A 130,537-nucleotide genomic window follows, 5' to 3' on the forward strand; every position below is an offset into this window, starting at 1 on the left:
TCACACAGATACTTGATCAGTTAGAGACCTAGTGAATTTGGAGGCCAGGTCAACACCTTGTGCTGTTCTTCATGTTTTTTTTAGTTATACCTAAACCATTTTTATGTGTGTGCCTGTGTCAGGCTGCATCCTGCTGGGGATGGCTGCTGCCATCAAGGAGTGTCATTGCTATGGGGTGGGGCTGTCTGGTCTGGTCTAGGTGAGTGCTACATGTCTAAGTAACATCCACACGAATGCCAGGTCCAAAAGTTTCCAAGCAGAACATTGCTTGAAGTCCTTTTGGAGTGGCCCAGTCAGGAGCTCAGACACTAGCACACTTGTTTGCTTTTTCAGTTGAGAGAGCAAAAAGCAATTGTTTGTTTTCAGACAAGACATTCAGATAGTGATTTCTCTGCAGACCTTGGGACCCCCTCATATTGTTGCTAGGTGTCTTTAGAAAGCACGTGACGACACTCTATAGAAACAGGATGGTGCACCGCAGCAGCTGCACCACAGAGATGCTGGAAAACTGTAAAAAATATCAGCGGCGGCCAGCTTTGATTCTAAAACTTTGCATTCAGGCAGAAGAAAGACATAAACCAAACATTGCTTTATTCCTTTTCCGCTTGTGTTTCTAAAGGCGCCTCCAGAAGGACCGTCACTCACAAATGAAAGTACAATACCTCCTTTACGCACCCTCATCCCCTCCGACAGAGCGTCTCTCCTCCTTATGGTGAAAGTGCACCCTATTGAAATGATGTTGGCAAATGAGCGAGAACAAGAATGGCACAAGGAACCTTGAGATTGCCTGTTAACCTAAATTACACTGAGGCACGTCAGAAACACAAAAGACTGCCAGACTGCGTTGACGTATGTGGGGCATTACAGCGCGAATGTAAGCACTCATAAATACAGCGAACACGGTTCCTAAGCAGCGACATAGAGACAGTATAATGGTTCCTCCATCTTGTTCTCTCCATCACCTTCAGACTCCTTTCTACCAATTCCAGTCCTTGTTACTGTCATCCGTTAACAGCCCAACACGCTCTTATCTGCATCTCATCCAGATGGAAAGGCTTTTAACTTGTCTCCTCGTTTTCTCAAACTTGGGCGGCTGCTTTCTTCCCGGACACGATTGGAAATTTGTCACCTTTTTGCTTACGGTGAAACGACTCCACGACGCGACCAAAACCATCAGTGAATTTATCCTGGCAACCACAGCAAGAGCATCTTAGTCGTCTGTACCGCTACACCTGACTGATTTTCTTTATTAATTTATCTGACAACAGTCCACAAATCATCAATGTTTAAAAAGTCAGTTTTAAAATTGAGCTTGGGAACCTCCAGCTGCTGTCAGAACGGCACGAGGGAAGAAAATGTCTCTCTCTATGCAGATGACATGACTCCTTTTTCTTTTTTCTTTTTTGTGACTACCAGAATATGCTTTAATGCTTTATCTAGAATTTATGACAAAAAAAATAAATAAATAAGGTACCTGTGGAAAACAGACAAGCAACAACACAAGAAGGAAAAACACAGAACAGGCCCTACAGCAACAGGCGGCCATCACACCCTCTTTTAGGGAGTCCAGAAAAATGCACTGTTGTAGAAACATGTAAGACTACTCTATGTAGTTTACCCAGAAATCTGTCAGTTGTATTTACTCACTATTTAGATTTACATTTTGCATTTACAACACATCAACAGTGACGTACTGTCTCCATCCAGTACTGGGTTTCTCCTGGTTGGTAGATGTCAGGGCTGCTGGTTTCATGGCTGGGGTCTGTCTGGGCCTGATCTGGGTCTGACTTGTGCTTCTTTACAAAGAAGTCTGCAATATCTCCCTTTCCTTTTCATTGTTATCTGTCCTTACACAAAATAAGACAGCCTGGTTAGACCCCAGTATTGTGTTAGGTCGAATCTTAAACTGTTTGTCTCCATTCTTGTGCTTTAACTTAATTTAAAATCAACTACCAGCCTAGCTACTATAAACTTAAACTAGATCATGTAGGTTAGTCAGTCACGTGAAGTAACTTGGCTAATACTATACTTTTAGACCTTTACAATAACAAACAAGTTTCCTGGAATTTGATATAATCTCTGGGCTCTAGTATGAAATTCTTATGAACCCCCGCCCACACACACACACACACACACACAGTGTAACTATTGGCATCAAATCTCTTCTCTAAATGCACAGTCATGTTGCGAGTAGTTTAAAACAACGACTCATTTGGAAATCACTTACCTCAAAATTACTTGGAAGACGCTGCGTTTCTCATTCACATTCCATTCAGTCGCATCACGCATCAAAGGGGCGTGCAGTGACCTGTCAATCAACTGGAGTGGTACTGGAGCCTGAGGTGTCCAGTCAGGTTCCAGAGGTGGTCAGCGCATCCCCCGCCCTATTCTGCCTCTGATTGTCTCATTAGTCCTCGTGCCTAAAGTTAACCAGGTTAATCAGTGAAGGCCCTGGCAGCGAATACTAGCTGCATCAGGGGGGATTTAGAAGTGGGTATACGTCATGCTGACTGAAAAATAAGTAGGAATACGCCGAATCCCTGCGTATACCCTGGACTACACCAGTGTGTATAGCTAGCTAATGATTGGCACACAATATCTGTAAAGAATATCCTCTTTTGACTGATGACCTTTGCTCGTAACTCAACATCACTGATGCGTTCTTGTCCATGAGACTCTTGAATAAGTAATCTTCGGTCTAAGTGAGACTAGCGGTTGAATAAAGGTTGACTGAAAGAAATGCACCTTTGTTAAGTCAAGTAACTACACTGCGAAGTCTCGAGCTGGAGGCAACGGACAAGTGTTGAGGGGTATTGTTTGTTGTGGTCTTTTGATGGGATTTACTGACAATAAGACCATGACCTCGGCTGATCCTTGAAAGGCCGTCAGCACTACAAGTTAATGACGTTCTTTCTTTGACCGGTGGCAGAGACACGGGGCATTAATAAAGTCGTAACTAACTTTGACCACGCCGGCGTCCTCAGAATGACACAGATGTCCACAGAGGGCCAAAATAATGATAAAAAAAAAGCTCTCACACCAGTCTGGCTGCCCGTTGGTACAGTCCGTCTGGACACCAGGTGTGAAAACTGTCTCGTACATGCTTCTTTTCATGCGCTTTCATCCATATTTTTCACTCTTTCCCTTTGCTCTTTCGCCACTTTTCACCCCTCGAAAAAAATAAATCTCACACTAAGCTATTGATGGTTGCAACAATAAGTTTATATAAACTACAGTGAAATAATGAGGGGTTATTTGAGAGAAAAGGCAGCAGCTGGCTCTAGCAGCAGCTCTAAATCGTCTGTGATAAAAAAAAAAAAAAAATAGTTCTTTAGTAGATTTTTGCATGTTTTGTGCTAGAAACCCTGATGTGTTATTCCTCTGTAAAAAGCAAATAGACCTCGGGGTATGACAGAAGCTTCCTGGCGTGATTTGGAGACAGGCGGGTGAAAAGAGGCGAAATGTGAAAAACAAACATGTGCCACTTCTCCACGTTTTCTCGGATGCAGTCGTCACCCTGAGATCAGTCTGAGGGGAGAGGGACAAAGGAAAGGACCGGAGGTATAATCTGCTGCTGACCCGGTAAGACAAGATGATCTGAACTTCTTCAGTTATGTTGTTGATTGAAAACGTTTCAAAAGCTTTACATTTTATTCCTTCTTCTTGTTGAGGAAATTACAATGTTCTGCACATTTCTCTTGCAGACACTGTGGAAAGTAATTGCTTTTCTACGTCAGGCCTTTTGTGTTCAAGCATGCACGCTGTGTCCGTGTCAGTGCTGCTCTGTTCTCTTCTGCTGAGCTTCCTGCCTCCTACAGGTACGTCAGCAGCTCACCCATGAATTAACTTTATTTACTTGAATGACGGACAAGGTGGGAAATAAGGTCTCTGTCCTTCTGTGTCCGTCTCTCTTCTTCGACCGGAGCAGAGGGGAGCGAGGCGGTCGGCAGCAGGGAGGAGAGGCAGAAACGAAGCTTGCCCTACTGGGGCATGTGGTCGTCAGACTTTTACGGATGGCTGGAGGAGCTGCGCGCCCAGGCGGCGGATAGCGGGATACAGGACCTGGCTCGCACCTTTTGGGCTCACTTCCCCATCGGCAACGGGCTGGGCTACGACAGTCCTGAGCCTGACCCCCAGCTTGAGGAGTGAGGGAGAGGAGATGTAGGGTGGAGATGGGAGATTTTAAAGTCACCTGCGTCTAATGTATGTTTAGATGGTTAATGTTCTCAGTGGTAGTTTGGTGACTTATAGATATTATAAGTTTTGTAAGCCTTTACCTTTGTACGTTATCTTATTGATCTTATTAAAACCCATATTTTATGTTTCATGTATGCATAAATTATAGATAAACAATTATTTGTTGCGTTTTTTCTGCAGTACTATCCAATAACTCAATTCTAAACTACCTTGTTTTTTTTTGTTTTTTTGTTTTAAATAAAAAGACTTAAGAGTGATGCATAAAAACACCAATGGTTTTTAACAATTTGCAACTAAGAATGTCACATTACAACATGTGGTTAAACTCACAATACACAATGTGCTGATTAAAGATTAAAACTGTGTTTTTAAACCATTTGGACTGTGACAGAAAAATAGGGGCTGAACTACTTTACCAATGTAAGACGTTGGTTACACAGTGATGCATTAGACTAAGAATATAATAATATCAGTCATTATTTTTACTTCTGACAGTTTAACTAGATTTTGCTGATAATGCTTTTGCACGATAATATTTGTTGGGCCACCTTTAGCTTTGATTACAGCACGCATTCCCTGTGGCATTGTTTCAATAAGCTTCTGCAATGTCACCAGATTCATTTCCATCCAGTGTTGCATTCATTTTTCACCAAGATCTCGATTGATGATGGGAGAGTCTGACCACTGCGCAAAGCCTCCTCCAGCACATCCCAAAGATTCTCAATAGGGTTAAGGTCTGGACTCTGTGGTGGCCAATCCATGTGTGAAAATGATGTCTCATGCTCCCTGAACCACTCTTTCACAGTTTGAGCCCAATGAATCCTGGCATTGTCATCTTGGAATATGCCCGTGAACATCAGGGAAGAAAAAATCCATTGATGGGATAACCTGGTCATTCAGTATATTCAGGTAGTCAGCTGACCTCATTCTTTGGGCAACATAATGTTGCTGAACCTAGACCTGAGCAACTGCAGCAACCCCAGATCATAGCACTGCCCCCACAGGCTTGTACAGTAGACACTAGACATGATGGGTGCATCACTTCATCTGCCTCTCTTCTTACCCTGATGCCCCCATCACTCTGGAACAGGGTAAATCTGGACTCATCAGACCACATGACCTTCTTCCATTGCTCCAGAGTCCAATCTTTATGCTCCCTAACAAACTGAAGCATTTTTTTCCGGTTAGCCTCACTGATTAGTGGTTTTCTTAAGGCTACACAGCTTCAGAGTTCCCTTTGAATTGTACTTGAGGAAATTTTTCCATTTCCAACGCAACGTTAGAATTATGTCAAAACTGCAGTTCAGATCCAAACTGCAGATCTTATGTACTGTAGTTTGATTTTAACTTTGGCATTTGTCTTCTGGGTTCGTGAGCTTTGACAGACATCGGGGAGTGTCCGCTGCAGGTCACAACATCAAGGCTGTAGAAGTCAAGTGTGAGGAGACGCGTGAAGGGAATATGAAAGCACAGACAAAGAGGGCAGAAGGGACAGGAAATTGCGTTTCAGGACAAAGTTCACCGTCCTTATTATTTTCCGACTGAGTATTTCCTGGTCAACAAACGCGCACAGTGGCATATACAAGAGGATTCAATTTCTGCTTTATCCGTGTCCAGAGCTGTCCTGACGCACTGATGCTCATTTCATGGTTTTGTAGGCAAATTCAAAGAAAGCTTTGTACCTAAATAGGAGTCACTGTGCCCACACATCCCAGCGCGCCGCAGTTCTTTCCGGCTCAGTGTGTGGTACATTTGGATTGGAAGGATGAAACCGAACGGCAGAGAAAAGTTTGAAATTCTTTCTTCTGTCAGAGACGCTCTCTCTCTGGGCTCGTGTCTTTCCCTCCTCCTTTTCATTCTCAATCAAATCTGCTCCATGAGCGAGCATTACAAATGGCAGCTGAGGGGAAACATGAGTAATAAGTGGCTGTGAATGGGTTTTTAGACTTAGTTTTTCATTTAGTACTTTTCCATCAATTGTCATTTGACTGTCCTTGTTCCCAAGGACAGTGGATGCTTGAAAAGACTCATTGTGAGCAGAAGTCAGTAAATCAGCATCCTTGCTCAATGAAGAAATCATATCTATTGACGTGCCTTCACTGAGAGCAGAGGCTTGTGCTTTTCACCGAGGTTCATGGCATCCAGTCACTCGCTCAATTGACGTCAGAATGATCTTATTTATTTATTTTTTCTGTGATCAGGGCGGGTGTGCAGCTGATGTCTGCTCGTGTGTGTTGGAGCACAGCAGCTGCCAAAATCTTGACCCGGCCCTGTGAAGTCTCTCCTGGCATCACCTGAATGATAAGCTAAGAGAAAGTTTCTAAAGATATTCATCCTCACGCTGCTTCAAATATTTTCTTTTCACTTCCACGTCTTTCCTCTTCCTGTCTTTTGTTCGGTCGCTCCCCTCTCCTTTTTCATTATAAAAAGCATCAAAATTGTTAGCCGGCTTCTGGTTTCCTGCATTCCAGCTTCACCTGAGAGAAACAGTCTGCAGCTCCAAACCAAACACTGCACCTCTCCCACAAACACACGCTCAGTCATTACGTTACAAATTCAAGCCAAGTCACACAATAATTGTGGAATTAACCTCCTATAAACAGACTTTTTTTTACCGTCATTAAAGTGACACTATGGAACTTTTGAAATGTACAAATGAAAGGTTCATTAGAAATAAACTGATCCCTTACTCTATATAATACACCCAGCTGCATATAACTACAGTCTGGTGTGGTATGACCAGTAGATTTCGGTGGTTAGTGTTTGCTAATACGATGCACAAACTAAATTTTTGGCTTGTGTGCTGGAAAGACATTTTTCTTTCAACTGGCATTTACACGTCTTGGATTAAACCTAGTTTAATTAAACCGAACACATACAAGAGATGTTTGTTTTACAGCATTTCTAAGGATGATTAAAAGATCTAGACAAGCGTGCATCATGTAAGTTGAAATGAAGCACAATAAATGTACCTCCATGGCCAAACAGTGTTTAACTAAAAACCCCTAGAGGTTCACTTAGCTAGAGATTTAAAGGGGAACTACCTTTTTTTTACAACCTGGACCTTAATTGATGGCATTTATTTCTGGCATAAAATAGATTGTTTACTCACCCATATAACTTTGGTGTCATCTGCAGTCGTCCGGACGATATTTAGATCCGCATATCCGTATAGTGGGAGTGACTGGGGCACCGAAACGCAGCCTCTAAATAACGCATTATCTGCTACGAAAGTCGTTCATTTCACGAATATTTTGTTATGATACGCTAGTGCTATTCCCCGTTGAGTCCGAAGTTACCTGTTATCATCATCCGGGGTCATTAGATTGACTTACTAACCTCTGACCTGGATGATGTCATCTCTGAGCGTCATGTGCACGCCGCGCGGCTTGTTTACCTGTAATTTGCTACTGCTAGTTTTTTGCAACATGGCTGAATATTTTTCCGATTCTGAGGTTGTGGATGACGACTTTGTTTATGATGGACGTCCTTACCGCTTTGAGTGAGGGTATAAAGATGAGGAGCTTGTTGAAAGGAGGATTCGGAGGCAGAGAGAGGAACAGCTGGCCAAAGAACAACAAACCCCTGCTCGTCTGCGAATAGATAACAGGCAGATAATGCATTATTTAGAGGATGCGCTGCGGTGCCCCAGTCACTCCCACTATATGGATATACGCTGAACTAATTATCGTCCAAACAACTCCAAATGACACCAAAGTTATATGGGTGAGTAAACAATCGTATTTTATGCCATAAATAAGGTTCAGGTTGTAAAAAACAGTAGTTCCCCTTTAAGGTGCCCAATAATGCGAGTGAATGGTAAAGTCGTGTGTTGGCGTTAGCTTTGCTCCCCGGATGGAATCCAGGTGTTTCTTGTTTACAATAGCAGCGCACGCATACGAATGATTTAAATTACTCATTCATGATTTTATTATTATATTACACGATTCCATGTGAATCATATTGCTATAGGGGCCCAACTATTTCACGGCAGGCGCAGCCTCATGATGGAAAGACGCATTGTGTGCATTGAGTGAAAGAACAGCTCTCAAGCTGTAATCAGACCTTTTCAAATAGGTGTGCTCTGGACAGGTACTCCTCAAGGCTGCAGAAAAAGAATGTGCTGGAAATTCAATTACCTGGTCATAAATTCTAAAAAAAAAAAAAAAAAAAAGACACCTACATCCCATCCTTCCGGTGGAAATCTATGAATTTATGAATAAGCCAATACTTTTCACATCAAAACGCTGAGTGGCGTTGAAAGACTAAAAGGCCAGTCTCAACACGCAGTGTGTGCACTGCAGGCTTCAGATTTCCATAATACGCTAGCGTAGGCTTGCCTCTGCACCTGGATAGGCTCCCAGGCCAGCTGTGATTTAACACATCCTGCTATAGGCCTATGTCTTAAAATAAGATTTCAGGTGAGAGAGAGAGAAAGAGAAAGTTTCCACTTTAGACTGATGAATTAACGGAGGGGGAAAAATAAATTCGGTCGGACTGAAATCCCTTCAGATTCATGCGGCATTCGGCTGATTTCACAAGCAGCATCACGCTACATTATCATCCGAAATTATCCTTTTTCACTTTCATGAGTTTCACCCCCTCTCAGCCCTCTCTCACCATGTCCTTCATACAGTCCCTAGACTAAATGATTGATGCTATAAACAAGGTCACTGACGTACTCTTTTCAATTTTAATTTTAAGTAGCTCAGCATACTTCCTGGATTTCTCCTGAAGTATTTAAGTGTGTGTGAAATCTCACCAACAACCTGCATAAAAATCCATCCTATTTCGCACAATTTCGCTCAACACACGTATAAAAATATTTGTTCTTAAGAAACACATTTTACCGCAGCTACTGCTTCAGATAATGCAAACCGCAGCCTTTCAACAGAATAAATCTTCACCACCTACAGCATTCTGCTAAACTGGAACTCAGCTTTAACCCCATTCCCCCTGCTGCTCATAGTATGCATGCACTTGAGATGGAAAAGTACCTGGGACACACATGAAAATTCATTTAAGAGCAGAAAAGCTCCAGTTGCAGTCTGGTTTCTGTAGGCAGGGAGAGGTAAAAAAGACATTCCATTGCCACAGGCCAGTTTCCACTTGGAAAGCCTGGGTTACCGCCCACTCTTCCCTCTGGTTGTGTAGCAGTTTCTGCACAGTTGTCGTCTTTAAGGAGCTCGGGAAAGACTCTGATAAGGTACAAGATGGCATGTCGGCAGCTGTATTTGAGGTCAATAGGACTGGTGGTAGTGCTGGTCCTTTTAGCCCTAAGCGGTAAGCTCAATTTCATATTTTTCTTTGACCTTTCATCTACTTTACTTTAGTTCGACATTTACAACGTCACATCTTATCTGCACATAATTGTGTCCATCCTCATCAGGTCTTGTACTAGGTTTTTGTTGTCGGTGTGAACAGCACTAGTAGTTCAAAAGATGAATAACTGCAAATAAGAATGCGTGAGAGACGATGGCTGTTCTCGGAAACTATTTCAATATAATGAAAAAAAACAGTTATTTTTCACAGTCTCCTTTTAGACACAAACCTTGACGAACATTTACAGAGGCAACTGATACTGAATGAAAACAGAAAGTTTTATGAGCTTTTCCCTTTTCTCTTTAAGTAGAATAGTTTTAAAAGCATAGCAAGTACTGTACTTGAACCTTTTTATTTTACCATTCCCTAGATTGAATGAAAAATCAACATACAAAGACTTTAAAGTCACTTTAAATGAAAAAATAATCTCAGGGATAAACATCGTGTCTGCATCTATTATTGTCAGTTACATTCTGAATCAACTTCAGTTAAAAGTCTGAATGCCATCACCGCAACATGAAAGCCACATAATTTGAATTCTTCTGCACTAAATTATAACTTCATTCCAAGGTTGTTCTGTAGAAAAGGGAAAACATAAACTGTGTATTGGATTATTTTTGCTACACTGCATCATAGCAAACTGCGGAGAATGTTTTTAAATCCAGCGGTGATCCACATGGCTCTACTTTAGGACCACTGTTTTTTAATCAGACACACAGTTTCACCGTTGTGCAGAGGATACCCTAATGTACACCGGCCAGGACTAACATTATGACCACCTGCCTAATATTGTGTAGGTCTCCCTCGAGTCTGTGTCTGGGTGCTACATGTCTAAGAAACATCCACATGAATGCCAGGGCCGAAAGTTTCCCAACAGAACACTGTATTGTCACAAGATGGTCGATGTTATTCATTTCTCCTGTCAGTGGTCAGATTTCTATGCCATCCAGTGGCATGAAATAACAAATAATTGCTGTATTTATAGTAATTAATAGTCTTTCTGCGCAGCTTCTTTTTATTTTAAAAAAATAGCATCCATGCTAGCAGCTCTGTGAAGCTCGTGCCTTTGCCTAAATACTAACATTAGCATGCCCGCATGTTAGTTTTCTGATGTTTAGTAGATTTAATTAACAATATTTTTAACATCCAACTTTAGCATGATTACATTTTCTAGGTGAAAGGTGTAATTGTGGACAATGGTTATGCCAGTAACAAACAAAGTCAGCCGATCAATCAGTCGATCACCAAAGCCAGAAACAAACATTTGTCTTCCTCAGAGAGAGGATATCTTTGTCATGGCATTTTCATAGCCACTGAGTTGCTTTTACTGCTATTATGAAGCGCATAAAGAATGTACTTATTAATGCACATATGGAGCTGGGAAAAAAAGAATGAGACTTGCAAAATGGAGAAGAATGACGCGCACTGTACAAAGTGAGGAGGCAAACATATGCAACCAATTTCCTCTGTTCCTTTCCATCTCTAACCACACAGTGAAAATGTTTTGTGCTGAAGCTTAACAAAGTCTATCCTCATATGGAGGAGATTTCTTTGCACTTTTATAGAATTCTAATAGAAATAGAGGCAGACCTTTGACGTAGCTGAGGTGCGTGAGACTTAGGTGCTCTGAGAGAACACTGCTCTGAGTCAGCTACAAGTATGAAAGGTCATATGACTAAACTACTTCGGAGCAGTAAAGTAAGAGATATCTTGGGAGTGCGCTTTGTACATGAACATTCTGTGTTCACGGTGCAGCACCCCTGCTCCAGTGTGACAGAGGAGCCGCAGGAGGAAGTCACAGTAGTAAATACATTTACATGCAAACTGGCCAGAGGCTAGTCTCCCCGGCCGAGAGCTGGCGAATTATCCTTTAACCATGGTTAACGCTTCACTTTGAGATTTTCATCAATAATCAAAACTGAGCATAAACTCATCCTCGAGAAGTGAAGCGTGTAAAACTAGAGAAGTTAATCAGGAAAAAAAAAGCTGGAGTGCAAACAGCATAATGAGGAACACATGCGTTTTTGAAGTAGTCTAGAGGTTTGATGAAATCTTCAAGTATAGGACTGGTCTAAAAATGCGTGGTTGATATACAACTTCAACCGTATGAATGAACAAAATACCCTCTATTTAAACTGATTATAAACCATGTGTGTGGCCGTTATATAAAGGAGTTACACCGATCAGCCACAACATTAAAACCACCGACAGGAGAAGTGAATAACATTGATCATGTTGTGACAATTCATTGTTCTGCTGGGAAACTTTTGGACCTGGCATTCATGTGGATGTTACTTAGACATGTACCACCCACCTAGACCAGACTGGGCACCCCCACCCCATAGCAATGACACTCCTTGATGGCAGCAGCCATCCCCAGCAGGATGCACACACAAAAACGGTTTAGGGACAACTCAAAAGAACTTGAAAAACGGCACAAGGTGTTGACCTGGCCTCCAAATTCACTAGATCCCAAACTGATCAAGTATCTGTGGGATGATCCACAGAGGACCCTCCCCTCAACCAATAGGACTCAAAGGTCCCCACTAACAACATTCTGTTGCCAGACACCACAGGACACCCTCAGAAGACTCATGTCCATTTTCTGATGAGTCACAACTGTTTTGGAGGCACAAAGGAGGCCTACAGAAGGTGGTCACCTCATTATGTCTCTGCTGACTTTCCTATACAGATGTATCCAGTGACGGCAGCTTGCACAAGATCTTAAGGAAAAGAGAAGGTAACATATTTACGGCCACATTTAACAGTGATCAGTTGCTGCTGGTTATAAAATAAACTGCAATCATTAGTGTTTCTTAAAAGTTAAACTTTTTGCCTCATTGTGCTTCCACCCAGCGGCTGAAGCTGGTACTACACCATCCAAGTCCTCTGTTGCGGTGCCTCCTTCCAAGGCTCAAGAGTTCCTGGCGAAGCTGAGGAGAACCAAGAGGAACCTGTGGGATCGCAGTAGACCAGACGTGCAGCAGTGGATCATGCAGTTCATGTACATGGGATATGATGAGCAGGTCAGTTCCTGGAGGGAGATGGACAAACACTGACTGTCTGCTAATGTGACAGAGATACTATAAGTCAGCGTGAAGATTTATCAGCTTCCTCAAAAGAAGAAAAATAAACCACACAAACTGTACAGGAACACAAAAGTCCAACAGCAGACTGAACGGTGTTCAGATTTTGAGCCAGTAAAAATTAGATTTCACATCTCCCTCGCGGTGAGGTTTACTTTTGTTATCTTTAAAGACACATATAGTCATTTAGTGTTGCTGGCTCACGCTGTTAGATCCGTCTTTACTTCCAAGGCTTAAGAGATCTTGGCAAAGCTAGGCAGAACCAAGAACAACATTTGGGACTGCAGCAGATAGCAGCATACGCTCCTGGACGACTGTCAGATAAACCTGATCAAACCACACCATGCAGTTCTGATTAAACCGACGGACTTTTTGAGTCATGAATCTGTCTCCAAAACCTTGATTTCTGCTCTTTTAGTTACTTTTTATTGAGAACAACTGGATATCCAGAGGCATTAAAATCTGACAGAAAGAGAAAGCACATTCAGAAAAAGCATAAATAAAAAAACTTGTACACAAAGAAATATGGCTATTTATATATATGTTTCAGATGTGTGGAGGACAAAGATGTGGAGTAGTCTGATGCGTAAAAGATGCTACTCAAAAGGCACATTTATGCTGTAAATGCTGTTATAGGACTGAATGAATAAGTACAGTTGTGGAACTGAATGCATGACAACATGAATTTCCTCTTTCATACAAATACGCTAGCAGAGCTAGATTCAGCTTTTTTTTTTTCCAGGTCAGTGACTGTCAGGTAGAATTCACAAGGGACAGTAAAGGATGGAAGGAACATATAGCGAGACCAAAAAAAAAAAAAAAAAAAAGCAGGAGTAGAGTGCACAAAATAACCTGCTACAGCCACTATTTTTGACAGCTGACAGCAAGTGTTTCAGCCAACTACAGCAGTATTCCTGCAACATCCTTCACGCATGACAACCCGTGTATGTGCCATTTTCTGTTGCTTCCTAAAAAGGCCAAAGCTGTCAAAGCATTGGCCTTTTCAACGTCTGCCTTTCGCGAATGTCTTATTGGCACAGCTGCGCATGCCGGCGGTGTCAGCAGACATCTCATCAGCCCGCCTTGCGAGTCCACAAGCTTGAGATTTGTGTCGAGTAACGAGTCATGTCTGTGGCGTGTTGTGTTGTTCCTCACCAGAGGCTGGAGACTGACCTGGCGTACTGGATGGATCACGCTCGCGCCAACGACCAGGGGCGTCAGCATCACTACGATGAAAACGCCCCCATCGCCCCGCGCGACGCCTCTTCTTACAGACACGGAGCTAATGTCAACTACGACTACTACTAGCTGTAGTCACACGCAAACACACACACACGTGCACGTTCAGGCTGTGCTTCTATCACTTCAGAAGACTTCACATTGAGTTACATTCATTTCCTGTAGACGTACCTTCATCTTAAACTAAACGTACCCTAACCTAAAATCAGATCTTCATACACAAACATAATAGCTTACATTACACTTGCGTTTTGTCACCAAAGGGAAGGTGGGTCTCCAAAATGCGACCGCGTAAACAGATTTATATCCCCCATACAAGTTTAAACACACACCGCTTCTACGAAGAGTCAAATAGTTTGTTGGCCTGAGTCAGAGGACACCTCCTGTGATAGTCCACCACAGGTACTCTTTTTATTTTTTAAACTTTCTTTTAACTAGTCATCCTTACATTACGGTGAAAAACAGACATAACACAAAAACTGCCCCCCTCCCCGAACAACCACAGCTAAGGCTTTCAGGCTGGTTGTATGAAATCGTGTTAAAAGGTTTGGCTCTGCTTTTGGTTGAAAATAAACACGTCTGTACTTCATTTGTCGCCTGCTTTTTTTTTTTTCCTGCAGAAAAATCATCTTAACTATCTATACCATACACAAAATATTGGAAATATTTTATTAAAATAGCATCTTCACCTCAAATCGATAATGCACATCCTGACACGAGACACCGCAACGTCTCGAAAAACCACATACTGATGTCGTAACAGTCTTTCTAGAAGATTTTGTCCACTGAGAAGAATACAAATCATCCAGTGGGGGAAACCAACTCAGGTGGCTCATCTCTAGAGACAAAAAGTTCGTGAAACGGATTAAATAATAACAAAGCACAGATGCACAGTCAGGCTGATTCTCACGGCTGCGATTTAAATAGCAAAAAAAAAAGCACAAATTCACAAAAAAGGTAGGCCGGCCTCTCTTGATTCAGGCTTGTCCATCAGTCACACGAGCTCCGGCAAGGACGCTTTTACCCACGATGCAGCTGCAGCTCCAACACAAAGGCAACGCCGTCTTTTTAGAGAGAGTTTTAGGACGAAGAGTCCCGGCCTCTCATCGAAGAAGGCGCCATGTCCGCGGGGTGCATTACTCAGCAGTGTGTTTCGAAGAGTGGCTCTTTAAGGACTCTTTCTGTTTCGTAGAATAATGTGCGGGGTGGAGACCCTGCTTCAGTTGTGTCTGGGTCTTCCTTTCTTCATACGGGCGGCTTTTGGTTTGGGGATGTATTGGTTGTTGGCCTGGTGCTCCAGTTCTCTACTGAAGTACTGAATAGTTTTGTTCAAGCCTTCCTCCAGGGGCACCTGCCAACACAAGGGACAACAACCACTGTATAAATACGTCAAAAAAATAAAGACACCAGCTATAATGTAAAGGTTGATATTGAATAAATGTGAGATTAGGTATTATTTACTTATCATTCTGTGGGATATATTATTGGATCTATCTATCTATCTATCTATCTATCTATCTGTCCATCTGTCCATCTGTCCGTCTGTCCGTCTGTCTGTCTGTCTGACTATCTATCTATCTATCTAGCTTTGTGATAGTCCAGGGTATACCCCGCCCAATGACAGCTGGGGAGCTGTCCTGCGACCCTCCAGAGGGACAAGTGGTTACAGAAAATGAACAAATGAGTGAATGAATATCTATCTATCTATCTATCTATCTATCTGTCTATCTATCTATCTATCTATGCAGCAAAATACAATAAAATATCAAAAACTCTTTCTGCCATAAGTAGCCCACATCATTAATGAGTCTAAGGAATAACACTTTACCTCTAACTATTGGATTACTGAAAGTGCGTCACAGTATTTATGTAAGAAGTCCAAGGTGTACAAATACAATCAACATGAGAGCCTTGAGCTCCTTATGGAAGGGCTTAATGACTCGTCTGCATCAGGGCGAGAGGTCGCCTAAATGAACGAATTCCTTTGATTATTAATGGACACGCACTGTTCTGCTCCTTCGTCGCATATAATGTAAATGGCAACCCACTCCGGAGGTGTTCCTTGGCGTAATATGCAATGGCTTTAAAGCAGCCCCAGAGGTGTTACACTGAATACTTATGCCATTTTTGCATTAATTATTTAAGCTCAAACGCGTATAAAAAGAACCAGACATCAGCTAAGATGTGATGAATAATTCACCGCTCGGACGTCAGCAAGTTTACGAAAATGTGCCATAATGTGAGATCTTTCGCACTTTTAAAAGCGTAGTTCAAATTAAAAGCTTATGAGCACATGCGTTAATTAGACATGGCAGATACTGTAATAGGTTATAGAGGAGCATATGGTGTATAAGCAACTGTAGCAGAGCGAAGACTGGGACATCATAGTTTGAACACTGAGACTTAAAAAAAATAAAATTTGCTGTAAATTGGCCTAGTCAGTAACTATCTTTATCACAATCTTTAATAACCAAATACAATCAGTTATAAACTGTGGGGGGAAAAAAACAAATGTCTGTATGATGTAGTATATTTGGGCCCAATTTAGTTCCTATAATTTTAAAAGTAATTTGTTGTAATAAACTAGAAAAAACAACATCTGACTAAAATGTGACACTCTGTGGTAACTAAGGCCCATTAAAAAAAAGTTGCAATATTTTTTTCATCCACATCTGTATAAAAATAGCAGCCTGACCTTGCAAGATAACATTTATATTAAATCTTAAGTCTCTGAGACTCTGACACCAAGTACAATAACATTCATCACGCACAAGTTACTTTCACAGTCAACAGTTGTCAACAAGAGCCTCTGAGTAACCTTAGCGACCGAACATTCAATATGTTTACGAGGCACGTGAACATTTTTGCATCAAACGTACCACCGGCTCCCAGCCGAGCATCATCTTGGCTTTTCGGATGTCGGGTCTTCTCCTCTGTGGGTCGTCCTGGGCCTCGGGAAGGAACTGAATCTGGCTTCGGCTCACTGTGTGTGTGTTCAGGAACAGATACAAGTGTACGGAGAGAGAGACAGACAGAGAGAGAAGGACAGACTGTTATTATTGTCCTTAGTCTTCCTTTGTTGCGTTGGATTTGTGTGGATTTGGTCGGCAGCTCTAGCAGATTTACAACAGGAGGTTGATGTGCATCCTTTCAACCAAGTAAGTATGTAATACGGTTATGGAGATTCCAGAGCGAGATCGCCAGTGTCACTGGGTTTCTTGTGTTTTTTGTTGCATGTTTCTGATGCTCATAGAGACTTATTTCAAAGAGAAAACAGATCAAGATCTCCCATCAAAGTTCCCTTATTGGTCAAGCAAAGCCATTTGTGTTTTCTGTATAAGTGAATCAAAGGATGTAAATGCGATGCATTCCTGTAGACAGTGTAGTGACTCTTATTATGTCTTTAAAGCCTATGAATCCTTTGTGTGACTACTTTCTCTACCAAGACATTGATCACACAGATAAACATCGCCTTAAAGAACCCCAGTGCAGCAATGTTTGAAGATGTATAGAAAAACTTTATGCATTATACTCATGTCACACATTATTATTTTTGTGTGGCATGACTTTACTACGTGTACATCGGACCAGACAAAACTGATAATGAGACAAATAAAATGGGAGATCGACACAGCGGTGCAGGTAAAAAAAAAAAAAAAACAGTGAGTGTGAAAAAATATGTTTGATTTTGATGTTATGTAACTGGAGGAAAAAAAAGAGGGAGGGTGGAGAAAGAGGGAGCGAGCACACACGCATCATTCTAACGCAATTCAGTGCAGTCCTGAGGTTTATCAGCTGTTTGCACATGGATGAAATGTGCAGCGAAATATCTGCAAGTGGAACAAGAAATAACCATGGAAACGAGATTAACCACACGAGACGGCCGGGGTCGTGAGTTTGTTCTGATGCACTGTGTGTGTTAATGCCTTACCGACGAGGCTTTTGATGAGACGGGCGAACTCCAATATTGTGTGTTCTTCTGGGTTTCCCTGCAAACACATTTCATTAACTTTCTTTGCCAATTACGCATAAAACGACTCAGCAGCTGCCTGTGCGGAATTTATTTTCCATTTCAATTTGTGAGACGCAGTCGGGTAGGACGTACTCACCAGATTGACAGGACTGCTGATGTTACTGTTCATCAACAAGACAAGACCGTTCACCAGATCACTGGGAAATCGATCAGAAACAAAAACACTCGTAAATGACTTTGACTTGGTTGTTGTAAAAGTAGCTCGCAAGCAAAAAAAATAAGTGTTCACCCCTGTTCTAAAGCATAAAGTCTGCAAAGAAGTTTAAAGGATTTCTTTATTTTTTTTGGTCATGCATACATTGTCATGTCAGAGGGGCTTTACATGACTCTGCAAGTCAACTAAGAGTTTAAATCCATTCTAGCAGCTTTGTGAGACGGTGCTTACAGCAGACACAGTGGTGCTCTGAGGTAAAGGCTTATGCTAACACACCAGACGTTTGATAATAAGTACTAAACACTTAATCTATCCGTAGATCTATGTCACTAGCATGGTTAAAAAATAATATATATATATATATATAAGTACATAACTTCATCTTGGTTACAAACTTCATAAATTACTGGTATACTGTATAAATATAATCTCGTGGACAAATCAAAATAGAGACAATCCCATTTGTCTCACACGGATACACACACAGAATCCATTAGTACAATTCTGTCAGTCTACATTAGACAGGCAACTGCAAACAGAGATAAGCCTGACCCCTCCACCTACCGCAGGTCGGGGAATGGTAGATGCGGCTTTAATATAAATTCTAATCTCCAAGGCGAGAATGGCCCAATTTCCACATCAGTTAGCTGTGCTTTCCTCCCTCAAATTTGCATTAATGCATTTACAGTATACGTGACATACGGAGACGTGTATTTCCATACCATTTACATCAATGAGCGGAGACCAGACAAGATGTTAGAAACACCTCTCAGTGTAACGCAACGCAACATCGCCATAAACATGAAGATGAAGTTGAAGTACCTCATTAAAACAGAACACTATAACATTATACAGCGATCAGGCATAACATTATGGGTCCTATGGGTCCTATGGGTTGAGAGGAGGGGCCTCTGTGGATCAGGCTTGTTCCAACGCATCCCACAGATCCCTGATCAGTTTGGGATCTAGGGAATTTGGCGGCCAGGTCAACACCTTGTGCTGTTTTTTACGTTTTTTCAGGTTCTTCCTAAACCGTTTGTGCGCGTGTGTCTGTGTCAAGGCTGCTGCCATCAAGGAGTGTCATTGTTATATGGTTGATCGGTGTAATCATGATTACGCATTCATCACAAGTATTTTGTGCTGGTACCTTTAACCCTACAAGGTGAGCTACAAGTAGGCTGGACTGGGCTTTTATCCGACAAAAGAACGTCCAGCTGTTTTTGCTGTTATTGTCGTCAAAGAACTTTTGATGGAAACACGCGTGCATTTCCATTATATTTTCCCAATTGTTTGGAAGTGCTGTTACATTTTGCACAATGTGAAGAAAAATTGACTGGTGCCCAACCGACCATCCAGCTGTGCTGAATCCGCAAAATACTGACGAACAGTAGTTTCACCTTGTTTGTCAAAAGGCACCAAATACAAGCTGCCATACCACCACACTAAAAAGAAACACTTCTCAAGTCACACTTTTCTGCTGCATCGTGTTTTCCGCACCGTTTTACCCCATTATATTATTTTTTTACTACTCATTTTCAATTGTGTGTACAGCAAATGATTTGTGTTCCAGATTACTATCTAAGTGATACATCAGCGGTTTCAATAAAGCAAGCGTTTTAATTTTATCAGTATTTGCAGTTTTGTTTTTTAACCTTAGACACGTTTTTTTTATATATATCAGTTTACCAGGTGATCTTAAATAAAGGGGAACCCACATAAAGAGGCTGTTACACATTATTAAACAGTTCTCAGGCCATAAAGGCAGGCAGAAAGATAAAAGTGTGAAGTTGTGTAATATCTTGCAAGAGGCATGAAAACCACTAATATTTCACAAGAACTGAAGAGACATCATTAAACTGGGAAAAGATTTGTGAGCAATTCAGGGCAGAGACAAATTCGATCAGATAAAGGCTTATTAAGAAAAGTTTCCAGACAAATTAATAGAAGAGACTACTGTGAAACACATTTGAAACTGCTGGTGTCTCTGGGGCTCCAAGAATCTCTCCACAGTCTGCGGCAGTTCTGACCAAAGTTCACAAAGAGTGTGGGGTTCGCACCGGATGAGAAATACATGACTGCACTAATTTTCAAACTGTTTTGGTTTGCTCAGCAGTGCGTATAACGCCACACTGGATGGCCCAGAAGAAAAGGGAACTTGGAAGGTTGGTAAGTGACCTCCACCTTCTAACGAGACTGCATAGCTGGTAAGGTGTGATGATCCGAGTCGGACCCCGTTGTTGCCAAAATGACCAAGATATGTGGAGATCCTGATTAAAGACTTTCTGCCTTGGTATTAAAAGATTTGGGTCTCTCAGAATTAAACTACTGTGAGGCAGTACAATGCGACCTCCCGTGATGAACAAAACATCACCGACTCCTCCGCTTCTCTGGGAATATATGGAAAGGAAGTCTCATGCTGTTGCCTCCGTCATACCCTGACCTCGATGACCTTAAAAGGAAGATATGTGAATGTGGGTGGGAGAGCACTTTCAAGCAGCAGCTCCGGGAGGCAATCATGTCATCCTCAAAAAAAAAAAAGTTGTTAAAAATAATCTCCACCTGCATCCTCAACATGCTCGCTGTCACAAACCGGGCCAAACTCACACATATAACCAACAATGGGCAAAGAAGAAGGACTCGCTTTAATGCACCCGTAGTCACAGCAGCACTTAAAAGGGTGAACCGCTGAGGAGCCACGTTTTTCATTTTATGATGATACCCGTCTATAACTGTTATATGTAGTCATGGTGTACGTCACGTATCCCTTATTTTCATGTCAGAGATGAGTAGAGGGGATGTCTGTCATTTTTTATGTACCGCTTTCCTGTAAATGTGTTTCTCTGCTTGCTACTATCAATATATTTTGATTGTAATAGCATCCTCATTGTAATATAACTATATTACAATCCCTAATCGTGCTGATCATTTAGGAAAAAGTGAACACCGCTAGAATTTCAACAAAAGCAGTTGTTTTTTCTCTCTACTTTACACAGCGGGACTAAGATACCTCATATCTATGACAGAAACTACAGTATCTTAGGCTAAGATTCAACAATTAAGGTTCCATATTGCCCCTGGCAGCACTTCAATGTTACTTCATTAACAAAACTGCCAAAGTATAATCATAGTATCAGAGACCTTAAAGGGGAACTACTGTTTTTTACAACCTGGACCTTATTTCTGGCATAAAATACAATCATTTACTCACCCATATAAATTTTGTGTCATTTGCACTCGTTCAGGAGCTAATTAGATCAGCGTATATCCATATAGCGGGAGTGACTGGGGCACCAAGACGTAGTCTCTAAATAATGCATGATGTCATCTCTGAGCGTCGCGTGCACCCGCGACGGTCGGCTTGTTTACCTGTAATTTGCTACTGCTAGTTTTTTGCAACATGGTTGAATATTTTTCTGATTTTGAGGTTGTGGACGAACCATGGCAGTAGCAAATTACAGGTAAACAAGCTGACCATCGCTGGTGCGTGTGGCGCTCAGAGATGACATCATCCAGGTCAGAAGACATCATCTGGGGTCTGTAGACTGACTTAACAGGTAACTCTGGACTCAATGGGGTATAGCACTAGTGTATCATAACAAAATATTAGCGAAAAGAACGAGTTTCGCGGCAGATAATGCGTTATTTAGAGGCTGCGTCTCGGTGCCCCAGTCACTCCCACTATATGGATATACACTGATCTAATTACCTCCAGAATGAGTGCAAATTACACAAAATTTATACGGGTGATTAAATGATCGTATTTTATGCCCGAAATAAGGTCCAGGTTGTAAAAAACAGTAGTTTCCCTTTAATGCTGCACAACTAAGTGCAGATGTGCAGGTCTTATGCGATGAGCAAATAATATATACTGGTGAAACGTGGACACTTGAGTCTCAACGTAAGGAGACACGATGCTTTTCATATGCGCTGCCTTCTCTGTATGTCTTATAAAGAGAACCCAAGTGATCCAACGGCCTCAAGGAAGTTCAGATAACTTCTACTAACAGAAAACACACCAAGTTTATTAGGCACCTCAAGCTAAAACCGATGCATAGTAACAGGCCTGTGATGTGTTGGTGTTCATTAATCTGTTACTCCTTCTAGTTCATTTAATATTCATTCGATCATTTATAAATTATGGTGCAATTCTTTATTAATTTTTATCATATTGGTTCATTTTAATCACTACCTTTCATTTATTTAAAAGAAGACTGAAAGCTTGTGGTCATTCCAATTACTACACCAGATTACTTTAATAACTGTCGTAATTAATACTTACATAAACATATTATATACGTATAGTAAATTTGTTTTCACTTTGATAATCAAGTGTTTGTTTCAGTTGATCAGCTGAAACAAAAAAACGATGCCAATTACGCCAAAATGAAAAATGTAATGCATGAATGAATACTGTTCGTGGGCACTGCATGCTGTCTAATTCCATTTAAGTCATTACAACTGAAGAAGAAGAAGACGTAGAAGACTTCTGAACATGATCCTACGAGAATATGGAGCTATGGCTTTAGAAGGGAAGCTTTATACCTGTGGTTTGTAGTGACTACAAAGGACATTTAAGTGAGTTTAATCAGTTCATTTGAGACTTAAGTTAGAATTTTAGTTAGAAAAGAAAGACTTTAGTTCACATAAAGACTGTTTGGGTTTAGACAACATTAAGCCATTGAGGGCGGCAGGTAAAAGCTTTCATGAGATGAGATAGGAGAGCATCAAATGCTCTGTCTCTGATGTCTCCTCAAACTGATGAAATTAATCTCATTTACACATACACGCAGACTGATAAAACTCTTTGAACATCCAGCATGCTCATATTTCTAACATACTTGGCCTCAGAACACGGTTAATGGAAAGAAAAACCTCAATATCTCATCTTGGCTATAATACTAATTTAATCCATTAAAACACACGAATTAAAGCATGCACTGATTCTACAAGGAGCCTATGTCGTAGCGTACATAGTGGGCTTATGCTGGTGTGTCTGCATCACGTCAACCAATTCCTTCTTAATGATCTGGTTTCCAAGCCACTGTATAGAGACAACCAAATTCCTTGTTAATGATCCTGCGCAGCTAACAATGACAAGTGAATCTGAGCAGATTATGCTGGAATTAGGCCTAATTAATGCTGGACAACAGCTTCTGAAATGACTACAACATGGAGAAAAAAAACAAAAAAACAACATGGACCAAACAAATCAACAGAAGATTTGGTTCTTGTTGATTATTTGCTCAAACCCCAACATGACCTGGTCCCTTTAGCTGTCAATAACGCATCGGAAGACATACGGCCTTAACACTGCAAGTGCAATATAATGGCATGATATGAACTGTTATCGATTACATAATGTAAGTCATGATTTTGTATTGATCACCATCACCATGTGGAATCATTAAAGGTGCATCTCATCTTAATTTCATGGTGAATGTTCAGTTATATCTTGTTGCATAAATGGTGGTAGACAACTAGTGTTTACTGCAGCAAAACTATATACTGGGCACTGAAATAATGCATTTCAGAGGCAGAATAAAATGGGTTTGACAGAGCTTACCTTACATACTGAAAGGCTCGTGTTTGGGAACCGGTACCATACACCTAGGAGAAAAAAAGCAACTGATTATTCTTTCTGCAAGATAAAATCTAAACAATATCAGACTCATCAGAGAATGGACATGGGCCTTCTGAGGGTGTCCTGTGGTGTCTGGCAACAGGATGTTGTTAGTGAGGGCCTTTGGGTTCTATGGGTCTAGGGGAGGGGCCTCTGTGGATCATCCCACAGATACTTGATGAGTTTGGGAGTCAGGTCAACACCTTGTACTGTTTTTCATGTTTCTTGAGTTGTTCCTAAATCGTTTTTGTTTATGTGCCTGTGTCAGGCTGCATCCTGCTGGGGATGACTGTTGCCATCAAGGAGTGTCATTGCTATGGGGTGGGAGTGTCTGGTCTGGTCTAGGTGGGTGCTACATGTCTAAGTAACAACCACATGACGCCAGGTCCACAAGTTTCCCAGTAGAACATTGTATTGTCACAAGATGGTCAATGTTATTCACTTCTCCTGTCAGTGGTTTTAATGTTGTGGCTGATCGGTGTATATCAAGCAGTCATATAATGCCTTGGGTTAAGACCAAATAATCTTATCCTCAATCAAATACTATTTAAGCGTGTTTAAAATATGTATGTGTGACCTTCAGTTAAACGTGTGTTTTCCTGTAGAGGGGGTTTTTCATACTATCTAATGTACAGTGTAACAGAAACAAATCTCATCAGTCTTCATCACACTGGCTCATCCACTAAATACATACAGTGAGAGCTTCTCCTTGCAGAGCCTGGAGGATGAAGTTACTGACAACCCGTCCATCGTTCATGTGCATTCGGGAGCCAAACGTGTTGAAGATTCTTGCCACTCTCACCTCTACTCCTTCCTGTAAGTACAGAAGAAAGAGGGTGAGTCATTTAAAAATTCCATCCATTCTGTGGCCATCTTCCATCATACCGTTGCTATACTTTAAAGTATTCTCTTCACATCTTTTTGTAAAAAAAATCTAGCAGTTCATACACCATTTTGATTACTCTTTGATTAGGATTTAGGCGAATGTAACATTATTCCTATAAAAACATTTGCAGCGTGAATCCTTAAATTAACTTGTACAAGCATAGAAATCAGTTGGTGCCTGAATATTGATGCAATATTCTTGCAATAGTTTTACTCTCAAACTCGCATCCCACAAATCCTATCTTAGAATTGGACATTTGTTTCTTCAACTCAGCAAAACAGACACACAAGTGGCAAGCTGAGCCATTTACATTAAACCAGATTATTTTTCTTTCTCCTGTTTCTGAGCCGAACTATTGGCCACATTAACAAATTAATTTCCCTGACCCAATGACTATATTTCAGTAGCTTATTATACACTCTGAACTGGAAGCTGTCCTTGCGCTACAGCTATACAGTCTCCATTCATTACGTTTAGATTTATGCAGCGTTTTGCTTCACAGCTTCTCAAAACACTGATCTTCAACTTTCAGTCTCTCTGGTTTAACTTTTTTTGCAAACTTTTTTTGGTTTAAGTCTCCAAGTCCCTACAGACATGTACAGTATGTATGTTAACTTTGCCAAAAAAAAAAAAAAAACCTTATTTGATTTCTGGGACACATTATAACAAACTACATCTTTGCAAATTGTAGCCTTTAATTTTGTGTTATGGCATGGCCATTAACTCTTGACAGTATTTTCTCTTGATGGGAAGCAGAATCAACTGTATTACAGTACGCAGGAGTTTATCGGAAGCAAATAAATGTGACCCCTGTTGCCAAAGAAGCAATAAGATAATACCCGGTACATACACACTCAATCTCACTTGTCAATACAAAATAGGCCAACTACATCATATATAATATATATATATATGAAGTATACTCTCAACTGATCCCAACGATGCAGAAAACTCTCCCCTTTCAAAACCCTGACCTTAAGTCAGTCTCATGCATCAATACATACTACTTCAGATGCCATGTGGTCATGAATAAAAACATGAAAATTATGCAGATTGTTCTCTTGAAAATGTGGAACATGAAATTCAATGGACATAACCCACAAATGTATTCAGTATGGTGAAAAAGCAAGGACACAATGAGGACAATATGATGAAGAGGTCTCGGAAGGAGTGTGCGTGCATGCACTGGCTTGTTAACAGTGGCATGCACAGGTATACTAAAGCAAACGCACACTTACAGTATAACCGTGGCTTTTTCTTCGGTCAGTATAAACTCATGTCCTCAACTAACAGGTTAATATAAACAATATGAAACAGGAAGACTGTATACAGTATTATTATTAGTGATCGGCTTGTGAGCCTCATGCATCAAACTTTACTCTGCAGCTCATGTGACGGAAAAAAGTGATAATGCAGCCATATGTATAATTCTCAAAATACTCAATACAACTACATTAATTATACATATGGAACAACAAACATGGCCACCTGGCAAAATTGCTGTTAGACTTCTAAATATTTAATTAAAACAAATTATAAGTATACACACTTTCCTGCATTAATAGCACGTACATTTGGACTTTTTGTCTGTAACCAATCACTGATTGTTCAGTAATTCCAGAGCCTCATGCAAGCTCACACATAGCGCACAAACAATATGAATCGATCAGCCTCTCGCCTCACAAAGATGGCACGGGATAGAAAATTGGGTGACTCTTTTAATTCTGCCTCTCTGATCTGGCGCTTTGTGTTAAATAAGCAACCTAACCCACTCCCCCCGTTTAAACTGTATTCAAACCACGTAGCCAAAATTGCAGTATTTATGTCGTTTCACACTAAAAGTGTCTCTCCTCTTGATGATGTTCTGTCGGAATGGCTCTCATGGAAAGATATAGCCTTTGGGTATATTCAAAACATGTTTATCTAAAAATAAATAGTCCTGTTGGCCGAAAATTCACCCTCTTGAATAATGAGAAAAAAAAAAAAAAGTACATCTGAATGTGACCACAAGAGGAAAATTGGGCTTTTAAGCATTTTTAAAAAAAAATTTCTTAGAACATGTATCGCATTTGTAAATATACATCATACCATATAAGATACTTGGTCTTTATGCCAAGCTGCAGATTAGGCATGCAATACTGGGTCGGTAGAAAGGCCATAAGTACAGCCCTGTTCAGACTGATAAATGTCCTGAGTGTTCAAAACTGTGATTGGATTTTAAACGCTTTCTAGTGACGCATGTGGAGGCGGATTTTAATGCCAGGTGTGAAACACATGTACTTAAAGGTGGATACTTGTTATGGGATCACTCAGGGCGAACGTTAACACCAGGTCAGAAGACGGCCTACAAACATGATTGAGAGCATTTCAACGTAATACCAACTGAAAAATAATTAATGCCACAAATGAATGAGAACTGAAGCAGGAGACTATAATACTGGACTCTAACAACTCTAAAAATTACACTAACACTTCTTTGAGTACCAATAGGTAGAAAAGTGCTATATAAAAACAAAGCCATTTCACATTTACCAGAGCCGACAGAGTGGAGAAGAGAGTTTCAAAGCTGCATCTGCTATTTCAATTTGTCACATACACATTTAATCTAACTTTCATATTTCATGCTGCTCATTATATTTTCAGGTTCAATCTTCAGGTTGTGAACATTGATTAGTCTGTCACTCCAACCTGACATGTTTCTGCCCTCAACGGATTTCAGTAATGAATATTTTCATTTTTTTCCCACTTTCAAAAGTTCAAGGCTAAACCATATCAATTTCATAAGAGACTTACTCAAACCTGATACATGCATTTGACAAAATGACATCAAATTCAGAAGTCTCATAAATATATCCTAAAAATTGTCTCAAGTGAAGTATGAAATAGCCACATTCAGAGCCTTGATAAATTTAAAGTCAATGCAAAGTTCATTTATATAGCCCAATGCCACAAATTACAAAGGTGATGTACTTAGACCAATCAGCCACAACATTAAAACCACTGACAGGAGAAATAAGTAACATTGACCATCTTGTGACAACACAATGTTCTGCTGGGAAACTATTGGACCTGGCGTTCATGTGGTTGTTACTTAGACATGTACCACCCACCTAGACCTGACCAGGCACCCCCACCCCATAGCAATGACACTCCTTGATGGCATCAGCCATCCCCGGGAGGATGCAGCCTGACACAGACACATATACACAAAAACGGTTTAGGAACAACTCAAAAAAAGGTGAAGAACAGCACAAGGTGTTGACCTGGCCTCCAAATTCACTAGATCCCAGACTGATCCAAGTATCTGTGGGATGCACTGGAACAAGCCTGATCCACAGGTGCCCCTCCCCTCATAGGACCCAAAGGCCCTCATTAACAACATTGTGTTACCAGACACCACAGGACACCCTCAGAAGGCCCATGTCTATTCTCTGATGAGTCACAACTGTTTTGGAGGCACAAGGGAGACCTACACAGTATAGTCATAATGTTATGCCTGATCGGTGTATGTACTCTTATTCAACAATGGGATCAAAACGGATGACACAGATATAGGAGTTTGTGGCATCTAGCAAACCAAATACTCAAAAGTCCTCGTTTGATTTACAAGGTCAGACGTTTTGGAACGACATGCAGTAACTAAATAATAATTCATTAATTTATAAAGCATCAAGCAACATACAGTACATGCAATGTCAAGACAGTTAAAACAGATCTCAGAAACAGAATTACAATGCGAGCTTGGCAGCAACCATGCACAGCACTCTCTCTAGTAGTTAACTTCACCATGACAACAGTGTCAAGGAAAGGGAAATAAGCCACATTAAAACCACTTTCATCTGGGGACAGGATCACCGTGAATAATCTCTCACTACACTTTATATTCAATGTGAGTCGCATTTTAAAACAGAGAACGTTACACTTCATGACATACTGTAACCATGACGAGAGGGATGGGCTGGGTCTGGAATGACTTGCCTGGTCCTGGTGAGGAGAAACTACAGAATCCCTCACTGCGGGGTAAAAACATGAGAGGCCCATCTCTAGAGCCAGTGGTTTGCCCAACGTACTCTGCAAGAACCGAGAAATTTGTTCTCTCTCCCAGGACTGCGAGAAGAGAACGTCATTCTTTTCTCGCGACCATCGTTTGGGAGTTCTCGCAGCTTGTTCTCGACACATCATCTGGGCAGAACTTCTTTCTCGTGTGGTGTCAAACAGCTATTCTGTGACTGGTCAGAAAATGGAAGTGGGTGTGGTTAATGCGGAAAAGTAGGAAAATGTTATCATTCTCGCCCTTTTCCGGTTGTGCAACGGATGGTTTTGAGGATCAGCTACGTTCAGTCTTTTTAATCCATGTCCTGGGCAATTGCAAATACTAACAAGTCTTCCTCCTCCTCAAATCCTTCAAATATGATGTTCTCCTGCTCCTTCATCAACTCGAAAACTGCCTTCGTCACTGCTGCCTATCAGATTCCCACAATGCTTAGTGCGTGTGACATATGCAGCAGTGGGAGGGCCCTATGAGGAATTCACTTGAGTTTCTCGTGAAGTATAAATGACAAGGCCAGAACCAACTTTGTTCTTGTTCTTGCTCACGTCAAGAAAAAGAACAAATTTCTCTGTTCTTGCATAAGTAACAAGCTTTTGTAGACACGCTCCCTATCAAGATATGAACGGCCCATTCTAAGCTAACAAAATAATTCGTAGCTACAGTCGGTCCAGAACCAAACCTGCAACACTTGTCGCGGTATCGGCTGAAACATTACTATTTGTTTACTAACGTTAGCGAGCATCGTCTATCTGCACTGGTCTGGTGATGTCCTTGGTGTCAAATGAAGCATCTCTTTAAGCTATTCAATGCGGATTAAAATGCTTAATAAAATCTGATGGGCCACACATCCTTGAAAGCATCTAAATAACACATGCAAATACTGAGTTAGGCTTCTGGCAGGTGACCTCCATCTGCAGAAAGCAGAGAAAGCCTTTTGTTCCTCCTTTATGCCTAGAGAGCCATTAACCGAACTAGCTCACAAAAACACTCATAAAGACACATTCACACAGAAAACGTATTGTTCTCCCAACAACACATGCAACTTATTCACCAAATCGGAAAAGGTAATCAATACACATTCATAGGAAAGAGAAAGCGTATTGTTCCTTCTCTATGTGTGGCAGGTGAACCCAAGATGGACTATTCACAATTGTAGACCATGAATACTCTTATAAAGACACATTCTTCTGACAGATTCTCCTTCCTGGTGATTTATGTTCCCTTCCTATTAGATGAGGATCTTCAAAGTATGGTCAGATTTTAAGTAATGCTTAATCTGTTTCCGACACTTCAGCAACAAAACCAGCGGCACTGAAAAGAACAGCATCACTAAGTAGAAGGGCCATCGGTCTCAGTAAAGAAAAAAATCCTAATGATGCTAATCATCATTCATGTCAAATGACAATCAGAGACCCATGGATATATATTTTAGGGGTTTTCTAATAGTTCTTTTCAGACTGAGAAGCATGTGACGCATATTTTTCCACCCACTACTTTGCCAAACACTCATCACTTTTAAATGTTAATGACATTTGATTACATGACTGGGCAATAGATAAAATGGGTGATATTCTTGTCCAGCTACACAAATGACTGACAGCTACATTTTGAAAGGCGGCTATTTCCAAGAATTCTCCCGGTGAACGCGAAAGAAAAAAAACAAAAAGACAACCTGAGGGGGAGCTGGAGATGAGGCAGATAAATAAATATCACCTGCCTGAAGGAAAGGCAAGAGAAGTCAATCATATCTGATCATCAAAGGCTGCCGTCATTCAAGTCATTATGAAACAGTCTGAACAGAATTGTAATCGTCAAGAGCTTTACTGAATTTTTCATCATAAAACTCAAACCAGACTCAAAACCAGACAAGGTAATTTCCCATACGTGGGATCAATAAACATGTCTTATGTCTTAAAACAAGATTCACTCACATGTCTTCACTTACGCCAAAGCATCCTCTCAAAAACAGTTAGCCAGGGGAATTATTAAGGGAACTATTTTTAAAAACAGGTACAGACCTGGTGAAATAGGGCAAGGTTATAAATTCTATTTCAGCATCATACACAGGATCAGACAAAACTTTATGACCACCTTCCTAATACTATATAGGTCTCCTTTGTGCCTCAAAAACAGTTGTGACTCATCAGAGACAGGACATGGGCCTTCTGAGGGTGTCCTGTGGTGTCTGGCAACAGAATGTTGTTAGTGGGGGTCTTTGGGTCCTATGGGTTGAGGGGAGGGGCCTGTGTGGATCATCCCACAGATACTTGATCAGTTTGGGATCTAGGGAATTTGGAGGCCAGGTCAACACTTTGTGCCGTTTTTGTGTGTGTGCCTGTGTCAGGCTGCATCCTGCTGGGGATGGCTGCTGCCATCAAGGAGTGTCATTGCTATGGGGTGGGGGTGCCTGGTCTGGTCTAGGTGGGTGCTACATGTCTAAGTAACATCCGCACAAATGCCAGGTCCAAAAGTTTCCCAGCAGAACATTGTATCGTCACAAGATGGTCAATGTTATTAACTTCTAATGTTGTGCCTTATCCATGTATACACTATGATGAAAATAATAAAATGGTTTCATTTCCAGGTAGTACTTCTGATCTTCACTGTTGAGAGAGTGAAGAGTTTTCCCATAATGAATAGATCTTGCTTCTGGCATCCAGAAACACATTATAAATAATTCAACCTGTGACCATGAGATTTAAATTTAGCTAAAATATATACATACATTTTTAAATTGTAATTATTTATTCACTGTTTTAATCAACATGGGGAAAGAAAAATATTTTAAATGTGCACACTAGAGAGACAGTGATGATACCTGTTTCATGTAGGCGTAACACATGGTCTCTGCTACGCGCTTGCCTTCATCATAGCATGCCCGAGGACCAATTGGGTTCACATGCCCCCAGTACTCTTCATTTTGAGGGTGTACTTCTGGATCTGAAATAAATAAATAAATAAAATGTTGGCAACATATCAGGCACAAGTATAATACACAAAAGGGTCACTGGCCTGCAACCCCTTGTGACCTACTGTCATTAGTTTCCAGGGCAACGCTCTCTTTTGACACTCTTGAATCACTTAAGTGTTTGACTGACACAATATTTCAGTCCGAGACTAGGCTTGAATATAGATAATGAGTATGCACTAAGAGAAATCTCTTAGCCATAATTACCACGCTGATTAGCAATACTTACAGGTTCATGTAATGAGAGGAAGTGCAAGGTTCAATAGCAAATGGTAAATACTGGGGGTTTAGTTCTTGCTCAAGGACACTTCGACACGTGGCAGATTCCTGACATCGAACCGCTAACAACCCGCTCTACCTACTGAGCCCCAGGTGCACTATATAGTGCCATATATGGAGTTATGTTTTTCACTTTAGATGATTAGGGGTTAATCAAGCCATCTTATCTTGTCTATCCTGACAGTTATGGCATGTGCATGGAATCAATCACACATTTCTAGTGTATCCTCCTCTGTAGGTTCTCACTGAACTATACTTATCTAAAAGAGAATACAAAGGATATACGAGATCATATAGGTTATTAGTAAATTTCCACTACAATATCTAATAGTTTTTTTTTCTCACATATTGTGTGGCTACAGATTCAGTCCACAAAATCAACCTGATAAAGTCACTGAAAAGCAGAAGCAACATCAGTTCAGTCCACTAGTTTTAAGCACACATAAAGTTAAGAGGGAGGCATCTTTCTTACCTCCATAAACCTCGGAAGTAGAAGCAAGAAGAAGTCTCGCGCCCACACGTTTGGCCAGGCCTACGAAGACAAGCAACATAATGAAAACAGTCTTCCTATGTGAGAAACAAAAGGGATCAAAGGCCTTAAACCAGATTAAACTGACAGACTGGAAAGAAGAAGAGAACATAAAGTCCACCGCTGCAAAGGTTGCACAATCTACAAAAGAAAAAAAATGGCTTGTAATAAATACACACGACATGGTCAAAATATTCATGCCAATAATCAGCTGAAAGATTAATGAGTTTAAGTTTGAAGAAAGCTTAGTTAGGCTTCTTAAAAAAAAGGGATACAGTTTCATTTGGTCTTAAAGAATCCAGACAACATAACAAGATGTGAGGTTTCGACTCCATTTCATTTTCATTTTCATTTATTTGGCACATAAAATACAATAAAAACACAACAACAATACAAAATACATTAACAATACGTAATTGAAGAAGGTAAGAGCATAAAGGCATGCCAGGGAAACCCCAAAAACCCTCAAGGGGCTTGTATAGGAGGATTCCCCAAAAGAACATTTAAATTTTAATTAAAGAAAAGCAATCAAACATAAAACAGACGACAAACCAATAACTAAGAGAAAAAGGAGAAAAAAAAGATGAGAAAAAAGAAAAAAAAAATTGTATAAAATAATGGTGATGATTATTCATAGAGAAGTAAGTTTTTGAATGACCTTGGAGAAAGTTTAGTCATGTGAAGAGGAAGTGAATTCCATATCCTGGGACCTCTGGATGCTATACTAAATTGTGATGATGCGGTACGTGATTGGGGGGGGGGGCGAAGCTCGAAAGCTGTTCGGGTAGGATAATTATGGAATTGATTATTAACTATAAAAATGTGTTATTTCATCTTTCTGCTCAAGTATCAGAGACTCCTCTTAACACCAGTTTATTTACAGTATTTTGGCGTTGGAGTGAATAAAAAAAGGAAGTCATTATAGACAAATTGTAGCAGTAAAATAGTAATTACTCACCCAGCATGTTGAGAGTGCCTATGGTGTTGGTCTTGAGTGTTTTGATGGGATTGTACATGTAGTTGGGGGGAGAGGCTGGAGACGCCAGGTGATAGATCTGGTCAACTATATAGGAGAGGGAGAGGAGACACTATAAATGATCTCAGTAGATTCATGACACATTTACAGGAAAAAAAAACAACATAATGAGTCTATGTTGTCCTATATTCCCTGTTTGCAATCCTTTTGAACCAGGTTACAGTCATGTTTCAAGTCTATATAGTGGAAAATCACATGAAGTCTCATCTCAAGACTTGCAAATTAGAAAGCATGATTTTATTTCCCCCCAAGGAAATGCTCAGTATGGAAACAGCAACACGTATGGTTTTAATTGATGCGAGACATTTAACATTCAGTCGCAAGTGTAAATCAAAGCATCTGTACGTGTCAAACATCTCAACGAGAAAACTGAAAGGTCCCACTGTGCAAAAGGCCAGATGATGCGTTTCTGTCAGCGTTCAATATGCTGTGCTTATATACATCGTTATTCGTCTACTCGTAGACTTCGTACCCGCGGTGGAATCTAAGAAAGCTCAGCAGAGTATGTTTGACAGATGGTATACCAAAGCAAATAAACAAAAGATCAGAAATACACTGCTTGGATTGGCCAGGGAAATCCAGGAGCTCAAGTGTCCTCGGGCAACTGTTAGAGCACACTGGGTATATATACCATAATATGCCCTTACTCAAAGAAGTGAAGATAAACACACATACTGTCCTGTCAAAGAAGAGTTTCTAAACTAAACCCTGCATCAGTGTCTACCATCCTGACAGGCTCCTATGAATCTTGGCAACTCTGACGTCTGCGGCTGCTGCCTGATCAAATTAGAGCCAAGTTAGGCAGTGATGCTGTAAAGACCAATTAAACGTTACGTAACCCATCTATTAACAGCACAAGTTTTTAAAAACGGCTGTTCTGTTATTACAAGGTTAGCACCAAGATAATCACTGCCACTTACTGTCCCCTTCTCTACTGATGCTACACCTGCGTTATTTGCTTTTCGGATGGTGACATTGACTCAGTGCCTAGCATATGGCTTGTATTCATTTGACCTAGAGCTACATCGAAGTGCCACAATGTTTATGTTAATCCACCTATCGCCAGACATTGGGAGCTTTCATAATTGCAGCATACTCCTGAGAGCAGATGCCAATAATGGCTATTGTGGCAATGCTGCTTTGCAGTGCACCTGTGAGTTGTAAGTAGCAGCTCCTATAGAGCTAAGCAACATAGCTTTCCATTAATGTTATGCTCCAAGTCGATATAAGCAACCTTTTGTAGACAAACACTACCGGTGCATTTTCAATTACGATCAGTAGGATACAGCAAATAAAATATATTTCCTAATACGTCCACCCTGCCTAAATCTTGCCTTCTGTGATGAATAATATTGTTAGTATGGGATCCTTTTAAATAAGGATTAAAATAATGATCTGAAGCAGCCCTAAGTTGAGCTGTCACAGAATTTATGTGTGTGCACCATCTGCATTAAAAGACAAAATAAGCGATATTCTTATGTAACACTGTGTAAAAACAGGGGCTTCATCACAAAGGTGATACATATATTAGATACAACTGCTTTATGCTTAGAGGAGAATGAGTTGATGACTGATCTGGCAAACACTAATCAGAAGCAGAGAGGTAAAATTAGCTTTTCAAAGGAGAGTCACAGCTAGAGATGATTATTTCCTTAGAAAATACACAGTAGACTCATTGTAAAATAATTATGAGGATGAAAAGTGCTGTGAATTATACACCTTGATAAATTTACTTTTCTAAAATCACAGTATTACTGTAGCACGTTATAATAAATACAAATGATTATACTAATTGTGAGTCATAATAGTAATAATAATAATAATAATAATAAAATACATAATAAGATAATTTTATGTTAGAACGATAAAGAGATATACACTAGTACAATGTGTGCTAATAGTTATTTTTTGAACAAAGCTAAATATGGAATATTTTGTCATTATAGTGTAAGTATTATAATCAAAAGTATGTGCAACTCTACTCCTGACATCTAGTCTTTCACTCACCTTCAATATAGAGAGGCTCCACCACATCGTGATTGATGAGTTCAAAGTTTTCATGACCGAGCCAGTGCTCCACATTCCTCTTTCTCCCCGTAAAGAAGTTGTCGACCACAGTCACCTCATGGCCATCCATCATCAGTTTGTCAGTCAGATGGGAACCCACAAAACCAGCCCCACCAGTAATCTAAAGGAAGAAAACACATATATGGCATCACCAGTAAAAGGATTTTTGTTTTAGCACTATTGTTTAAGATGTACAGGGACAAACAAACAGGAATTCTGAACGGTTGATGCTGTTGATGAGGAGGACAGAAAGTGAAAACCCCTGTGCCACAGTGCAATAAGCTCAAGATCAGTGCAGCATAAATTAGTCCACCCTTCATTAGTGAGACTCATTTTTTATTAATTAACCTATCCGCTTTCATTTTTTATGACTGATTTGACACTCCTGGAAATAGAGGATACCAGCGCAGAGTGATTTTCTACCATTATGATTCTTTTCAGCTGCTGTTGAGGAGTTTTGTTTGGTGTTTTCGGAAAAGTTCTGGGAAAATTCCTCTCCTGACGAGCTTCATGAGACCAGGAGTGAACTTTTCATGATATGGACCCAACTGTGTGATTCTGATTTGTTATTTGTATGATGAAAGTACTTAAGCTTAGCCACGTAATTTAAGCCACGTCAGTTTAAGTGCGACATTTTAGTCTTGTTTTTTGTTAGCTTTATTATTTATTAACTCCGATATGTAAGCATTTTGACGCTACAGCCGCCATCATCTTACAGTTACCATGGTTACTGACGTTATACCAACCTTTTGCAAGGTTAATGGAAAAGGGACTGTCGAGATTCACAAAATAATTTTCTAGGACAATTCTAGGACATTTTCAGTGACATAGACAGATGGGGATCACGACCCAAACTAACTAGTTCCTTTGTGAGGAAATCTCCTTTAAATCATTCGTTCCGCAGACGTCAAGTTCTTCAAGGTGTTTGGAACAACACATCTGCCCAGCACTTTGAAAAACTGTGAATAGAGAAGAACTGATGCAGTTTTAAAGGATTTTGTTTGATCACAGCAAATACTGATCTCAGTTCTTTGATAAATAAAATTGGACACATCATTTTTGAACGCATCCTCGGTTCACTTTTAAGGCCTAGACGATGTGGCTGTGCACTGTGAGGAAAACCGTTGACTTAATTTAAAGTGTTTTGATTTTCTTTCATTGATTATTCCATTTCTGCAACAAATATAAGCAGCTTAATGATTAAACATGCAAACAGAATTAGCCAGAATTAGCTGCTGAGTTTCGGTTTACACATTGGTAATTATGGGAAAGTTAATTTATCAGAATCAGAATCAAGCTTTATTGGCCAAGTATGTGTGCACATAGAAGGAATGTGACTCCGGTAACTTTTGCTCTCTTGTACAAAATCACAGAACTTGAATAAGCGTAAAAAAAATGAATCTCATTCTGTACACATAAAATAAAATAACTGAAAAATACAGGATAACAACAGATATGCACAACGATCCAGGAGTTTGTACAGCGAGTGTAAACCATGAATGCATTGTTATTGCTGTTGTTCATGTACAATAGACACAAACAACTGATTCTCACTCTTTTTATTCACTCAGCTTTGTGGAAGAGTGACTGATAAGACATCCTAATTAAAGCCATCTATCTTAAAACCTAACAATTACACTTGTCAAACCTGGATTCTATGAACAAGTAGATTCCATTTTCATCATTTGTGAAAACACATAATCTGCGATTTAACAGCCTTTTTCAGACTAGAGCCATATCAGACCAGGTCTAGATTACAGTTCCAAGTCTTTCATAGGGAGGTCTTAAGAGCTTCAGTCCTAGTATGTACCACACAGGCAGTATACATCTTAAGATCTATACCAGTTAGGCACTTCCCATTAATCAGCTTGGGTCTTTTGTGCTTTGCCTGACATAATTCAAGGCTATGGCCTCACATCATTGAGACTGTTCTTCACATACCAAAATTCTCTTCCGATCCTTTTCCGACAGGAATTTCACTGGTGGGTATTTCTGAGAAAAACTGAGAAAGAGAAGACAGACATCTGGATGAACATCTGGAGGACACAAGCAAATGAGAAGAACACTCCAAGACGCAATAAGCTTGGTAAGTACAATGGCGTAACATCTGGTGAACAGGCTTGTCACACCTGCGTCCCAGGCATGCAATAAGGGGCTTACATAGACGCAATCATCTCAGCAAGTACCACCGTTCTCTGCCTCATCAGTATTCAAAGTATCACACGGGAACATAATGGTCCACATGTACAAGGATTACTGCACCAACAGCAGCCACCACTGAAAAACCAATATTATCTCAATTCCTGGATCGCCTGCTATGCTGACGCCTCCTTATCACAAGCGAGACAGGGATTCTGATGACATTTAATTGCTGTGTTTTCTTGCATCCCAAACTTGTGCTAAAAGGAGGAAAACTGTGGTTATCCTCCTGGTTTCTTTGCTGGTCTTTAATATAGCACTCATCCATGTGTAAAGTATAGCTCATGTTATTTAGATGCTGTGGTCACACTCGAGATGTTCTAGTTGGCTTTCAATAGTTTTAGAGTAAAAAAGTACAAATAAATAATAAAGGCATTCATGATGTTGGTCGTTAAATCTAATTATTATTCCATTTAATTCAGCCCCAACCTGGTATTGTAATGTGACAAGAGATACATATAAAAAGAAGGATACACACCTTTGTTCCAGATCACGGATCTTTTCTCTGAGAGGAGCCACAGCCTAAAGTGAGAAGAGAAAGAGAGACGTGTGAGTCACTGCTTAGGACATGTTTACTTGATCCTACAATGCCTATGAGAGGCTAAATATGCACTATACTACTTACATCACACAAGTCCATTAAACATGTATGGATTTTGCACAGGTTATACACCCCCAACCACTGTTACTTCATGAACCAAGTCATTATAAAATTGTCCTTGTAAGAAAACATATTTGTGTGCAGAGAAACCTGGATAAAAAAAAAAAAAAAAAGTAGCCTTCTGAGTAATTTCCTAATCTCAACAGGTAAACAAATTAACAGCTCCAAACAGCATCTCTCGTCCCTATCATGATGTGGTGTCATCATTATACTTTATAGGGATTTCAAAGCAACAACATAACCTGCTTGTATGATTGCCAGAAATATGCGGAATTTCACAGGCTAGGCCAACCCTTTAAACTCTAAGGTCAACCTGATAACAAAGTGTAATTATTTCCGTGAGCAACTGCAATCTGTGATAAGCACATATTTTAATTCAGTATTATAATTTGTGCTATGTAGCTGACTTTTCAACTGTGTGGGTATGTGTGCATGCATGGGTTCTCTGCTTTATGAAAAACTGTGTTCCTATCATGTTTCATGTTCATTGCTGGATGCAGCCAATCAAGAAAAAAGTTTAAAACGTTTTATGGGACACAGATAACAGTTAAAATTGCCCCCAAATAAAAAAAAAAAGTTTTAATTTATTGCGTTATCATAGCACTTTTTATGGTGTTTTTATTACCAGGTAAATGGGTCAGGTATTCTAGTGTTAGTCACGCTTGTTGCTCAGATTACAATCATTGGCATCTATCCCACTGGAAAGCTCTTGGCCTTAAATGAAAACCGTTTCAGATGATATTCAAAGCAATCAAAATGGAAATAGTTTGATAAATCTACATGATCTGATGGTTCTGAACTATACAACTACTGTCCCGGCCTTCTGTGACAGGACCATCAAAAAAACATATGTCACATTCGCTGAAGAGGGAAACTGAATTCATAATTAATGCATTTGAAACTATTTATATCACCCATCAGTATGACATGCTGTATTCAAAAGCCAGACTCAGCTCTACATTAATTTCATCAACGGCAGATTGTCGTGATCATTCAAAGCCCAATTATTTTAAATATATTCAGTTCAATATAGTGCTTTAACTATAACTTTGACTTAAACTAACAGGATTTAAGTAACCCAAATGTCCTGTTGATTGTAGACCCTACGCTTCTGTGCTCCACTTTCTACTGAACCACTTGTGCATACTGTATATTTAATACAGCTTTCATTTCCGGGGAAACACCCTTCAGGTGGTGTCACTTAATAACTATTGTTCTACTCTATATCCAGAAGGATCAAAGTCCTAGAATTACAAGTCAGCTCACAACTACGTGGCTTTCTGAATAATACCCTTCAGCAGTCGGGCTTTAGATATGCTCATAGCACAATAACTGCTGTTGAGGGTGGAATTGTTAACTCACTTGATAAAAAAAGTAACCATAAGCTTCATCTTTCTGGACCTGTCCAATGCTTTTGATGCTGTCGATCACAACATCTTGTTAAATAAATTGTTTTCTGTGGGTTTATGCTCACAGCTGATTCAAATCATGTCTGTTTCACAGAGCTCCAGCTGTTTCTACCAGTGGTTTATAAAACAGTTCATAAATGTGACCTTCAAGGATTTTTATCACGTTATTAACTTTGAACATGAGTAACACAGTTTCTGATCCAGCACTGTAATTATGTCTTTTATGCTGATGGTATTGTTTTGTTTCTCAATATCCCAAAGGCAAACCTGGCTATGAGAATATGATATCTGAGAACACAGAGCTTCAGTGTGTAACGTTTGAGTTTGAATCTAGCTGGCTTGTCCACAAAAACACATCTTTCACTATTTTTTTTTTCAAAATGGATTGTTGTTCAATGTGCTCCAAGCCAATAAAACGAACCAATTTATTTTGCTCAAAGTGTGAAAATCGAGTCTGAACACAAAAAACCCCAAAACTTTTTCTTTTCTTTTTCATTTTTAGGACTGAACGTGTTTGGCTAGTTTAAAACTCTAGGTTATGCTGCTATGGCATGTATAGTAGAGGTTCTCGACCAATATAAATCCATGGTATATCCTGACATGCATAGCAAATGTATAATATAGGAGTCAGATACGTCAATGAATAAGAGTAAGAGTGCCACAGCAGAGTGCCTTGGCTCTTTGAAAGATAAGCGATTACACGGCTTTCGGTGATGCACTCACTTCATCAATTCTCTGCTCAATCTTCATTTCTCCGTGTTCCTGTATTGCTCTATGAGAAGAGAAACACAAAGACAATCAGAGGAGGAAGTGAGATGATGTCAAGCATAATCACAAGAGAAAAGAGCTACTAATTTTAAGCATTTCTTTCCAGTAGGTACCAACACGTGTTCACCCCCACACATCCCTGAACCTTGATGAAGGTTCATGGATGAAATAAGCAAACTGCAGCAACTGCTTTGACTTGTTCAGCTAATTAAATGGCAGAATTCATCACAATGGTGATAAAGCAGTAAAAGCAATAGACCCGCTCAGTGGTTTGTAGCAACCGCCAAAATGGCATAATCCAACCGCATATATTAAAAGGATGGCTATCTTTTTATGAAGGTTTAAACGGTTGCCAGATTTATAGTGTTTCATTTCAATACTACACATCCAATCAGCTCAGTCAATGCATGAATTCAAAAGGCATTCCAAAGCAAAAAAACTAATAATTAAAGATGTTTAATCATGGAACAACTTTAGCTAAATTTATTTAAATCCCAAGTCTTGACATGGCATCCTCACGTCTTACATTACTAAAATAAATGACACATTTGTCTTGACAAGACAAATCATCTTTCATCTTTAAACAGGGGCGACAAAATGCTGCTTTCATTTCAATCTCAAACACAATGCGGCCGGCACTGAGAGAGAAGCTGTATTAAGCTGATCTCCTGTTTACATAAAAACAGCCTCACTACAATCAAAATAGCTTGCTCTTCTCAGAATACCGCATCAGGAGTAGTTTACCTTTCGAGATTTCATATGACTGTAAATCTGTACGGCCATTACAATAAAAAAATAAATAAATAAAAAGAGAGGTAGGACTTTGTCATGACAGGGAATAATGGCGTGCAGGCGTGCTGTAATGCAAACCAGAGAAAACTGGATAATCTAGTAGATAAAACAACACACCATCAAGGAACATTGTGGTTCAATGTTGATTAAGATCAAGATCTCACAATGTAGTAAACAACATCATTAGACTCCCCACTCCTCCACCAAGTCAGAATTTATAAATGTCAGTGATCTCCATACCAGCACTTGGGGACTCCTCTGAATTCTGATTAGAGAGTTAAGTGCACTGATGGTGAATCCTTCAAGAGAGGACGGATGGATGAATATGAATAGTGACTTTTTTCCACCTATCTATCTTCACACACATGCAAACTGTTTCTCTGTATTTGTATAATTTTCTAAAGAGTGGAACAATAATAAAATGTATTTTCACGTTTGCAAAACAGCTTTGCAATCAACCGACAGCTTTTCACCCTCAGGCTGTGTAACTTGTTCAACAAGCATTCCTTTTATTTGCCCTCCCATTTAACTTGCTTTGTGATGAGCTGGATCCCAGAGTGAAGGGAAAGTGGCCAAGAACTGCTAAAAATAAGTGGGAACTTTCAGTGCTATCGGAAAATCGCTTCGGAAGACGACCTCATGGATGAGAGAGCAAAGAGAGTGCAAAAGTATGAAATGAAGTGGCTTCTTTTAGGAATCAACACAAAAAAATATTTTGTTTACACATTTTGTGCACATGTTGTCCAATTGTTTTGACGTGATTCAAATATCCTTGACTAGATCTTTAAGCCTACAAGGATTTAGATTTATGTGTGACAGGAATCAGGAAACAAAATCAAATCAAATACATATGTGATTATTACAGGACAATGTTTTTTTTTTAGTTGCCAGACTATGGCAAATACTTATTTCAAACATTTAAGCAGAAGAAAAATGTGTTACCGTACCTCATGTTCGTATATGTTCCCCAAACAGCTGGAAGAGAGAAGGAGAAAACTTGTCATAAAAATGGCATTATAAGCATTATAAAAGGAAATAATATACAGAAACACAGAGAGTAGTGTCACAGTCAAGTGGATTGAAAATCACTGAGCAGGTATTTGCCCGTTTTCACATGAATTACCACAATAATCCCACCAGGTTAATATCTTATCTTAAAAACCTGGGTATTTCCTCTGACCTTCAAAGTGTAACCGTCAGATCAGTAAAGTCGTTTAATCACAAAACATCTACGTTCTTGTTGGGTCTTTTAATGCCTTTCTACTCTAATATATATTTTTTCTAACAACCCACATTCCATTCACACAAATTTAACGACAGTTCAAAAAGATAAAATAGCAATCTGGATAAACTCCTCACAAAAATCACAAGATTTATGTAAATTGTAAGATTGAAACTTTTCTGACAAGTCATATTAAAATAACCTGATTGCAACGTTTGATTCGGTTAATTAAGCAGTTATGTAAATGACAAATTAAAGTATCTTAACACAGTGATGGAAAAAAAACAAAAAAACACATAAAGCTCATATTGTCACAACGGCCTAACGCAAGACAAGATATAAAAGCAATACAGTTATTATATTACAAAAAACATTGTCCACAGGGACCCTGGCTGCTGTTTGAGAACTTATATAGAGTTTCAGAGCAAACTCTATATGAACGTCACTCAATACGAGAAATATATCAGCTGAATGAGGAGCCATGGAACTACAATGTGCTAAGCAATAGGCGAAACTGGCCTAATGTATATTACACAGAGAGGCAAGGCCAGCGTACAATACCTGGACGCGCATAACCTCATAAAACTTCAAAACTTTACACGGAGAGAAAGTTGAGACAGTGAAAAGGATAAAGCAGGAGACAGTGTAGAGTGCGTGATGCAGTCCGACTCATAACTTGTTTAGATTCTAGAATCCAGTGGATAATGCATTAGAATGGCTTCGTTCCAGAATGTGTAACCGGAAATTCAGCCTGTAGAGGTGGAAAATTTGCTGAAGGATTAGGCTTGGTACAAATATTGACAATAAGTTCATCTTCTCTGTCTGTCATTACATGGCGTGACAGAACTTTCAGTACAGTAATCACCTGAAGGCAGTATCTGCTGATAGCTCACCACGATGTGTCTGTAAGGAGTGCTTCATCAGCAGGTTTTACCCATAACGGTTCAATTCAATTTTATTTATATAGCGTCAATAACGATACAAATTGTCTGAAGACGCTTTACAAGATCCGGCCTGACACCCCCGGAGCAAGCCTGAAGGCGACGGACGGTGGCAAGGAAAAACTCCCTTTTAACAGGAAGAAACCTTGAGCAGAATCCAGCTCATATGGAGGGACCCATCTGTCTAAGGCCAGCCGGGTACAGACAGAAAAGTGAGAGAAGAGAACAGCAGGAGAAACAAGATAAACATATATCTGTCATAGATACATAGATCTGACTAAAGTGTACATGTAGAATCTGATGATGATGATACAAACACAACATATAGCTGACGATGCTACATGACAGTTTGAGAATAGAAGAGGAATCATAGGCAGGTTGGAGAATTGTTCATTCAGGTAGGAGTGGATAACTGCAGGAGGCCATGAACGGTATGCCCAGAGCAATCAAGTGGTTTGCTGTTAATGGCTCTCCAAGATATGGCCTAGTAAACTATCAAGAATTCAAAAAAATAAATAAATAAATAAATAAATAAATAAATAAAATAAAGGCAAGAAATGACTGACCACATGCTACGTAATGCTTAGTCTTAGGACTGTGACATACCGAGCCAACTGTCAGCCACTTGTTTGGGCGTTGGGATGTTGGTAAGTGTTTGTGGCGCACATAGACCGATATCTGCCTATATCACTGCAATATCGATGACACTCTGTCGGTAGTGCTTTGATGTCGGTTTAGTGTATCTAGATAGAACTATATATCATATTTCATTCTTGAATCTGTCTCAAGTGCACTTGTCGTTAAGCCCATTCCAGGAAAAGAGCTATCCAGCTCTGTGGGCTAAATTAAGAATTCTGTATAGTAGTATGATCACTTAAGATAGAGATATCATTCGTACAGGCTCGTAAAAACACAAAAGTTTAAAAATTAAGTGACGAACAACAAAGCGTATTTTTTTTACAAAGCTTATTATAGAATTATTTTGCATATTAGGCTTTTCATGTGTCCACTCTAGCTTTGAAACAAACTTTCCAGTCAATAAAGGGAGAGTGTTTCAGACTAAATAACTACATGATGACAATAATAGCTACAAAGATTACTCCCAACAGGATTTCTGGATGCACCTCAGAATGACACCAGGAGCTTTTATGATAATTGGAAACTGAAATGAAAACTAACTCCCCTGTTGTTTTTCATCAAAACCAATAATCCATGCACTGCATATATATATTTATACAGCTTTTTATTCTATTCTAGTCATGTGGACACTTCACCTTTTTGTTTTTGTTTATTTTATAACACAATTGACAAACCGGCCACATAAAGTAATTTGTTGTTCTGATAATGCTGCTTTTTATTAACAACTCTGGCTTTTTCACATGAATGGGTTTAGCTGAACAGATTAATCAAAAGTTAACAGTAGATATTTATGTTTGCCAGCCAGGATGGCTGTGATAAACATGTATTTTATTGCTGCTATATCTGTTCTTTTTATCTCTTAGTGTCTGGAAGTAGAGAAAAATGTCCGTCACATTTTCACAAAGGCAAAAGTGGCACGCTTAAAATAGTTTTTGTGGTCAAAAAAACAGCCTGCAACCAAATTACATTCAACATAGGAAATACAGCAGCTGAATTCAGAGAAGATTTGGCATCTTTACCTGGTATCATTTAAACAATTAATAAAGGTTTACAATACTTCCAGGCAGACACACCTTTGCAAAGTACACAGTGGGTTCTTGTGTGACAGTTGCTGTTTAAACTATTTACACAAGCCCATATGTTTTGAGTGCCACGGCTGAAAATAAACTGTGGCATGAATCGTATTAGTCCAACAAATCACACCCATTCAAACACACAGATCAATGTACTTACAGGCAATATAGGCGATCAAAGCGAAGGCAATAAGTAGCTTCATCATTCTTCTGTTTAAACCTGATATCAGCCAGATGGCCCGCTTCATCATCCGCTCAATGCAACAGGACCAGGAAATCACTCGTTCAAGTCCAGCTATAGCATTGTGAGATACAACTGCTGTCCTCGGTGGAATCTCGATCCTGCTGATTTCTGGGTTTATTGTGCTAGCTGATAACAACTCGGCTCCTCCAATACGCATAAAGTATAACAGCTAGACAGAACAGGGAAGCTAGCTGCTGCTGCTGCTGCTGCTGCTACGTCAATACCGAGCAGGAGCAGTTTACGTGGCTAGCAGCGAACACACAGGTAGCAAACACTATCAGGTGACAAACCTACTCTGAGTGTCAACATCCACAACTACACCTGAGCTTATTTAAGACTGACATGTATCCCCGGGACTAAGACAACACTCGTATTGGCAGCAACACATTGTTATTTCTTTCGCAGACGGATATGCTAACGATACATTTAGAAGCTGCGGTAACTAGTGACACTAGTGAATCCCAATGGTTAGCCGTTAGCTCCGCATTAGCTAGCTAGCAAGCTAAGCGTATTTTGTCTAGCGTTCAGAGCTCCCGATAAATTAACAACAGACACTACTCCTGCCTCGCGTTTAAATTAAAATAAGTAGCAGAAAAAAAACACACACAGGCGCCTACTTTAACGGAACATTAGTGTAAACATGTCGGAGTTTGCTCCTCTCGGTAGGGGCCGTGGGGTAGCGGATGAGCGATTAATCGTCGTTCGATTTAGCAGCCTGACTTTCCCTGTAGACTGGATGACGTCCGTCGGACTTTACGTTCTTCTAATAATAAACGCTTTGTGTTATTATAACCTTAAAAGACCGTTGTCTTTGGTGGTAATAGTAGTATTATCACTGCATTATCATGTGTGACAGTTTTTTTTAATCACGACGGCTTAGCATTGAAGCTCCAGAAACATTTAATTTCAATACACACACAATGGCTCATTCATTCCATCACTCTCCACAGTGAAGAGAACCTTGTTGCATGTTTTGTTGATTTTTCCAAAATTTTTTCAGCCACTCTGACCTGTCTGGCGCTTTCTGTGGTGAGATGTACACTTGCTTACCAGTACACAAATACTTCTTGCACAATATGTACTCACTTGCCTGTTTAATAGGTATACTGGTGAAAAAACACAAATCAAATGCATGCCCAGCATCAAATCATGGCTTCATGAAGGTTATGGTGTTCAGGATCTGTTCAACTGAATTGAACTGAATTGAATTGAATATAACCGAGAGAGCTGATGATTTAACTGTGTATATAACTCTTTATATCAGACATATTTATCTACATATACAAACGACATATCGCGTGCCCATGTCATATTTTGTACTCTTGCATATTGTATATATTGTATACAGTATTTTCATGTCTATAACCTATTTGTCCTATATTTTTAGATCATTATACACTGTATAGGATGTTTATACATTTTATATCACTCCATATTTTTTATATCCTCATTTCTTCCTCTTTATACATTATATTTTTACCTTTTTGTTGACTTGTGATTCCCCTGTCTGTGTAATGATGATACTGGAAACCTGGATCTATCTATCAATAGTAGATATACTGTATACTTATTTATCCGGCTCACATTTACACATGAACGTTATGTTGCATACAGCCCTGTCTACATCACCTATTTAAATCCCTTTCTTTCTCTATCTTTTCCTCCTTATTATACCTTCCTTAAGTACAATGTGTAACCAGAGTCAAATTCCTGGATACATGGAAAAACAAAGCTAATACCAACTCTATTTTTTTCAATATTTAGTACAGAACCAATATATTAGAATGCATTCATTTTCACTTGTGTATCTAATGTTTTTACAAGTGAGTGTATTTCCTTGGCTAAATATTCTACTGCATGTCCCTATGTACGATGTCTGTATTGCAAAACTATACATGTTTTGGATGATTGTTGGACCAGAAATAGTCAGTGATGAATACTGCATTGACTTGTATTTCCTATCACACTGCTTAATTTCATAGATATAGTTATAGACTGACTAAACGTAATAGGGAAGTTTATAAGTCACTTACACGATGATTTGTGGATAAAACATACACGTGATTGTATTGCATAAACAAATTCACAGGTTATACCTCTAGGATGTGAATATAAAGGACAGCAAAGATTTCTTTTTTTGTGATTAGAAGGACATTCATCCAAAATACGTGGGTAAAATTCAATCAAGTTAGGTAAATAGTTGAGCTTGCTTCATTGGCGTGGGGTGGTATTCTGGTGTGGCTGTTGCCTTCAGATCTGTAATTGATCTTTAAAGGTATTATATTATCTGCACGTATCCTCTGAACATGCAGTGCGGGCAAACTCAAACAGACCTCATCAAAATACTTCTTACACACGGACCTCTGACTGAACGATAAACCAGCATGAGAAGGTTACCAAATTGATTTTTCTTTCCATAACTGCTCATATGGTCCAAACTGATAGTTGGTTTTTAATAGATCACGCTTAGTCTCCCTGATGATTATCCTCTATTTGTTGTGGTGATTGACTATCTATCTTGGCACTCCAATGACCAAGCAGAGGGGTGGGGGATTTAAAATTGCATTTATAAGCACCGGTGTCCTTTTCATCAATAGGCAGTACATTTCAAAGTAATTCCAAGGCAATATTAAATGTTTGTGTGGAGCTTGAGGCTTCGAGTTTACTGCTACCACTGAATATAGATAATCAACTCTATAGAGAATGAGATTTAACATTTTCGGACTTCCCTGCCCGATGGTTTGACCGTAGCCAGTTTTATGTGCAGTATTCAAAAGGGAAATGTATATTTCTTTTAAGTCAGGTACAGTTGTTGTGCACATATAATCTAAAGTACAATGTAAGTCCAATAATAAATAACTGTAAAAACAGACAACATACTGTATTTAGTAACGATTCCATGTCAATACATTTGACAGTGGCTTGGCCAACAAAGACACCTCTGTAGCCCTACAATTTACTGATCGACCTGATGGAAACAAGAGAGTTAACAATCAGTCAATTTTACCAATTCACTCTCTTGCGAATTGGTCAAGATTATCTTTTACATGTAAACAAATATCCTCGTGACAGCACCAGTCTGTGTGTCACTTTTGGTCCAGTGATAACCAGAATTGTTATCTGAATGTCTGATTCTATTAAACATCTTATGTCTGTATCTAGTTCATATCAGCAGCTACTTAGGAGATTTCTCCAAGCAACACCCTGAAGCTGACAATTGTGGTTTAAGTGAAATGTCTTGACACTTGTTGAGTTGTGAAATTTTGCACAGACATCCGTGTGCTCTCCAGGCTGAATTGTGACAACTGATCCCCTGACTTTTCTTCTCGAGATCAGCATAAAGGTAATTCTCACTTCACCTGTCAGCAGTCATAATGTTGTGCCTGATCAGTGTATTTTAATAAAAAGTGTGTTTTGTCATGCAGTGTACATAAGGGCAGACCCATTTCGACCATCTCACTTCATTTCCTGGTTGTGCTTCAAGATTGGACAGAATATTAGCGCACTGCTGGGATAATTTGTTTGTTCGGGTCTTGAATGGCACAGCTCATTGATCATTTTTCTCTTAGTAAGCAGCTGCCCACTGAGCAGAAAGCACAATTATCTCGGGGGAACAAACTCGATGATGACACACATCTTCCATCCAGCTTACAGTTGGCTTTAAAACCATGAAATGTGCTCACAAAAGACAATCCAGTGTCGAACAAAAGGCAGCAGAACTAAATTAGATTTAAGCGTCAGAGGTTAGATAATCAAAGCACAATTATCTTAAAGGATTTTTAAGTAGACCTTTTTTACAGCATATCAAGAAAGACTATTTCAAATCAGAACATCTGTGGAGCTGACTGGAATAAAATTCTGTCACGTCTCGTGAATATTAAATTCCTTAAAAAAACAAATTGCCATTATTGAACATCTTCTGATTATCAGAGGGAGCAATCTGCTGGATGCTAATTAAAGGGAAAGTACTGTTTTTTACAACCTGGACCTTATTTCTGGCATAAAATACGATCGTTTACTCACCCATATAACTTTTGTGTAATTTGTAGTCGCTCGGGAGATATTTAGATCTGCGTATATCCATATAGTGGGAGTGACTGGGGCACCGAAACGCAGCCTCTAAATAACGCATTATCTGCTGCGAAACTTATAATTCTCTAGTGCTATTCCCCGTTGAGTCCGGAGTTACCTGTTATTATATAGTTTTTTGCATCATGGCTGAATATTTTTACGATTCTAAGGTTGTGGATGAATCATAGCAGTAGCAAATTACAAGTAAACAAGCCGACAGTTGCGGGTGCACGCGGCGCTCAGAGAAAACATCATCCAGGTCAGAAGACATCATCCGGGGTCTGTAGGTCAATTTACAGACCCCAGATGATGATAACAGATAACTCCAGACTCAACGGGGAATAGCACTAGCGTACAATAACAAAATATTGGTGAAATGAACAAGTTTCGCAGCAGATAATGCGTTATTTAGAGGCTACGTTTCGGTGCCCCAGTCACTCCCACTACATGGATATACGCTGATCTAATTATCTCCCGAATGAGTACAAATTACACAAAAGTTATATGGGTGAGTAAACGACCGTATTTTATGCCAGAAATGAGGTCCAGGTTGTAAAAAACAGTAGTTCCCCTTTAAATGTCAGAAGATGGACAAGTTTTCATTTTAATGAGACATTAATAGGGAATGTTAAACCTAAATTTCTTTTCTTTCTCTTTTTTTTTTTTGAAAAAACATAGTTAATGTAGTTATATCAGATGATGATACAATCCCTCAGAGATGATTTTCAGAACAGTTTATCTGTCACAGGAGGTGTTTGGTAATGGACCGTCTGACAGCTGTCACCTAGTGGGGATTGGCATCAAAGCAGAAGAGCATCTGTCTTGTCACGTGTGGCCCTGCTGCATCATCAAAAAATTTAAATCTATTTCGTTACCACAGGGAGGAAGGTCAAAATGACTTCACCAAGTACAATTCTTTTGTAATGAATGTTTCTTAACAACAAAAAAATAAAAATAAATGATCAGCTTTGTGCAGAAACCAAATAGCAAACAAGACCAAAATATGGTCTTCACCAGTGCAAAACATTAAAAACATCATCTTCTACCAAATTGTCCAGTTTCACAAATAACATGAACGTATTGCCTCACAGAGCTCATAAAAAATAAGATATATAAAGTGTGCAATGTAAGAAACTGAGGTTTATGTGTGTGTCATTAGGAAAATCTTTTTTTGCTCCAAGCTGTGCCGGAATATTCTTCTAATATTATGCATTATTATTTTATAACTTTCCTTTATCTGGCAGTGAGAGTAATTACACAAACACTGTCAACAGATGCGCCTGTCTTAAGTCTTAAGTTCTTTCTCTTGTCTCGGTGCTCTCCATCAGAAGCTTTTCTTGCAGCCTGCGATGGTGATGATTTCCTAAAACCTCAGTTAGCATTCGTCATGGTCTTTTTTCCAACATGAGCGCTGCCATACTAACAGCTGCCGTGGGCAAACAGGTCTTTACTGACATGAGTCACACTGTCTATCGCACACTAGGGTGGGTGTGTCACCACAGACATCAGATATAATACTCCGGTACACCCAAAGATACACGAAGATCTGTTTTATTCAGATAATCTTACTCAGCACTGCGTGAACTCGTTCGATAAAGGGTGTGAATGTAACAGACGTTCAGAACTGAAGAAGCCACTTTAATGAGAGCTAAAACATCTTTAAGAAAAGGTTTAGTTATTTTTTTTTAAGAAAAGCACGACCTGGTTGATAAAAAGCTGCCATAAAAGCCATTCCCCTGCGGTTGTGTCTGAGGGCAGACGTCTTTTCTGCCTTTAGTAATCGAGCGCAGACGGAGCATTGCATATGAGGTTTGTTTGGTAGAAAACTACTTTTTCACAGAAGAATTTTATCGCACCATGGAGCTAGACAGCCTTACATTTTACAAGGTCCTATTTACTTGGATTTAAACTAACCTTGTATTTCCATATCCCAATACACCTGTGAAAAAACAACAACACTACAACTTTTGATAAAAACCAGCGAAACTTCAGCTCATCTTGGAGGTCACGTATTTTTGCTGGAGGGCCGTAACTTGCTCATGGGCCATTATTTGCACAGCAAGAGGAAAAAAAAGGAAACTTTTCCAAAAAATTGTCACTCTCAGAGGTGTTACATCTCATACTGTGGCTTTACCTTTGAATGCTGCGAGAAAGGTGCATGAATATTTATCTAAATGCCTCAGGCTCTGTGACTGCAGCATAGGCCATGTTTCATCGCTGCACTATTTTATGCTTACCTGGCAGTCTTCATGGCAACATGTTTAACTTATGCGTTAAAGTTCCCACACAGTCCAATAAAAAAGATGCTGGCTGTTAAGGGATCCATTGAAATCGTGCCCTGCCTTAAACCTGCCGTACACGTGTGCTTTGAATTAGTTTCTTCAAAAGAGAAAATGTTGAGCAAAGATAATTCACTCCTCCTAAGTTATGGGGATGAAGCTGGCATGCAGTTATCAGCGGCTCACACATTTCTCAGCACAGTTTGTTCAACAAACCTCAGGTCATGTTTGCTTTTTATTGCACAGAGATGTTGTTTAGTCCAACTGGTGAGTGAGAGGATGAGCGAGCGAGCTGAATGGAGAAATATTAGTATGTTAAATCTGTCATTTGGCATTTAAGAACAAAAGATTGAAGGCTTGCACACTTATTTATGCTGCATGGTGCTTAATATGAGATGGCTGCAGTCAAATATAAATGAAAATAAATAATTAAAAATATATATTGTGACCCTCTTTGGTTATGCCCAAATTAAAGGGGTCAAAAAGAAAACGGACATTTTGACATTAAATGGTTGTTGTGCAACTGACACACACACACAAGGGGAGAAAGAGAGAGAGAGAGAGAGAGAGAGAGAGAGAGAGAGAGAGAGAGAGAGACGCACCTCCCCCGTGGCCCCTAACACCCCACTGCCTCCTGACGTACGAGTCGCATCGCCTTTAAAAGACGCTGGAGCAAAGCGCACCTCGCACTACACCCTTCACCTCGCAGGAGTCTCCACTGTGAGCGGGTACTAAAACCTGAAAGTGGAGACTTGAAGAAGAAAAGACTCCCCCAAACATAAATGAGTGGATAGAAAGGGGTTGAGTCGTGTGTTAATTCAGGATTAATCACGTTAGTTCGGCCAAACTGAAGGCATTCATGAACCCGGTGCGCTTTCTGAATGCGTCTGAATGAACACGGAGTAGGCGTCGCGTCAAGGTAACAGGTGGCACGTTGTAGGTGCGATGTTTCCTTTCGTGTCAGTTTTCTAGGTAAGAGTTTGCAGCTGTGTGCGCTCAACGCCAGTGGAGGAATGTGCGTTCTGAACATGAAGCGCGCAGGTGCCAAAGAAAACACAGCCCGGAGTAAGACTTAGAAGAGGGAGCGCTGCTTTAACCATAAACTTTCCAGGTGAGCGATGTGACCGGCCCTGTCCATCCACACGGTTCCAGAGCGGGTATAAAATCAGATGAACGGACCGCAGGATGTGTTCTGGTCAGGCTGGTCTGAATTACAGCTTCAACCTGAGCGATGGCCAGGAGCTGCTGGACGCGCCGTCCGGCTCGGCGAAACTGTCCCCGACGGGCTTTGTAGTGCTGTCCGTGGTGCTGGGCTTCATCATGACTTTTGGCTTCCTCAACAACTTCGTCGTCTTGCTTCTGTTTTACAAATTCAAGAAGCTGCGGACTCCGGTGAACATGCTGCTGCTGAACATCAGCGTCAGTGACATGCTGGTGTGCTTGTTCGGAACTACTCTCAGCTTTGCTTCCAGCATTCGTGGAAAGTGGCTGCTGGGGCGCAGCGGCTGCAACTGGTACGGCTTCATCAACTCCTGCTTTGGTAAGCTGTAGCCGCTTGTCTGACCCTTGGCAAGTCCCTGGGTGTGACAGTATGACCCTGTCATGAATCTAAAAACGAATTATCCATTAATCTCCATCTGTCTATCTATCATTTCGAACCTATAACAACTATTTTAAGGTTGTATGTGTGCCATGATTCTTACATGATTGTGTGTAGTTTTCCATGGGAAATTCAGTTGCCTGTTATTTTATTCTACAATTTGTTTAAAATAAATACAATCCGAGATAAGACAGATCTCTGTCCAAACTACAGTTGTATGCATTGATTGACTGTGGAGGCGAGGTGGGGATTGCATATATTAACATTATATTGCTTTGTAACTGGGATCATGGGGAATGAGTCACTCTTCACATCATCTGCTTCCAGTCAATCACAAGTCTGAAACGATTATTCGTACAGACGATGGTTTCCAGCTGCTCTGTTGTTGGAGGAATGCAGTGCGTGCGAGAGAAAGTATTGCAACAGAACTTTCTTTCCTCAAAATCAGTACACATAGTTTAGATGCTTCAGCCTATAAGCCTATTGATGTTGTGTAGTGTTGTAGTGCTCGTTCGAGGCCTGTGCCCGGGAACAAGACAGACAGCTGAAAGGAGTTGTACGCTGTAACCTCCAGTAGAATAATAAGTGTTAACACAGATCTGCGTACACCCTGTATTCTTTTCCCATTTGCCACTCGCAGTGCGTGGTGCTTTGTCTCTGCTGTGAACCCGCCTGCAGGTGCTGAATTAAACGCACAGAAAGACCGGAGTGTTCTGATTTCTTAATTGTTTTACAGTTGAAAAAATCTACTCCTTACTGCACGTCCTGTGGTGGACAAACTCCAATTGTGTCTCCGCACCAGATTATTGGCAGACAGATGTATTCAGTATCTGCGGTGACATCAGTCCATGTATTGGTCAAGCTCTGCTCCGCCCTCTGACCTTTCCTCTCTAAACAGAACATTTCCTACGTTCAGATTTGTTTATTACTGCATCAGTGCCTGTGACCTCTCTCAGGCCTTTAAAAAAGAAACGGCATGATATTTTTATCCTTTATTTATATTAATAGATGGCCGGCCTGAGCAAAACTGTGTGTTGCCAGGAACCAAGATCCCATCTTTCAGATATATTTGTTTTCCTTATCACTCAAAGTAAACAAATACTCATTTGTCTCTTGAGTCAAGCTAGTTCATGTCAGTGGTTCCGCTGTTCGATTTATTCAGCTGACGTTGGTGTGAAAGTGCCTTAATAGCATAACCTTTCTTTTATAAAAGGGCAGGAAATCACAAAAGGCTCAGTGTTTGTTACCGACTCAATGGCTGCCACTGAGCCGACACACAACCTTGGCCTTAGTTTGGCTCTTGTTGTCTTTGTGCCTTTATGTCTCTTGATAGCCAATCACCACACATTCAGACTGTGGTTAAAGGACTATTGAGAATAAATAATATGGATCCTTCCCAATGCCAGATCAATCATCAGTATGTCTTTCTGTCCTCACGCACAGTCTACAAACCGTCACTGTCTGCACACTAACTCCTCCCTGCTGTTTCCAAATCCTCCGTGATTGTCGCATCCCAGTGTCGGCGTAAGCTTGTGTCAACGTTTTGTTACACTTCACCAAAAAAAAAAAGGAATTCTGATGTATCACAACTTCTATTTTAACCAGAGGGAGGGGGGAAAAAAAGGATCCAAGCCGTTCTGAAATCAGCAGGGTGTTTTGAGTTTGTTCTCCCCGGGGCTTCTGCGCTGTGCTGATTGCATTCAGTTTTTACATATATATAAAAATTGACTCAGCCTAGTGCTGAGTGTTGGAGCTCAGTGTGATACTGGTGTCAGCACACTTTCCAGTTTGCCGGAAAAGCTGGCACGATCCCCGCGAATTAACCTGATTCTATACGTCAATCTTCATCTTTCAACACCTTATTGTGTGCATCTGAGTTTAAGTGACAATAATTTGCATATTGCATATTGTGATATACTATGATTAAGTAAATAATTTCTATTTTTTAAATGACAGCAACATTTGCGTATGAATACCACAGTGTTCCTACCCTTTCTTGACACATTATTGCTGCGGGTCATATTATCATATAATCTTTTAATCATCTTCCACACTACACTGTACTCCTATGCTTGAATGTAACAAATGCAGTTTGTAACCCTCTTTGTATGGCATGTGCACAAACACTCAGCATCGAGGACACTTCTCCAGCATATCTGTTTCCCCCCAGCAGTCACTGTCAAAGGAACATTAGCTTCACGGCCAGTTTCACATGTCCAGTTCTGCATGGTTGTGCTTTTATGTGCGCCAGGAACGGCAGAACGCTTTGTTGTCAGGGCAAACAACGTCACGCGTGACTTTGGTGGTTAATTTCTTTCATGCATGTGCCTTTCGCCACCCCCACCCCGTTATCTGTCCTTCAGTGGCGATAGCACGAATGAAAGTGCGCGGTGCAGGATCACTCCGAGATGTGAAACTTCATTAACCGATCCAGTCGTGACTTCCTTTTGTCTCGTTTGCCTGTTTCTTCTACCAAAAGCCAACACAATGCTGCCCGCCGACTTCGTGCCTCTGTATTCAAAGGTGAAAATATTTCCTTAATTTAGTTTGCTGTGAAATTTGGGACACGTTTTTGTGTCCTCAGAGAAAAGTGGAATTCTCAACAATCAAGTTATTTCTTTGGTATTTTTTAATTAATGATGAAATTCCTGAAGATGTGTTCGGCGGTAATTAGTAAGTGCTGTTATTGTGAACAAGTTTGAGCTTGACAGCACCGATCAGCCATAACATTATGTCCTGATATTGTATAGGTCTCCCTTGTGCCTCCAAAACAGTTGTGACTCATCAGAGAATGGACATGGGCCTTCTGGGGGTGTCCCACAGATACTTGATCAGTTTGGGATCTAGTGAATTTGGAGGCCAGGTCAATAGTTTTTTTTTTTTTTGTGTGTGTGTGTGGCTGTGTCAGACTGCATCCTGTTGTCATTGCTTTTGGGTGGCGGTGCCTGGTCTGGTCTAGGTGGGTGCTACATGTCTAAGTAACATCCACACGAATGTCAGGTCCAAACGTTTCCCAGCTGAACACTGTATTGTAACAAGATGGTCAATGTTATTTACTTCTCCTGTCAGTGGTTTTAATGTTGTGGCTGATTGGTGTATAATTAAGCGCAGCTCACAAAAGCGTCTCTTCACAGTCAGATGTGCTACATCGGTTGTTCGAATCACAGCATTTAAAGTGTCACTAACTACCGCAGTATCTTGGGATTAGTTTCACTAAAAATTGGACTGTTTTAATCCAACTTTGCAGGGCGTGCTAAGGAAGCAGAATGAAATAATTGTACCTCATGTGAATTGAATTGAAATAACTGTACCTCATGTGGTCATTATTTTTCCTAAGTACGGATTATGTTGAACACAAGCGGTACAGGGAGTACAGCTGCAATGCAATTTTATGAAAAGCAAAAACAAAACAGTACTTTGTAAGTTAATAACATTCATAAAAACATAATGCCACACCTGAACACAGCCTCACGTGGTTGTGTATTGGGCTGTCTCGTCCCAGTGGTTGTCAAACTTGGGGTTGAGTCCCCCTGGGGGCGCACAGAGACACTGCAGGGGGGGCGTATGGAAAAATACATGGAGTGAAAGTTTAGTAAAAGCAAACAAACAAGAGTTTGCCGATGCTGTTGTGTTCATGAAAGTTTGCCTTTTTTATCAGTTGCTTCCCCGGCACTATTAATGACTGAGAGGAGTTGTTTGTTAGAGAGCATGGAGGTGGGGGTGTGGCAGAAAAACTCCAAGATGCACTGACTTAGTTGAAGTGAGAGTGACACTAAAATAACAGCTAGCGTTGGAGGGTGGCAGCCCATCCATTACTGTCTATTTGAGTTTTTCATCTGATGTTGTGGGCCGGACAGAGAAGAACATCTGATCACAAAAATATTTACCGGGAACTTTACCGTGACACGTGATAATTAAATGAATGGCTGATGAGTGCAAGTGTGCTTTTTAGTTTTTATTACGCTGCCAGAAAGAAAAACAGTTTCACAGTAAAACAGTCTGACTGCAGCGCCAATGAGTCATTCGGAGAGATTAACACAAAATGTTCCACTGCATGTAAGTGAAATGTAGATTTAAAAGAATTACTTGGATGTATTTTCATATTAAAAAAAAATGTTTTTATGGGCTTCAATAGCCACTACGATTCAAAATTGAACATCTTAAATGGGGAAAGCCATCAGAAGAGCTTTTAGCTGTGCCACGTGTCAAAAAGCCTGCCTCCTCTAATTGGATTGTACAATCCAAGATGTTCACCCTTTATTTTTTCCCCTAGGTTAAAATACAGAATAAATCCATGTTAATGTCCGATTGCAGTCACGTAAGCTAATCTCCTGATTAGTGATGCCTGTCAGTTGTAATGATTCTCACAATTGTGTAATATTATTAGTGTAGTATCTCATTCCCAGCTGGTAACTAATGCGATGAATTAAGCATTTGTTCCACGAGCTTGAAACACGTCAGGATATTAAAAATGTTGTTATGGCACGACAAATACAGAATCCTATCTGATGCTACTGTACATCGTTATTTTTAATGAGACGACAGCTGTTCATTTCTGTACTCTGCTAATGGTAGACCTCAGGGGGAAGCAGTGATAGAATTTGAAACCGAGTGGCAGCAGGAAGATTTTTTTCCCACCATGCTTTGTCTGATTCTGTGGTTTCTTTGAAAGATCGCTATTTTGTTCCGTGCAAGTACAGATGAACGGTTTTGACCTTTTAATATTTTAATAATGCTATAAACTATACAGTTTCATTGCAATCTGCATCTTTAATGTTTCATATTAACGTACCGCTAATCATAGTCTATCACAGCCCTTGGTTAATGCATTTCGTGCATAAGGGAGTATTGCAGCAGCACGTTTGTGTTAGTACTGGTCTTAAACAAAGACATAGAGTCTATTCTACACAATACTCTGAGTTCTTGTTTCTCTTGAGATATACACCGGTCGGGCATAACATTATGACCACCTTCCTAATATTGTTTAGGTCTCTCTTGTGCCTCCAGAACAGCTGTGACTCATCAGGAGAACGGACATGGGCCTTCTGAGGGTGTCCTGTGGCGTCTGGCAACAGAATGTTGTTAGTGGGGGTCTTTGGGTCCTGTGGGTTGAAGGGGAGATACTTGATCAGTTTGGGATCTAGTGAATTTGGAGGCCAGGTCAACACCTTGTGCTGTTCTTCATTTTTTTTGAGTTGTTCCTAAACTGTTTTTGTGTGTGTGTCTGTGTCAGGCTGCATTCTGCTGGGGATGGCTGCTGCATCAAGGAGTGTCATTGCTATGGGGTGGGGGTGCCTGGTCTGGTCTAGGTGGGTGCTACATGTCTAAGTAACATCCACACCAATGAATGCCAGGTCCAAAAGTTTCCCAGCAGAACATTGAATTGTCACAAGATGGTCAATGCTATTTACTTCTCCTGGTTTTAATGTTGTGGCTGATCTGTGTATATATAGTTACTGTCCCATTCTTCATTCAGGGTTTGTGATGAACATTAACAATTGAAAAATGAAGGAACAGAAAAGGATTAAAGTTTTCATGTCATCACTGCAGCTGTATGATCACAGATTTGTGAGGATTAAAATATGATATTGTGCACTAACAACATCCCATACATTAAATATAGATTTCAACTGTTGACAACAATGTGACACATTTGTTCAATTATTAGGAACTCCTCTATTATTAGTTGCAACGATTGACATATCAGAGTGTAACTATGATTTGCAGGTTGACACGAATGCTGATTATAAGTTGGAAACTTGTAATTACAGCATCTCTGAAATGACACGAACATAAAGTGGATGTCAGAACTGGGTCGAGAGAACCAAAAGTAGTTCTATGACTATATTTAACATCTGTGACGGTTCGTCCAACCGGTGGTTGGACCCCAAAGCAGGAGATAAAACCGCGGGTAAAAGTCAATCAAGAGGAGTTTATTCACAAACTCGGTAAGTTCCAAGTCAACAAAACAACAATACAAAAGGGCAAACAAAAGTCGCTGGAAACTCCAGGAGTACCGACAAAAGAACTGAAAAAACGGCTGCCGGGGCAGGATTCTGGCTCTCCCTGGGAGGCACTGGATGGAAGGAACAAGAAAACACGAGAGGTAAGTCCCAAGTAGCAAAAGATTCTCTAGGCACGACGGAAACCGAAGAGCTAGCACCAACCATGACATGTGGAATTATCTGGCACTGGAGGGAAGCCACAGCCCGCCTTTTAAGGAGTGTAGATTGCAGAGTGAATGCGGCTGTGTCATGAGCTCCTGCCAGAATCCTGCCCAGGTGAGCCTAATGAGGGGGGGAGAGAAAGAGAGAGCAGGAAAAGAACAAAACACCAGCACTGGAAACCCAGGACCATAACAGTACCCCCCCCTCAATGGGCGCCACCTGGCGTCCTACCTGGCTTGTCCGGATATTTGAGATAGAAATCAGAGAGCAACTGGAGGTCGAGGATAAGAGATCTGGAAACCCAGGAGCGTTCCTCAGGGCCGAACCCCTCCCAGTCAACGAGGTACTGATAGCCTCGGCCCCGCCTGCGGACATCCAGGATCTCCTTGACCGTAAATGCGGGTTGACCATCAATGATGCGGGGAGGTGGGGGGGAGTCAGTTGGGGGATGGAGAGGGCTCTCCACCACTGGCTTCAGAAGGGAGACATGGAAAACAGGGTGAACCCTGAGGGCTGCCGGCAGCTTTAATCGGACGGCACTGGGGTTAACGATTCTGTCGATGGGATAGGGGCCAATGTAGCGAGGAGCAAGCTTCCTAGAATCCACCTGAAGTGGAAGATCGCGGGCCGACAACCAGACCTTCTGTCCCACTTGGTAATCTGGAGCTGGAACCCGGTGTCGGTCGGCTATGCGACGATTCCTCGCAGTGGTACGTTCCAGAGCGGCCCGCGTCTCCCGCCAAACTCGTCGGGCTCGGCGGAACTGAGCCTGGACAGAGGGCACTGCCACTTCAGCCTCCTGGCTAGGAAACAGCGGGGGTTGGAACCCATGGGTGACCATGAAGGGGGACAAACCTGTGGCAGAGCTAATCAGGGAGTTGTGGGCGTATTCAACCCACGGCAGGTGAGTGGACCAGGAAGCCGGGAGACGTGATGCCACGCAGCGCAGTGAAGCCTCCATATCCTGATTCGCCCGTTCTGCTTGTCCGTTGGACTGGGGGTGATAACCGGATGTGAGACTGCAGGTGGTCCCCAAGGACTGACAAAAGGCCTTCCAGACTCGGGAGGAGAACTGTGGACCCCGGTCAGACACGATGTCCTCAGGGATGCCGTGGAGGCGGAACACATGTTGCACTAACAGATTAGCGGTTTCTAAGGCCGATGGGAGTTTAGGAAGGGGAACCAGATGCACGGCCTTAGAGAACCGATCTACAATGGTCAAAATAGTTGTGTTCCCGTCAGATGGAGGAAGACCCGTGACAAAGTCCACTGCTATGCATGACCAAGGGCGGCGGGGAACAGGCAGAGGTCGCAGGAGGCCGGCCGGGGGGCGATGTGAGGCTTTGTTGCGGGCACAGACAGAACAGGCGGCAACAAACTCCCTAATATCTGCAGACATGGATGGCCACCAGAATCGTTGTTGGACCAAAGAGATCGACCGATGAGCCCCAGGGTGGCAGGCGAGTTTGGAAGAGTGACCCCACTGGAGTACGGACGGCCTTACTGCCGGAGGAACAAACAGGCGTCCGGGTGGGCAACCCTCCGGGGTAGGATGTTGTTTAAGGGCATCCCGAACTTCTTGCTCCACCTGCCATCGAATGGCACCCACAACACAGGAGGAGGGCAGGATGGTGTTTGTGGTCACCTCTTCTTCCTCAGGAGGCGTGAACTGGCGAGACAGGGCATCAGGTTTCAGGTTCTTGGGTCCAGGTCGATAAGTCAGTGTAAAATTGAATCGCCCCAGGAACAGAGCCCACCGAGCCTGGCGGGAGTTGAGCCGGCGAGCCGAGCGGAGGTAGGACAAGTTTTTATGATCTGTCCAGACAATAAAGGGGTGAGCGGCGCCCTCCAACCAGTGCCGCCATTCCTGGAGAGCCAAGACCACTGCCAGCAACTCACGGTTCCCCACATCATAATTCCTCTCAGCTGGAGAGAGTCGACGGGAGAAGAATGCGCAGGGGTGAAGTTTGTTGTCCGCAGGGAGGCGCTGGGAGAGGACGGCCCCCACTCCTGAGTCAGAAGCATCGACCTCCACGATGAATTGCATCTCTGGATCCGGGTGGACAAGCACAGGGGCATTAATGAACATTTTCTTCAAGTGATCAAAAGCCGACTGGGCATCGGAACTCCATGCAAAAGGGGCCTTAACAGAGGTTAGCTGAGTAAGGGGGGCAGCTACCTTACTGTAGTTTCTAATGAATCGCCGGTAAAAATTGGCAAAACCAAGGAAGCGTTGCAGCTGCTTACGAGACTCGGGAGTAGGCCACTCTGCCACTGCCTTAACCTTCACTGGGTCTGGGTGAAGCTGCCCCTTCTCAATAACATACCCCAAGAAGGTCGTTTTGGTGACATGAAATTCACATTTGTCTGCCTTCACAAACAATCTGTTCTCGAGCAGCCGCTGGAGCACCTCCCGGACGTGTTCGATATGTTCCCTGGGGTTGCGAGAGAACACCAAAATATCATCTAAATACACAAAAACACGTTTATTTAACAAATCACGTAAGACATCATTTACAAGTGCCTGGAAGACAGCAGGAGCGTTAGTGAGTCCAAAAGGCATAACTAAATACTCAAAGTGTCCAAGGGGAGTGTTGAAAGCTGTCTTCCACTCATCTCCCTCACGGATTCTCACGAGGTGATATGCGTTTCTTAGGTCTAATTTAGTGAAGATGGTGGTGTTGTGTAGTGGCTCAAAAGCAGAGTTCATAAGTGGGAGCGGGTACTTGTTCTTTATTGTGATGTCATTCAAACCTGCGTAGTCAATACAGGGGCGGAGCGATTTGTCCTTCTTTTCAACAAAAAAAAAACCTGCACCCACCGGAGAGGAAGAGGGCCGAATAAGACCGGCGTCCAGGGATTCCGTGATATACTTCTCCATAGCCTCCTTCTCAGGTTTGCTGAGGTTGTACAGTCGCTTGGATGGGAGAGGTGATCCTGGAAGGAGGTCTATGGAGCAGTCGTAAGGGCGGTGAGGAGGGAGAGAGAGGGCCTGGTCCTTACTGAAAACCTCCTGGAGGTCGTGATATTCCTGGGGTACGTTGACCAAGCTAATGTGTTCCGGTGTGGTGGGGTTCCTGGAGTCTGGACCGGGGATAGCTGACCGGAGGCAGTGGGCGTGGCAGTGGTGACTCCACCTCCGTATCGTCGATGTTCCCCAGTCCACATGAGGGTTATGAGTCTTCAGCCAGGGTAACCCCACCACCACCTGGGTCACAGGAGAGGAGATAACATACAGTTCAATATGTTCTTGATGATTACCAGAGATCAAGAGTTTCAGAGGTTCTGTTTTGTGTGTGATCAGTGTCAATTGTTGGCCATCTATGGCTAAAACCTCCTTGGGCGAGTCCAATTCCCTCAGGGGTAGATTGTGTTGCTGAACCAGGCCTGAATCAATGAAACTTTCGTCGGCCCCACTGTCCACCAGCACATGGACTGGAATGGCAAGATGGGGCCGGAGCAACATACCTTTGAGATAAGAGCGGGAGCCAGTTCTGGCCGAAGTAGCCGTGGACCGGACCACCTGGGTTCTCTGGCGCGGGGAGGAGTTTCCGGAGTTCTGAAGTTCTGGGCACTTGGCCAATATGTGTCCCTTGTCGCCGCAATATATGCAAAGACCTTGTCTCAGGCGTCGCTGCCGCTCCGCCAGAGTCAAGCGGGCGCGCCCCAGCTGCATTGGTTCCCCTGGAGGTCCCATCGCTGTGGGTTGAGGCCGGCCATCGGGTTCCGTGTAGTCAGTGGCAGGGAATGGCAGCCCCTTATCTCGTTGGCGGTGAGGAGCAGGGTCGAATAGTTGTAATCCGTCACTGGCTCTTTCCCTGCGCCTTTCCCTAAGCCGATTGTCTAAACTGATGGCTAGCCGAATCAGTTCCTCCAGGGAGGTAGAATTGTCCCTTACTGCTAGCTCGTCTCTTAATTGGTTGTTCAGGCTTCTGCGAAAAATGGCCCGAAGAGCACCATCATCCCATCCACACTCCGCCGCCAGAATGCGGAAGGTGATGGCGAACTGGGCCACTGGTTGGTCACCCTGCCTGAGCTCCAGTAGCTGCCCCTCAGCTTCTCTGCCTCTGACTGGGTGATCGAAAATCTGTCTCATTTCTCTGGTAAATAGCATGTAATTCGAGTACAATTCGGGTCGCTGGTTGGAGACAGCCATGGCCCATGTAGCTGCCTGACCGGACATAAGGCTCATAACATAAGCTACTTTAGCTGAGTCTGTGACATAGGTTGTGGTCTGTTGGCTGAAAACAAGTGAGCATTGGTGAAGAAATTGTGCACATGCCCCTAACTGACCCTCATACCTGGTGGGTGTGGGAATGAATGGTTCTCGAGGAAGGGGCGCCAATGCTGGATTAGCCTCGGCTGGAGTGGGCGGTTGAGGAGGAGTTGCTGGGGCTGCTGAAGTGGTGAGCCGGGCAACGATGGTCTCTAGTCGCTTGTCGAGCTGAGTCATACCCATGGTGAGAGAGTCGAGACGGTCTGAAAGTGAGCGTAAAGCGGAATCATGCTGTCCCACCATCGCTCCCTGTTTGGAAAGGACGTCAAACACGCGGTTAGTCTCCGCGGGGTCCATTGTTGGGCCAGATAATTCTGTGACGGTTCGTCCAACCGGTGGTTGGACCCCAAAGCAGGAGATAAAACCGCGGGTAAAAGTCAATCAAGAGGAGTTTATTCACAAACTCGGTAAGTTCCAAGTCAACAAAACAACAATACAAAAGGGCAAACAAAAGTCGCTGGAAACTCCAGGAGTACCGACAAAAGAACTGAAAAAACGGCTGCCGGGGCAGGATTCTGGCTCTCCCTGGGAGGCACTGGATGGAAGGAACAAGAAAACACGAGAGGTAAGTCCCAAGTAGCAAAAGATTCTCTAGGCACGACGGAAACCGAAGAGCTAGCACCAACCATGACATGTGGAATTATCTGGCACTGGAGGGAAGCCACAGCCCGCCTTTTAAGGAGTGTAGATTGCAGAGTGAATGCGGCTGTGTCATGAGCTCCTGCCAGAATCCTGCCCAGGTGAGCCTAATGAGGGGGGGAGAGAAAGAGAGAGCAGGAAAAGAACAAAACACCAGCACTGGAAACCCAGGACCATAACAACATCATCACGAAGTACTGCAAGCCAGACTGAGAATATGAGATTGCTGCACCGTGAAGGCCAAGTTTCCACTCGATGTTCAGAGTAACAGCGAAGGGCACATTTCACTTCGTATGTTGCTTTTAGCCACCTGTCTCGCGACTTTCTGTGTTTTCTTCTCAAGAGGTCTAAGACTGTACGCCCTCTAATTCCCCATTCCTTAAATACCAGATGGTAACATGAAGTATTTTGAACGATGGCGTGTCGCAAAATGACTTCTCTGCACTCTATATCCAGCACAAATGGAGAAAATGAGAAACATCAGGAGCTCCAGAGAGAGAGAGAGAGAGAGAGAGAGAGAGAAAGAGAAAGAGAGGATGTTACAGGAGCTGATGTGTCACACGCAGGTGCATGCACAGGCTATTTCAGAGAGAATTGATGCTCTCTATAAAATGTATAGTAACCGCGGTAAACAACCTGTTCCGGTTCATTTATAATGCAGGAACACAGCATAGTCCCTGGAAAAAGGGACCCTATGGAGGCTGAATCTCTGTGTGTGTGCTAAATGAGCGACATGCTGCAAGCTCCAGTCACAAAGAAGGCAGAGGCAACTGAACTGAAGCAAAACAGACTGAACACACATAAGAAGGCAGTGACAGTGATGGAAAACTGAACTGAAACTGACTAATAATTACAGGAAAACAGACATTTTTTAGATTGGGGAAAAGAATTACGTATTTACTGGAATGAAGGGCCTCTTTTACACCTATCAGCCACAACATTAAAACCACTGACAGGAGAAGTGAATAACATTGGCCATCTGAAACTTCTGGATCTGGCATTCGTGTGGATGTTACTTAGACATGCACCTAGACCAGACCAGGCACCCCCACCCTATAGCAATGACACTCCTTGATGGCAGCAGCCATCACCAGCAGGATGCAGCCTGACAAAGACCCACACACACAAAAACGATTTAGGAACAACTCAAAAAAAACATGAAGAACAGCACAAGATGTTGACCTGGCCTCCAAATTCACTAGATCCCAAACTGACCAGGTATCTGAGGGTGATCCACGGAGGCCCCTCCCCTCAACCCATAGGACCCAAAGAGCCCCACTGACAACATTGTGTTACCAGACACCACAGGACACCCTCAGAAGGCCCATGTCCATTCTCTGATGTATCAGAACTGTTTTGGAGGCACAAGTGAGACCTACACAATATTAGGAAGGTGGTCATAATGTTATGCACAATTCTTAAATAGCTAATGATCAGAAGATATATTTTATCTGGCACATCGTCACATTATCACGGCTTATCGAGACATTAACCTGGAGCCACCTTTAATGCTAACAGCTATGCTTTTATTACTAACTATCAGTTGACGCGCTGGGATTAATGCAGCCCGTGATGCTGTCGGCATGTGTTACAACAGTGTTCAAGGTTTTCACACATACAAACAGTGCGCTGTTTTATCTGGAGACTCAGTGACTTTAAATGCACTTAGTGTGGTCTGATGAATAATTACCTAATTCAGGGAAGCTCTGCGCAGACAGAGACATGGCTTGCATTGAGGCAGTAAGTGTGTCTCTTTGTAGATTTCTGAATGTGAACTGACGCCGCAAGTCATAGAGAATCAGGTGAATTGAACAGCAGAAGACTTTCCCCTCATCTGACGCGAAACTGACGATGCTCTGTACACACCGCAGGCACACGGTCACCTTCAGACTGCGCAGGTATTGTTGCCACTGAAGCAACAACCGGCTTTGCTTTCATCCCTTTGATTGATGATTTGAATCTTTGGCCAGTGCTGGATGGCAGCATCGCAGGAAAAGAATCTATACTTGCTAGTTTCTTGTAGGGGTTCAAACCAAAACCAATCCAAAGGGAGAGGGGGCTTCTTTTGATGTACAGGATTAGAGGGTCAGCCACAAATGTTGACGCACAAAGGAGCTTATATATTTGGCGCTGATGAGCCAAATTTGATTCATTACTCAGTGAACAATAATTAAGTGAAGTATGTAAAGGGTATGACACGCTTCAAACGATTTGCCTTAAACTGAGGTCTCAGATGAGGGTTGTTTGTTTAGTCATCCGCTGTGGTTATCCATCAATGTCTCAGTCCCGATTTACTGCAGGTTTTGCTTTAGATTAGACACCCCGAGACACTTTGACTGAGATTCCCTGTCACAGATCTGTCAGTTTCGGCGAGCTCACTTTCCGAGGCAAAGTAGCTGAAAAACCTCAAAGTAAGCTGGAGTTTTAGTATTCAACCGCATCACGTTTAGCCTTCTCATCCACAAAGCACATTATGTTAATCTGACTCTCTGTGAATGCCCCGGGCTTTTCAGTCTCGGGGTTCTGTGAAACGTCTTGAGACAGTTGAGATTGTTATTGACACTATGTAATTAAATTGAATTGAGTCGGACACAACAAACAGTGAGGCATCCTGAAACGTCTTATTGCAGGTTCTGGCGTGTTTGCACCCAATTACAGTTCGTGTGGTCTTTTAATCCCGGAGCTGACTGTCTATAAGGCCTCTTGATTGCTGTGGATTTTTTTTTTTTTTTTTTTTGGCAGGCTGTTCGTGCTAAAGATCTGGCAAGCGCAGCCAAAATAAATGCTTCACATTATTCACTGTTATTACAACACGGACGTCAGGCTCAGCGATGTGACTAACTGATTCTGGCTGGCTTTGGGGATCTCTGATCTTTTTTTTTTTGTTAATTAAATGTTTTAATAATGAGCGTGACATTTGTGGTTAAGACCGAAATGTATTGGTTCAAACATCCGTGGCCCTCATGGAATTATCCGTAATCACGACGGAGATCCCCTGACATTTTCTGTCAGGTCCAAGATTAAGTTTTTAATTTACTATTTCTGACCATGCACCTGCAGAACTAATATTTCTGACCATGCACCTGCAGAACTAATATCAAGCAGAGTGTAGCAGATAGTGTGGCTGTATGTTTTTCGTGTCTTATTCTTCACTGCTCCTCATCTCTGTCTTTCTCAGGTATCGTGTCGCTGATCTCTCTGGTGATCCTCTCCTACGACCGCTACAGCACCCTGACTGTCTACAACAAGCGCGGCCCAGACTACCGCAAGCCTCTTCTGGCGGTCGGAGGCTCTTGGCTGTATTCCTTGTTCTGGACAGTGCCCCCACTATTGGGCTGGAGCAGCTATGGGATAGAGGGGGCAGGGACAAGCTGCTCCGTCTCCTGGACGGTTAACACTGCCCAGTCGCATGCCTATATCATCTGCCTCTTCACCTTCTGCCTGGGTCTTCCTGTCCTGGTGATGATTTACTGCTATGGCAGGCTGCTTTGGGCGGTCAAACAGGTAGAGTTTAATGCATTAAGTGTGTGTAAATGTATGTGGTACATTGCTGGCAAATGCTCATGGGAAATCTTCGAATTTCTCAAAGAGATCCGAAGAGATTGTGGTTTGTTCGTTTCACGCCTGTTTCAAGTGTGCACGCCCAATAAAAGAGCGCCACGGACTAATCTCTGATATGAGTGAATGTCGATGTCTAGAAGAGTTGCACCAGCTGTCGCCAGTATGTGTCACACACGTCTCACACTTTAACAAAGCTGCTCTAGAAAAGGGACGCTTGGTGTCTGCATCCCTCTTCATATGACCTTCATATGAACAGATCTCATTTAAACCAGCAATCTTTCAAATCCCTTATCTAACTGTACACATACTTGAAGGACAGCAGAACGGCAACAAAACAACCATTATGTGCAACCGAAGGTAAAATATCAAATTTATTGATAGCTTCTTCTGTGTACATTAATTACACGGTTGATGATTTCCAAAACTGAAATGACATGGCACAGTGTATCTCTGTCTATCTGTCTTAAAAACAAGTACAGTCTCCCCGTCCTCTGCACAGAAATAGGTCAGTTTTACTTCTGAATCGTGCTGGGCGGAGCAGGTCATGGATGTCTCTCTCACCACAGTGAAAGAAGGTCACAAGACTGAAGCAAGTAACCCAGATATGCAGTTTGTTCCATCCATTTGGTTTAAAGGGGAACTACTGTTTTTTACAACCTGGACCTTTTTTCTGGCATAAAATGCGATCGTTTACTCACCCATATAATTTTTGTGTAATTTGCAGTCGTTTGGGAGATACTTAGATCTGAAACGAAACGCAACCTCTAAATGACGCATTATCTGCCACGAAACTTGTTCATTTCGCCAATATTTTGTTATAATACGCTACTGCTAGTTTTTTTGCAACAATATTTTTCCGATTCTGAGGTTGTGGACGAACCATAGCAGTAGAAAATTACAGTTAAACAAGCCGACCGCCGTGTGTGCGCGCGCCGCTCAGATATGACATCATCCAGGTCAGAAGACATAGATTGACCTACAGATCCCAGATGAAGATAACAGGTAACTCTGGACTCAACGGGGAATAGCACTAGCGTATGATAACAAAATATTGGTGTTTCATTTCACCAATATTTTGTTATCGTTCGCTAGTGCTATTCCCCGTTGAGTCCGGAGTTACCTGTTATCATCATCCGGGGTCTGTAGATTGACCTACAGACCCCGGATGATGTCTTCTGACCTGGATGATGTCATCTCTGAGCGCCATGCGCAACCGCAACGGTCGGCTTGTTTACCTGTAATTTGCTACTGCTATGATTCATCCACAGCCTCGGAACTGGAAAAATATTCAGCCATGTTGGCAAAAAAACTAGCATACGATAACAAAATATTGGTGAAATGAATGAGTGTTGCGGCAAATAATGTGTTATTTAGAGGCTGCGTTTCGGTGCCCCAGTCACTCCCACTATATGGATATACGCAGATCTAAATATCTCCTGACTGACTACAAATTACACAAAAGTTATATGGGTGAGTAAACTATCGTATTGTATGCCAGAAATAAGGTCCAGGTTGTAAAAAACAGTAGTTCACCTTTAACTGCACATCGGATTCTATTAAGGTGCGACCGAAAAACTTTTTCAAGCCTGTCCCATTTAGATTTTAGATTTTAGCAGTACCACATGGGAGAGCTGAAAAGGCTTCCCGTCAGTCCTGTTTAAAGGCCGGCTCCACAATCATCTCAGACAGACACGGGAGAAGCTGACAGACGACATGATGTGATGACGTGACATCAATGAAGTTTTCAGTTCGGCTACAGTGAAGTTTGAGTGAAGAACTTCCTGGTTGAATACATCAGCGCTAAATGTCATATTTGGTTGACAGCCTATAAATCAAGGAGAGCTGCATCACAGAGAATCTAAAGCTGGAGCTTCTTCACTCATCTCACACACAAGGATACAGGGCAGCCACAAGATAAAATGTCATATTTGAATACGCTCAAACGTTTACGAATCTGCTGATGAGTTAGCGTATCTGCGTTTCTCTTTTTATTTATCCTTTAAAAAGCAACACACTCTTTTCCCTTGGGTTGATGCAAAAGCAATATATGGTCTGTTTGTTAAGGCAGAACAAAGGAAATGGGTTTTTACTCCACTAACTACTCATTTCTTATTTGTTGAAAATGATCTGAAATGCAAATTAACAGGGCTGCAAAAAGAGCAATGCTAGGACCCTGAGGCTGCTGTCCCAGCACAATTTGTGCCACTCGGTGGAAACCAGCGTGGAAATGCTATGGAGGGGGTTGTTGCTCATGTCAGGCACCAATAAAGGAGGCAGGAAATTATGGCTTATTAACACTTGAATACAAAGCAGTAGCATGTGATTTTCTTAGTCTTCAAAATAACTGCACAGAACACAAATTAAGGGATTTCTATCGCTGTAAACGAATGCATGCCTCAAGGACAAACAAAGAGCTGAGCCACTGGATGTCACTTTACCCATCACCATGGCGCACATTTCCATGGTGATGGGGCCTTGTTGGGTTTCATGGAGCAACTTTAAATGTCAAGGTATCTTCCCTTCTAGCCATTTGGACAGTTTCTTCCCGCGAGCAAAGGAGGATTGCAGGGCGAGGGATTATCACAGCATTACTCCACAGACAAAGCCCAAGCCACTTAGCTTTCTTCTCGCTTTTTTCGGTTTAGTTTTAATCCAAGACCTCAGCCAGTCCCCCCTGTGTATTGTTATCAATAAGCGGCTTTTACAAAGTGCCCGGCTATAATTCGCTCTGTGTGGATTCTATTCGGGGAACTGGTTTCTGTTCAGTTTCATTACTTTTGTTCAGTCCCTCTTTGAATCATTTGTTCAGTCCGTAAAGATTTGCTGTCACTGGCCTTCAGTACAGCAACCCCTGCACTGTCAGGAGAACATTTTCCAGCCTAATAAGTTCACGTCACATCGGATCAAAGAGCGTATTTGATTTTGTGCAGTTTTGCCATCTATTAAAGCATGTGCCTGCGTGCTGGTGGCTATGAGGAGTCTCACCATATCTCTATGACATCCTTGCCATGGAGGTTGGAGGTTGGTAATGTTGTGTGGCACTGACTCCTTTTCTCATTTCTCAGTTTGTGCATCCTCGATTTCACTCTTTGCCTCATCTCTTGGTTGCTCCCAAGAGGGGGAGACTGGGGGAAGAGACCCAGGAGAGAAGAGCAGAGGCAACAGGCATTTGGGGAAAATGTCACATCAAATATGGCTTGTGGCACAGCTGCGTTATCTGTTCACTGTTTTGCAAAAGCTCCAAGCTCTTTTTTTTTATTCTGTCAATAGAGCATTTAAAAGTTAATAACAATTTATATTTTCACTCGTTTTTGAATTATTTCACTTATCGTGACTGCTGAAAATATTTCTGCGAAAACTTCCTCTCCCCTTGACATGTATTGTGGGATTTGACATCTTTTTTAAAAAGGTTCACGGCAGTCAATTTGTTTCTGGGCGGATGAAAAAAAAAAAAGAGGAGACAAAGTGGCACAAAAAAGAGAAATGATTGGTTCCCCCTTTTGTTGGCGAACCTTGAAGCAGCTACAAACTATGGGCGAGTGGGTGAAGACGAGGATAGTTAGCGGCTCGATAAATAACTAGTGGATAGCTGGGGCTGAGGTTTGAAGTTTAGCCAGGACGGCGATAAGGGTTTGCTGAGCATATGGCACTCTGAGGGGAGGGATCCAGAGAGCAGGGGACAGAGCTCAGCAGGAGGGAGCCGGTTGCTGGTGCTGACGCGCGAGGCCGGTTTGGAGTGGGGTCCAAGGGGGATGAGCAACGCTTAGTTCCAAGACTAGGAAGCAGGGGCAGCGAGATTGGGAGCACAGGGCTGGGACAGGACAGTGCGGAAGGACAGGCTGGTAATTTGGCTCGAAGCATAGTTTCACTGACTGGCAGCACTAAACTAGAGTTGAAGTGGAAGGGCTTTTGAAGAATCTATGAAGAAATCTGACTGCAGCTGGGGGGCCTCTGCTCTGACTCCAGCACACCTGTCGGCACTCTTGCAATTCAGCACAGAGACACACAAGGAGAGCCAAGAAGTGGGTGGGGGGGCGACAAGTGGGGAGATGAGCGAATGGGACGTACTGGTAGTGTTGAGTGGGGGGAGTTACAGAGACAGATGTGAGCAATAATCCAGAATGAAGTGGAAACATATTGTCCGCTGTGCCTTTCTTGCCATACCTCTTGGTACTATTTATTTATTTTAATTCTCCAAAAAGAATAGAGCTGGAAGAAAAACCGCAACACATATTTTTTAATTCACATGATGAGGATGAGATTCTCATTTGACGCAACGTTTGATCTCATTCTCTTTTGTGGCTAACATGTCACCGCCGTGCCCCTCCAAAAACAAAAAGATGTTCAGATTCTTTGCTAATTTCAGACCTCCCGCAGCATATTCGTGTTTGATTAAAAAAATAAAATAAAAATCAACCGGAAAAGAAATCAGAGAGAAATCTGAAAGGCCTCTGGAGAGGAAAATTGATGTGCGTCATACTCAAACACTAGACAGTCACACACTGTGAGCGTCGTGCGGACCATGAAACGACCAGCTGACTTAGGAAATGAGGAAAAAAAGGAAGAAGGAGATGGATTATTACAACTGCTAATCAAAACTAAACAACCACAGTAAGATGAAGAATATATTTAACGTGACAGGGTCTGTAATCTAACCAGTCCGAGATGACTTACGTGATTTAATAGGCGGACAAACACTGTATTTAATACTTTAATTCACCACATTCAGTATATAGGAGGCACAGGAGCATTGTTTTCACCAGTCTGGCCTTGCCTACTAAAGCTTTCACTCAGCTTTTCACGCAGCTGACCATGCAGTGTTTTCAGTACAAGGTTCTTTCTCTTCTGTTAACCGCTAGTGCTTCAGGTTTCCACTTTGTTGCACAAACACAGCTTGACTCAACTAATGACAGGATGTAGGAGCGGTGGCAAAGATTAAAGCGACTATAATAATTGCAAAACAATGTTTTTTCGACAAATCAAAATGCCGACTGTGGCAAAATGTTTTGTCACTCATCGGCTTACATACCATCGACTGCGAAACTTGGCTGTAATGTTCGTTGGCCTGTTCAATGAGAAACTCCAAGGGATTTATAGAAGAGGGTTATACCATTTGATTCAGCTGAAAGGGCTCAACTATAAGGATTCTGCAGGGAAAACAAATCCCCAGCAGCACTCGTGCATAAACATTAGAGATTAGGAAAGTCAACAGTACCAGAAGCTCACCACCAACAGAGAAAGCTGGAGCAGCGATCCGGATCTGCATCATATCGGAGATTTATAGGCATCGGCCTCTTTCTATTATTATAAAAGAGACACTTGTAAAAATGCTGCCACACAAACTACATTATAGCAGTATAATCCAATAAGGTTTTAGAGCTGCAAACTCAGGTGATGTGAATGTACATACAATATATCAATGGAACGGACGCAGTGCTTAGGGTTGAACCAGAGATCCAAGAGAAAGGGTGACACTTTATTTTCAACTTCCTTCTTCAATAGGAGTACATCTGACATCTCCTGCATGAGTAACTGGCTCAGGCCCAGTTTAATCCTCTGGAGGCTTTTAAGATTAACAACTATGCGCCTTTAGATTTCGGAAGTCTCAGATAAGTCTGTGAGAAAGTACTGGACTTCTGAGGATCTGCGCTGGGAAAAACTTTGCCCACTTCACGTTACCTCTTCTCGATTTACCCACATAACTTAAATTAAGATGAATGAAAGAGAGGCTGACATTAAAGCAGAGCCGTGTGTGTGTGGAGCCATCCGAAGAGTGGCGTTATAGGAGAACTTTAATTGGATTACAGTTGAAAGTTACAGCTTGATGAAATCAGATGAAATTGTGTACACAGTGAAAGTTGATCTTTGTTTACTGGTGTTATGACCTCCTTAGAGTGGTTCTCAGCAAAGTGATCTAACACAACTCCTCCAGAACAAACAGCAAGACAAACGTTCATCTTATTTTTTTACTTTTTATCGCAGTTCTGGGGCACAAACCCACAGCCAGACTACCGTATTACTTAAAGGGACAGCGCTATTTTTCTAAAAGTGCCTTTTTCTTCTTAGAGTAACAAAAACAAAGATGGATAGACCCCTGCTTTAAACTGTAACTTATAAAGAAAAATGATGCAGCTTCAACAGTAAACATAAACAAGATGGGCCGGTCAAAATAAATGTACAATGAGAAGCCACTCAGGGCAGCCCACAAAGGGCCATGGGAGCTGGTGTCTCCTTTAGCCTTCAGTAGCAATAAGTTCATGAGCTTCTTTACAAATAAAATTGTAGGCATTAGAGAAAACTTTCAAGGCATCCTTCCAACAGCTGTAGGCGTTAGAAACGTCTGTAGCACCTAATCAATATCTGGAATCCTTCTCCCCAGTAGATCTTCTTGAGCTCTCTTCAACAATTACAGGATCTAAACCATCAACCTGTCTTCTAGAGCCCATCCCAACTAAATTGCTCAAGGACGTTTTTCCATTAATTAACACCTCCATATTAAACCAGATAAGTGTATCTTTATTAACAGGATATGTGCCTCACTCTTTTAAGATTGCTGTAATTAAACCCTTACTTAAGAAAGCCACTCTAGATCCAGATGTTTTAGCCAACTATAGACCAATTTCCAACCTTCATTTTATTTCTAAAATTCTAGAAAAAGTTGTTGCTAATCAGTTGTGTGACCATTTAAACAGGAATGTTTTGTTTGAAGAGTTTCAGTCAGGTTTTAGAGATCATCACAGTACAGAAACGACTCTGGTTAAAGTTACCAACGATCTCCTCATGGCTTCAGACAGTGGACTTGTCTCTATACTTGTTCTGCTAGATCTTAGTGCTGCATTTGACACCATTGATCACAATATTTTACTACAGAGGCTTGAAAGTGTGATCAAGATTAAAGGAACTGCATTAGACTGGTTTGAATCCTATCTGTCTGACAGATTCCAGTTTGTCCATGTCAACAATGATTCTTCTACTTATATAAAAGTAAGTTATGGAGTTCCTCAGGGTTCTGTGCTAGGACCAATACTCTTTACGTAGCTGCTTCCATTGCTATGCAGATGACACCCAGCTATATTTATCCATGAGACAAGATTAAACTAATCACCTGGGTAAACTCCAAGCATGCCTTAAAGACATAAAGGCTTGGATGACCTGTAATTTCTTACTCTTAAACTCAGACAAAACAAAAGTTATTGTATTTGGCCCTAAACACCTCAGAGATTCATTATCTAATCACCTGGCTTCTTTGGATGGCATTACCTTGGCCTTCAGTACTACTGTGAAAAACCTTTGCGTTATATTCGACGAGGATATGTCCTTTAATTCGCACATAAAGCAAGTAACCAGGACTGCCTTCTTTCACCTGCGTAATATCGGCAAAATTAGGAACATCCTGTCTCAGAGTGATACTGAAAAACTAGTTCATGCATTTGCGTCATCCAGGCTGGATTACTGTAATTCATTACTGTCTGGCTGTCCAAATAGCTCTTTAAAAAGTCTTGATTGATCAGTTGATTCAAAATGCCGCAGTTATGTCCCCCCATATGAGCTGGGTTCTGCTCAAGGTTTCTTCCTGTTAAAAGGGAGTTTTTGCATCCTTCAGACCGGATGTTGTAAAGCGTCTTGAGACGATTTGTATTGTTATTTTCTGATTTCTGATTTAATTTTCTGTAACCGCTTATCCTCTGGAGGGTTACGGGGGGGGCTGGAGCCTATCCCGGCTGTCATCAGGGGTACACCCTGGACAGGTCTCCAGTCTATCGCAGGGCTAACACAGAGAGACAGACAACCATTCACACTCACACCTACGGCCAATTTAGAATCACCTATTAACCTAACAAGCATGTCTTTGGACAGCGGGAGGAAGCCGGAGTACCCGGAGAGAACATGCCAAACTAAACCCTAATCAGAAATAAGAAAGAAAGACAACTGAACCCATTCAATGAGCTAAATCGATAAAACAAAAGCTAAATAACAGTGGCTCCTGCTGCAGTGGCTGTGAAAAGAAGATGTGAGATAGGGAGACATGGTTCCTCCCCCTTTTTATCAGATCCTTCCAATTACCGCGGATCAGCTTCACCTGAGGGAGAGAACACAAGACACCACATTTAACCAGTCTTGGCCAGCAGACTGGAAAACCTGAGCCTGTAACAATTGTTGAATTTTGAGTTTTTAAGCATTAATATTTTGGCCTTGTTCACAATGAGCATATTCTTGACATTCTTGAACCTTGGGGCAAGGTAGAATGTCTTTATCACTGGAACCTGAGTGGTTTTGGGTCTTTGTGTGCACCGCACAACGATGGACGATGAACACAAAGATGAAGCAGTCAGCAGAGACAACAACACATTTTATTTAATCAAATGCCAAGATCTTGCACTGACTGAAGGTTTCGCCAATACACCAAGGACCCGTTGTTAACAACACACTATATATTAATCATTTTGTATGCAGCAGATTTCAAATAAATTGTGTTCAGTTGCGAGAATGACGACTTAATACACCCATAAATTATTCCCCGTCTTCTTACCTGGATGATGAAACATTGTCACGTCGGTGTGGGATATGGGAGCACAGTAGCAGAGTGTGGGTATTGATTTATATTTTTCTCAATCATAACATGTTTTTAAATTGATTTTCTATCGTCTGGACAGATGATGGGTCTTCCGTTGTATAAAACTATGAATAGTTTCCATTTTCTATTTGGAAAATGCCTTTTAAGTCCCTCTTTTATCACTTTTTTAAGTGTGTGTTGCACAACAGGGCAATAATAGAGCTGCCTGAAGTGCTTGTCCCACAATGCGCTTCATGGATAGCTTAGAGAGAAATCTATGAGTCGTTTCCAAGGCCTCTGGACTCCGCATGAAACCACCTGATGCCTGAAAATCTCATAGCGAATCAAAACCGTCTTTCCGAGCTTTGCAAGAAAACTTTAAACATAAAACCCCCAAGCTGATTATTTGTTTTTTGTCCTCATCAATCCTCTCTCCTCCCGTTATCCACAGGTCGGTAAAATCCGAAAGACTGCAGCCCGAAAGAGAGAGTACCACATACTGTTTATGGTCCTGACCACAGCAGCGTGCTACTTGTTGTGCTGGATGCCTTACGGCGTGGTGGCCATGATGGCAACGTTCGGCCCGCCCAACATCATTAGCCCCGTGGCCAGCGTGGTTCCCTCACTGCTGGCCAAGAGCAGCACCGTCATCAACCCCCTCATCTACATACTCATGAACAAACAGGTGAGTCCTTTTTGCAGTCACAACGAAACTCAAGGCCCTTTGACATGTACAACGCCTTTATTTACACAGTAAAAAAGGACAAATTACAACAGCTGAAATCATACAAATGCTCTATTTAAATATCAATTCAAGTGTAAGAAGAAGAGAATTCACTGACAAATTAAAAATCAAGAACACCCTAAGGCTGCTGGGAGTGAAACTGATTCTTCACTCTTATTACTATTAGTCAAAGATGCTTCTCTTTCTCTTCGTCCCTTTATGGGATTACCGCAAGAAGCTGAAAAGGGGAAATGTAGAAAAAAAAGAGGCTGAACAATCCTTCAGAGGCAATGTGGTGCAGAAATTCCCACAATAATGAATAAAACCCAGACATGAAAAACTGGCCTCAAGAGAAAAGAGCAGTGAGGGGAAAATGTAATCATCAATGTCTCCAAACATGTCTCTCAAGCTCACTACTACGCCAAACTGTAAAGTTCATGCCAAGATTTCAGTACAATGCCCTGTACTTATTACAAGCAATAAATTCTGTTGTCTTGAAGAAGATAGAAAATTCTATTAAAGATGACCTTAAGCATCCCCGAGAGAAGCAATAGCACCTTAGAAGTCCTGCTATTACTCCGAGTCCTCATCTCGCATTTATTCAATGAAACCGAGACATAATTAAAAATGGAATATGGCACGATATTAAGATGCAAAGATGAAGTAGCCGGAAGGCATTGCACTTAATCAAGTGCTTCCAGCGAACTGCTGATAGCTGCGCCGCAGCTAGATGTGATCCACTAGCATGCATTAGAAACATCACTTGAGAAAAAGAAAAACTTGTGGCACAATCGCCTCTCACAACAGTTAATGACAATGGTGACTACTTGCAGCACAGTACAGCACAGACAGTTTAAGACTTAGCCCTGATCCTTATTTGCATGCTCTGTGCACTGGAAAGTAATCAGAAATATACATGTACGATATGTTCAGGGCTTTTTGCACCTTCAGTGTGCTACAATCACAAGCACTAGAACATGTTATCGTTTATCTCAACAGAGAACCGTAAAACCTACAGCAGAGCTAAAAAAACCCTGCATGATTCAAAATGAATGCGGGAATCTCCGTAAGCATCAAAAACCTTAAATCCTCTGTCACAGTCGCTGACTTTACTGGGTACCTTGCTCTAAGAATTGTCAAATAACTGGGGCTGGGTATTAAGCTCTGCATTTTTATTTTTTTTTTTGCATCGTAAACAAAATGTGTCCAAAGCACGATACGCGTGGTTATGCTGCACATGCATGTGAGGTGAGACCATTTATTGATCAATATAAACACAACATTTCTATCTTCAATATCACACGAGTTAAAATGCTTCCATGGCAATATTTGTTTTACAGAATTTTGCATCAATGTGATGAAGAACCTTTGCGTATAATTCACTGAATTAGTCATCGGGTTATTTAATCTAATATACTTACATGCTTTCTCAATTGGAATTTCCAGAAAAACACAATTTACATTTTACCAATGTTGCAGTATAAAACACCAGTACTGAAAACTGGCACCAAAAAAAAAAAAGGTCAAAATATGGAGAGAAGCTTGTGTCTTTCTCTTTTTTTCCCAGGTATGATTGTTCAATTTTTTATTTTTTTACCTGTGTGTTTAAACCAATACTACAAATCCTGATAATACCCAGCCCGAGTCAAATCCCAGCATCATCTACATACTACTATACTATTACTACTATTACTACTACTACAACAGAGCCATCAAACTATTCAGTATCATTCCTGTAATGTTTTCACTTCTTTACCAAAACACAACCAATGGCACAAGCACATTTTGTAGAAAAGAACGCTTAATAACAATAAAAAAAAAAAAAATCTCTGTTATTGGCAAAACCTTTTCTGACCACACGTCTGCAGCGAGAACAACGAAAACAAAACATAAAACACACACACACGGCCTTCTTTCCCATGTACCGAACTCATACCCCAAGAGCTTCCCCCAGGTGTGGCACTGGCTCACTGTAAACATAAAGATCATCCTACCTGGAGACAAAGCAAATCTCAAGAGATTTCCGGCCCGAATTCCTCTTTTTAAAATCGTCTCCAGTCTAAGCTGTGGATGGGCGCAGACTAATAATAAAAGATTGGGGGAATATGAGTTGCGGGGGAATGCGCATCATGCCGTTACATAACAAAGAAATAACCCTGCAATGAGCTGCACATAAGTAGAGCTGCAGAGGGTTTTGGCCACAACACGCAGTGGTAAAATTACATTCAATAAAAGAGTGAACTGACCACCAACAAATGGAGGGGGTGGGGGGGCTGGTGATTGCTGAGGCAGAGCTGAGAAGCCCCTGAAACCCGCCACTTCAGAAAACATCTCCAGACCTCCGCACTGAACCGAATGGTACTGCAGTCCTGCCACAGTATGTACTGCATGTATATCTGAACAGTCACAAGGCAACCCGAGGAAAGTGTTCAGTCGACCACCAGGCACAGGGTTACGGCTGTTCTGAGCACCGGTTTGTTCTGAAGATCCGCTTTGGCCCCTTTTTTTAATTTTTTTTTTTATTTGATTTGATTACGACAATTGACGCTCTTTTTAAAAAAAAAAAAAAAAAAGTGAACAAGAAGTGACAAACTGGTATCGAGCTTAATAGCATCAGTAGTCTGAAAATGAACTGCTCGTGACGACGGCCACTTTCGCAGGAAGATATGTACAGCCTGCTGCGACGAAATCTGCATTCTCCTGCATGTGTGTGCTGCCGTTTCGTGTACGTAAAAGTGTGTGAACGTTGGTTCGTATTCACATTCAGCGTGGATGACGTCTCGGTTTATTCACAACCCTTTGGACCAGTGAAAAAATAAGAGAAAAAAAGATCCCTCGTTATTGAACAGTGGCATTTCCTGTAGGTGGAGAACCACCGTACTACTGAAAAACACAGATTTTACACCATTGAATCACACCCAGTTATTAAAAATGGTCTAAGACATTGATCTGTTGCTACCCTCAGCTCCACAGCTAATGTGGCTCAGCTAAAGCAGAGAAATAAAAATGTTTTTCAGCTCCATCTGTCCAGTAAACCATCTTGATGAAGACACGGTCTTTCAGAAACCTCCATGCTGATCCTTCCCTGGAAGGCTATGGCTTATGCTCTTCATGGGTCTAATTTGAAACTTGTAAGCTTCAGCCTCTTCGCCTGTGGCGGCTTTATTGCACCTCTCCCTTGGTCAGCCAGAAAAGGCCAGAGTATGTGTGTGTGGGTGTGCGTTCGGGCTCAGAGCGTTCAGGTTTCATATCTTCAGATGTCACAGTTGACGGTGCGTAAGCCTGGAAGAGTGACGCGGCCTCTCCTCTTGAGGTCACTCTCGGGGCCCGTGTTGATCCGCTGGATCAGGCTCTTCTCGAAGAGGAGGGGGTGGTAGGCACCCAGTGTACAGGCGGCGTCGTAATAACGCTCGTGGTAGTGGCACAGGTCCGTCTGCCTCATGGAGGGAATGTACTCGTACACGTGCACCTGCTCGCACAGCGCCATCATCATGAGGATACCTGGGATGGGAACACACACACAAAAAGAAGAATTCATGAATGTTTCATATTTGCTGGTTTAACTTCAAAATACGACATCAAGAATTTACGCAGATACAAGACGCAAGAATGATCACCAAGAAAAACAGAGCTGGCTGCATTTAGGTGGACAATGTCACTAATTAAAATGGATTCTGATCAGAGATTCCAACTTAACTTCTCACATTTTGCACACAAGAAGTTTTTTTTTTCAGTATTGACGACACTAAATTTACTCAAAAGAAAAAGATGACGATGATGTTTGAGCAGCTCCTTGTTTTGCTGCCGAAACTCACGTCACCTGATGTTTACACCAGATGGTACTCAACGGTTATTAAAGCTTTACACCACCAATTCTCAGACCGATTGAAAACTACATGTGGATTGGGTCAGTCTGTTTGGATTGAATAAGTTGCATGATGCACATTTGTCCCGATTGAGCCACGTAAAACAAACGTAGCTAAAGAACGCTTCTCCCATCTTTTTTACAGGGACAAAGCGTTCACACAGTTTCCCACGGTCACACCTGGACGCTGTCCAGTGCAACAACAAGTCTGAGTAGCACAGTAGCTCGGCTGAGCAGTTGGTAATAAGATTTGACTTTTTTTTTTTTTCCCCTAGTCCAGGGATGAGACAGGCGACCTTACAAACCAGAATCCCTTTAATCCTGGGATACACTCCAAACAAATTGAATGTGTTTCCCAACAAACCTCAGAAGGCAAACGAAAAGGGCAAGACACAGCATTTATTTCACTACAGTGATAACGGCATCTCAAATACAAAGGTTTGGCGTGTGGCCGACTGATGGCTGCTGCTTTCAATTAAAGAAGGGATTTTTTTCCCCAATCCAAGCGTAATATGTAATATCATTTCCCCATATCAAGTAGCTACTGCGCAGCTACATCAGCTGCAAGCATGAATGAGATTCACTGAGGTGCAGAAATTGCTATGAACCATACAGAGATAACAGTTCAGGTAGAACAGATGAAAATAGAAATGTCCACGGTTCTCCTACACCCCACGATTAACGTGCACTAAGACTAAGACTGTATTTAACACCTGCTCTTAAGTGTCAAGGGCTGTAGTTACTCTACGCTTCAAATGTGAAGGTCAGTTGTGCTGGAAAAAGAGACCGTATGTGCTCAGTGAAAGTGTTCTTTGGACAGAGATTAAAAAAAAAAAACCACACCACTGAATACATAATATATGAAGCCCGTGAGTTTGCCTGCCTCAGCGTGCCCTGCGTGATGTCTTTCATACACTGTGACATGCTGCCAACACAAAGAGCAGTGAGCTCACACATATATTTAGTTTTTTTTTTGTTTTGGTTCATTGCACCTAGCTTGGTACATTCCTGCTGATTTCTGTTTATCATTCGATGTCTGATGTTTGTCATTCTGCTCACAGCTTCCCTCCTTCCCCGTTGCTGCACTCCAGCACGAACGTACTAAATAAGAAATAAGCCAGCAAAATCCCTCGTTCAGAATCTGTGTGCCTGTCAGGTTGGCGTGCATTGTAAAACACGAAGCTATATATGCGTCGTCTTTATATGAAGACCCTACATTTCTTCCACTTTTGTAGTAATTATCAACGACTTTCACCATCGTAAATAAAATAAACGTGTTAAACCAGCTTGCAGTACATCTCAGTAGTACAACACAACAAACCAGCGGAAAAGAAATGTGTTTTTCCCTCATAGTTGCCCCTCCGCAGCTTGGATTATACTCCTGCAGCCGGTCTATTTCCAACATGCACCGTAGGGATTTAAGCCGTCTACAGCATTTACACCTGTGTGCTGAAATGTCTGTACTGTTGTGCAATTACGCCGCTAAAACCCTAAGCGGCGACTGGTCAGCTGCGTTGAGGTCCACTCTGCACATGGCTGAGCAGCACACGTTGGAGCTGAAGTTAATAAATGTGGCTCAATATCTACTTCACCGCTGCACAGAGCAAACGAAGAGAAAACGTCTGGGCAGACAGTGTGTAGGAGGCAAATAAAGGAGAGTTTTATGTGCTCGCCCGGCCTCTGAGACACATGAACAAGGAAATACGTTTTAAACCAATCACAGCCGTTACGGTCATGGATATATTTCGGGAGAGGTGCACGTCAAAGTGACGCGCAACAATAAATTGAGCTCAGCACACTTTAATCTATCAGTGCATTGCACTATACGTCACTATTGTGAAAGGAAAAAAAAACTTGCCATCAAGAGTCCCTTCTTCACAATACCCAGGAAACGGATAAAAATAGGAGCAAGCGATTAAATTCGAGAGAGCCACCCTCAGACCGTTCTGACTAATGTGTTAAATGACCTCAAAGGTCAAATTAACCACTACTCCGCCAGCACGACAGAACATTAGGAGCCCGTCTTGTCTTCTCGAGCATCACTACCTGTTGAATGCGAGGACATAAAGTGCACCAAGGCATGATTTCCGCCTCATCAAACTCTGGACAGACCTGCGCCGCTAGTCTCTTTGTGCTGCTCCGGCCAAACCTCTCAGGGGAACGTTGCCGTGATAGAAAAGGTGACCTGTTCAATGCAATGTGACGGTGTCTAGTCAGACCTGCTGTTACTTTATTCATTTAACAATTGATTGAACTCGGGTTGCAGTACCAGCTGTAACCACTAGATGGGTAGACCTATATTTCAACTTGAGGGCAGCAAAATCCAGAATAAAGAGCAGTGGCACTGGGGCTGATAATGTGCAATGCATTAAAAGATGGCAAGTGCATTCAGGCATGCCTGACCCATAGCAAATATCTTGATTGCTATCTAATTGGCATTCACAGTGATCAAAATAAATTACATGGCGAAAGCAGATTAGCCTATTTATTCAGATTTCATTCCAGTGCATGCCGTTAACAACAGGATTATACATTCAGTGTCTTTTTGTCCGTCTCCCTCTCAGTTCTACAGGTGTTTCCTGACTCTGTTTCACTGCGATCACTGGTCAGCACAGAATGGCAACACCTCCATGCCCTCCAAGACTACCGTGATCCATCTGAACCGCAGAGTCTACAGCAACACGGTGGCCTGCACCGCCCAGATCTCCACCGGCGGTATTAACCAGTGTTACAGCACCCCATCGACCAAACACACGAACCCCCCCGAGGTTACATCCTAGGCCTCCTCGACAAGAGCGGACAGACGCAAGAGACTGTCGCCGTGACGTACGGATAACTCCACTGGATGCTTACAGTATGAACTGCAGAGGAATGACGATTACAGCATGAAACACTTATGAAGTCATTGTCCTTTCTGTACGAGCTTGTCTTTGTAAAGCACCTCTTTTTTTACCACTTGTTCAGTTTTAATTTACACAATGGGTTTTATTGTACAAGATACATACAGTACGTACTAAATGTCCACTGAAATACATGAAATGTATGTGAACGCAGAAGTCCAAATGATGGTGTACGTGGCTTTTTAAAACTATTGTTTCTTACAAATGCTTCAGTTTGTTTCAGAATTAAAACATTTATGCGTTTTTATTTATTTATTTATTTTTTACAACGTGATGACTACAGAATTCAGCATTCAAACCTATATTTGATGTTGGCGCAATTCACTTCTGCAATACAGGATTTGTTTTTCTTCATCCATCTTTTCTGCACAACAACAACATAGTGCCTGTTCTTTGTGGCTTTTCAGTCAGTTTGTCATTGTGCCACAGTAAACAGCATAGCTAGTCTGTCATAGATTTGTCCTTTGATCGGTGGTTAAGTGGATTGATGTATTCATCGTTTAAGTATTCACTCTGACTTTACCTCCTGCCTCTGTAGTGCTTTGATTGTAAATACTGCAGAATACTAAAAGTTGCCACACAAAAATCCCAAATTACACATTTCTCGTGTAAATACTTGCTGTGCGTGCAGGCATTTATTTGGATTATGTCTATTTGCGTGTTTGTGTTGACCCCCCTTTTGATATGCTTTATGCTTTTGATTGCTTTGCATGTGTTTTTGCGCATTTAATTTTAAATAAATCAGAAATAATGGAGAAGGAGTGAGAGACAAATACATAGATCTGTGCTGAATCAAAGAGCCCCATGCGACACTGAGATGGGACTGCTATAATCCACAGGACTGTTGTTCCAAGAAGACACAACGTGATGGCTGAGGGACACTGTGACACATCGACGGAGATGGATGTGATGCATCACATTCAAAGAGCTACGTTTCCCGAGCGTGCGTGTTGACACATTTCTGGACTAGAAAATCCAGGGTGAGACATCTGGGAATTGGAATACACAAACTCAGCGGTGACGAACTGCTGAAAGCTGAAGGCCACGTGTGAAATGTTCACCAGGGGCCGCGCAGATATCAAGCATGATTGATAAGGACTTGCTCAAGATGGGGTCTGCGAAGAGTCTTGCTGCTGTATCTGAATTCAAGTCAGCCACGACTGGATGCATCTGTGGCGCGTTTGTTTTAACATCATCATTCACTTTATCGCATTTTACTGTGGGATTTATTTGCTCTAATAAATATCATAACTGTGGAAAAGAAACACTACATTCCCGGAGATTGAAAGCAACTTGACCTTTATGACAGATTTTTTTCTTCCTCGACGTTCAGTGGTGCATTTGATTTAAGTTCCTGAGATTTAGGTCTTCGGCTTGTGGTGCTCAAAATTTGAAATGCTCAACAGCAGCGTCTCTTTCCAGAAATCAAGATCCAGTTACTCGAGAAAAAAACACAAACATTGCTATAAGCAGTTTCATGCGGGCACTGTTTTATGTCTACCCTTCGACCAACCAATCACTTCGTGGAAGGAAGCATGTACTCGTGATGAGAGGTAACAATTAACTCTAGAAAACTGGCACATGTCAAGACAGTATGATCAAATTAGTTATCTTGAAAATCCTGGGTTATTCAGTCCCTAATGGAGATAAGATTAAGGGGAACTATATAACTTTGGTGTAATTTGTAGTCGTTCGGGAGATATTCAGATCTGCGTATATCCATATAGTGGGAGTGACTGGGGCACCGAAACGCAGCCTCTAAATAACGCATTATCTGCCACGAAACTCGTTCATTTCACCAATATTTTGTTATCGTACGCTAGTGCTATTCCCCGTTGAGTCCGGAGTTACCCGTTATCATCATCTGGGGTCTGTAGATTGACCTGCAGACCCCGGATGATGTCTTCTGACCTGGATGATGTCATCTCTGAGCGCCGCGCACACCCGCGACAGTCGGCTTGTTTACCTGTAATTTTCTACTGCTATGGTTAGTCCACAACCTCAGAATTGGAAAAATATTCAGCCACGTTGTAATAAATTAATAGAAAAAAGGTCCAGGTTGTAAAAAACAGTAGTTCCCCTTTAATATTTATTTAGAGAAAAATGGTAGAATATGTCGTAGCATTTGTCCCTTGAGGAAAAAAATAAAACCACAGTCATACCAGCCACTGCAAGCCTTTCCTAATTTCCTGCAGACAAACATCTCCTGTTCTGCTGCAGATAAAAGGACTGAGTTGAATGAGCCCAGTGGCAGATGGACAGAAAGTAAGTCACCACATCCATCATTTAACATCATTTTTTGATAAAATGACAATTTGCGATATTAAAGAAAGAAAGGTTTCCAATAATGGACACATCTGTGGCAACCCCAAGGGGAATGGTTCCACTGAAGGCCAGTCCTAGTGGAACAGAATAAAAAGTACTCTTAGCCTAAAGCCACACGAGTATAAATAAGAGACCCCTCCAGGCGAAAGAAAAAGACATTTTAAATTCAGCGGTGAACAATTCCAATTTGACAGGCTTTTTATTTCCAGTGTGAACCTCGTGATTGACTCATGTTAAAGCAGCAGATTGTGGGAAAGTGCAATCAGTCATAGTGCCAGTTGTACTGTGTGTGGTGGGAACCAGTGCAGGGCAAACAAAGGCTCTGCTCTCCCAGGCTGCGCTGCTGCAGCTGTGCTCAATGAAAAGCTGCAGTTTCTCCTCCGGGGTTAATCTGCGATCGTGTAAAACCACATCATGCAAAACGGTGTCAAGGATTATTGATTGATTCCCTTGTTCAGTTCGGTTGTGTTTAGATGCTTTATTACTTTGTTGAGAACACAGATGAGCAGTAGACTCTGGCGGCTACTATTAGCAAACAATAAACTATTCAATAACAGTTTACACTTCAGGCTAAAATGCTCTAACAAATTGAGGAAGTTTGATTGTGGTTAACTTTATTTTAAAATATGTATATGGTACATAAAGTCTAATAAAGTTGCACAATAACCTTCGGCATACAGAACACACTGATTTTCTATAAAACCACATAATATATGAATATATGTTATATAATAATATATAACATATATATGAAATAGAAAAGAACCACATGCATAGTCTTCAAGATAAACATCCGTAGTACAACGTAACACGAAGAAGTACATTCAAAATCAGAGGAAAAATATCGGTAAATAGAGGGGATTGAACATAAGAATAATGATCTGTCTCTCAGAGGAAAGATTGCTGCTGTAATTGGATTTCTTGTGAGCACAGCATTAAGGCTAAAACCACAGTGAAAGGTCAGGGTAAATTATAGTGGAAGAGACCAACATGAAGTGTACACTGACACGAGTGGGACGAGTTTCTCAGATGGGCTTGCAGCGCTCGTGTTTGCGTTACCTCCTGCGCTGATGTGCTGCTCTGGAGCGCACCGCCCAGCCATGCTGTACGCTGATAACGTCACTGAGCACGCTGAAGATAAAAATGCCATCACGACTTGGCTTGTGTGTGTTTGCGTCTATATCTGCTCCGAGAGCACGCACACGGAAACTGGGAAATAAGACGCAGCTGATGGAGAACAGATGTCCGCGGCGTCCGTGTATGTGCCATACGCACAAGATATGCTTCATGTATGCATGCATGTGCACGTGTGTACTCACCTATGAAGCCAGATGAAGGAGGATTGGGCTGGATGTTCTCATGAGTGTTGCTCTGAATCACATCCCAGAGTCCCCAAATGTAGCTGGGGTGAAGGATATAGAAGGGCTGGTCAGGATGGCGCTTGCGGTACTCCACGTATGGACCGAACAGGTTGTAGTCTGGACTGGCATACCACTAAGAAAAAAAGGAAGAAGAAGCGTTCTGTGTGTGGATTTCACTCTGCCCCAGTTTGAAATGAAACCAAAAGCCTAGCCTGGAAATTAAGTTGAAGTGTATAGTCTTGGAATGTTTTTTTCATTATTATTTAAAACAGTATTTTTCTGAAATTTCCAGAGGGGACCTTAGTGGTATATGTAAATAAAATGTAGTGTCCTTTCTTAGGTGTAAAACAGCCAATTAAATTGCTGGCTTGGTGTAAGAATGAAAAGATGCTACAGATTCAGTTTTAATTGATAATCCTTTAATCTCCTTTCCATCGGATTTGGATCAGCATCTTGCTTTAATCTTTCTGATGGCACTTCAGATCTATCATCGAACCCGAAACCCTTTTATCTCGGCTATTAAAACGGCGATACCGAATGAGTTAACGGTATCCAACATGAACATTATCTTCAGACTCCTGTCAGCAGCACAGCTGTTCTTTTACGCTAATGTCGGGTATTTAACAGAGAAAGACGGGGCCATTATGGCGAGTTAATATGGGCAGTTGCTTTCACGACCACAAAAGGGAACCACTGAAAGCCTGCGGTAGAGTAAAAGCGTCCTCACCGCAGTGTGATTCTTATTTACGTAGTCTTTCACAGTTGGTGGGGTGATGTTTTATTCATGTAAGGTTTTTGTTGGTGCCCTTGTAGATAAATAATGTTAAACAAAATATTACTTAACCAGCATTAATTGTAACACACCAAAATAACTACCATTGTAGCTTGTGGACATTGTCAGGAACAGGATGTGTGTTGTGCATATAGTATGTTGTAAGCCAATGAATCATCCTCCTGGAATCCAGTCAGCCTTTGAAAAGGAAAATAATTGAGCAGCTGCTTTGTGGTTCTTTTAAATTATATGTGAGAGACTATTTCATGTAAGGAAATTAAAGGGGCGGCAACTGCGATAGACTGGCAGCCTGTCCAGGGTGTACCCCGCCTCTCACCCGATGACAGCTGGGATAGGCTCATGCCCCCTCGCGACCCTTCACAGGACAAGCGGTTACAGAAGATGAATGAAATTAAAGGGATTCAGAGTCAATCTTTGCTCTGGCATAAAGATTGTGTTGCACGACAGATAAGACAAGATATGAAAAAAAAAAAAAAAAAAACGCTGGCCAAAGTGGTCGAAATAACCCCGGAAAATTGTAGGGATCTTAGAAAAATCTGTAGATGCTGGGTACAAAGTGATGTGAGCAGAAAACGACTGTCAGTGATTCAAGCCAGCAAACGTTCTGAGATACATTACAGCAAAACACGATAAATGTGCCACGTCTCCGTGATGGATTCAGTGTGTGCATTTTCACAAAATAGAACCTCAGTCGACTGAGATAAACAAAGAGTAAAATCTGTATTTTTATAAAGACAGCTGGATCTGTTTTTTCTGTAGATATATAATAACGGACTTTAATTACTTTGATTACTTTTAAACTTAAAGGGGAACTAGTGTGTTTACAACCTGGACCTTATTTCTAGCATAATATGCGGTCGTTTACTCACCCAAATAACTTTTGTGTCATTTGCACTCGTTTAAGAAATAATTAGATCAACGTATATCCATATAGCGGGAGTGACTGGGGCACCGAGACGCAGCCTCTAAATAACGCATTATCTGCCACAAAACTTGTTCATTTCGCCAATATTTTGTTATAATACGCTACTGCTAGTTTTTTTGCAACAATATTTTTCCGATTCTGAGGTTGTGGACGAACCATAGCAGTAGAAAATTACAGTTAAACAAGCCGACCGCCGTGGGTGCGCGCGCCGCTCAGATATGACATCATCCAGGTCAGAAGACATAGATTGACCTACAGATCCCAGATGAAGATAACAGGTAACTCTGGACTCAACGGGGAATAGCACTAGCGTATGATAACAAAATATTGGTGAAATGAACGAGTTTGGTGGCAGATAATGCGTTATTTAGAGGCTGCGTTTCGGTGCCCCAGTCACTCCCACTGTATGGATATACACTGATCTAAATATCTCCCGAACGACTGCGAATTATACAAAAGTTATATGGGTGAGTAAACGATCGCATTTTATGCCAGAAATAAGGTCCAGGTTGTAAAAAACAGTAGTTCCACTTTAAAGAGCATCATAATGCGTTTAATCTTTTGGCCGTTAAACACAAACAAATGAGATGGAGAGAGACAGGAAGATTCAATGTAAAGCGTATTAACGTATGTAAGTGCAGGAGGGCCCCCCGACAAACGGACTGTGCGGCAATCTGCAGTTAGCTTCATCCTGGCAACAACATACTTTGGTTAGTATTTCCACAGGTTAATTACTGGCCTCATTTGAGGTCCAAATAGGAAACAGGGCCGTAGAGGCAAAGGCCAGGTGCCGGTGAGCCCGTTTACAAGAATTTCCCTCTTTACCTTTTTGTCTCTCTCCCTTTGTTTGCTAGCTTTGTTCACTTTTACGCCGTCTTAGTAACATGAAGCATGCTGCGGTTACATAACAGCATACATGCTTGAACTCTGAGCTGAATTTGCAGAGAAACTCTAACGAATTACTTGATTAGGCGTTTTATGTAACCTCTGCTCAAATCTGCTTTTTCAGTGGTAGGAAATGAGGGTTAATCTAGCAGCACTGGGAAGAGAGGGTCGATTTTAACCATGCCAAAATAAAAATGGTGAAAGAAAATTAATACGAAACAACAAGGGCATTTTAAATATTACAATAATTGTCCAAATCATTGAAGTCATTAAGACAGCAGGCTACCCACAGCATGGAAATCAATTCTTCACTAATGTATTGTACGGTGGGAACAGACCATTCCCTGAATAACAATTATAAGAAAGCGTGAAAAGGGTGGAGGAGAAGAGGGGGTGGAAGAGGAGCACGCTTTGATACCACGAATCGGAGGATATCCAAGGACAGGTGGAAGTCAGACGGAGGGGGCAGAGACAGATAATGGCATGCAGCAGATAAGAAAGAGAGGGCGATGATGATGATGATTAAAGGGAGGTGTGATGGACCCTGGATTATGTTTGTGTTGTTGAAATGGCCGGCGTGGTGACAAACTACTAGAGTGTCTCAGTTAAACACATTTTTATAACTGGAAGCATTTTACTATTCATACATCATGATAACCTTTACACACTTACCTTGTGTAAGTTGACGGCATAAGGTGCAGGGTCCCAGGCCACCAGAGTTACATTCTTGTACAGGGAGCTCGTGTTGAAGCCATACTTAGGATTTGCCAAAATCTGTGGAGGGAAATATGTGTAAATCTGATGTGAAATTTGAATGACAAGTAAAGGGAGGATCAAGGTTATGTTGCAAACATAAAAATCCAACTAGGATCTCCCTAAAGCAAAAAGTTCAGCCAGCAGCCAGTTAGCTTAGCTTTGCTTAGCATAAAGGCTAAAGAGGAGCTCTACAAAATCGATACCTTTTAAGGGGACATTTTCTGATAGCTTCAAATTTATGCGTCGTGACTTGTTTGCCAATATTTTCTTAAACAGAAGAGACCATCTACGTTTAGTTTTCTGTAGATAGAAACTTAATGTTTTGTGATATAAGCTTACATAGTCTTTCTTTATAAATGAAATGTTGTATATAGTTTTTTTTGTAACAGCCTCGTATTTTCATATCTTTGCATTTCCTATATGAAGTTACCCACTTATTAGCTTGCTACGTTGCTATGCTATGTCCACAATACGAGCGGTGACGCTACAAAACAGCAAAGAATGGTGCTAATGGGTTGCTCAAGCGCTCATCGAAGTAATGTTGTCGTCCTTTTGAAAATGAACCGGTGAAATAAACGTAGGATTGGCTGATGTGTCACCAGTTCATTGGACCCCAGTTTGTTTGTAGCTTCATATCGCTGCCTTCTTTTGAAAATGACCTGTAGTCTGTTGCTTTTCCTAGGCTTCTATAAACAAACTATCGTCTTTCGGTGGTTTTCTCTCAACTAGAACCCAACATTACCACTAGAAGACCAAGTATTAACGTCTGACATCATAAGAAAATGCTCACAAACTCCATTTGAAGGCAGGAAATTTCTGATTGCCTTGAGGTTTCCAAGCAACAAGCAAAGACACAAGAAAGTCCTTCTGGCTATATGTTGCACATAATCATCAGAATAAAGATCATTTCATATATTCTTTCCATCTATATACACAGTGACGCTTAAAAGTATTAGAACACCTGATAATTTTCTATGTTTTGGTGTAACAATTACTCAAAACCTCTGCAGTAGACAAAGAATAAAAAAATTAAACCCAAATGTTATGCTTTGGTATTTGTTTATTCAGGAAAATTAGCAAATGTTATGTATCTATGAGATGCAAAAGTAAGTGCACTTCTAGGATTAGAAGTTAATTTTAAGGCCAAATTAGAGTCCAGAGTCCAGAGTTTCCAGTCAGTGTAATGGGACCATTTTGGTTAAAAAAGGTAAATCAGGGCTTTGTCACAGCCTGATCTTTACAACACATGTTTGTGGAAGTGGATATACGGCATAGACAAGGTTACAAAAACAGTGTGAAATCCACAAATCCACAGTCAGACAGATGGAGGAGAAATTAAAAATGACTGAATGGGTCGACCAACAAAGATCCCTCCAAAGGCGAGACGCAGAAGAGTCAAAGATGTCACAAAGGAACCCAGGGTGACGTCTAAGCAACTGACGGCCTCTCTCACGTTGGCTCATATTAATGTTTATGAATCCACCATCAGGAGAACACTGAGCAACCGTGGTGTTCATGGCAGAGTGGCGAGGACAAAGCCACTGCTCTCCAAAAAGAGCATTTCTGCCCATCTGCAGTTTGCTAAACATGACGTGGACAAGCCAGGAGACTATTGGGAAAATGTTTTGTGAACAAATGAGATCGAAGTAGAATTATTTGGTTTAAATGAGGGGATAGGAGCGAGGATCAGATCCTGCATCAGAATCTCATCCCGTTTGTGAAGCATTGGGGTGGTAATGTTCAGATGAGTCATTTTCTTGGATAAACAAACACAACCGTCAGGACTTATGTGAAGATCTGGGATCTAGTGAATTTGGAGGCCAGGTCAACACCTTGTGCTGTTTTTCGTGTTTTTTGAGTTGTTCCTTAACCATCTTTGTGCGTGTGCTTGTGTCATGCTGCATCCTGCTGGAGATGGCTACTGCCATCACGGATTGTCATTGCTATGGGGTGGAGGTGCCTGGTCTGGTCTAGGTGGGGCTATGGCTACGAGAGTCTTTCATGCCATTTAACCCCGTTTCTCATCTATAGAAAGCTCAGATTCAAGTAATTTGTCTGCAAATTCACAAATTTTATTTTATTATTTTCATCACGTCCACGTCTATAAGATTTACATGAGTGGGGCAGGTTTCAGGGATGTGCTTTCAGTCAATAAATCATGATTATGCATCATTTAAGGCTGGACGCTCCCTCACCTGTGAGTTCATGATGCGGATGGTGGTTTTGGTACCCACGTCTCGTTCGTATCCGTCCGTGGGGGCAGCATTGAATCGCAAGACTGCATCGTGAGAGTCTGCAAGGCAAAGAGAGAACCGTGTCAAATATGTCGGGAATGGTGTAACGGGGAAAAAAAAAAAAAAGAGTTACACATGTTATTACAAATAGTAAGAGTTGATTGTTAAAATAAAATGACAAGCCATCATGTAAAAGGCTTTACTGCATTAATGTACACCACTGTTTCACTCAGACATTCTGCAGGCCTTCTTGAAGATGACATTTTTCGTTCACAAGTTCTTCCCCAACATGAAATCCTCGGCATGATGGATGGTTGTGGTAATAATTACAAATACATTTCTGCCCGTTTGCCGATCAATCCCTCAGTTTCAGTCGTCCTCCTCCTCCTTCTGCATTGAAGTGACACTAGAATGGATGATCCATCAGCTTTCGATCTGATGCTCCTTCATCACTGCCACCCGACAGCTTACAGCGCTGGCTGACATTCACAACAACACTACCTACTGCAAGCACTTGAGCTTGGCCATCTGTCCTGCGGCTCAAATATAGTACTGTAAACGTGTCTCTTTGCTGCAGAGCTCCACAAGAAGGAAAGATTTTCGAGGAGGGATCCTAACGCATAGAGAACTCTTTGTCTTTGAATGGTTTATTTAAAAAAAATTTGTGTGTTTAGTTGGTTATTAAGTATCTATTTATTATATCTACGTATCATTATCAATATAATACTATTCATGTAGAAAACCACTCTGACTTTCTTTGACAGACATCAAGGCCTCGGCTGGAAACGTATTCATGACAAATCCCTTTTATGAATATTTCATTTTTCCCGCAGCAAGTGATTTTCAGTCATGACCCCTTAAAATGAAGTAATACCTCTCGTGTCACCCACCTCGCCGGCCGCAGAGCTATTTAATCAAAATGTCATTTTATTTTGGGTTTTTTCCTTGAATGGAAAAAGGTTTGAAGCTGTCAAATACGTCATGCGGAGAAGTTTTAAAAAAGTGTTCCCGGATACCGAAAAAGTGAAGAACCACCTATTATTTTGTGGATAATTGTGCATGCACCTCGGTAACACTCTAAAGGAGAAGTGGGTGCATGATGGTATTGGCAGTAAAATTACTTCAAGATTGAGAGCAGAAGCAAATTCCTTCAATTTAAAATGTGTGAAAGTGCAGAAATTCCAACTTTCTAAAGAGTTTAAAGTTTACAATGTAGGTTTGTCGAAAACTTATACTCTCTCAAGTCTTTCTTGCCCTCTGAAATTCTGGTAATTTGAGACTTTCACCCCGAAAGCACAGACCAGTTCCAATTTATAATGGATTTTAGAGTTGGTTATATTTGTGAGCACATACACTAAACTTTACGACGATTAATACTTTGATAATGGATAAAGGGTCAAATAACAAAGCCAGCAGCTAAATCTCCACCTTGTGCAGTGTAATCTTGTTGGTATCATGTATATACGCATGCTTTACCCAGATGCATGTATGAATTCATCTTCTTGATTCTCTCCATCTCTTCCCCTTTCTTCTGTCCCACCATCCCTCTTTTTTGTGTCTCTCTACCCGGCCAGCCTCAAGCAGATGGGCCTAGGAAATTAACTGTGTTCAAGGTTTCTTCTCGTCAAAGGGGAGTTTTTTTCTTGCCACCGCCACCTCAGTGCTTGCTCTCTAGGTCAGGTGTCTTCAACGTTTTCCAGGCCAAGGACCCCCAAACTGATGGAGACGGGGCCCCCTGCTTATGTATATGTGTATTTAAAGACATTTAAATTTATGGAGAGAAAATAAAAATTCAAGACCCCCCTGCAGTACCTACGCGGACCCCCTAGGGGTTGCGGACCCCCTGTTGAAGACCTCTGCTCTCGGTGATTCAGGCACTGGGTATATAAAATTATTATTATTGTTATTAAATATGATATGAATACATTTGAACCCTGATGTTAAAAAATTAAAAAAAATTAAAAAAAAAAAAAAACCACCTGCGTCCCCCAGCAGCCTAGGCCTATAGCAGCATAACTAATCAGGGTCAGGGTCAGTGGTGCTTTAGAGAATACTTGGACAACCTAATAATAATAATAATGAATTACAATGTCCTATTTTTTCAGCATTGCAGCTGTTCAGACCTTCGTGCAATGCACTAAATTGCCAGTTTATTAGGCACATCCGCACAGTCCATTGCACTGCAGCAGAAAGTTAACGTTTCTGAGAACAAGCAACCTCGTTTAGGCCGCGTCCATTGTGTAAATAATAAATAACGCTTGTGTACATTAATACAACCAAAGCTCATCGGAACAAATGACGTCCATTGGGCAATTTCAGGCTCGCAGTGTGCGTTGTGGCATCAGCAGTATTTTCTCAGTGGCAGAACCGCTTTGAAATATGTGACACATGCAGCGATTACAACACTATTACTCACACTGTGTCTTGGAGGGGTTTTTAATTTATTAATTCATTCACTTTAATGTAAAATGTCCATTTATCAGTGTCTTTGGGATTAAAACCTGAGAGCGCCGCTGCTCTGTTCTTGCCATGTGCTTGGCCTCTGTTCTCCTGCCACATAATAAACACATTTTAAGGTTTGTAATCAACACTCTTGTGAATGAGGTGCAGCTCACCGCGGCTCCTTGAGACTTGTTAGAGGCTTCAGATCGCTCGTGGATAGACGTTTGTTGTTAGATGTGTGGTACAGCCGAGACAAATTTGGCTCCCAAATTAATATAGCTAGCTCTGTTAAGCTTCTTCTGCAACCAGGATTATTTACTTCCTTCTTTTTCTTTATACAGAAAAGTGCGAAAGTCAGATCCTGTTACTGCTAAATAAAATGCAGGAAGGAGACGTTTAAAGTGAAGAATCGTGTCCATGCACGCACTGACCAACTCAGAAGGACTATTCTGGTATCGACCATGAACTAAGAATGGAACACATGTCTTGTAAATTGAAGTGTCGTCGTGCTTTGTTCCAATTATATTACCAGCCCGTTAAGTCATTTTGTGCCTGAGGGTACTTTCATATCAGCAGATATTAAAAGGACCTGCTGGGGATGTGTTAGCTAATTATGTTAGCTAATTATAAAAAGGCTCAAACACATGTCTTTACTTTAATTGAAAGCCCATGTTACTTAATTTTTTTCCACGTGTTCTGGTTTCAGTCATTTTAACTTTTCTATTTTTTAGTTAGGTAATTTACTTTTCCAATCCACAATCCACAATCCACTAAACCGTTTTTCACGGTTTAGTGGATTGTGACTCTTGTACTTATAGCCTAGGGATCACTTGAAAACATTGCAAAGAATGCTTCTCTGCAACAAATGAGTGGGGAAGCTGCATTGTACGAAATGCAAAGGCGTATTTAAACATTTTCCACAGACGTGTAAGAAAATCACGCAAAAAAAACGTGCCGCTAAATGACAACATATTGACTTATTATCCACCATTTCTGAAAATATCAGCAAACGCGTCACAACTCATGAACGCAAGCCTTACCAAATATATCCACTTACAGAGTCGCAAGTAACACAACTTGGGCCATTCATACGGGTTCTTCTCATGACACAAGCCTAGTTGAAGGCAGCACAACCTTTTAGATGAAGCCAGCCTGGAATTCATCAAGAAAAAGGTCAAACGTGTGCTGGTCACAGCCTTTTAAAGACGGGAATTTTCTGATGTAAAAAAAATTTATGTCTTTAGGTTCAACACTATGGATTAGGCAAAAACTATTTCCTCTTCGGAAACTTCTGTGTTTATTCTTTTTTACATACTTAGCAGGTAAAAAATAAAACAAGAAAGGAAAATACATATATACATAATACAGACTGAAGTTAAATTTTTTTAAACGTATTTAAGTGTAATTTCCAAAGCCACCACTAGATGGTGCCATTATGGACTAAATTACAGTTGCAATCAATTTTTTTTTTTTAAATAAATAAATAAATAAATAAATATGGGCCAAAATGTAATAAAAATATATTAATAAAAACATGAAGAAAAGGGAGCAGTTATGAAAGAGTCAGAGGCTTCAAGAGCACAACCACAGAGATCTCCTATCAATTATGCAATTTCCTGCTCAGTAAACGATGAATCCAAATGACTGCAGAGTTGAGTCAAAACATCCCAGGAATAATCAATATTACAAGTCTCACAGTGAGAATATTAGCTTTTTTTTTTTTTTAATCAAATTAAGTAACTGTGTATTTTCTCCATCCCTTGTTGGACTTGGGTTGCTGTTCATCCCGTTCACCACGTGATGGCAGCCACACAGCACCACACTTTCCACGCGCTGAGCTGAACATGAGTTTCAAAGCTCTCGCAGGACCAGCCAACTGGACGACCTAGATGTCTGCGAGCGTGCAAGTGACACAGTGAAGGATTCTCTTGTTCGTTGTTAGTCAATCAGTCACCATCCATGACCGCGCAAACGATACAGTGCAGCCTCTCGGAAAGGACAGCGGGGATGAGAGCGAGCCGACGGAGCGAAATCGATGCAGTTTGATTTCCTGTTAAAGCGAGGCCTGAGAATGAACGTAACAAGGCCAAGTTTTACCAACACTGTCAGGCTGTTCATCTGATAATCAGCTCCGTGGCGTCTATTTAATTTATCAAGTCTCGTCAAGCTAATCTTTCTTTTTATAAGGACTGAATGTATAAAACAACAACATAAAACGGATGACACGCTGAAAGTAACACCTTGCTGCTGTTCTGACATTGAGGCTTCGGAGTGTCATCAGTGAGAGACATCATGAATAACAAGTCTGTACTCGAAGCTTTTTATGTTCTGCCACAGACCCTCACACTTTGTAAAAAGTCAATATTCCAAGCGTGACGATGCAAAACATCTACTTCCTTTGTTTATGAGCACATGGATATGAGTCACACTATTAACCATGAACCAAAAGCAAACACAGGGGTGCCTAGATACGCTGGAGTTCAAAAAGAGAGACAAGAGAGACTCTTTTTTTTCCTTTCCTTCTCAGTCAAACTTTTTTAATTACTGAAAAAAGCACTAAAAAAAATACCCTGTCCTGTAAGCTTAACAAATGACTACTCACACATCGGTTGCCCTGCAAAGTTGCATCAAAGCGGTTAGCAGCTATGCTTAATTTCATTACAAAAGGGGTAGTGGCATAAGAGTTGGGAGGCTGCTGCACCGATGCCTGCACTGACACAGAAACACGAGTTAATTCTACTATCATTTCCGAGAGCACATGTAGGTTAGCGCTACCTGCATGCATATGATTTTCTGTGAAAGCTGTTTAGTCTGCTTCTCTTTCTGGGACGGCGTAATCGGGGGCAGCCAGCGTCTATATAATAACCCTGTCGCTATATGTAGAAACGTTTTTAAAAAATGTAGGAAACTAGTGCCATGAAGCTGAAGCCTTCCTCATTAATTCTTGCGCTCGCTCTTCAGTCGAATTCACCGAGATACGCATGGAAGCTATATGTGATGTGACGGAGCCTGATTGGTTACCAGAGGGGGTTCTGCTTTTTTCCTAGCGAGCCATCTGTCACTGAGTTCACACTCTCCCCACTTACCAAAGAGCTGCCAAAAGTGTCTGAGAACACACACACACACACACACACACACACACACACACCAGAACACAAAGACATATAGCCTACTCGGCACACACTCAACGCTGCACACAATCAGCTTGACAAGTTAATCAGCAAAACCTGAGCAAATGGTATTCACTGCAAGTGTCAATGAATATTTGTTGAATTTTGGGATTAAACATCGGAATAGGCTCGAGGCACAAACCTAGCTTATGAGTTAAGATAGGTTTATGCTACTATGCTGGATCAGCTCCATGCATTGTTGCAGCCACGCCGATTGCCACCACTGTGACTGGTCCAAAACGCATTTCTTTGTCCATGCCTCACATAGAGCATGTTCCCTCCTTGCTTCCTCTGTCAGTTTAGTGATTGTATACACCGTGTACCCTAACGTCGCTTTTTTTGTCTTTTCTTTCTTCTGCTTTGCAGCTTTTTTATTAAAGATTCAACATTTATTGGCTGCAACTCCGGCATGATCTGCTCAGTTCTGGACGCCATTGTTAATACAGAAATCACACGGCCCTCTAGTGTTTAAGTGGAGCATTTACAGAACGAGATCGACACACCAGAGTACAAGGATGAATCTTGTTCAGTTAAAAGTAAGATAAAGCATAGTTTGTTCACTTATATCTATCAGCCACAACATTAAAACCCGGAGAAGTAAATAACATTGACCATCTTGTGACAATTCAATGTTCTGCTGGGAAACTTTTGGACCTGGCATTCATGTGACGTTACTCAGACGTGTAGCACCCACCTAGACCAGACCAGACACCCCCACCACATAGCAATGACACTCCTTAATGGCAGCAGGATGCAGCCTGACACAGGCAAACACATGCAAAAACGGTATAAGAACAGCTCAAGGTGATGACCTGGCATCCAAATTCTCTAGATCGCAAACTGATCAAGTATCTGCGGGATGCACTGGAACAAGCCTGATCCACAGAGGTCTGTCCCCTCAACCCATAAGGCCCGAAGGCCTCCACCAACAACACTGTGTTGCCAGACACCACAGGACACCCTCAGAAGGCCCATGTCCACTCTCTGATGAGTCACAACCGTTTTGGAGGCCCACCATAGAAGGTGGTCATAATGTTATGCCTGATCGGTGTAGGTTCAGCGGCCTCTAATGAAACTACACGTTTTACAGAAGCCTCACAAAAATAGAAATGCCTACATTTGGGGAAAAAACAAAAATAAATGTAAAAGCGCTGAGTTTGTGTTAACTGCACCAACACCAAATAACAGGGTCTCAAATAAATGCCCTGCTTACTATTTACAACCACTCCGTCGCCAGTTGCACTTTCAAATGGAATAGGATTTAGTGTTGAACACATTATTGCAGTTCTCAGTGACTAATCCTCAGATTTACATAGCATTTTCTGTAATTTTTTCTCTCATCTCTAGAGTTTAATTCCACTTGAGCTGTCCCTTTAGAGTCAACGGGCCAAAATGTCCAATTGTACACATGAAATAGCAAAATCTGACAGACTGCCATGAAAGCTGCTCAGAAAAATCATTCCTGCTTTCTACTTGTACCACCCAGGGATCTGCATAGTAAATATATCTCATGTTTTTTTTTTTTTTTTTAAACCTACTTTGATCTCACTGACCACATGGTGTTTCTTCTAGTGCCGCATTCAAAAAATACAAAATTTTTAATCCCATGATTGGTTTACAGGAGGAGAACGTTGCCACTTCCTTAAAAACTACACCAAATACCCGTTGGATCTGTATAATTTTCGCACATAACAAAAAGCTTGCAACTCCTTTTGGCCTTTTCTTACTACTCACCAATCTCTTTGCCCAGTCCTGAGCGCAGGATGGCACCGGCAGAGGTGACCACTGCACAGGTCTTGAAGCTGTTGCTCTGGTCCCGCTTTCCGCGCAGCTGATCCAGCGGAAGGGATGGCACAAGTCGAGCCCAGTCAAGTGAGGAGAAGGGTTCCTCCGACCCGTCCACCGTCCTCAGCCGGGACTGGGCTTTCATTTGACACAGCAGCTCCTTGGCGCTCTGGTCGGTCTTGCGATGACCCTTGTACAAAACGTGGTGCTTGTTGGCACTCACGTATTCCTTCATGGCGCGCTGCAGCCGAGGGTTCAGCATGCTGACGAACGCTCGCCCCTTCCACAGCCGCTGCACCACAGAGGCCGACTTGGAGAAATAGTATTCCTCCACATCAGAGGAGTCACCGCCGTCCCTCTTTTCTGTAGTCCTAATTCTGTTCCCCCGTTCTTCGTCTTCATCTTCCTCCTCGCCGCCGTGATAATGGGTGGTGCTGCCATGTTTCTGATCCTCTGTGGTCTGAGATGTTCTCTCACGACTCTGGACGGCAGCGTCCGAACCCACGTTCTCAGTACCAAAAGAGGACCAGGCAGCCAGGCTTTGTGGGTCCAGGTAGTCCTGGTGGCTCATTTCCTGGCTGACATAAACAGCATAGGGAGCACTGTTAGGGCTGTGGCTCACCTCCAGGCTGCTCTCTGGGGTTGCAGAACTGGCAGAAGGCTCCGGCTCTGGCTTGTCTCTGGGATGAGTTGTAGTTAGCGGCAAAGCCTGTTCAGGTTGGGAGCCCAGGACGGCATGCTGCTGTATGGAGGCCAGGCGACGTGTGTCAGGGTGCTGGGAGAGCAAAGAGCCAGCGGAGGTCAGGGGCTCATCCACACGAGCATCCAGGAAGTAAGACAGGAGGGCGAGAAAGATGAGAACCCAAGCCAGCATTCCCGCCAGCACCAGCCTCCGCCACTGCCTCATACTGGACTTCATTACCTCTCACTCACATAGACGCCTGTTCAGCTGGCCCACCAACAACAAAGCCCCACGGCCAGGACTCAGCCCAGAGGTCAGCTGGAGGGCCTGTAAAAAGAAAGCTCGTATTTAAAATGCTCAGAAGAGGAAAGAAGAAAAAACAAAAGTGGATGGTTGCAGGAAAGGTTTTGAACGCTCACCTGAACCGATGGCTCTATTTCTTCCTGCCCATGTGTCCACCAGGAAAACAGGACCTGGAAAAGAGAGAGTGATACTCGTTGGAAGAGTACAACCACACTGTAAAAGCAGGCATCTCAGGAAAACACAATTTGCAAGGGGGAACTTGGGTTTCAAGATTAAGATTATTTATTAACTAAATAACTAAATACCATTCCAATTCACCTGTGAACCATGAACCATGAATAAAAACAAAAACCTTCCTGTCCTGGTTCTCGTGCAAACTAAGAGTGAGTATAAAACCAAATGTAAATTGGACATCCGCTTGTCAAATAGCAACCTAACTTCAACCAGGCCCCAGCATGTACATAACACCAAATTCACGCTGACAAACATAGGCAATAAATCGGTAACAGGTTGCTTTATCCTTCCTGAATCTAACATTCATGAGCACTATGAAAACATTTAAGTGAAGTGAATAACAACTTCTTACTTGAAGACGTATAGTGTATATTGCAAACTGATATTACTATTGATGTTCTTTTCCACCAACCTTGTTACTGGAAAATAAACATTGATTTACAGCTAAAAGTCCTTGGTATGTACCGCCTTTGAGTTAGAACACTGGCGGGCCGTCAGGGCTCAAAATCACTGATTTATACTTTAATATTTTCCCATTAATCTTCTCAAATTATTCCCAATAGCCTATTGTTTTCATTTTATGGCTTGTCTGTCTCTCAGCTGGCTGTGGAACTTTGCATTAGAGCCTTCATCCGGTCATAGTTCAGCCATCACGTGTTGCCGGAGTCAAAGAAATCTGCCTGGGTCTTCACAATTAAAACTGCAGGCGGCTGAAGCAATTTCACAAAATAACATTTCAGGTTCGTATTCTCAGGCCTTCTCTGCGGCCTATGGTAGCATCCTCTGATTGGACGGTCGGAGAGCCGCTCCATTTAAGCCATAAGCTAGCGGTTCAGGTTCATCTGTTGTGAGCTGCACAACCAAATCGCCCCCATTAACATTTAAAGGAAAGGCTAACGATTTGGCTGTAGAAAGACATTTTCACAGCGGACTTTGAAGGAAAAGTTGGATATTGTGAGGAACGGCCAACCAACCCCGGAGCTAGCTAGCCAGGTCAACATTTATGAGCGCTATGAGGAGAACTCTAAATTGTTTAAGTTCTGGTGAGTGAAATGAATTACATGTTCATCTTCTATATATATTTTTGCCATTTTATTTGGTTCGACATTGATGCTTCTGCTGGATTTGACGTATGTGGTGCTGGCGTGCAGCTGCAGCTGCAGCATAGCTGTGGTGAGAGATTGTGTTGTGTGTTCTAAGCAAGCTTCTTGCTTAAGTAATGGCATATCATTCATCCCCGTCTATGACGCAACATCCTGTTTTATTGCGGTGATGCTGGTGGTTTCTACAGTAGTGGTGTCATAACGATTATATTAAGAGGTGTTTTGAATAAGGCTGGAGGACATTGAAGGCCTAGCTGGAAAATACACGGATCGCCACTGGGTTCGAAACATTAATACATACAAAGTGCAGCTGCCATCAAACATTGACACAAACCCTACTCATACCCACATGTACCTGAAGCAAGTTCACATACAAACAAAAGTGGGATCACAATGTGCACCAACAACGCCCAAAAGTTCATATTGCCAAAATAGTTCCTTTAATCCCCGACGAAACTCAGAAAACACAAAACAGCTTTATTATATCAAAGTAAAAACCACACCGGACCAGGTGCAGTTAATTTTTGACTCTACCCACCACACTCAAGCAGTGAGAGGACGGCGGCGATGGTATTTATTCATTTTTTCTGTGACTGACTCATCCATCAGCGAGACTCCTTCCTTCAATATATCTTATATTCTGTTCAAGCTGGTTAATAAATCACAAAATGATATGCAACTGCTCCGTTCTGACTACATTTGCCTTTCCTTCAGCTGTATATCACCACTCCAGTCCCCCACGGAAATGTACTTGATACACTACTTCAAAAAACTTGGACATGTGAGCTTCAGCACGACGCCTTTGTTTATTTCACTGCTCTGCTAAAAAAAAAAAGAAAAAAAAAACACAATAATTACTAAATAACACTATCATTATCTGCCCGACTTATTTTTGCTACAGCTCTGATAATACTCCGGTGTACCAAGCGTCACTCACTGATGGATTACAGAGTGAAACACACATTTATGAAGGTGAATAAATGACGCATTAAATTGCCTCACATCAGAGGACTGCAATCCTCTCAACCACGTGTAATTATGAGTTTTGGTCTCTTAATGTGGGACCGTTTCCCACCAGAGAGAGAGAGTGAGTGGCAGAATGAGGCAGGAGAGAAAAAAGGCTCCTGAGTCTTAAGCCTACTCTAGTCCTAATTACAGCTTCCTGTGTCTGTAGCTGCCGGGTCATGCAGGGCGCAGCAAAAGTGATCTCAGATGCCGTGCTCCACCTCCTCTTCCTCAGACAGCCAGGGCTCCTGCCCCGGGGCCTCACTACAAACAGGGCTCCTGCCCAGGGACCACACTGGGGGCCAAAGCTCATCTGCTGACCCTGGTCAAGCAGGAGGAAAACAGCATGGAGCAAGTGGGCCAGAGGGAGCAGAGACAGCATGGGTGAAAGAAAACACACATCTGCACAAACACACACATCTGATCACTTTGTGAAAACTTGCAGCATGTGCTGTCTTAGGCCTTAAGGCCATAGGTGAATTGGGTAATCTGGTGTGTAGCAGTTCCGTCATGTCTATCCCACTGGGGTCAAATGTTGCTCAGTGGAAAATGTGCCATTTAACACCTGGAAATAAAAACAGTCGCCATGACGCCCAAAAAACAAGAAGAAAACAAGGAAAATACACTTCTGGCCAGCGGCAATGTTATCAACAAGCCAATGTCATCTATATGCACCACTGCTCTACAATAATCCACTGTCTGTCTGTGTGTGTGTGTGTGTGTGTTTGTGTGTGTGTGTTTGTGTGTGCCTTGGGGCACGTTGTGCACACGTGTGCACCTGTTATCAATCAGGATGTGTGCTTCTGTTACTGTGGTGAAACAACATCCATGTGGGGTGCAGATGGAAATCTGGGGGTGGAGGACAGAGCCCGTCTTGTGAGCGCACAAAGAAACAAAACGGAAGACCTAGAAAAAGGTGTTACCACATAGCAAAGCGTGACTAAAGGAGATGACGGAAGCCTGGAACGAATAAAGGAGAGGAACGGTGCAGGTATAGGCACGGACCTTGTAAAGACTAGAACCAAAATTCAATGTGACGCGCTATGAAATAAAACAACTAAGAAAACATGTACACCAGCGTGACAACACCTGCATTATGCAAAGTGTGAAAACACCAAATACGGAAATTCTGCATAAGCAGACCACAGAGGAAGTTTGAGGAGCTATTCCCAGAAGAAACTAAAAAGTGATGAACATGCACAAACAAGCTGTGATACAGTCTTACTCAAGTTAGTAAAATTAGTTAAGATGTTTTTCGCTTTTCTTTACGTTTTCAACTTGCAGTGAGTTGACATGTCCGGGCCACCGCACTCTTGCCCTCGGGAGAATAATTAGGAGCTTTATGAGCTGTATATGAGGAAAATATTGAAATGCAAGCAAATACGATGAACTGAGGGACGGCGTGTTGTGCCGAGAGTAACAAACGACCTCTCGGTACATGCATCAGCTACCACTATACATATACAGTGCTTTATAGAAGTAAGTGAAGCGTGTAATGATGAAGTGGGTCAACAGCCGCAACTGCGATGGAATTTTTTTCCTTTTTAATAAACGAGTCATTCATAGAAGCCAAGGACATATGTTCCAAAGGCTAGTTTTATAACCGTTACTCAATTTGCAGCATAGAAAAGAAACTAATTGCCGCATTTGCCGAGCTGGAATTGCAACATTTCACTTTTAGCGTTTGAAAAATTACATTTTCAGTTTATTTCTCATTAAACTTTCAGCAAGGCGAAAAACAAAAAAATGTAATTGAAATATTCTTCTAATATTGATTTAAAAATCAGCTGATTCTTAATGTAGTAAGTGCAACGTCACTGTGGTTGGTTTTCATCCTGTCACACAAAAGGGAAATTCATTATTTCGTATTATAACACAGGGCAAAGCAGAAGCTGCACCTATTTTGCATAAATTAACAGTGACAGACCCATTGAGAAAATTACAGATTACAAGGTCAGAAACTTCAATTAATCTCCATGGAAACGCTTGAGGTCTGAGGTCCTGTCTTGGCACATTTCCTCCTCAGCAGGACTCACTGAATCATTTGACTGGTACTTGAAACCGGTACTTGGTAATTTCACTGCTGTGTAATCATCAGAAGCCATTTATATTCCCTGGCCCTGCTGTTGCCCATTATTCTTTATCAGCCTTTTTTTTTTTTCCTCCCCCAAGGGGTTCAATTGGTGCATTTAGATTTAACGCAGTTTTTTTGTGTGAGGGAGCGCGAACACTGGAAGAACAGACAAGCAGATGGATTGATGTCTCCTTTTCTGCCAGTTGTGTGTTGTGATTTGGCTGCTACGCAAGGCTGGTGTGCAGGTGCATCCAGTTGCCACGTTGATTTTTGTATGTCTTGCCTTTTGGTGCCTTTGCATCTTTCTGTGTGATCTGATGCAACAGCTGTTGTTGTGTCTGCTAGATGTGCGTGTGTGTGTGTGTGTGTGCCAGGCTATAAGGTGTCATCTGTCAAGTGAGATGTACCAGTCACTTGTATTATTAAAGCCATAGTTTGGGATTTATAAATAAAAAGGGACGTCTGCTACAATCAAGCCCTCGCTAAACAAGATCACGAAATACTGATGAATTCTCTATGTAGTAAACTTTAAACCTGGTGTCTCCGGTAACATCCTCACGCTACAGCACCGGTAGTGATGTTTTTTTTACGACAACCACCAATGTAGTGACAGCAACACAGCGACCAGGTGTAAGTTGAAGTATGGTTAAGCACATGGCGGAAACAAAAGGGTTACAAATGTAACCTAGGTTCTATGAATTCTGGATTACCGCCAGGGTCGGGAAGGATTAGATAAAATCTGAGATGACAAACATGGATTACCATTGGGGTAGCTTTTACCCACATGGCACGTTATATAGTTACTCTCATGGTAAGTAGCTTTAAACTGTTCTTTTAGTTTAAAAGCATTGGGACAGTATCACTACACAGGACTATCGGCCTGAACTAGCGAGATGCACTCTGGATCACTTGGTGACAGACTGCAGGACTATACTGCCTCTTTGTCATTCTTTTCATTTCCAGGTATCGTCTTGAGATGATTTGTATTGTTATTGACGCTATATAAATAAAATTTAATTGAATTGAATTGAATAAGTGGTTGAGCAGCATCAATTATGTTGCACTGACAGTGGTTGTTCTTTACCAGCTTAAGGGCAGTATCACTACACAGGACTGTTGGAAAGGAGCAATTTATAGGATATGATTATAAACCGGTCACCTCGACAAAGAAAAACTGTTGCGCAAACTGTAAAAAATGAATATCCAAAAAGGGTTCAAAAAAGGCAACTGGACATGTAGAGTTTTTTGAGAAGACGTTTCACCACTCATGCACTTTTTCTTCAGTTCTAGGGGACTGGTGGGAAGTCTGAGGTTTAAATAGGAACTCCTACTGGAACTTGCTTGTTGTAGGAGTTCCTATTTAAACCTCAGACTTCCCACCAGTCCCCTAGAACTGAAGAAGCTACTCGATCCAGTTGCCTTTTTTGAACCCTTTTTGGATATACCATGACCTGGAAGACTGAGAACCTTCACAGACATGTAAAAAATGAATGACAGCTTCTGAAATTAATGGCGGCAGGTGAAAAAATATCCGTTTATGCAGAGGTAAAGGCGTGAGCTTATTTGTTGTTATTTGCATGTTGTTTTTATATGTGGCTCTTGAATTTCCATTTGTCTACCTAGCCAAACAAGGAATTGTGCAGCTGTGCACCAATCCAGACTACTTCTATAGACTGAAACTGTACAAGAAGCAAGATCCTTCGAATCCTTTGAATTTGCGTAATTCCTTCCCTGGTGCAAGAAATTGGATTAGTGATGAAACAAAAGATCTTTGGGTTAATCGGATAAAACAGCATGTGAAAGAAAAGAAAAAAAACCACCTTGCATTGTTTTGACTAACAGTGATGCAAGATGAGGAACATACGTCCAGTAAATGTAGTTAAATTGGGAATTAGACACCTAAATGAGGAAGAGAATTAGGAAACAATTCTATTTGTGCTAATACCACGGAGTTGACACAAAGGTTTTAACGTTTGATTGTGTACTTTGTATTTCTTCCTCCTCTACATCTACAATCAGTCTAAAGCCACTGTAAAACAGCTTAGCAACACCGCAAATGTCTGCTTCCAAAATCGCTATAATCGATTCTATAATCATGTTTGACAAACAAACAAAAAAAGCTTTACAGTAGAAACTTTTCTAAAGCAGCGTCTGAAAAACACGGTGGGTCTTTCTGAAGGCGGTTTGTGGTCTTGAACGGTTCCCGTCATGTTGCGTTTTGTCACCTTTCCTGCAAGACCTTATAACTGTAGTAAATGCTTCCGTTCGTCTTACCTTTTCCGAGTTCTTGATTTGGCAGCCAGCACAAGAAATAATTAATGTAAATATATTCCAGTCTTTAGTACTTAAAACAGAAATTTTACTACCCCTTTTACTACCGACTGACGGTAGGTTTACACCTGGTATTCATGTGTGAATGTTTTCAGTATACTGACGTGCAACCCATGGTCCCCGCAATTTGACTGGATTTTAAAATGGAAATCTGTTGGGTATGTCAACCGACTTCCCAGATTAAATTAAGCATTGCTGCAATATTGGCATTGCTATTTTATCTAATCTTCATCAAATAAAGATTATTGTCATCTATTGCAAACGTCACGTTACGGTTGCAGCTTTTGTTGGACGTTCTTAACCAATGATCGTTCAAAGTCAAAAACGTCAACCAGGCACTAGCCGACGCCGTGTCTTTTTCTGCCATTCTGGTTCATTTTTGGTTCTTGCAGCCTTACATTTGCAGGGAGGGTGCACGACAGGTCGTGCAAATGCTGGCAGTGTCGCAGCTAGCAAGAAATTAGCATTGCACAGAACACACAAAACAGTTCACAATTGTGTACCGTGTATTATTTAGACACTTCTGGATAAATTGCACTTTTCCGTATCCCTGAAATCTATTAAACAACTCTAATATTCTGAGTCTTAAACTCTGTAGGGCCAAACTGCCAAATTACTAAGTAAAATATAGACAGAATATTTATATATATATTTTTATTTATTTATTTATTTTTTTTAACATAACCACGTACCTTGAGTCTTAGCATGGCCTGCTGCAGCCTGCTGTAATATTCTCAGTGCAGTGAACTCCAGCCGCTATTTGACTGCCAGGTTAGCACAAGCCTTGGGGGAACACTGCCGCACACCATCTCACAGAAAATCCACTTTACTACGCCTTGCTGAGGAACCGGCGTGGAGAGCCCATGTTATGAATACTTTAATCACAGCCACCTTGAGAAATCTCTCATGTAAGCTAATGGAGGTCTGTGGAAAGGTTCTGGCTTTGCAATAATAATGCAATGGCGGCGTGAAATCTACAAAAGTACAAAAAAAAAGAAAAAACATAAATGCAGGAATGTGTTTATGCTTGCCTTTATTTCTTTATTTAAGCAGAAAACAAACTTGAATTCACAACGGGAGGGAAGAGTCTGATAAGGATAATGTAAATTAATCTGTGGTGTTTAGCGCTGGGATTACAAGACAAAGAGTCTTGTAAAGAGACGGCAAGGCGACTGAATTTGAAAGGACAATTAATCACGGGCTGGTACTGCAACAGAACTTGATGTCCTTCTTTATTCTGCAGTCAGCACAGCAACAGAAGTGTGCACATTTTCTCAAATAAAACACAGACGAAAAAGCTTTTTCCTCATAAAATATTGAACCCTTAAGAGTAGAGTTGTTCTTCATGTTCAAAAAAATATATAAAGCGGTTTTGCTTTAATATTCACCTTGCTTCACCTGCATTAAAGCAGTAGCTGGTAGATATAAACTAATACATCACTGCGGGGTTAAATAAAAAAAGGCAACAAGACAAGGTTCGCATTGTGTGCCAACCATTCGAAGAAGTGAACCGTTTGGTCTGCGGAGACATTTTACATTTCGGGATACGTTTGTGAACGCGTTTGAAATTCCAGTCCAAGTCTCCCTGGATTATGTGAACAGAACATGGTATTAATGCAAATACAGCATGTGCTCCATACAGGGAGGAAAATAGATTTTCCAGTGAGGTATAACATGAGGGAGACTGTCTGAAGCAGAAGTGGGTGCTGGGTGGGTGGATGCACCTTCACCACTGGGACCCAGAGTTATTTATGAAATTTTTTGGTGCTGGGTGGGGGGGTTAACACATCCAGATTGTACTTTGAGCCCAAGTTTGTTCCAAGATGGATGCTATGTATTGAGCCGAACGTCAGATTGTCAGAAACCCTACACCTGCATGTGTCGATTGTTATCTGTGATTTTCTGACATCCTCTTGACGCCGTGAATGCACAGCTCCACAGAGGTGACAGACACACTGCACTCGGCCTTTCAATCCACATTCCAGTACGACTGCTGGGATCGACCGCGGACACATTCAGTTTCTGACACGGTCGGACTTCGCGTCTTCAGAGCCAGTTCTGAGAAACCACAAAACAGCCCTTAAGCTGAAGTGCTTGTCTGAGCGTTTGACAGCATCTACAGTTAAGTCGGCTCCCTCCCAAGATTTTCCACAGTTGGAACCAGGAAAATAAAAAAACAAGGGAAAGCAGCTTCTGAAAATTGCTGAAACAGACAATCCCACCATCAGACTATGATCACGCTGTTTGGACGTTCTATTCTAGATAAATGGCTGCCTCTTGCATCTCTAGAGTTCGAGACCGTTCATACCCCCGACTCCTGAGAAGTACTTCTACCATACCCCTTGAATCCAAGGCATCTTTATGACGCTATTGTATCTGCATTGGCGGGAGTGGCTTGTTGGAATGTGACCAGAGAAGCACTGTCTATTGTGAGTACAAGGAAATAAAAAATATGATTTCATCTTATCAACAAACCAAATAGTGTTCCAAGAAATTCCGCACAAACTAATCCACATTCCTACGGTAACGTTTCACTCGAAATCCAACTTTAACTTTTATGGACCAGGTTTGAAAAGATTATCAATCTAACAATAGTTTTTTTTAGATCTGCTGTATGCACTAGTGAGCTGGTAAATGAATCCATAAGTGAGACAATAAGGTGTAAAGTTGTGAAACACAGTGTTTAACCCCATCATTTAAACTACTAGGCATGAGACAGATCACACAGATGGAAATTAACTGTCTTATCAACACCTTCCTTTGTCCCAATTACCGACATTGTAAAAGTCTGTATATCATTTTATACATTCATAGGCTGCGTCTAAAATCTGGCCTGCTGCAGGTCCACTCAATCTCTAAAATAAAGATTACACTTGGAAGTGTCATTGATCACTAATACAGATATTGTACCATTTCTGCTGAAGCTGAATGAACCATTCAAACTTAGCCAATTACATAATGTTCAACTGTACAGCACACCCTGTTATTTCTCATACTACACAGAGTGGAAGCTTTTGTGCTTTTTTCCCTCAGAAAAGAGAAAAAAAATGAGAACAAAGACACCAGGAAGTCTCGGTTTTCAGGAAGAAAACCGAGCTCAAAAAAAGACTAAATGAACTGCGTCTTTCTTTTTTCACTTTATGAACCCCCTGCTGCAGGTCCCCCCTGCTTTAGCCTCAGGAGGCTGTGCAGTCATTACCATGTGGGACAGCAGACTTCACCCAGCGTAATTATACTGCCAGGAGCCGAGCTCTCCGAAGGGTCCACTGAACTTCATCACGGCTTCAAACCCCAAAGTGCAGCTGTTAAAAATAGCTAATAGAGTGAAAGGCACATATGCCTGCATAAAGGAGCAAGTGGAGACGGGAAAGAGATCAAGTTAAAACACTTGTTTCTCTATCCAGTTTTCTCGTTGCTTTTTTAAATCTGTTGTTGCAACCAGTTGGTTTCTGTCCCAGCCAGAGAGAGTTGCAGAGGGCTGATGATATGTAGCATCTTTGTGTACATACAGGATCCTGGTTCTCTCTGACAGACGGAAGAATTATTACCATTTACTTCCAAGTCAAAAGCTTAAAACTCTGTGGTTAAAACCTCTGTATAAATATATCTTGTCCTAATCCTACAGCTGCTCCACCATGATGACATAATGAAAGGCTTCCTCGTCTCTTCACTTCCATTTCTTCAGCTCACCTTCTCTCCTTCCCCCACATCTGTCTTCTACTGTGACCTACATTCAGCTGTGATGCTGTGCACGCAGATCCGAGTGGAGACGCCGCTCCGCTGACTGTATTTGCATCCACGTGGGTTTGCTCTAAAGTCAGCCGTTTGAACGTTTTTACTGTACCCACGGAAAAAACTGAATTCATATCGCATCCACTCTTGCTCTGTCTGCCAGTCTCTGCGTGGAAACGTGACTTCCTACCAGCAGCAGATCAACCGGCCCATCACTACTGGCACCTAGCATGCGGAGCCGAGAACACACTGCGGGCAACGGCTCATTTCAGCCTGCCAAATGCCTGCCAACCACAAACCCTAAAGAATGCAACTGTATGGCTGTACGCATGCAAATGCACACCTAAGCACACCTTGATCTGCATTGATGAGGGAGGATTTAAACTCCAGATTCTTCTGGTTGCTAAATAGAGGTGCACACACTTAAAAAGCCTGGTATGCCTAATGTTGTCTGAGTACAACTTGCAGGGACTTGCATGTGATGCATGTCTGCACAAGTGCTACTCACCACTAGTACGATGCCATTGCTTACTACTACCTTTAACATAAGATAGTATATAGTCCTTTGTGCTTGTTTGCTATAACCTGTGGTATTTTCCACAGGTTATAGCAAATATACACTGATCAGGCATAACATTATGACCCCCTTCCTGATGTTGTGTAGGTCTCCCTTTTCCCCAGAATGGACATGGGCCTTCTGAGGGTGTCCTGTTGTGTCTGGTAACACAGTTTTGTTAGTGGGGGGCCTTTGGGTCCTATGGGTTGAGGGGAGGGGCCTCTGTGGATCATCCCACAGATACTTGATCAGTTTGGGATCTAGTGAATTTGGAGGCCAGGTCAACACCTTGTGCTGTTTTTCATGTTTTTTTTTTGAGTCGTTCCTGAACAGTTTTTGTGTGCGTGTCTGTGTCAGGCTGCATCCTGCTGGGGATGGCTGCTGCCATCAAGGAGTCTCATTGCTATGGGGTGGGGGTGCCTGGTCTGGTCTAGGTGGGTGGTACATGTCTAAGTAACATCCACATGAATGCCAGGTCCAGCGCTTTTACATTTATTTATTTTTTTTTTCCAAATGTAGGCATTTCTATTTTTGTGAGGCTTTTGTAAAATGTGTAATTGCATTCGAGGCCACTAAACCTACACCGATCTGGCATAACATTATGACCACCTTCTATGGCGTGCCTCCAAAACAGTTGCGACTCATCAGAGAATGGACATTGGCCTTCTGGGGGTGTCCTGTGGTGTCTGGTAACAGGATGTTGTTAATGAGGATCAGGCTGTGGATCAGGTTTGTTCCAGTGCATCCCACAGATAGTTGATCAGTTTGGGATCTAGTGAATTTGGATGCCAGGTCAACACCTTGTGCTGTTTTTATACCGTTTTTGTGTGTGTGCCTGTGTCAGACTGCATCCTGCTGGGGATGGCTGCTGCCATCAAGGAGTGTCATTGCTATGGGGTGGGGGCGCCTGGTCTGGTCTAGGTGGGTGCTACATGTCTAAGTAACATCCACATGAATGCCAGGTCCAAAGGTTTCCCAGCAGAAAATTGTATTGTCACAAAATGATCAAGCCTTGGCATTGAACTGAGTTGCTTTTGTTGGGAACAGTCCACAGTTGACTAGATCACACACATACCAACAGAGCTTATCATACACCCCTACGTATTTGTCAGTGCTTTGTAGCAGACAGTGTGAGTAATGCTTGAGAAACAGCTTGTAAATGTTCTTAGACATGACTTCTGGATTTCTTGTGACGTGGGGCAAAAACTAACTAACTGCCTTTAGAAAGACGTTAACTCCGTTTTGTTCTCCACCAAAAAAAATGTCTGGCTCTTTAGCTGCTACACTGAAAACAGCTGACTGGGACGTGGAAATGAACCAAAACAGCAAGCTGAAAGATGCTAAAATGTAGCCCGGTGATTTACTTGGAATAAAACAAAAAACTTCAAACCAGTGTACAGCGTTTTGGGAAATGATCAAAGACAAAACAAGCAAGGTGTCTTTCATCCCCTTTCTCTCTTGGTGGTAACAGGATCAGGCTCATGAGGGAAGGCTTCTTGCTGCTGTAATATCAGGTCCAGGAAGGTCAGATCAGAAAGCACCGACTCCATTAAAGACCGATCCCGCTGAGGGAGATTAGGTCTGTCCTGTTCCCTTCTACCCTCCTTCAGCTCCACCACTGATTATATCACCGGAGCTAAGAAAAATGTCTATTTCTGCAAAGGCGTGCTTAGAAACTCATTAATCTTGCTCTGAAGAAGCAACTACACTCAATAATGGCCAAGAGGCACAGGGAGGCGGAAGTCTCTCGCACGCACACCTGTCACTGCCCATCTGTTAAAGAAACTTCACACCTGATTCTTAATGCACAGAGGAGACGATACGGTTTGCATGCTACCACATAATGAGGCTTGATTCCGCACAAAGGAGTGAAGGAACTATAACACCGAGATAGCACCTGGACACAAACAAACGCGGACAAGGTCACCACACTAACAAGCAGTCCCTTTCTACCAGGGCGCCATGTGAAGTGTTCAAGCGCCTTGTAATTACCAGAGCAGAGGATGTGTTCCATTTAAAACCAGAAGTACCGAGGGGAAAAAAAAGCCTCTGACTCATTCAAAGCAGCGACGACTAGACAAGAGAGTCATCATCCATCAGGGATCCGCTGGCTTGTTCCGCGTCTAAACAGGCGGTACACTTAAAAGTTTAAAACTAACGGCGCTACACTCAAAGCTCTTGCCAAGCCATGGTCAAAAAAAAAAAAGAAAAAAATAATTGACACTAATGTTTAGTTTTTAAAAAGCAAGCTCCACTTTAAGCAGAAAGGACATCTGATGAAAACACAGAGCTGGGAAGAGTTGAGTCATTGTGACCTTCTAAGCACATCATCTTCTGATAAATCACACAGGCCAGCTCTTGATGACAGGCTTTCACGGCGCGCGGAGCTCTCTTGAATACAGGCTGCCAACGGCAAGGTCCTGTGAAGGAAATGCAGCTCTACACCTCACATTACGGCCCCATAAATACAGCTGGGAGTGCCGACGCCCACAGCACGCAGGCGATTGATGAGAAAAAGTAGAGAAAGTCCACTTAAAGCTCATTTGACTGTCTGCTCCGCTTCCTGCGGAGGTTGAAAGGACACGCATGTATATGAAGGCTTGTACTCGGACTGTGTGATTTGTTAACCTGCAGCGACTCTCACTCAGTTTGTTTCTAGATTCCCTTAAGTCGGAAATACATTCTTATTCACAGTTAGGAAGCGAGAATAGAGGGTTTAGAAGCTGAAAAAAAACAACACAAAAAGCGATTTCACACAACCACAATGTTGTACTTGTTAGAAAGAAAACAACACATATGAAACTGCCTAGAGAACAAGCCCAATAATCTACAGCTCAACCGCCATTTTCAGACGGCTTAACCTCTCTATAAATCCGTCTGAACTCTGGACACTTACGTCTAAACACGGGCTAAGATTAGCAGCCTTATAGCACAACAGTGAAAGCTATGCCACAATAAGCCGCTCAGACGTCCAGCGTCCCTGCTTAGGAAGCCACGGCGCGAGGAGCGGCGCAGCATATATCACACGCAGAAAACCGCCTCGGCAACGTCGTCTCCCCTCAGGAAGTTTACAATCCTGTGAAGACGGCTAATTACCAGGGACCTCCATGTGTTTCTCATGGACAGTCCGGTCCCCTCTCTCAGCCGGGAGTGAGGGCCCACAGCTGGTCTTGATGACTCCGGCGCTCCTGCTTTTGAAGGCTGAGCTCAGATAACTGCTGGTCTGGTCGGTTAGGGCACATCTGAAATTACACCGTCACCTTCCTGGTGTGCCCTGCCCACACGGTCCCTCCGCTCCTCCGTACTGTATCTCAACATGTACAGTCTGGAGGAGATTAAATAAGAAAAAACAGGGGGAAACTCTACCTCCAGCTATGGCCAGCAGTAAAATTATATGAGCGTTTTAAGATGAACTAAACAGAAGCTGACATGTCATGTTAAAAGTTAAGCCTGCAGCAAACAAAGGACCTATATTTTTTTCTTTATATTCTTACTTATATAATAGTGGATCAAAACACTGTGAAAACAATGCGAGGAGAGACCCAAGGCTTTTGTAGCTTGTTGCAGTTTTGTTGGTCTCAACACTTTTAAATGTGCTATTTTTGGCCACAGAAACGCTCTAAAAACCCACCGCACACAAACTACTCAACACCAGTATCTGTAGAAACTGTACGACGTCTTTGCGCTGTGTGATTTTGAGCCATTAGCGACTGGTACTTAACAGTCAAGAGAGAAAGATGGTTGTCATCACCCCAAAACAGCGATTGCATTGTGATAAACCACCACCACCACCGCCGGCAGATTTGGATCTTTGCCGACCCAAGACAGTTGCCTTGCGGCTAAATTCACGCCGTCAGAAATTTAGGAGCAAGGTCTTGGCGAGTTTGACTGAAGCTACAAATCGACAGCCCAAATCAGAATGCGACATGAAATGATGCAGCCCACCGCCCAGCGCAGTGGCTCCTGCCAGTGTGAACATTTATCTCACAATCGGACTTCCTCAAACTTAATGTGCTGTGTGATGGAGAGCACAATGTCATCGCCGCATCTATCTCGCTCAGAGAGACATGCAACACACCATGAAAGGTAGTAGAGCACTTACCAGATCAAACAGGACAGATATTTCAAGGAGCACGTAAACAAATCCAGCTGAAAACGCAACTGAGCACGCTTTACTCTGTCACCCTGCTAACAAGTTTTTCATACAAACTTAAAAGGTAACAAGGCGCAACACTATGATCCCCCCTAATGACCAAAAACATCTGTTATTCAAAACCCTTCTCATTTTAAGCTGACACAGTCTGACCTCATTCTTACAATCGGTTGTATCATCGTATACTTAAATCAATGTGACTCTTCTGAGCGGCTCAGATACTGCAGTGGTGCAATATTAAAAAGGCGCTTCGCTGTGCAGCTCTCCAACGGATCGACTGACGCACATCTGTTTTTCAGAGACGGAAAGCCTGTATCCCTTTACGGTGTCATGCAGACTGAAGAAATGCATCCTTGAACCTCTTCTGTCCTGGGTTTTGTTTTCCATTTTAACCCTCGAATGCCGGAGAAGCCAACCAGTCAAACATTGATTCGGGAAATCAATAAGTGCAACATGAATCACTTTATCTCTTCTGATGCCAATCTTTAACTCTATGAGTAGTATATACTGACAAGCATTTCCACGCTTATGATGGTGGCGGCTTTTTTTTTTAACTCACAGGCCTTTCAACCTACCCCACTGACTAACTCACTCGTTCGCAGTGTGAATGAAAATTCCCCGTGTTTTCACAGAGCCGCTAGGCACTGATCACTACTCTAATTTGTCCTTGTTTACCCCTCCTCAGCTGGCTGCAGCTGCGCGACCACATGCACTTCTTCTGTGTACATCAATTCCGCAAGAATAACCACAAAAGGTAGCGAGGGGAGCAGATAAGCCGCGGATGAAACACGAACATACAGGATTGTCTCTGCGTTTTGAGCCCGATGCTCACAATGCAGGAGAAAACAATTATCTCCATAATTTGCAGATTTCTGGAGAGCGCGTGTCAGGTAAGAACGGGCCGCAGTCCTTTCATTCAGACATTGTGCATTTCCTCTCTTTGCAGAACTGCTCAGCAATAATGGATTTAGCGTGATTGAAGAAGAATCTCTTTTCAGTGGGCGTAGATTTTCCTCAAGACAAGCGTGGGGAAATTTTGAGCGTGCATAATTCTTTGATTTCTGGAGAGTCCCTTGTCTGAGACAGTGCTGAAAATCATTAACTACATTCATCATTGATAGGATTGTGTCGCAGACGACATACAAGCCAGTGTGGAACATGGCTCTAAGTTAGACCGCTTCGGTTTCAGCACGGCAGAATGAAAGTGGGATATTGTTTGCATGCGCCGAGAAAGCAGCTCCCCTGCACACCTGTACTCTGTGTGCACATGCGGAGGGAGGGCGGCCCATTTGAGACAACAAATACCCAGCTGCAGAGACAACGAGGTGCCTGCCAGCACGTTGCCGTGATCAGATGGTTGTACGTAAAAGCATAAATGAAAAAAAAGTTGTGCGATGGTCACAACAGTGCAACCAGGTGTGCGCAGGTCTACGGCCATTAGCACATTCACAATGTTTCTGTTCACTTACTGTAATAGAAAATCCTGGCAAATAATTAGGCTTATAATGTGCATCTAAAGGTTAAAAAAACACTGCTCACAAAGTTACAACTTTAAACCTTCCTGTAAACTCTGAAAAACTTTGGCAACCACGTAATTATTCAGCAGTAGCACATTCACAATAATGACACATTCCCGATGCAATGTCACTATAACCTAGGGAGTTGAAATCCCCCTCACAGCTTCCTCTTTAGTAGACTGCTTACTGTTATTCTGTTGGACTACAAGGAAGTGAGAATATGCGCCTCTCCGCGTGTGCGCATAATCTTATTGTAATGAGTTTCAGCCTACTCCTGTAGTCGGCCACTGTTCTTGAAGGTGATGTGATCCTGTGTTTCAATGACATTTAGATAAGCCCCCTCTCCTCCGAGTGATAAACTTTTCCGCAGCTGATATCAGGCAACTCACAGCTCCTCAAAAGCTATCGCACTTCGGAAAAACTCCTTCCACACACGCACACAAAGAAAACACTTAACTGCTCTTGACACCTCTGTGACCGCCCCCCTCCCCTACTTTCAAATGCACTGCTCTCAATCATGTGAACCCGATTAGCAATGTAGCAGTTGTGTGTTTGAATTAAACCGAGGCTGGTGTCTGCGTGGTGCTAGTTCAGTGTTCAGGTCAAACAAAAGCGGTAGTTTGATGTGAAAGTGCAAGGATGTGAAGAAAAAAAAAAACACATTCGAATTTGCACTCCGCCAGCACTGAAGCAATTTGTACTTCGTCTCTGCAGTATTCTCTATCAAGCATCAGTCTAACGTCTTAAATATGTGCATGTTGTCTCTGATAGCTGGTCGGACATCATAACAGGGTGCTGCATGTTGTCTCTGATAGCTGGTTGGACATCATAACAGGGTGCTGCATGTCGTCTCTACGATAGCTGGTTGGACATCATAACAGGGTGCCACCATCTGAATTTGTGTTCCTTTCACTGGAGCTCCTATGTTGGCCTGTTTAGTATGTGGCTCCAGCATGTGCATCAGGTTTAATAATATCTGAATGCCAGGGGAACAATAAACCTTCTGCATCTTCTCCTCAAGTTGTAGAGCAGGCCTGGTCCACACAGTCAGCTCTGAATGAACTCTCCAATGTTGAGGGGGGGAAAAAACAAAGCAGGCTCCATGGTACCCGATCAGGAGAGCAGCTCTACTGCATGTGTCAATAATGACCCTCGTATTTATCAAAGGTTTATTTTCTAAAGAAAAAAAAGAGCCGCGCAGTGACGAAATGAGCAGCTATTAAATCTGCGGTGATCTGCTCAGGTAACGGCGGTGAATTGTTCCCTGCTCCGTTTACGCGTTTTTAGCTGCGCAAACCCTAAATACTGAACCGTTTTATCCGAACATCGTGCATGCACATCCTCCCCCGTTGTGCCGCTCCGCGTCCTGCACAATGCGCGCCGGAGCAGCGAATGCAGATCCGTGTGGAAATCCCACGGAAAGCGAACAAAGCCTTACCTAAATACTGTGCCCGTCCTCAGTGCATGCTGCTTCTCCTGCTGCTGCTGCTGCTGCTGTCCGGCGGTTCATTTTGCCTCGGTCCGCCTTGTTGCACAGCGAGCATGCGACTCGGTTTGGATCGCCTCTGCTCTCCGTTCAGTGAAGACATCCACTACTACGCCGAGCCGAGTGGCTGTGTTGTCTGTCACATTGTTGCTGGCCTTTTTCTCGCATCCTCATCAGATTGTTGAGGGGCGGAGTTAGAGAGACGATGTTTTTTTCTTCTTCCAGTGAGGCGCTGAGGAGGCTTGTTGGCCTGGAAGGTAGGAAGGAAGGAAGGATGGAAAGAAAGGAAAGCAAAAGCAATAGTAAAAAGAGTGAAGGCATTGTAATAAAGACATTGATGGCACCCTCATAAGACTGGAGTGGAGATAAGACTGAATGAACTGTTAAAGTTCACAGCAGAAATAAACACGGTTACAGGCTGCTACAAAACGCAGTTTCCGTGTCTACTGCAAAGATTTTTGGTCTCAAATTATATCAAGACTGAAAGCTATGCATGACCAAGGGTGAGGCCGTGACCTTTGAGTGGCAGCTCTCAGGTTAACATGCCTTGACCACCTCAGCCCAACTTGACACTCCGGGAGTTGGGTGCAGTCAGGCAATGCCAAGATGGCCACAGCCGATGCCACCCTCATTGAGCTTCAGATCATCTTTATAGCCCCCATAGACCCCCGCCATGGCTGCAACCCAGTGAATTTAAAGGGGAACTACTGTCTGGACCTTATTTCTGGTATAAAATACAGTCGTTTACTCACCCATATAACTTTTGTGTAATTTGTAGTCAGTCGGGTGATAATTAGATCAGTGTATATCCATATAGTGGGAGTGACTGGGGCACCGAAACGCAGCCTCTAAATAACGCATTATCTGCCGCGAAACTCGTTAATTTCACCAGTTTTGTTATGATACGCTAGTGCTATTCCCTGTTGAGTCCGGAGTTACCTGTTATCATCATCCAGGGTCTGTAGATTGACCTACTAACCTCTGACCTGGATGATGTCATCTCTGAGCGTAGCACGCACCCGTGACGGTCGGCTTGTTTACTAGTAATTTGCTACTGCTAGTTTTTTGCAACATGGCTGAATATTTTTTCAATTCTGAGGTCGTTGACGAACCATAGCAGATAACAAAATATTGGTGAAATGAATGAGTTTCGTGGCAGACAATGCATTATTTAGAGGCTGCGTTTCGGTGCCCCAGTCACTCCCACTGTATGGAAATACGCTGATCTAATTATCTCCCAACTGACTACAAATTACACAAAAGTTATATGGGTGAGTAAACGATCGTATTTTATGCCAGAAATAAGGTCCAGGTTGTAAAAAAACAGTAGTTCCCCTTTAACAGACAACCAGATCCAGCACCACGTCACCTCTGGTTCCCGAAGTCCAAGATGCTGCGGGCAAATGCCAAACTTCTTGTATTCTACACAGTCTATTCTTTGAACAGAGTGTAATTAAGAGTAACCTAATCTTACCAGCTGCAGACTGTAGCCACATAATAACCAAACCAATATGAGTGGTATCTCCATTGAGGCTCCAGAAACAAGTGTCAGTTCTCAGAGCTTATACTATTGGACAAAAACTATAAGAAATATTGCAGGAACACACACTGTCACACTCCAAAAAATTCACTCCGTTAAATCAGTTAAAGCAAATTAAAGACAAAATTATTACACAGGGATTGTTTCAGTTTCGGAAGACCTCGGGTTTCTTACGGGGTGATATGAAGACAGAAAAGATTACAGTTTTAAGACTAGGGAGTCTCTGCTAGAGACAAGAAATTGTGTATTACAATCTTTTTAAATATTCAGCGTTTTGAGCTAACTGACCAGAGCAGTTACTGTAAGTGCATTGGAGGACATGGAAGACTTCCTTTACATCAGAAACCAAAAGGAAATAAGTCATTTTCTTAGAAATAAAGATATTCGCTATATATATATATATATATGTGTGTCTGTTCATATCAGATTTGCATCAGGAAGAGATAACTAACACATGTCAGCATTTCCTTCCTTTTTTTCACACTGATCAGACTTGATTTTATCTCTCAAGTCCAGTCGCCCAAGACTGAACCAAACACGTTTCAGCATAGAAAAGAAATTATCAACCCTGCTCGTTTCTTCATCTTGTAAACAGCGTCCGGCAAAACAAGCCACGTCACCACCGAGTTTAGTGGTTTATTTAATACGATAAATTTGGTAGCTCATAAACAGACATTTTATGAGATTTGAGGAGCAATGGTTTTAGCTGTTTTGTTTAAAGTCAAGATGTGCTCAGATTAAACCATAAAGCTCATTCACTGTAACCGCCCTCAACAGCAAACAGCAGTAATGTTTGATCTCACTTGAACAGGAAATAAGCACCTGCCTGTCATGTTAGATTGAGGCTTTATGTGTGACTTGACGCAAAGTACAGGCCGCTGAAAAATATATGCAGAAGACCGTGCAGTTAAGCTGAGCAGTGTTTTATTCAGACATCCTTTAACGTTTGATTAAAAACCTACTTTATAGGTTTGGATGCAAATAACTGTGTAACGTAGATCTGTTAAAGTGTGAAGGCTTTTCTGCATAATAAGGGTATATGTTTGCATGTGTGAGAAAGAGCGACTGTTTGTATTTTGCGTCACTGCGCAGCCAGTGCCTGGGATGAGCCAGTGTTATTCAGGTTGTGCGTCTGTGCTCTGCTCTCTTAATTGCCTCATCAGTAAATGTCAAACATTCAAATGGCTCCGCCATCCAGATTTATTTATTCATTTTTGCTCTATCAGATGCAGGCGCGTCGGCTGCATGCTGCAATTACTGCTGCACGGCCAAATGTGCCAGTGAATAATAAATCACAGCACAAAGAGATCTAACTAGCTGTCAGCGAACCATATGAGCAACTGGGAAGTAAACATGCACTAGATGCTGTTTACTGTGGAAGCATTCTCTTTAACCAGGATGTTCCCCACAAACAATCACATGCACATAGAAAAAAATCTAGATACACACACATATGGATCAGGGAATTAGCAGAGATGCTCAAATTGTTACCCTGACATAATAAAATCAGAGGCGTTGACTCCATTGCACACATGCTGTTCTCTTCAAAGTGGAGCTCAATAACGGAGTGTTTGGAGGCAGATGACTCACATGAACTCGCGGATGTGCTCAGAGACTGTGACTGAAAAATGGAGAACGTGAGGGGGCTGTGGGAAGCGTGCTTCTGGCCCAGAGCAATATATTAAGACCCCTGTACTGAAATGTCTCCTACAGCCATCCCAACAGCCCCCCAGCAGGTCAGCAGCTCTTTGTTGAACACCTGACTTGGGTGCTTATCATCTTCCTCCAGGTGCGCGTCACTCAGCAACACTTCATTATACTGTATCCCAGCCTTTGTGGTATTGAACCGAAAAAGAATGAGGAAGAGAGGCGTGAAACCAGGTGGAAAATACAGCTCATGTGTTATGACTGCAGACGTGCAGCTTGGACCGTGAGGCGTTTCGATTTTGCTATCGTCTGTGTTTAGTGTCTTAGTGCATAGTACTTATTGCTGCCTTCAAATGGAACTCGTGCATTTGTGATCATGTCATGTAGCTGCGTACATGCAACCACAAGTTGTGAGAACATTGCTGCCAGGAAATGTAAGCCAAGCCACCCATCCTAACAATTTAGCAAGCTCAAAGAGCGGGTAATGTAATGTAAGAGATGCAAAGACATAATGAAAGGATGAGGACCACTTTTTTTTTTTTTTTTTCAGACAAAACAACAAAGCTAAACTCTGTATCACCTTATGACTTCTGTTTCTGAAAACACGTCACAACCTCTGAGGTGAGCTCTGAGGTTGAGAATGCGACAAAAACAGGACATTGAGTTGATCTCTTCTTGTGAACACGGTAAACACGACCCACTTTGAAGGCACCATATGTTTTATTTTAACAGGAGAAGAGGCTCTGAGGCGGAGGTCCAGCTGGCGCCATACGTAATGCTGTCTCATGTTAGAGCAGGGATCCTTAGCTCAAACACTGATGCTAATGCTTTCCTGCAGGCTGTGATGTTGAAAATGTTGCGAGCTCTGACGTCCCTTCGGCTGTTATCTCTGCCCATGTACGGGCTTTTTTGGCAGCAACAACAACTCTTATCATTGCTACCTATGTAATCATCACTGAGACTGAGAGATAACTGTGATTGAGATGAATCAGAGTGCAGTCAAAGCTTTCTGCCTCTTCTGAATTCACATCCGAACATCTGGCCATCTCTCTAATCTACCCCACTTTGTTGTTCCTTTCTGCTAATTGTGAGCATTAGAAACCTGCGAGAGCGTGACGGTTTCCATGGCGATGCACTGATGTGCTTGGCTGTTTCGAGCCTTCGATATCCTGGTCATTTCATGCCATCTGTTTGCCCCAATCGCAGCATCTCGTCTGATTTGGAAATTATGCGCGTCGACAAAACAAGAGCCTCGACCGGCTTAACGGGCTCATTCACGTCCACAAAACGCAGGTCGAGGTGTTTCACAAAGGGCCGACAGTTTGAGGGATGAGCCCTCGGAGAGCTTTTTATTAGCATCGTCATCAATCCTTCAAAACGCAGCGAGAGAGCGAACAGTAAACAGCAAATGATGTGGCGAAAAGACAGCAAGTGGGCCCGGAACAGAATGTGACGGAGGACAAATATATCTGGTGGCTACAGGCCACTGGATGGGTCTCGTGATCTCATCTATGCAGCGTGAATATCCGAGGGAGAAGCAAACTGATCTGGGGCAGGAATATGTTAAGCACACTCTGTCTTTTAGGTTTTCTTGTTTTCTGTAACCACTTATCCCAGCTGTCATTGGGCGAGAGGCGGGGTACACCCTGGACAGGTCGCCAGTCTATCGCAGGGCTAACACAGAGAGACAGACAACCATTCACACACACACCTATGGCCAATTTAGAATCACCTATTAACCTAATGAGCATGTCTTTGGACGGTGGGAGGAAGCCGGAGTACCTGGGGAGAACTCACGCAGACGCAGGGAGAACATACACTCACCGGCCACTTTATTAGGTACACCTTGCTAGTACTGGGTTGGACCCCCTTTTGCCTTCAGAACTGCTTTAATCCTTCGTGGCATAGATTCAACAAGGTACTGGAAACATTCCTCAGAGAGTTTGGTCCATATTGACATGATAGCATCACGCAGTTGCTGCAGATTTGTCGGCTGCACATCCATGATGCGAATCTCCCGTTCCACCACATCCCGAAGGTGCTCTATTGGATTGAGATCTGGTGACTGTGGAGGCCATTTGAGTACAGTGAACTCATTGTCATGTTCAAGAAACCAGTCTGAGATGATTCGCGCTTTATGACATGGCGCGTTATCCTGCTGGAAGTAGCCATCAGAAGATGGGTACACTGTGGTCATAAAGGGATGGACATGGTCAGCAACAATACTCAGGTAGGCTGTGGCGTTGACACGATGCTCAATTGGTACTAATGGGCCCAAAGTGTGCCAAGAAAATATCCCCCACACCATTACACCACCACCACCAGCCTGAACCGTTGATACAAGGCAGGATGGATCCATGCTTTCATGTTGTTGACGCCAAATTCTGACCCTGCCATCCGAATGTCGCAGCAGAAATCGAGACTCATAAGACCAGGCAACGTTTTTCCAATCTTCTATTGTCCAATTTTGGTGAGCCTGCGCGAATTGTAGCCTCAGTTTCCTGTTCTTAGCTGACAGGAGTGGCACCCGGTGTGGTCTTCTGCTGCTGTAGCCCATCCGCCTCAAGGTTCGACGTGTTGTGCGTTCAGAGATGCTCTTCTGCATACCTCGGTTGTAACGAGTGGTTATTTGAGTTACTGTTGCCTTTCTATCAGTTCGAACCAATCTGGCCATTCTCCTCTGACCTCTGGCATCAACAAGGAATTTGCGCCCACAGAACTGCCGCTCACTGGATATTTTCTCTTTTTTGGACCATTCTCTGTAAACCCTAGAGATGGTTGTGCGTGAAAATCCCAGTAGATCAGCAGTTTCTGAAATACTCAGACCAGCCCGTCTGGCACCAACAACCATGCCACGTTCAAAGTCACTTAATTCACCTTTCTTCCCCATTCTGATGCTCGGTTTGAACTGCAGCAGATCGTCTTGACCATGTCTACATCCCTAAATGCATTGAGTTGCTGCCATGTGATTGGCTGATTAGAAATTTAAGTTAACGAGCAGTTGGACAGGTGTACCTAATAAAGTGGCTGGTGAGTGTATAAACTCCACACAGAAAGGCCCCAGACTGAACCGAAACCACAGTCATCAGTGCTAACTCACCACACCACCACACCGCTCATTTCACGAAGCTATTTCTAGAAAGTCGCATTTAACAGAACACACGTTTCATTTAAGGAGATGTACCGTTTGTGCAGAAGAGCGAGTGTACATACGTCCTTTTGAGCATTGGGAGGCTGTGAAATTAGGAGCGGCACATCCTCTTTAGCATTGTAAGGATGTGAAAGTGGAAGTGGGGAGGTCGTGAATGATACATAACTCTAGTATGGAACTATTTATCTGGTAAAGGACTCATTCTGTGGAACAATACATTGTTAGTGACACAGTAGGGGCGGTAAGAAAGCTAATGTGATGATTTTTATTATTAATGTCACTCCTGCTTCACATTCGGTGATTCGGGTTCGTTGAACCAGTGACACTCATCATATGCATTCAGTACTTCCTGATCGATGATACAGCTACAGTGTGAAAAAGTTTCACTGCCTTTACAGTCTTTAGCAACAAAGGCCATCAGTGAACAGCAACAAGTCTTTCTGGGATCGTTACAAGACACAATATTGTTATTTTAGCTGCACGCACTTTCAGTTTAAGATCCCACAACATCCACACAACCACACATAAGAGAAAGAGAGAGCTGGAGTACGGGAGCACTATAGATGGTGAGTCATAGAATGACTTAACAGAAGGAGACAACAGTCAAGTCAGTCCAGAGGAGCCACTTAAACCTCCCAAACCCCCACAATGACATCCGAGAGACCTAGAAAATGTTGAAAGAAAGCCTTGGGCTGAAGACTCCATGAGGAGCTCAGCACAGACACGAGATGACAGACACCGCACTGGATTAATCCAAACAAAGTATGCATGATTTATTATAGACGAGTGTCTAAACCTCAAAATACACTCCACTTCAACCGGTTCATGTGCCTCTGCTGTGTTTATATATTTGCAGGCACTGCTCTTTGCATGCGTTCGGTAGAGTCCCACAACCACGGGGCTACGAATTAAAAAACTGAAAACATGAGACGTCGCCGCAAGAAGACATTACTGAGTTAATGTGCCTTCTTCTTATCAAAGCATTCAAAGAGAAAAGGCCAGTACAAAGGCGAGGCTGACGCGCTGTGTCCCGCGACTCTTTCGCTTCCTTTGACTCGCGTCGTTCCCCGCTTTGTCCCGCCTAAATATTACATGTGCGACAGTGGGAAGAGCAGCAGATGATGGATTCGTTGCAGCTACACCTGCTATTTTTCCACACTTTCTCCAGTGCTCGACAGCGACGGATGAACTCGGCAACCCAAAAGGAAGGGGAAACGAAGGAGAGGAGGCCTTGACATTGCAAAAACAGCCTCTAAGTGAACCTCCGCGTGTACAGTAACAAAGACCTCCAGGGTGCTCTTCGCCCGTGTTAGAGAAAGACCTCTTTAACTGCATGCCTGCTGGACAATAACAGTCAGTCAATAAATACTGAGAAGTAATTTAAATGTTAAAGGTTCAGTTAAAAATTCTTACCTTGACCTTCTGCTCCTATTTCACATTGCGACTACATTACAAGAAAGGAACATCCCTCATTGAGTGCGTTCTTATGCGTTCAGTGTCCCTTACATTGTGTGTGGGCTCATGTGCAATAGCACAGAACTATCTAAACGTACCAAAATACTGAGTTATCTCAAATAGGCTGAAAGAGGAAGAAGACACAAAACAGGAAAAAGAGGAAGAATAGCAAGAAAATGTAGCTTTCTGTCTGTGGAGTGTGGAGGTGTAAAGGTCCTCCTAGTCTCTCACCGTCAATGAAGCCCTACGCAGCGTACAGTTTCGATTACATATGAATTTAAGCATTTAACAAAGTGCAACTTATGAGATAAGATAAGAAAAACCTTTATTCGTCCCACAACGGAGAAATATGGTCCACAACCTCGTCCACAACCTCAGAGTCGGAAAAAATATTCAGCCATGTTGCAAAAAACTAGCAGTAGCAAATTACAGGTAAACAAGCCGACTGTCCCGGGTACGCGCGCCGCTCAGAGATGACATCATCCAGGTCAGAAGACATCATCTGGGGTCTGTAGGTCAATCTACAGATAACAGGTAACTTTAGACTCAACGGGGAATAGCACTAGCGTATCATAACAAAATATTGGCAAAATGAACGAGTTTTGTGGCAGATAATGCGTTATTTAGAGGCTGCATCTTGGTGCCCTGTCACTCCCACTACATGGATATACACAGATCAAATTTTTTCCTAAACGAGTGTAAATGACACAAAAGTTATGTGGGTGAGTAAACGACTGTATTTTATGCTAGAAATAAGGTCCAGGTTGTAAAAAACAGTAGTTCCCTTTTAAGAGCTGCTACTAGACCTGGTGAAGGTGTCAAGAATGAATTTTCAAGCTTTGTGTTGTTTTTTTTTGTTGAGCTGAAATGCCTGGAAAGGATCGTGGCCTCATCATCGATCAGCCAGGCAGTTATTCATAAGTTTATTTCAATTTTTTCGGTTTTACAAATGCTAGAAAATAGCCGGGGTGGAAAAAGCCAGGCCAGGGTGACTGAAACGATGAAGTGATTATCAAAATAAATGTTGTTTCTGCATGTGTAGTTCCTCAAAGAAGGATCTGAAAACATTTTTGTTGTTGTTGTTGTTTCGAGTGTGCCAGTGTGATGGAAACTTTTCTGAGTGTGAAACTCATCATATTTTCAGGTTTATTTTTATTTAGCCACTCCGCAGAGCGTCTGGGCCCTGGTCGCTGTCACTTGCCGCTAGGTTCATTTGTGCTGCTGTTTTCGCAGCGGCCTCGGTCCCCTCGAGGCTTCCCTGATATTTCTTCACACTGTACCTGTCACTTCCTGGGAGACGGCAGCCCCACTCCCACAAGCCGAACCATAAGGCAATATCACGCTGCGTCAGCTCACCTTTTGTCACTTTTAGTGGTCTCTCTGGGTCTCCAGGGCGTCAGGAGCTGTGTTCCACTCTTTATTTCTTCATTAAAGTATTTCCCGCACGGGCTTCACACTTTTGAAAACAGCAAATGGCTTTTTTCTTTTTGCATGTCTTGCAGCGTGTTCACCATGCTGATGAGAGTTTAGCTTGATGCCACATTCCTCACAAACTTACTGTCATGCCGTGCCAACCTTACGTTGTCTGTACATTTCCTTTTTTTTTATTAACGTTCCCTTTTTAACAGCATCTTAGTAAGCACCATCCTCCTCTACCTAGTCTTACTCTAATCTTATTTCCTGGCTATGCTCGTAATCTTATCTGACTGATAAACTCGATATAATACCTTTAATGTTTACATGTTATAGACAAGTCTCCTTGAGCTCCTTGAAACTCTTGTTTTTTTAAACCGGCTTTTCTTTTCCAGAATAATTTTACTATTATTATTTTTTTAATTCACAGACATTCACAGAGCTACAGTGTGTTTGTAAGTAAGCACACATCAGCTGGTTTTCTGGTGCCGAAGGCAGACACTGTGTCACCCCCCCACCTCACCCCCCATCCAGTTTCATGCTGTCAAACTGGAAAAGACAAGGATGAGGGTGGTCGCTTTTAAAGCAACACATCTCCAGGCAGGCACGGCTCTGTCTGGTCCTCCATTATATTGCTGCACCCGCCTTGCGCTAGTTTGGATCTAGGTTGTTTCCATGACGACCAAGTATTTGATGGACAGCTCTGTGTATGATGGCCGGTCTGCTACGAGAGCTTCCACACTCTGTTGTCTTCCCGAACAGGATGCTAAGGATTCAGCATGTCTGCACATCTGCTTGTTAATGCATTCAGCGCATATATATATAGAAATATATAGAAATATGTAAATATACATATATGTGTGCAGTAAATGCATGTACTGTGATGCTTTCACTGTGTAGGAATTAAACAGTTGCCTTCACACCCCACTCCCAACAAATCTACTTTTAGGTACAAACAGCGCCCACACTGTATTTTCTCACAGCCAGTACAGTACAGACACAAAAGAATTCAGGCGTCTGAGGCGTGAAAATTTGGTTCGTGTCCTAAGATTGTTGCTGCGTCATACAGAAAATAAACAAAACCGAGATTTGAAATTCGCCCTTATGCATCTCAAATCATTTGTGGACTATGTGACGCCGTCGCTGTGTATGTTATGTTTCCCTCTGGCAGTGCTCAGTGGTGGAATGTAAACGAGCGCATTTACCCAAGTACTGTATTTAATGTAGATTTGTGGCGCATTAGATGCTGCTTAATACTTTCCACTGCACCATAGTGAAGAGGAAATTATTGTGGTGACTGCTACATATGGCGAGCTTATGAAATATTTAGTTTTATAAAGAAAATTTAACGTGTATTTATTAAAATGAGCAGTAAATTGTTACTTACACCACAATGGAAGCATTCATAATGATCGAATAATAATTTAA

At 42.1% G+C, this 130,537-nt stretch overlaps 4 protein-coding genes across 6 annotated transcripts; 2 read left to right on the forward strand and 2 right to left on the reverse strand.

Annotated features, from left to right (window-relative positions):
- The first annotated feature begins 8,751 nt into the window (after window positions 1–8,751).
- ecrg4a (ECRG4 augurin precursor a) lies at window positions 8,752–14,433 on the forward strand. The gene is made up of 4 exons (XM_084544324.1): window positions 8,752–9,480; window positions 12,212–12,259; window positions 12,376–12,545; window positions 13,764–14,433. The coding sequence occupies exons 1-4, from the start codon at window positions 9,411–9,413 to the stop codon at window positions 13,911–13,913; spliced, it is 438 nt and encodes a 145-aa protein (XP_084400450.1). The 5' UTR covers window positions 8,752–9,410; the 3' UTR covers window positions 13,914–14,433.
- A 143-nt stretch (window positions 14,434–14,576) lies between these two features.
- Window positions 14,577–52,016, reverse strand: uxs1 (UDP-glucuronate decarboxylase 1). 3 transcript variants are annotated; one of them, XM_084544321.1, is made up of 15 exons: window positions 51,724–52,016; window positions 42,244–42,271; window positions 40,460–40,508; window positions 38,145–38,188; window positions 37,409–37,469; window positions 35,408–35,588; window positions 33,323–33,427; window positions 32,308–32,367; window positions 31,407–31,528; window positions 24,346–24,465; window positions 23,595–23,638; window positions 17,954–18,014; window positions 17,776–17,833; window positions 16,724–16,827; window positions 14,577–15,195 (listed from the first exon to the last, which is right to left on the reverse strand). In XM_084544321.1, the coding sequence occupies exons 2-15, from the start codon at window positions 42,246–42,248 to the stop codon at window positions 15,064–15,066; spliced, it is 1,146 nt and encodes a 381-aa protein (XP_084400447.1). In that variant the 5' UTR covers window positions 42,249–42,271; window positions 51,724–52,016; the 3' UTR covers window positions 14,577–15,063. The 3 variants fall into 3 exon arrangements, with proteins under 3 accessions (XP_084400447.1, XP_084400445.1, XP_084400446.1); XM_084544319.1 differs by lacking the exon at window positions 51,724–52,016 and adding an exon at window positions 45,332–48,472; XM_084544320.1 differs by lacking the exons at window positions 17,776–17,833; window positions 17,954–18,014; window positions 51,724–52,016 and adding an exon at window positions 45,332–48,482.
- A 433-nt stretch (window positions 52,017–52,449) lies between these two features.
- On the forward strand, window positions 52,450–84,809 carry tmtops2b (teleost multiple tissue opsin 2b). Its single transcript, XM_084544323.1, has 4 exons — window positions 52,450–53,305; window positions 67,626–67,951; window positions 77,014–77,247; window positions 83,716–84,809. The coding sequence occupies exons 1-4, from the start codon at window positions 52,951–52,953 to the stop codon at window positions 83,929–83,931; spliced, it is 1,131 nt and encodes a 376-aa protein (XP_084400449.1). The 5' UTR covers window positions 52,450–52,950; the 3' UTR covers window positions 83,932–84,809.
- st6gal2a (ST6 beta-galactosamide alpha-2,6-sialyltranferase 2a) lies at window positions 77,292–120,058 on the reverse strand. The gene is made up of 7 exons (XM_084544318.1): window positions 119,856–120,058; window positions 101,829–101,882; window positions 100,677–101,736; window positions 93,292–93,389; window positions 91,013–91,114; window positions 87,696–87,870; window positions 77,292–80,787 (listed from the first exon to the last, which is right to left on the reverse strand). Exons 3-7 carry the CDS (start codon window positions 101,644–101,646, stop codon window positions 80,540–80,542), a joined length of 1,593 nt encoding a protein of 530 aa, XP_084400444.1. The 5' UTR covers window positions 101,647–101,736; window positions 101,829–101,882; window positions 119,856–120,058; the 3' UTR covers window positions 77,292–80,539.
- Window positions 120,059–130,537: the final 10,479 nt, after the last annotated feature.

The sequence above is a fragment of the Chelon labrosus genome (genome assembly GCF_963514085.1).
Source record: "Chelon labrosus genome assembly, chromosome: 5".
Taxonomy (NCBI): domain Eukaryota; kingdom Metazoa; phylum Chordata; class Actinopteri; order Mugiliformes; family Mugilidae; genus Chelon; species Chelon labrosus.

Excerpts from the sequence above, each read along its gene's own strand:
- ecrg4a (XM_084544324.1), top strand. The coding sequence starts at position 9,411 with ATGGCATGTCGGCAGCTGTATTTGAGGTCAATAGGACTGGTGGTAGTG. Across the intron at positions 12,260-12,375 it reads GATCTTAAGGAAAAGAGAAG|CGGCTGAAGCTGGTACTACA; the intron begins GTAACATATTTA and ends GCTTCCACCCAG. Across the intron at positions 12,546-13,763 it reads ACATGGGATATGATGAGCAG|AGGCTGGAGACTGACCTGGC; the intron begins GTCAGTTCCTGG and ends GTTCCTCACCAG.
- tmtops2b (XM_084544323.1), top strand. The coding sequence starts at position 52,951 with ATGTGTTCTGGTCAGGCTGGTCTGAATTACAGCTTCAACCTGAGCGAT. Across the intron at positions 53,306-67,625 it reads CTTCATCAACTCCTGCTTTG|GTATCGTGTCGCTGATCTCT; the intron begins GTAAGCTGTAGC and ends TGTCTTTCTCAG. Across the intron at positions 67,952-77,013 it reads TGCTTTGGGCGGTCAAACAG|GTCGGTAAAATCCGAAAGAC; the intron begins GTAGAGTTTAAT and ends CGTTATCCACAG.
- st6gal2a (XM_084544318.1), bottom strand. The coding sequence starts at position 101,646 with ATGAAGTCCAGTATGAGGCAGTGGCGGAGGCTGGTGCTGGCGGGAATG. Across the intron at positions 87,871-91,012 it reads ATGCCGTCAACTTACACAAG|TGGTATGCCAGTCCAGACTA; the intron begins GTAAGTGTGTAA and ends TTTTTTTCTTAG. Across the intron at positions 80,788-87,695 it reads TCCTTCATCTGGCTTCATAG|GTATCCTCATGATGATGGCG; the intron begins GTGAGTACACAC and ends TTCCCATCCCAG.
- uxs1 (XM_084544319.1), bottom strand. The coding sequence starts at position 45,572 with ATGCGTATTGGAGGAGCCGAGTTGTTATCAGCTAGCACAATAAACCCA. Across the intron at positions 42,272-45,331 it reads TTTGATCGCCTATATTGCCT|CTGTTTGGGGAACATATACG; the intron begins GTAAGTACATTG and ends TCTCTCTTCCAG. Across the intron at positions 24,466-31,406 it reads GTTACGCCTACATGAAACAG|GAAGGAGTAGAGGTGAGAGT; the intron begins GTATCATCACTG and ends CTGTACTTACAG.